At 44.0% G+C, this 144,179-nt stretch overlaps 7 protein-coding genes across 9 annotated transcripts; 3 read left to right on the forward strand and 4 right to left on the reverse strand.

Moving 5' to 3' along the window:
* Positions 1-13,053: 13,053 nt before the first annotated feature.
* LOC115203489 (estradiol 17-beta-dehydrogenase 1) lies at positions 13,054-15,064 on the forward strand. The gene is made up of 6 exons (XM_029768236.1): positions 13,054-13,226; positions 13,587-13,748; positions 13,936-14,115; positions 14,262-14,355; positions 14,462-14,645; positions 14,826-15,064. The coding sequence occupies exons 1-6, from the start codon at positions 13,130-13,132 to the stop codon at positions 14,991-14,993; spliced, it is 885 nt and encodes a 294-aa protein (XP_029624096.1). The 5' UTR covers positions 13,054-13,129; the 3' UTR covers positions 14,994-15,064.
* Positions 15,065-32,091: 17,027 nt separating this feature from the next.
* On the forward strand, positions 32,092-37,406 carry LOC115198082 (coenzyme Q-binding protein COQ10 homolog, mitochondrial-like). Its single transcript, XM_029759767.1, has 5 exons — positions 32,092-32,233; positions 33,708-33,860; positions 34,123-34,315; positions 36,053-36,154; positions 36,860-37,406. Exons 1-5 carry the CDS (start codon positions 32,130-32,132, stop codon positions 37,022-37,024), a joined length of 717 nt encoding a protein of 238 aa, XP_029615627.1. The 5' UTR covers positions 32,092-32,129; the 3' UTR covers positions 37,025-37,406.
* A 3,738-nt stretch (positions 37,407-41,144) lies between these two features.
* Positions 41,145-57,802, reverse strand: LOC115198091 (myosin light chain kinase, smooth muscle-like). The gene is made up of 17 exons (XM_029759777.1): positions 57,499-57,802; positions 53,448-53,603; positions 52,783-52,935; positions 52,360-52,539; positions 50,297-50,341; positions 48,906-49,030; positions 48,640-48,793; positions 48,234-48,551; positions 47,725-47,824; positions 44,578-44,781; positions 44,175-44,392; positions 43,750-43,873; positions 43,063-43,215; positions 42,742-42,871; positions 42,529-42,616; positions 42,037-42,177; positions 41,145-41,739 (listed from the first exon to the last, which is right to left on the reverse strand). Exons 1-17 carry the CDS (start codon positions 57,656-57,658, stop codon positions 41,534-41,536), a joined length of 2,655 nt encoding a protein of 884 aa, XP_029615637.1. The 5' UTR covers positions 57,659-57,802; the 3' UTR covers positions 41,145-41,533.
* A 4,642-nt stretch (positions 57,803-62,444) lies between these two features.
* LOC115198100 (uncharacterized) lies at positions 62,445-67,567 on the reverse strand. 3 transcript variants are annotated; one of them, XM_029759792.1, is made up of 11 exons: positions 67,384-67,567; positions 66,986-67,110; positions 65,118-66,169; positions 64,941-65,011; positions 64,620-64,763; positions 64,276-64,350; positions 63,980-64,091; positions 63,572-63,720; positions 63,238-63,422; positions 63,021-63,146; positions 62,445-62,942 (listed from the first exon to the last, which is right to left on the reverse strand). In XM_029759792.1, the coding sequence occupies exons 2-11, from the start codon at positions 67,010-67,012 to the stop codon at positions 62,595-62,597; spliced, it is 2,289 nt and encodes a 762-aa protein (XP_029615652.1). In that variant the 5' UTR covers positions 67,013-67,110; positions 67,384-67,567; the 3' UTR covers positions 62,445-62,594. The 3 variants fall into 3 exon arrangements, with proteins under 3 accessions (XP_029615652.1, XP_029615659.1, XP_029615647.1); XM_029759799.1 differs by having other exon boundaries at positions 63,980-64,085; positions 66,986-67,567; XM_029759787.1 differs by having other exon boundaries at positions 66,986-67,567.
* A 13,772-nt stretch (positions 67,568-81,339) lies between these two features.
* LOC115198123 (frizzled-2-like) lies at positions 81,340-83,783 on the reverse strand. Its single transcript, XM_029759823.1, has one exon. The coding sequence runs from the start codon at positions 83,549-83,551 to the stop codon at positions 81,902-81,904; it is 1,650 nt and encodes a 549-aa protein (XP_029615683.1). The 5' UTR covers positions 83,552-83,783; the 3' UTR covers positions 81,340-81,901.
* A 2,978-nt stretch (positions 83,784-86,761) lies between these two features.
* Positions 86,762-95,908, forward strand: LOC115198114 (meiosis-specific coiled-coil domain-containing protein MEIOC-like). The gene is made up of 8 exons (XM_029759812.1): positions 86,762-87,121; positions 87,553-87,672; positions 88,022-88,179; positions 89,705-89,809; positions 89,991-91,815; positions 92,003-92,137; positions 93,748-93,928; positions 94,785-95,908. Exons 1-8 carry the CDS (start codon positions 87,116-87,118, stop codon positions 94,961-94,963), a joined length of 2,709 nt encoding a protein of 902 aa, XP_029615672.1. The 5' UTR covers positions 86,762-87,115; the 3' UTR covers positions 94,964-95,908.
* Positions 95,909-96,182: 274 nt separating this feature from the next.
* Positions 96,183-101,612, reverse strand: LOC115198129 (coiled-coil domain-containing protein 43-like). Its single transcript, XM_029759838.1, has 5 exons — positions 101,414-101,612; positions 98,724-98,814; positions 98,444-98,588; positions 98,203-98,249; positions 96,183-97,252 (listed from the first exon to the last, which is right to left on the reverse strand). Exons 1-5 carry the CDS (start codon positions 101,585-101,587, stop codon positions 97,065-97,067), a joined length of 645 nt encoding a protein of 214 aa, XP_029615698.1. The 5' UTR covers positions 101,588-101,612; the 3' UTR covers positions 96,183-97,064.
* Between the last annotated feature and the right edge of the window lie 42,567 nt (positions 101,613-144,179).

A 144,179-nucleotide genomic window follows, 5' to 3' on the forward strand; every position in this document is an offset into this window, starting at 1 on the left:
CCAAAAAACGCATTTTGATGAAAAATGTATGTTTACGTTCAAATGCCGCTCCTGCGAAGAAGTGACGTGCGACATACGCCTAGTTTCCTGAAATGAGTCACATATCGTATCTCTCATCAGCTCTCTATCAACTCTCTATCAGTCACACGGCAAGGCCACTAGCCTCATTCACAAACTGTAAGGGAAACACCTACCAGGAATCATCATCATTGTCATCGGGGTTATCATTAATCTCTAATAATAAACACTTTTATTTCTATGATGTGGTTACATTCCCTGTGTAAAAAAACAGCATAGATTTCAAGCTGGTCAGTGCTGGTTGGATGCTGGTCAAGCTGGTCTGACCAGCATGGTCTAGCTGGTTCTGCTGACTGACCAGCATTACATTTTTACATTTAATCATTTAGCAGACGCTCTTATCCAGAGCGACTTACAGTAGTGAATGCATACATGTTTTTTATGTACTGGCCCCCCGTGGGAATCGAACCCACAACCCTGGCGTTGCACACACCATGCTCTACCAACTGAGCCACAGGGAAGGCCAGCATGGTTTAACTGGTGCTGCTGGCAGACCAGCATGGTCTAGCTGATCAAGTTGGTCTGACCAGCATGGTCTAGCTGGTTATCCTGGCAGACCAGCCTTAGTTGTTTTTCACTGGTGACCAGTATTCATTGTGTTTTCACTGGTGATCAGCCTTCGTTGTCTTTTCACTGGTGATCAGCCTTCATTGTGTTTTTCGCTTTGTGTTTTTCATTTTGGACACTGGTGACAAGCATAAGCTAAAGCAAAACCAGCATCAAATCACATTATGATGGCTTGCAAAGTGATGTTTAAAGCCTATTGGAATCCAGCCAGAGTGGATTCCCACAATCTGCAGTCAGAATGCCTGCCAGGGTTAATAAATTAAGACATGAGACTACTGTAGCTAAACCATCTAAACTGGAACTAGCGTTTCAGTAACGGGATTGGATTAGTTTAGGAAAATGTATATTATTTATCTTTGTATAGCGTAAGATACATTAATTGATTAATACATCAATCAATGTAAATGCAAAAACACAGACATTGAAAAAACATTTCTAAAAATCAAACTGCAATAGAGCATGCTGGGAAATATGCTCATGATGGGTGTGGTTTTGCAGACTAGCAAAATTTGGATTATTTGGGGTCAACGTTGTGGTTGCCAGCAATCTAATTTCCTGCTACACCACTGGATCTGTGGGTGTGATAAATTGTTAAAAGATGAAAACCAATAGACATCCTGGGGGAACCATTTTGGGTGCCACGTAGAACCCTTTGATTTGTCTCTGTAGGTAGGGAAAGACTTTTGAGTTCCATTTAGAACCCTCTCATGAAGAACCCTCTGGTTCCAGGTAAAATGCATTACAAGTTCACCGTTATACTTATACGATACATCAGGTTTACTTATGACACACACTGTTAGAAATTACCTGTAATTTGACATTAAGTTACCGACTGGGTAGCAGTAAAAATACAGTATTTTTACAGTTGAATTAAGGTGTTATTGTTGTAAAATGACTTGTTGTTTACCTTATAAGGGGGTAGTAGTACTGTTAAGTACCAATGTACTGTTAGTTAATAATGTTAATGTCACGGCTGTCGTAAGGAGAAGCGGACCAAAGCGCAGCGTGTGTGTCGTTCCACATTTTATTAACACTGTGAAACTATGCAATACATAAACATGAACTAAAGAACAAAACAACAAACCGTGACGCAGAGGTGAAACATACACTACTCAAAAACAATCTCCCACAAACCCAGGTGGAAAAAAAACCTACGTAAGTATGATCTTCAATTAGAGACAACGAGGACCAGCTGCCTCTAATTGGAGATCATCCCAAACAAAACCCCAACATTGAAATACAAAACTAGAACCTGACAACATAGAAATAGAAAACATAGGGAAAAGAAACCTGTCACGCCCTGACCTACTCTACCATAGAAAATAACATCTTTCTATGGTCAGGACGTGACAGTTAACTTTGCAAGCTACCGGTAAAAACTTTGTTCAGTTGGCTACGCATAGTGGTAAGTAGACCTAATGTACTTTTTTTCCCAACCAATGTAGGCCTACCTAGCAAAGTTAGCTAACATCATCCCCTTTTCAACATTGTTTTAAGAGTGCTGACAGACATGATAGACTACATTGATTGATATACCACATCAAATTGGCTAACTAGCTAATATCAAATCACGTCAATATGCCTAGTTAACAAGTTAACTTTCAGGGGATAAACTAGATGGCTATATCAAAACATTGTTTGATTTGCTTGTCATCTATAGTGGTGATGACAGAAGTCTGACTGACAACTTGCTGATGTCAAGCTCTTTCCAAAAGCCTAATCTCTGTGGAAGCAAGCCAGTTAAATATAGCTAAATGACACATGTTGTTTGCTTAGCTAGCAACATGCCAAATGGATATGCTACCCTCACATATCTGAAATTACATGATCAATTGATGTTTACTGATCATGAAAAGCATGCAGTTATTTGCTTCATAACTCTGATAATAGAGCTAAATGTGGAATAATTGGAAATGTATAGTTCTGACTATGCTCTTCGAGAGATGATGATATTAAAACCAAATAGCGTTTATATAACAGTTATTTAACAATCTTTTGAAAACAGCACATATTGTCGATGGTTTTATTGGCGCTGGAGGTCTCCTTTCCCTCAGCAGCCAAATCGAACGCTCTGCACAACATTGTGCATATACAGTGTGTCCTTGTTTGAGCTCCTGTTTGACAGATTCGATTGGGTTTCTCAAGGGGAAGCTGCCCGATCTTTCCTCTGCTTGTGTCCATTCAGATAGATTAAGCCTGATACAGAGGCTATTTCTTTTGGGCTGTATCCCGTGTATATTTGCTAAATCTACTTGTATATTTTTTATGATATGACACTTTCAACATTGGGTCATCAGTAAATAAATATACAGACTGAGCACCCATTCTACTTGGGAGTCGACTTGAGACTTGGACTTTGTGATTCGCAACTTGCTTGTGACTCAAATAATAGTGACTTGGTCCCACCTCTGCTAGTATGTTACCAGCAGTTAGTTGCCAGTGAGTTACTCTCAGTAACTGGCTATTAAGTTACTGTGAATTTTACAATAACTTACTGACAGCTGGTTGCCAGTTCAGTAATGCAAAATGTATAGCAACTTCCAGGCTACTGACTTCCATTAAGCTACTGTGAAATGCACAGTAACCACTTAACAGTGCAGCTCTTTAATGTCACATGATCTTACAACAATTACAGAACAGCCAGTGTCAATAAAAAATAAATAAGGTGCTCAACCTTTGACAGCATAACCATCAACCACTTAAACTGGTACAACACTTCGACTGATGGTTGGCACAGATACAGATATATTAGACCATGCCCACAAATATGCTAATGAACCAACCCAGTACACTGGCCCACCTACATTTCAAAGCACAGTGATGATTGTACCTTATATTCAAAATATTGGGGAGAAAAATTGACCGTTATACTAGATTATCTGCACATGTACCCTAAAAGGAACCGACCAGTATCATGTGAGTTCCTATGTGTACCTTTGAGGGTACTTTGTTTCCCTTTGACCTTTTTGTACCCCAGAGAACCACACTGTACCCTAACCGTACCCTAATTTTGAGAGTGTGTGTTCTTGGTAATAAAAATGTACCTGGTGGCACTGCTGAAATATTAATGCACCATCCACTGAGACACAACATACACTGCTGCTAAAATTATTATTGATTAGATGTATTACTCCAGTACACTGCTGTCCATTGATTATTGATTATCATTAGTATTCATCTATTTATCCTGCTACTGGTCACTATTAATCCTGTTTACATGTATATATTACCATTAGTATATTATGATAAGTATTTGTATATTCCTGCTACCAGTCACTTTTCAGCCCTGTTTACATGTATATCCCACTACCAGTCACTTTTTATGTATAAACCCACCTCCACCACTCCAGTACCCCTGGACATGGAATAAGGTACTGGCAGTGACCTGTATATACTACCACTCCAGTACCCCTGGACATGGAATAAGGTACTGACCTGTATATACTACCACTCCAGTACCCCTGGACATGGAATAAGGTACTGGCAGTGACCTGTATATACTTGCATTCTCGTGTTTCTTTTCCACATCATAGTTCTTGTGTTTTTTATTTGTATTTTATTTTGTATTCAATTTTCTATTATTATGTATACTATTATTATTATCACTGCATTGTTGGGAAAGTGCTCTCAAGGTAAGAGTTTCACAGTACTGTTTTTCAGCTGTATCCTATGCGGGTGGCGAATAAAGTTTCAAACTTGAAACTTCCACCCAAAAGCTTTCCGGTTAAAATACCCAAAGCATTTATGCACACTTTACATCAAGTGTCCCCGAGCACTGCTTTACTTTTCAAGTTGTTGTCGAATAATCAGATAATTTTTTACTTGAATCTGGGCAACTTTTAGCGAAGTGCAGAACTGTAATCATGCCATTAAATCTGTGTACAATCTCTGTCATGCCCACAGACCTGGTGGCATAGCAGGAAATTCAGATCACTAGCAACCAACGGTTCTGAGTTCAAATCCCAAGAGATGTATAGTCTCAAGTAACCAGCAGCATACTATCCTTTTACAGCAATCACACCTTCATTCAGCTGTACACATTCTGTAACTTGTTGTTTACCTTACTTTCACTGCAACCAGTAGCCTGTAGTGTACCGTTCAATTACAGGAACTTTTTAACAGTGTAGCATTTAATGCCATAAAAGGAAAACATGGTAGAGAGGGAAAGAACAGGATGGGTCTTCACAACCATCACAGCGGTAAAGAACCATGTTTATGTGTGTATGCTGGTCCAGCATGGTCAGATAACTTTATTTACGATACCAGAGACAAAAGGTAACCTGCATGCCCTCCTTTGTCTGTCAGTTTCAGTAAACATCGCTAGAGGATAACGTCTCAACCGGATGAGGCAAATCTGAGGTCATTTTCTTATTACAAAAATTAGCAAGAGATAATGGAAAAGTCCACCCCAAAAATATATTTTGGTATTTGTTTCATTAGTCCATTGTTGACATTGTCCCAGTGTGTTTTGCTTGTCAGCAATCAAGTTTTCAAGATATGTCATTTTCAAAATACAGAAATCATACCCATATGATGCAAAACGTAGCATCATATGATGCAAAATGCATCATACGGGATGAATTCTTAATTCTAAAATCTTCATATTGATATAGATTGTACATGTTTATCTAAACTCAAAAAGTAATGTCTGGACCTTGCATTCAATGTCTGTACTGTGCCATACCGTGCCTATTACCCTGTCATAATCAGAGGAAAATCAATGTCATATTTTTACAAATGTTTTAGAGATGGAATGACTAGCCTAGCAGTTAGAATGTTCGGCCAGTAACCGAAAGGTCGCTGGTTTAAATATTCAATGCAACAAGGTGAAAAATCTGTCGATGTACCCTTGAGTGAGGCACTTAACCCTCATTTTCTCCAGAGGTGCTGTACTACTATGGCTGACCCTGTAAAACAACACATTTCACTGCACCTATACAGTGCACGTTGCAATAAAACATTTTTCATAATTTTTTTAGCTTCTGTTCAGTACCAAAAGAATTCAATACTTTTTTGATTGTTGTTGTTCTTGAATGTATGGTCAGTGGTGCCACCAGCATCTTCAATGTTTAGGAAAGAGATTTAGCTGTGGATATAATCATCCTATCACGTGATCACAGTGGAATCAAGCAGAGGCATTATCTCAAAGTGAAACCCTTACTAAACAAGCCCCTATCTCCTTCCTCTCACACTGCCCAGGTGACACAAAGCCACCTGCACGGCCCCTATCAGCCAATCCCAGACAAGATAAACAGCCACAATGTCACCCTCATCTGAGCTGAGAAATGAGGAACATGCTGTTGATGACAGCAGAGCAGGCTTTGGTTTTACGCATGTAAGCAAGAGGGTTGGGCTGTTGGTAAAGTTAGTAGGGAAGATTGTATGTTATAAGAGTGTTATAAAAGTCGTATTGATATAACAGTGCAGGATGTAAAGCCTTATACTGTGAAGGTATATGGACCTTAAAAACATAAAGGGTTAGGATGAGAGATGATGCAATGAGAATCGATATGAGGACTTCCTCACATTTCGAATTAGTTGCCGTGCAAGAATGTTCAGTCTCACCTTAAGGAACCTCTCACTGTGAGAGTGCAGACGAGAATCAGACTCTCACTGCTATCTATAAAGGTATGGTAACGTGACATTTTAGTTCAACCTCAGTCACCACAACACGTCTGCAGTTGTTTCACTTCTGCTCATCTTTCTCCCATGGGACATCCTATTGAGCATGTGCTGCTGTCATTAAATGTAGACGTTTCTCTTCAGTCTACGTATTCAATGCGTTTAGCTTCGTTTGATTAGCCAAACTCTCTGGGGCTTAGCCCATCTCCATACTGCTCATAGACCAATGACAGTGACTCTTTCCTCAGTGTGCCAGACAGACATTTATTGTTCATCTCCAAAACATCCTCCAAATTCACTCACATTTCTACTGAGAGAAACACCCATACACAGAGCCTAACACATGGGGAAACCGTTCTGTCTCTAAGCAGCCCGGAAGTCCTGAAGGAGGTGTGTATTTTGTGGGTGTCTGGTTGTGGAGGTGGGCAGAGGAGGGGTATTTTCCAGACCTCCATACCCTCCTCCTACCTAATCACGCTGGACCCGCTGTGGCAGGGCAGGGGGAGAGGACACGTACAGAAGCACCAGGCTGAAGTAGCCTACAGTAGACCATGGACCACAGGACTTCCCCAAGCTGTCAGAATGGGGTTCTGACACAATGGTAGAACAGTTTGCAGGACACATCGCCCTGCTGACTGGCTTGGCTAGGACAGGCTAATTGGCCGAAAGTGTGTGAGAAAACACAGGCACCGCACCAGGGGATGTGATGAGGGTAGCAGATGAAGGTTTCCCACTGTTTCCCTCAGGGTCACAAAATCAGGACATACTGTATGTAAAGAGATACTGTATTCACCAATGCTACTGTCAAATCACATGCACCCTAACATGTTCCACAGACAACATACTGTACACAGACAGTCAATGTAACTTCCCCTATGCCAGTAGCAAGACATTTGTATCCTTACAAGTTAAATCCCTATCACTTTTGGGTTGCTATGTACTCAATCACAATCAGGCCACTGAAATGTTGCATAAGGATGCAGCCAGGGACCATGGGCTGGTCAAGAGGAATTCAGCTCTCCATAGAGAAAGAAAGAGAGGGCACAGCCTTGTAAAGGGAATATAGGAAAATACCTAGTGGTGTATGTGGTCACTATTACCATATCCAAGCACATCTTTAATACATGAACTTTTAGGGAACCTCATAGGCCTAATGGTGCACCTCATTGCACAATACGAACACCATCATTTGATTCTGACTATATGGAAAACAAATCCTTACAAATGACACAGTGCAATCTAATCTTCAATCAGCCAGCCACAAAAACGGATCGTAATCATAAAAAAAAAATGTAATTCTTGAAAATGGGACAACCAGGTAGGTATATCCAGTGAAAGAAAATGAATACTGTATTGGAAACTGAGGCTTTATCACCACCTAGTGAGTATTTATAAAGTCTATGGTAGGACACACAGACATAATACACACAGACAGAGACAGACAATTCTGAACATTGGGCAAACCTAGTCTCGGCTACCAGGCTTCTCTCATGAAGGTGAGGAGAAAGCCTGTGACAGTGGCGAGGGAAAATCACACTGTGTGTTTGCTCAGTAACTGGGACACAAACACCACTATGCAAGCACTCCATGAGAGGTCTTTCTAAACACACACTACACACATGACCTGATGCCTCTATTAGGCCTACAAACCTTAGGACTCACTCTACACCACAAAGTATGCACAGAACAGCATAGTAGCCTAATAATAGACCCTCTGTATCATTGGGGCCCTCTTGTTGCTGCCAGACAAACAGGGATGGGCAAAAATGACAAAATACCATGAAGATCAATGTATCAAAATAAACTACAAAATACTTGTATTTTGAAATGTATTTAAAATACACATATTTTGTATTATAAAACACAGAAGTACATTTGCAAGTAGCCCGAACAGTAACAACATTCTCAGTAACGGTTCCTTGCTACGACGGTGATATGTGTTGTTTATCTACCTCAGGTGAATGCACTGTCTATAAGTCACTCTGGACACTGGGTATTATTATTGGCCTTGTTTCAGGGTCATGTCTAGATGGGATACAGTTTAACCTAATTCTCCTAACCTGCTGCGTAAATTCTCTTAAACTTGGTATGAAAAGTCAATGTTGACAAAAACTGTATCCCTTCTAAACAAAACCTTGTTTCAGGGCAGAGCTCATTAGAATAATACTCAACATGCTTTGCAATTGTACATTTTTACATACACATTTATATTTAGTTAATTTAGCAGACACTCTTATCAAACCATAGTGTCATCAAATTTCTGATACCAGTGCAGGGTGAAAGGGGCCACAAAATGGTGAACCACTATAAAAACAAATGGTAAAGAAAAGTATTTGGTATTTTGAAAATATAAATTACAGCTCTTGAAAATATCTTGTTACAAAATACATTGGAGTGTAGTTCAGCCCAGTGTAATACAAATGACAAAATACTCAGAAGTAATTGAAATACATATTTCAAATACATGCAACAGAAATACTACCCATCTCTGGAGACATGGCCTGTACTGTACAAATTTCTGACAGGCGGAGATTAATGCACTTGGCATGCAGATCCAATCAGCAAATATTCGCGATAAAAATGTATGCGTTTTAATCTACGGCCACTTGGGGCTTTAGGGAGGGCTGCTGACAGTGGTCGAGCGTGGGCTTGTGAGCGCCCTGGAATTTGTGATGGCCGTGGGGGGAAGAGATCTATCTCGGAGGAAATCAAGGGCTGTCTGGACAGACGCCTTCTTGGCAGATGAACAAACCCCATTTCTCTTTTACCCAGAAGAGTTGACTGGAGATGGCCATTGTGGATGAGGTCACCGTCACCACCATGCGAATATTTGCGTGATGGATTGAGCCCCTGGTTTATTTGCATTGAATAATAATGGTGCACTTATGTTAAATTATTACTGGGCCAGGCGCCACTGATCTGAATACCATATTTAATACTGACCTATATCACGTTTTCCCATGCGCTTCTGACTCCAAATGGAAATCTAGGACAAACTCAAATGTCAGGTGACCTGGCGCAGGCACATAGTAAATTAAAATAATAAGCCTACGATTATTGTGAATACTCAAAATGATTAATCAACTGCCCTAAAAAATGACTTCTCGCTTAGAAAACAGCCTATATGTGGCATTGATATGAGTCAGAAACATGTATTCTACTGTCAAAATTGACTACAATGTGTAAATAGGATCATAAAGTCAGAATAGGATTATTTTATGATAAATATTTTCTAAGCCACTGTTGTTAGTTCTAGAATATGGTGAATCAGTTGTTTGGAATTGGAAGGATATATTTTCTACCTGTCCCCTACTTTGTTATATTCTGATTAGTCAGATGTTTGTTACTTGTTGTAAAGAGAACAGGACATAGGGCAGTTCAGGCTGTAAGCAAGGTGCCAGGTTTCTGGTTCTGGAAGCTCAGTTTTGACTGCTCCTACAGTCTTTTTTCGGCATTGCAGTTTAACTGACACCCGGCTCCGAAAGACAATTTCCATAGACGACACATAGAGAAGTTCCTAATAAGACACTTTAGTCATCACATTTGTGCACTAAACACCCACTGAATTATTTAAATTGTCACTGAAAGAGATTTTTTTCATTACCCGCAGCCGAAGACATTAACATTTTACATTCATCCAATGCCTGCAATGTTTTTGGATGACGTGATGACGTGGTCACTGCTAGTGCTGTTCCCTGTGCTTACTAAGTGCTAGTGCGCATGGGAAGTTGGACTATGTAAACCGGATGCAACCTGTATATAGACGGTCCGTGAATCGGCGTATGCGAATGTGAGTACTTTAAGTTGAAAACAACGGTCGGACATCTTGGGATGCAGTCTCCAGTTCTTTATACCTCAGTGGCTGTAACAATGGTCAGTTGATTAAATCTACAAAAGAGTAATCAGTCTCCATCCTATTTGTATCCACATAGAGAGTCATCCATCCACCATTGAAAGAACCCTCAAACTACATCAGTCTCATCCAAAACTGAGTTGTGCGTCTTGTGTTCCTGACTGCACACAATGTACATGAAGATTGGGTTTTTTCAAACCTACCCAGATGCCACAGCTGGCATCACATAAGTAATCATCAATTCGGAGTGCAACTGCATGCGATCCAATCGTAATGCCTGTGGTAAATTTGGGTTGACTTTGGATATCCCAATGGGGCTAGTTAGGGACCATCGGTAAATTACACAATGTACATGGGACAATATGTAAAAAAATTCCAATAGCTCCAAATTTTAATGACTTAAAAATCTCAAACCAACTTTAAAATTCATATACAAATATTTAAAGCATTTAATGAAAAGACTAAAAGGTGTGCAACATGAAAATATTGTCTCATTTACATTGTGTAATTTATTGACGGTCCCTAACAAGCCCCGGAGACAGGTTATCCAAAGGAAAACCAATTTTGCCACAGGTCGCACACCAGCCAGCTGAAGCTAATTGGTGAAATAATTTGGCTAACTCTTCCCACCTGCGAACACACACAAGCAACACCCACATCAAACCACACCCCAAAACCAACTCAAGTTTGAATTCAGTCATGGCTGCTAGCAAGTCAGTTCTTATTTTACAATGACGGCTAACCCCGGCTAACCCCTCCCCTAACCCAGACAACGTTGGGCCAATTGTGCGCCGCCCTATGGGACTCCTGATCACGGCCAGTTAGGATACAGCCCAGGATCAAACCAGGGTCTGTAGTGATGCCTCTAGCACTGAGCTGCAGTGCCTTAGACCGCTGCGCCACTCCGGAGCCATGCAGAAATTCTCCAATAAAAATAAACGTTCTGCCACACCATGTTATTATTTGGAAGCCTATTTGATTTGGAGTTCGGACATATAATGTTTGTATGTGAAAACTATTTCTAAGATGCATACTTAAACATTTTGCGAACTAACCCTAAACCCTTTTCCTGAACTTAACCTAATTCTCCTAACCTGCTGCATAAGTTCTCAGAAGTCAAATGTCAAGGTTTCAGCACTGGCCTCTGCTATCTATTCCAGCAAGATAATGCATAGGCCTATATATTAACATTTGTGCTATAACTTAGTTCCTCTGGCTAGAGGTCTGGACTTAAATGGCACAGTTCTTAGGATGGATTTGAAACAATGTTTCAGCCTACCCAACCATAGCACTAGACTGCAGCTTTCCAGAACAAAGAGCATCCACATGACACTCACTATGAGCCCTGTAACTATCCTACCAGGGGTTTACAGGCTTTACATTACTGGCTATGTAGTCATTTCAGCCAATGCATTTCTGGTAATTGTGGGTGTCAGTTGGCCAGTATAGCCAACGAGAGACTAATTATACTCCAAATGTCTCTATTCTTCCTTTTATCCAAGATCCTTTTGTGTTCTTCACTGGCTGTTCTCAACATTATTGTTTTAGGTGGAGTGTTAGTGGTCCACTGTGTATTCTAGGAGAATGTGTGGCCAGTGTGGGTTTGAGTGTGACCAGATACTGACCAGAGGGCCCACTGGCTAGTGCTCCTGTGCTGCACACATTGATAATGACAGTGCTTCCATCTCCTGGTTAAAGTAACTAACTGCTGTAGGGATCTTTATTGTTCCAGATCATTTTCCTCAGGTTTGGCAGGTTTTTTTTTCAAATGATGTGATAGTTTGGCTGACACTGAGGACAAAATAAAAGCTCCAATCTCTATCAGTGGGTCATATTTATTTGTTTGTTTGGATCCCCATTAGCTTTAGCAGAAACAGCAGCTACTCTTCCCGGGGTCCACAAAAAGACACAGAACATGACAAGTAACAAAACACTGATAGACTGCTGGACAAGGACAGTCACACACATTTTAAATACAACTATATACACACACCATATAACAACAAGAAGAATACAAACAATACAACTAAAAAAGAACGTGTGTCTGTGTGTGCGCGTGCGTGTGTCTGTCCACTCACAGTCCCTGCCGTTCCATGAGATGTTGTTTAATCCGTTTTTTAAAGGTAATTTTGTTGTTTGCGTGAGTAATTGGAGATGGAAGGGAGTTCCATGCGATCATGGTGCTGTATAATAATGTGCGTTGCCGTGAATTCATTTTGGACTTGGGGACTGTGAAGAGACCCCTGGTGTTATGTCTTGTGGGGTATGTATGGGTGTCTGAGCTGAACGTTATTTGATTATGCAGACAATCAGGAATTTTCATCACAGTACTATTTCTCATAAAAACTAGAAGAGAAGCAGTTCATCTCTCGTCAACCCTCAACCAGGAAAGACTGGAATGCATGTTGTTCATGTTAGTTCTGTATGTGCAGTTCTGCTGTTCTGTTGGGACCCAGCTGCAGCTTTACTAGGTCTTTCTTTGCTGCACTTGACCATATTACCGGACAGTAACAGACATAACCCTCCCCATCTTCACAACAACTTTGTCAGTACGACTTGATCATGATAAGTGACCATCCGGTGTTATACCTAGGAGTTTAGCTTCCTCAACTTGCTCAATGCTCCACAGCTCCAGGTGAGGTTTAGGTCTTAGAGAATGTTTTGAACCAAATAGGGAGTGAAAGGGCTCGGGTCATGAGTTGATGGCCACAGGCAGACCTCGTGGGAACACCTGGCCTAGCAAAACTTCATCCTGGGCTGGGAAATGAGAGCATGTTTACATTCTAGGGACCTTGTTTACATTCTAGGGACCTTGTGATAGGGATGACAGTGAAGACATGACTTTGAGCATCAGCAAACAACACAAACTGGATCTCTTCCCATACCATCTCACCTCACACCCCTCATCAAGCCCTACAGAGCTGCTCCGTGTATCTCCTGGTCTCCTTCCCTCAGACCTCATCTCTCCGTTAGCTAGCAGACCCAGAGGACGTGTAGACCAGCAGCCCAATGGAGCAGACAGTGGTGCTGATCACAGGATGCTCCTCGGGGATAGGCCTCAGTCTGGCCGTCCGGCTGGCCTCGGATCCAGCGAAAATGTACAAAGGTAAGCAGTGACTGACTTGCAAGGACGTCACTGTACAGAAAGCGTTTATTTTATTCAGTGCCATAAGATCATGCAATAAACAGTATGGGCACAATACGTGACGTGTTGGTTGTGTGAGGGCTTAGAAGCAGTAAGCTGTCTCTGGGTATTATACCTGTTTACTACATGGCACCTACATATTAGAAAACAGGTTTTGGTTGGTTTATCTGCATCACAATGTAACTACAGAAAATTCTAGTTTTGGAAACTATGGTGACAATATAATGTCAATGTCAAGCTCTGTATTTCATCCGTTTTGTTTCGTGCATGTTTAATGGTAAATCTCTGATGTCCTTGACCACTGATATCAACTCTGTTTAGTCTATGCCACCATGAGGAATCTTGCCAAGAAGGAGCGTCTGCTGGACTGTGTGAAGGGCCTGCACAAGGACACCCTGGACATCCTCCAGATGGACATCACTGACCAGCGGTCCATTCTGGATGCCAGGGACAGGGTCAGGGAGAAGAGGGTGAACATTCTGGGTATGACCAGAGTCATGACTTACAGCAATAGTGTTATATCGTGTGTGGTTGTGTGTGGTTGTGTGTGCGAAACAGAAGAACAGATGTCCTTCATATTTTTACATCAACGACAATTTCTTTACATGTGTACAGCATACAGGATGACGTGCTCTGGCTTTCTGTTTGTCTGTGGTATTCATGTTGGCAGTGTGTAATGCTGGTGTGGGGTTGATGGGGCCGCTGGAAGCCCAGTCCCTGGCCACCATGAGGCAGATCCTGGAGGTCAACCTCCTGGGCACCATCAGCACCATCCAGGCCTTCCTACCAGGGATGAAGGCCCAGGGCCATGGACGCATCCTGGTCACTGGCAGCATCGGTGGGCTACAGGGTAAGAGAAAGAGAGCAGGGCTGGAGTGACAGGTGGGGGAATGGGAAGAAATTACCCTTAGACACTGCTCTCAGGTCAGATTTGGGGGTTTGTTTAGTATTTATTGCCATGATAATCACATATCTCTGTGTGTTATTGCATTGTAGGACTCCCCTTTAATGAGGTGTACTGTGCCAGTAAGTTTGCAGTAGAGGGCGCCTGTGAGAGTCTGGCCATTCTCCTGCAGCACTTCAACATCTAGTGAGTCCAGACAGTCATAAGCTCATGTATCCCTTTGTCAGTGTTTCATTTTGGATGTGCACTGTATCTGTGTTGGTACTGATTGACTCCATCCACCATCGTGCAGTGTGAGTCTTATTGAGTGCGGCCCTGTGAACACGGATTTCCTGGACAACCTGCAGAGGGCAGAGCCAGGGGACTCTTCGCTGCAGCAGGTCGACGCCCACACACGCAGCCTCTATGACACGTACCTGCAACACTGTGGGATGGTGTTCCAGAACGCAGCTCAGGACACAGAAGATATTGTGAAGGTACTGCTTACTTGACATCTATTAGTTATATAGCTGATCTGATAAAGGTGCTCCTCCCTGTCTCCAGAGCATACTGCATGTACATATGTATGTATATGATACTAGATATTTATAGATTTTCTATGGAAGTGTAAGTAGTAGTGATGAGTAGATTTAATTGCTGGACCCCTCTCGATACAGGTATTTCTGGATGCCATCCAGTCATCGAACCCTGCATTCAGATACTACACCAACAATGCCCTCATTCCGCTCAGCAGCCCTAAGATCTCAGCACTGGACGGGTCCCAGTACATCAGAAATATGAGCAAGATCATCTTCTCAACCAATGGGAAAGGGGAACAAAAATAGCCATCAAACTATAGAATATAATATAACCCTTTACTTTATACATACAGTACCAGTCAAAATTTTTAGAACACCTACTCATTCCAGGGTTTTTCTTTATTTTGACTATTTTCTACATTGTATAATTATAGTGAAGACATCAAAACTATGAAATAACACATATGGAATCATGTAGTAACCAAAAAGGTCTTAAACAAATCAAAATATATTTTATATTTAAGATTCTTCAAAGTAGCCACCCTTTGCCTTGATGACAGCTTTGCACACTCTCTCAACCAGCTTCATGAGGAATGTTTTTCCAACAGTCTTGAAGGAGTTCCCACATATGCTGAGCACTTGTTGGCTGCTTTTCCTTCTCTCTGCAGTCCAACTCATCCCAAACCATGTCAATTGTGTTGAGATCGGGTGATTGTGGAGGCCAGGTCATTTGATGCAGCACTCCATCATTCAACTTGGTCAAATAGCCCTTACACAGCCTGGAGGTGTGTTTTGGGTCATAGTTCTGTTGAAAAATAAATGATAGTCCCACTAAGCGCAAACCAGATGGGATAGCGTATCATTGCAGAATGCTGTGGTAGCCATGCTGGTTAAGTGTGCCTTGAATTCTAAATAAATCACAGACAGTGTCACCAGTAAAGCACCCACACACCATCACACCTCCTCCTCCATGCTTCACGGTGGGAACCACACATGCGGAGATCATCCGTTCACCTACTCTGTGTCTCACAAAGACACGGAGGTTGGAACCAAAAATTGCAAATTTGGACTCATTAGACCAAAGGACAGATTTCCACCAGTCGAATGTCCATTGCTCGTGTTTCTTGGCCCAAGCAAGTCTCTTCTTATTATTGATGTCCTTTAGCAGTGGTTTCTTTGCAGGAATTCGACCACGGAGGCCTGATTCACGCAGTCTCCTCTGAACAGTTGATGTTGAGATGTGTCTGTTACTTGAACTCTGTGAAGCATTTATTTGGGCTGCAATTTTTGAGGCTGGTAACTCTAATGAACTTATCATCTGCAGCAGAGGTAACTGGATCTTCCTTTCCTGTGGCGGTCCTCATGAGAGCCAGTTTCCTTATAGCGCTTGACAGTTTTTGCGACTGCACTTGAAGAAACTTTCAAAGTTCTTGAAATTTTCCCCATTGACTGACATTCATATCTTAAAGTAATGATGAATTGTTTTCTCTTTGCTTATTTGAGCTGTTCTTGCCATAATATGGACTTGGTCTTTTACCAAATATGGCTATTTTCTGTATACCACCCTTACCTTGTCACAACACAACTGATTGGCTCAAACGCAATAAGAAGGAAAGAAATTCCACAAATGAACCTTTAACAAGGCACACCTGTTAATTGAAGTGCATTCCAGGTGACTACCCCATGAAGCTGGTTGAGAGAATGCCAAGAGCGTGCAAAGCTGTCATCAAGGCAAAGGGTGGCTACTTTGAAGAATCTCAAATATATTTAGATTTGTTTAACACTTTTTTGGGATACTACATGATTCCATATGTGTTATTTCATAGTTTTGATGTCTTCACTATTATTCTACAATGTAGAAAATAGTAAAAATAAAGAAACCCTTGAATGAGTAGGTGTGTCCAAACTTTTGACTATACATAGGCTGTATATAGGTTATACACATGATTTGCATTGGAGCCACACACAAGCACATAATTTCAGCATTACAACATAGTTGGCCAAAATCGTCTTCTTTACACACAATGTTCAACAACCAATTTCAAGGTGGAGGCTTTGCTATTATGTCACAAGTTTTTATACATTTGAAGAGTTAATTTCTAAAACTCTATATCCACCAATGTTTTTCATCAGAAATGATTGCTAATGGGTACCTTCATGTGTGTGTAAGATATTACTGTTCTTAGATTTTAGTGTATGTGAATGAAAATGTTTTTTTTTCTTTTCAAAACTCGATATTTCCATTGTTTAGCATGGAATTAAATGATTGTATCCTGTATATTTGACTGTGATGTGTGGTTGTCTCATCTAGCTATCTAAAGATGAATGCACTTTTACTGTAAGTCGCTCTGGATAAGAGCATCTGCTAAATTATTAAAATATGTAGATCTCATATTATTGTCTTGAATGCTTTTTAAAAGATTTTTTTTAAATATTGATGTCACAAATGCATCATTCATACAGTTCTTTATTAAAAATGTAGTTATTGTTACATTTGACTGTGTAAAGCCTAGCAGTACTACTCATTTATCTGAGAGTGAGGTGAATTTGTCTCTCAGGGATTCTTGAAAGACGAGGCAATCCCAATTTTTCTTTTACAAGTATTTTTCTTAATATTAACAACATTTGAAATATAACTGTTTATAAACCAAAGTATCAGCTATCACACAATATAAAGGAACAACCTCCTCACTAAAACCTTTTTCATAAAATTCACCTAACTGGATTTATCTCAACTTAGTCAGACAACATAAAAGGCATTTTGTTTGTATATTTATTGTCCAACAAGCATTTAAGGGCCTTGATTGTTTCATTCTAACATTAGATTATTCAAATATGTAATACAAATCTCCAAATCTATTTTTGTTTTGTTTTATACTACTGTATAATGTTCCAAGGCTAATTTTGTTAGCATTTTGGCACGTTTTTCTAAATTCAGAACATAAAACAAGAATTATAAAGGATGTCTAGCACAGAAAGTACTGTACTTCAATAGTTGACATATATTGCAGGACAATGAACATATTTCTTCAGAATATTTACCAAAAAATCTGTATTAAGGGGGTTAGCAATCAATGACAGAGTTGACAACAGAAACTCAAAACAGACATACTCTTGTCTTTAAAAATATAAGTTGAATACAAACATTTGTAAAATATAGTAAATCATTTATTTAACAACCCACAACAAAATATAACCATTCTACCATTTCAGCACTCAGACAGAGTTGATGTTAGACAAACATCTGACAGAATTGACGTTTTAAGGAGTTATAGCTTCTTTTCTTCATTCAAGTGTTATACAAAATACCAATTTGTTTTTTTCTCAGTTCCTTTATGACTCTAAAGCCTACGTATTTCTACCAAAATTCATATTCTATCTTAATATGTAATGGAGATGGAGTTGACAGGTTATGGTTGTGACCATGGTGATATCAATATTGTTTGTTTAAATCTATCAAAACTAGAGAACTTTTCAGATCATGGGTGGTCTTGTCACACTACAGTTAATCAGGAGATGAAGAAGGGAATATCATGGTATAACTGACTCTGTTAAATTCTGATTCATAAATCTGACAGAGTTGATCAAAACTCTGGACACGTTTTGTAGGAATCACAGTTTTTAGAGAAATATTCCTTAAAGTCAGAGATGGCTATTGCAAGAAACTACATGTGATACTTTCAGTGAATATATATTTTTGCCATTTATTAGAATTTTAAAACTTTTTGGTGGAGTTTGAAATTGTGATCCTTTGCACCAGACAAGGGCATTTCCAGCCAGAGAGTCGACATGGAAATGAATACAATTTAAAATGTTTGGAAAATTACATAAACACATATTTTCAACAATAGAATTCCACTAAATGTAATTTTTAAGATCAAATATTGAAACAAAATTCCCTTTTTCAACTATAAAAATGAAATTTCCCTGCCGGACAAGGATTGTCCCGACTTTCAAGAATCCCTGCTCTCTGAAATGAAATTATTAGATAGATTTTAAACAAATTCATGTCTGTCATTGAACCACCCCATGACATGATTAGATAGCGAAAAAAATCACACCAATCTATGTTATAATTTCTTTAAACAATAAAAGCTAATTTACCATAATTTACCATTTCTGAAAATGGATATATAGCATTTTGGAATTAAACTCTTCATTCGTTTTTTTGTTTTTTTACCTCTGAATCCATGATTAGATGTTTTGTCACGAGTGCTGTCTTCGTATTCCCCGTCATAAATTAGCCAAGGCGCAGCGTGCCGGTAGTTCCACATATTGTATTTGTGAACTTGAACAAAAACAATAAACAGGTGAAAACTGAAACAAACGTGACATTCTGGGGCTGCTCAAACACAGCTGCACAAAAACAAGATCCCACGAAAACACAGGGAAAAACAGGCTGCCTAAGTATGGCTTCCAATCAGAGACAACGAATGACAGCTGCCTCTGATTGGAAACCATACCCGGCCAAAACATAGAACACAAAAACATAGAATGCCCACCCACCTATCAGACCCTGGCCTAGCTAAACAGAGAAAACAGAGCTCTCCTAGGTTAGAGCGTGACATGTTTAAATAAAAATATATATATAATAATATTTTGCACTTATACTGTATTTGTGTTTGGGTTGATATCTTTTATTATGGTGCACATTGCTGTCACTTTTCCCTCCCACAAGCTTCTGTTGCTGACTGGTGTTTCATGGGTGTGATAAAATTCTCAAGGGCATGGCAGGGATAGGAAACTGTCATGGGTATTATTCCACCCAACAATTTACTTCTTGGGTCACTATCTCACAAACGTGTGGGTGCCCGTATGCCTGTGTGTGCCCCCCCGTGTGTGCCCCCATGTGTGTGTGTGTGTGTGTGTGTGTGTGTGTGTGTGTGTGTGTGTGTGTTCAACCAGCCCTACTCCGGCTGTGACCTTCTATACCCCCCAGTCAGCTGCCAGGCCTTGAGATAAGGCTAACTCAAGGACTCAGATCAGATTATCAGGCCCTGTCTGTCTGCCACTCGTCTAAACATACCAACATTTCACTTGCACAATATTCCCTTTGAATATCATTTATTTCTATTGATGATTATCGTGGGGAAGAGCGAGATGTCAGGGAGAGCTTTCATTCCAAGACAAAGATTGGTTTGACAAGCAAGGCATTTATCATGTTCTGTCTGTATGAGAGAAACTGTTCTTGTATTTCATTGTTTGTGTCAATCATTAGTAGTGTTGAGCAAACAATTACTTCACACTGGAAGAAGTTAAGCCACCCTTAACAAAAATATATTTTTATATTTACATCCAAACTACTTTGTGAAAAATGATCATATCTAAATGTCATAGATGACAAATTACAAGAGCATATCTGTCACAGGATCCAACGAAAGTGGCGCCCCTCCTCGGTCGGGCGGCGCTCGGCGGTCGTCGTCGCCGGCCTATTAGCTGCCACCGATCGTTGTTTCTGTCGTTTAGTTTTGTCTGTCTGTTCCGCACCTGTTTGTGTATGTCATTAGTGGGGACTTATTTAAGGTGTGTTTTCAGTTGGGATTTTGTGCGGGATTGTTGATTGTCCACTCAGGACGGTGGTCCGTGTTTTATTACGGGTTTGTTTCTGACAGTTTAAGGAAGAAAGGATTTACCGGGCTGCGCCCCGTGCCTTTTTGTGCCGCTTATATATATTGTTTGTTCGCAATATTGGGAATGTGTTTTTCCCAGGCAGTCTGTCTGTAGCGCCCTGTGCCTCGCGGTTTTGTTTTGTGTGTCAAATTATTAAAAGGACACTCAACTCCAGCACCTGTCTCCTGCATCTGATTCCGCCTTACACCAGTCCAAGTCAACTGTGACAATATCACTCTGGAGTCAGAATGTTTAATTGAGTGTATTTTACACAAAACTATGTTTCAACTGAGAATTAGACAGATCGGATGTCGAAAAACAAAGGAAATTCTTGCCTACTGCACCCATATTTAATTTTACTTTTGCAAAATAAGTAGTGTGTAGTTCCAGTAGTTACAGTTGCTACACCAACACATGGTAAAAAAACAGTCAATAACACTACCAATATTTGAATTAAGTTCAACTACCACCAAGCTACTGCAAAATGTAGTTTGAACTAGTTGAACTAATTGAACACTACTCCCCAACACAGTATGTTTTCCCTGCCAGTTCACAACATTCTGACATTGAACTATGTACAGACTTTCTCCCTCGTGATTTTCTAGCTCTGTGACTTGTTTCATGGACATGTTTGAAATACCTCTAACCCAGAGGAAAAACAGAAGAGGTTCTCTGTCCTTCCTCTCCGAACATTGCTACAAAATTACAAACAGTTGAACACAAACAAAGCATATGAACGTCTGTGCGCACACACACACACACACCTACACACAATGTTCTGTTCCTAAAAGGTACATTTCAGTCTCTGTGGTTCTGGTTAAGGTCCATGTTGTGACTCATGAAATCTGATGACAACTATTTCAGTTTGGAGGAGGAGATTTCAACCTCCAAGAGACCGCATACAAGCTCCTCATCAACATCCCTGTTTAACCTGTTCATGTGTCGTAATCTGTGTTATTCACTGATTTACTGTAAATATTACTGAAGTGTTTCTCACATGATCCAACATGAGTCAACAGATGTTCTTTACTTTGTCCACCAGGTGACATATACTGTAATCCTGTCCATCGTGTTGGCTTGTTGATACAGTTCCTGATTTGAATGAGGGGTAAGCCTATAAAGTTAAATAATTGTCACAACTAGGTAAAAGTTACAGCCAGGTGACTGATGATGATGTCTCTAAAGCGTAAAGACGTCACTGTAAGTGGTGGTTTATTTTGTCTCCTTTGTGAAGGCCATTTATAGTTGCGGACAATGGTCAAATTGTTTTTAAAAAACTTTGAATTTGAGTCTAATGAAAACAATGAGGTACAGTCATGGCCAAAAGTTTTGAGAATGACACAAATATTAATTTCCACAAAGTCTGCTGCTTCAGTGTCTTTAGATATTTTTGTCAGATGTTACTATGGAATACTGAAGTATAATTACAAGCATTTCATAAGTGTCAAAGGCTTTTATTAACAATTACATGAAGTTGATGCAAAGAGTCAATATTTGAAGTGCTGACCCTTCTTTTTCAAGACCGCTGCAATCCGCCCTGGCATGCTGTCAATTAACTACTGGGCCACATCCTGACTGATGGCAGCCCATTCTTGCATAATCAATGCTTGGAGTTTGTCAGAATTTGTGGGGTTTTGTTTGTCCACCCGCCTCTTGAGGATTGACCACAAGTTCTCAATGGGATTAAGGTCTGGGGAGTTTCCTGGCCATGGACCCAAAATATTGATGTTTTGTTCCCGGAGCCACTTAGTTATCACTTTTGCCTTATGGCAAGGTTCTCCATGATGCTGGAAAAGGCATTGTTCATCACCAAACTGTTCCTGGATGGTTGGGAGAAGTTGCTCTCAGAGGATGTGTTGGTACCATTCTTTATTCATGGCTGTGTTCTTAGGCAAAATTGTGATTGAGCCCACTCCCTTGGCTGAGAAGCAACCCCACACATGAATGGTCTCAGGATGCTTTACTGTTGGCATGACACAGGACTGATGGTAGCGCTCACCTTGTCTTCTCCGGACAAGATTTTTCCGGATGCCCCAAACAATTGGAAAGGGGATTCATCAAAGAAAATGACTTTACCCCAGTCCTCAGCAGTCCAATCCCTGTACCTTTTGCAGAATATCAGTCTGTCCCTGATGTTTTTCCTGGAGAGAAGTGGCTTCTTTTCCTGGAGAGAAGTGGCTTCTTTGCTGCCCTTCTTGACACCAGGCCATCCTCCAAAAGTCTTCACCTCACTGTGCATGCAAATGCACTCACACCTGCCTGTTGCCATTCCTGAGCAAGCTTTGTACTGGTGGTGCCCCGATCACGCAGCTGAATCAACTTTAGGAGACGGTCCTGGCACTTGCTGGACTTTCTTGGGCGCCCTGAAGTCTTCTTCACAACAATTGAACCGCTCTCTTGAAGTTCTTGATGATCCGATAAATGGTTGATTTAGGTGCAATCTTACTGGCAGCAATATCCGTGCCTGTGAAGCCCTTTTTGTGAAAAGCAATGATGACGGCACGTGTTTCCTTGCAGGTAACCATGGTTGACAGAGGAAGAACAATGATTCCAAGCACCACCCTCCTTTTGAAGCTTCCAGTCTGTTATTCAAACTCAATCAGCATGACAGAGTGATCTCCAGCCTTGTCCTCATCAACACTCACACCTGTGTTAACGAGAGAATCACTGACAGGATGTCAACTGGTCCTTTTGTGGCAGGGCTGAAATGCAGTGGGATTCAGTTCATTTGCATGGCAAAGAGGGACTTTGCAAATAATTGCAATTCATCTGATCACTCTTCATAACATTCTGGAGTATATGCTAATTGCCATCATACAAACTGAGGCAGCAGACTTTGTGAAAATTAATATTTGTGTCATTCTCAAAACTTTTGACCACGACTGTACACTGTCATTCTAAAAGCCTATGAAAAAAGTTCAAGACAACTATATCTCTCACTTGAGGCTCCTGTTTCCTTCCATCCCAAACTGGCACAAAAAGCTGAAACAAAATGTCACCACTCAACAGAGCAAACATATGGTACCACCCCCCCTGCAATTCTAGAGCTAGCTAGTCATAAGTTATGTAAACTTTTCAAAAAGCCAAGGATGGGGATTTTTATAAATGCATATGGAAATATGATCAACAAATTGTAAATCATCTGACTGAGCTGCACACCCGGATCCAGGAGGATCAGTATGGAATAATGAGAGCAGCAGTGGCCTGCCTGCCAGGGTATAGGACTTATGCACTGAAATAATCGCTGCTGGCCCCATGTGATCACTATCATATCTCTGTTGAGGATGCTGGATTGGGAGGAGGTTAGGAATTACAATCCCTTATTTAAATTTTGGACAGCTGCAGCCCTGACATTTTCCCCTAACGTCAATAGACTACTCAGGGACATCATCACCCTTCCTATGACTTCATGAAGTGTTGAGAGACTCTTCTCCACTACAGGCCGTATCGTGCATGCTGACTGCCCTGTTGTCCTTTGAAAGGACTCTTTGGACTACAGTATGATTACATAATCTCCATTTTCAACTCCAAGCCTAGGCATCGACGCCTTGTGTTGTAAAACATGAAACACAAGAAAGGTCAATCTGAATACTGTTTATTTATGATTTAGCCTAATGTTTTCATGTCTGACTTGGTAGGCCAGGCCTATATGTGTTCGATTCAAAGTGAGCTACTGTATTCATATCAGGTTTGAAGGTAAGACCCAGATTGTAACGAGGGTCGTATAAAGGGGACCAAGGCGCGGCGTGTGAAGTGCTCATATTTCCTTTTTAATGAATACACTTAAAACAGAAAACAACCAAACAGTTCCATCAGGTACCACAGACAAAACGGAAAACTACCCACAAACCCCAGGAAGAAAAACTCCTACTTAAATATGATCTCTAATCAGAGGCAACGAGGATCAGCTGCCTCCAATTAGAGATCAACCCAAACAATCCCAACATAGAAATAGAAAACATAGAACAACCCAAAACACCCCCTGTCACACCCTGACCTACTCTTGTAACGGTTGACGTTGGGTAGAGAGGACCAAGGTGCAGCGGGTTGCATGTTCATCATTATATTTATTAAATAAATGTGAACACAGAAAAAACAAGAAAACAAAGAACGACAGTTTCACAGGCTAATACTCACAGCAGTGCGAAATACAACTACCCACAATGTCACGTCCTGACCAGCAGAGGGCATATTGCTTAGTCTAGGTCAGGATGTGGCAGGTGGTTTGTGTTTGTTTAATGTTGATGATTGGGACTTCCAATTGAAGGCAGGTGTGTATAGTTGCCTTTGATTGGAAGTCCTATATAGGTGTGTGTGTTTGTCTTTGGGGTTGTGGGGAATTGTTGTGAGCACTGCTGCGTTTGGTATAGCCTGCCACACCGTCAGTCCGTTCATTGTTTTGTTTATTGGTTTTCAGTGGATGCTCTACTCCTTTTGTTTTCAACATTAAAAACATGAGTATCCACACTTCCGCTGCGCCTTGGTCCTTCTCTCTCAAATACGACATATTCGCCGAAGAGTACGACATATTCTGTGACAGAATTCCCCACCAACACAGGACCAAGCAGCGGAAGAAGGCTGGTGAGGACTGGGAGACACGACGGGTAAGGGAGACCGAGAGGCACCCCCAAGATTTTTTTAGGGGGGGGCACAAGGGCTGTTTGACGGCGTCAGAGCTGCCCGCCAGTCAACAGTCGTCAGAGCTGCCCGCCAGTCAACCGTCATCAGAGCTGCCCGCCAGTCAACAGTCGTCAGAGCTGCCCGCCAGTCAACAGTCGTCAGAGCTGCCCGCCAGTCAACAGTCGTCAGAGCTGCCCGCCAGTCAACAGTCGTCAGAGCTGCCCGCCAGTCAGTCATCAGAGCTGCCCGCCAGTCAACAGTCGTCAGAGCTGCCCGCCAGTCAACAGTCGTCAGAGCTGCCCGCCAGTCAACAGTCGCCAGAGCTGCCCGCCAGTCAACAGTCGCCAGAGAGGTCAGACTGCGCTGAACTGCCGGAGTGGCCAGACTGCGCTGAACTGCCGGAGTGGCCAGACTGCGCTGAACTGCCGGAGTGGCCAGACTGCGCTGAACTGCCGGAGTGGCCAGACTGCGCTGAACTGCCGGAGTGGCCAGACTGCCCTGAACTGCCGGAGTGGCCAGACTGCCCTGAACTGCCGGCGTGGCCAGACTGCCCTGAACTGCCGGCGTGGCCAGACTGCCCTGAACTGCCGGCGTGGCCAGACTGCCCTGAACTGCCAGACCGTCCCGAGCTGCCAGACTGCCCCGAGCTGCCAGACTGCCCCGACTGTCCCGAGCTGCCAGACTGCCCCGACTGTCCCGAGCCGCCAGACTGGCCGGACTGCCCCGACTGCCTGGAACGGCCAGCACCTGAGCCACCTCCAGGATAGGTGGGTTGGGGAGGGAGGGTGTAGCACAGTGCCGTCTGTGACGGCAGCCACCCTCCCTTCCCTCCCTTTTTGTTTAGGGGGTATTGTTTGTTGGTTTTGTTGGGGTATTGGGGATTTTCTTGTGTTTTTCTTTTTTAGGTGCATCCCGGAGTCTGCACCTTGAGAGGGGGGTACTGTCACGTCCTGACCAGCAGAGGGCATATTGCTTAGTCTAGGTCAGGATGTGGCAGGTGGTTTGTGTTTGTTTAATGTTGATGATTGGGACTTCCAATTGAAGGCAGGTGTGTATAGTTGCCTTTGATTGGAAGTCCTATATAGGTGTGTGTGTTTGTCTTTGGGGTTGTGGGGAATTGTTGTGAGCACTGCTGCGTTTGGTATAGCCTGCCACACCGTCAGTCCGTTCATTGTTTTGTTTATTGGTTTTCAGTGGATGCTCTACTCCTTTTGTTTTCAACATTAAAAACATGAGTATCCACACTTCCGCTGCGCCTTGGTCCTTCTCTCTTAAATACGACATATTCGCCGAAGAGTACGACATATTCTGTGACAGAATTACCCACCAACAACGGACCAAGCAGCAGAGGCAGGAGCAGCACAAGGAGAGGCACCAGGAGAAAAGCTATCTGGAGTAATGGACTTGGGAGGAAATCATGAATGGGAAAGGACTATGGACTCAAGCTGGGGAGTATCGCCGCCCGCAGTGGGAGATCGAGGCGGCGAGAGCTGAGAGGCGCTGGTACGAGGCAAGGGAGCTCAACGGACACGGGAGGCAGCCCCACAATTTTTTTGGGGGGGGGCACACGGTGAGATTGGCAGAGTCAGGTGGTAGACCTAAGCCAACTCCCCGTGCTTACCGGAAGCAGCGTGGTTCTGGTAGGACACCGTGTTATGCTGTGGAGCGCACGGTGTCCCCAGTGCGCGTTCAAAGCCCGGTGCGCTACATACCAGCCCCCCGCAAGTGCCATGCGAGTGCAGGCATCGAGCCAGGGCGGATGGTGCCAGCTCAGCGCGTCTGGTCTCCAGTGCGCCTCCTCGGTCCAGGTTATCCTGCGCCGGCGTTGCGCACTGTGTCTCCAGAGCGCTGGGAGGGTCCAGTTCGCCCAATGCCTGCTCTCCGCCTGTGCCGGGCCAAAGTGGGCTTTCAGCCTGGAGTGTGGGTAAAGAGTGTCCGTACCAGAACTCCAGTGCTCCCCCACAGCCCGGTTTATCCTGTGCCTCCTCCTCGGACCAGGCCTCCAGTGGGTCTCCCCATCCTGGTCCATCCTGTGCCACCTCCCAGGACTAGGCCTCCAGTGGGTCTCCCCATCCTGGTCCGTCCTGTGCCACCTCCCAGGACTAGGCCTCCAGTGGGTCTCAACTGTCCTGAACTGCCAGAGTGGCCAGGGACGCCCGCCAGCCCGGTGAGTCCTGTGCCTACGCCTAGGGCCAGGCCTCTGTCATGTCTCCCCAGCCTGGTGAATCCTGGGTCAGTGCCGTCGGAGCAGCCAGGGTCGCCCGCCAGCCGGGCGCAGCCAGGGTCGCCCGCCAGCCGGGCGCAACCATCGCCGCCCACCAGCCGGGCGCAGCCAGGGTCGCCCGCCAGCCGGGCGCAACCATCGCCGGCCGCCAGCCGGGCGCAACCATCGCCGGCCGCCAGCCGGGCGCAACAAGGGTTGCCCGCCAGCCGGGCGCAACCATCGCCGGCCGCCAGCCGGGCGCAACAAGGGTCGCCCGCCAGCCGGGCGCAACCATCGCCGCCCGCCAGCCGGGCGCAGCCAGGGTCGCCCGCCAGCCGGGCGCAACCATCGCCGGCCGCCAGCCGGGCGCAACAAGGGTCGCCCGCCAGCCGGGCGCAACCATCGCCGCCCGCCAGCCGGGCGCAGTCAGCATCGCCCACCAGACCTTCGGCGCGGCCAGGTGCGCCACCTAAGAGGGCGACGTCAAGGGTGGAGCAGAGGCCACGTCTCGCACCTGAGCCGCCGCCGTAAGAAGGCCCACCCGGACCCTCCCCTTCAGAGTCAGGTTTTGCGGCCGGAGTCCGCACCTTTGGGGGGGGGGGGGTACTGTAACGCCCTGGCCATAGAGAGGGGTTTTTTGTTCTTTATTTTGGTTAGGCCAGGGTGTTACATTGGGTGGGCGTTCTATGTTCCTTTTTCTATGTTTTGGTATTTCTTTGTTTTGGGCCGTGTGTGGCTCCCAATCAGGCACAGACGTGACAGTACCCCCCCCCCCAAGGTGCAGACCCCGAATCAGGCACAGCTGCTGATTGGGAGTCACACATAAGGAGCATGTTTTTCCTTTGGGTTTTGTGGGTAATTGTTTCTGTTTGAGTATTTTCCTAACAGGACTGTTTGCTGTCGTTTTGGTCATTTTGTAGTGTTCTCTTGTTTATTTGAATTAAAATTCTAATGATGAGCACATCCTCTGCTGCACCTTGGTTCCCTCTTACAGACAGCCGTGACACACAAACAAAACCTATATATAGGACTCTCAATCAGAAGCAACTAAAAACACCTGCCTCCAATTGAGAGTCCAACACCCAATTACCTAGACATACAAAGAACTAGAATGAACCTAGAAATACAAAACATAGAACATAAACCAAAACCCAGAAAACATAAATAAAACACCCCTCTACAATACACATAACCCCCGAACCACATAAAACAAATACCCTCTGCCACGTCCTGACCAACCTACAAATAACCCCTATACTGGTCAGGACGTGACAACTCTACTATAGAAAATGACATTTTACTAGGATCAGGACGTGACAGTACCCCCCCCCCCAAGGTGCAGACCCCGAATGCAACAAATCAAAACAACCACAAAACACAAAGGGAGGGTAGGGAGGGTGACAAAAGTCTATGGCGGCTCAAATGCAGTCCACATAACCTCCAGCATAGGAGGCGGCTCCGGTTCTGGGCGTACTCCCCGCGTCACCCGCTGATCCTTCTGCTTTATTACCACCTGACCGTGGATCGTCGAAGGAACCGGACTATAGATCATTGCTGGAGGTTCTGGGCTGCAGGCCGCCGCTGAAGGTTCTGGGGAGCGTCGCTGGAGGCTCCGGACTGAGGAGCGTTGCTGGAGGCTCCGGACTAGTGACCGTTGCTGCTGGCTCCATGCCATGGATCATCTCTACAGGTTCCGCGCCAAGGATCATCACTGGAGGCTTCTTACCATGGATTATCTCTACAGGTGCTGGGCCATAGATTATTCCTACAGGCTTCGTGCCATGGTTTTTTGGGGGGGGCTGCCTCTCGTTCTTCCCAGGTAGGCTCCGGTATCTCTCGATTACCTGGCCCCAGGTCCAATTTCTCCTCTCCGTCCACTCACTATGTGACCAGGTGTCCATTTCAGCCCGGGCACGCCGCTTGATCCAATCATAGTGAGTAGTTCTGTAACGAGGGTCGTATAAAGGGGACCAAGGCGCGGCGTGTGAAGTGCTCATATTTCCTTTTTAATGAATACACTTAAAACGACCAAACAGTTCCGTCAGGTACAACAGACAAAATAGAAAACAACTACCCACAAAACCCAGGAAGAAAAACCCCTACTTAAATATGATCTCTAATCAGAGGCAACGAGGATCAGCTGCCTCCAATTAGAGATCAACCCAAACAATCCCAACATAGAAATAGAAAACATAGAACAACCCAAAACACCCCCTGACCTACTCTACTATAGAAAATTACATTTTACTAGGATCAGGACGTGACACAGATGCAGACAACGTTGAATAAACAACAGTTTAATAATCCAACAGGGGCATGCAAAAGACAGGTCAAGAGCAGTCAGGAGTCAGTAATCCAGAGGAGGCAAAGGTACAGGACGGCAGGCAGGCTCAAGGTCAGGGGCAGGCAGAGTGGTCAGGCAGGCGGGCTCAGTGTCAGGGGCAGGCAGAGTGATCAGGCAGGTAGGCTCAGAGGCAGAACAGGCAAGGGACAAAACCAGGAGGGCGAGAAAAAAAGAGAGACTGGGGAAAAGCAGGAGCTGAGAGAAACACGCTGGTTGACTTGACAAACAAGACAAACTGCCACAGACAGACAGAAAACACAAGTATAAATACACAGGGGATAATGGGGAAGATGGGCGACACCTGGAGGGGAGTGGAGACAAGCACAGGTGAAACAGATCAGGTTGTGACAATTCATACCCGATATTAGGCCATGTATGATGATTTCATGTTTTCATGCCTGCCTTGGTAGACCAAGTTTATGTTTGCTGATTCAAGTGAGCTAGTCATACATGAATTATGTATAATGATTTCATGTTTTAATGCCCGAGTGACTATACTGTAGTGTTTGCTTATTCAAAGTGAGCTATTCATTTCATACCAGCCATACAGTTCATGGTATAATCCTAAAGGCTTTGTATTGTATTGTGTGTGGCTGTTTTCAAATGGTAAAAATTGTGCTCTTTTGGGCTGAATGAAAACACCTTTAGGCCTTTCTATTCTTCCTTGTTTATTTGTGCAATAAACTGTATGCGTGCGCCATCGTGCATAAATGCATTTTGTCCCCCCACACCAAACGCGATCACGACACGCAGGTTAAAATATGAAAACAAACTCTGAACCAATTACATTAATTTGGGGACAGGTCGAAAAGCATTAAACATTTATGGCAATTTAGCTACTTAGCTTGCACTTGCTAGCTAATTTGTCCTATTTAGCTAGCTTGCACTTGCTAGCTAATTTGTCCTATTTAGCTAGCTTGCTGTTGCTAGCTAATTTGTCCTGGGTTATAAACATTGAGTTGTTATTTTACCTGAAACGCACAAGGTCCTCTACTCCGACAATTAATCCACACATAAAACGGTCAACCGAATCGTTTCTAGTCATCGAGGCCGGCAACACAGTTCGTCTTTCAATCACCCATGTGGGTATAGCCAATGAGGAGATGGCAGTGGGTACCTGCTTCTATGAACCAATGAGGAGATGGGAGAGGCAGGACTTGCAGCGCGATCTGCGTCAGAAGTAGAAAGAACTTCTATTTTATCCCTTGGCAACGCAGACGCTTGTTGACGCGCGCGAGCAGTGTGGGTGCAATAATTGAATAACATTGATTTTTTTTTTTTTGCAACGCTCGCGAGCGGTGTAGTCAGGGTATTAGTGCATGTTCCAATCCAGTGCTGAGCTGGTGTCTGGCCAATGAGCTGACCATGGTCCTGAATCCACCTGTTGTGCCTGTGCTGTAGATCTCTCACACTCTCTCTTCTCTCCTCCTCTTCTCTCTCTCTGAATATGTAGGTGATAGACATGTTGTATATTTCATTATGTTGTAAGCGGTTGTGTAGTTGCGCTGTTGTGCACTTGCGCTGACTACTTTGCAATAATAACAGGCTCGTTTGTCAAGGGAAATTTGTGGTGTTTCCTGGTCACATTTATCCTGTGTTGTGTGTTCAATTATGTAATGTGATTGCACAAATGTTCACTTAAATATGTTGGGGGGGGGGGGGATTTGTGCTCTATTTTTACTGGAAAATGTTGGCACAGCCACTTTTACTTATGTCCAGCCCAGTGAAGGTTCTAGCTTGTATGGCTCCGTGGGCGATTTCCTAGAGTGACTGATTTTACTAATTGCATTTGTACTGTACAAAGTTAGAGGTGCGCTATTTGATAGATTCCCCCGCTCCCCCTACCTCGGGCTTCCAGTGGGGAGACCTGAGGTCAACCTACCCCCACCCCCCTTCTCTCATCTCATACTTCTGAGTGGGAGACCTTCCCAGGCAGTAGCCTGCCTAGCTCACAAACTAGAATCAGGGCGCCCAATCCGACAAGGTTAATTGACCCACAGTCCCACACGGTGACATGATATCATTGACGTGAAGTGCAAATGGGCGATATCGAAAACTGATCGCGCAAATATTTTTCATACCTGCAGTAGGCAACTGGAATGAGAGTGCGTGCGTGTGTGTGTGCGAGAGAGATACAGTTCTCTATGCCGAACAGAAAAAACTGAAACTACCCAAAATAATGAATGGTCTGTATGGGAATTTACAGCTTGATGACTGTCTTGTTTTGTACGCTTTGTACAAATAATAAAACGCAGAACTACAGGATGTTTCTTAACATAACTCTTTATTAACTAGCTACAACTACATGTTCGCCTATCTCCAACCACGATCAACTGACGATGCCCTAACCGTCTGGGTGGTCTTAACCAATCACTGCACAGTAGGATACGGCGGTAAAATGCATCCAATTATAATTCAGTATGTATTCACATATGAATATTACAATGACTGATTGATCAATCATGAATACTCAATAGCCTATAACACTCCTATCTCTCGTTCCGATTGGTTGCCCCCCCCCCCTCCTCCACGTCACACAGTATTGGTCCATTTTATGCAACCTGACACATGATTTTATAGCAGACCTTGGACAAAGCCGGGCTAGGTGGGGAGTAAACGCTTCACTTCACACTTTTGAGAATTTGCATTCCCACAAACCTCGAGCATGGCCATCAAAACCACTCCTCTTCTTTTCCGGGCACTGGTTGAGATGTCTGAAGTACACTCTTCAAAAGTTGTACGAGGAAATCCCAACAGAGCAAACAACAGGTAAGTGCAAAAATGCCGGTGAGCGATTCTCCAGCAAGTTTGCAACAACCGGTGACGTGTTGGCTATTTTGATCATTCACCAACTGTAGCCGGTGCCTTATTTGTTTTTCGCAATGGTTGAATAGAATGGCAATAAAATAAAAAAAGTACATAAAAAAAAAAAAGGTTTTAAATCTGAGACGTTTGTATAAAATGTAGGCCTAGGATGCTCCCCCTGGGGTCTGCAGGGGGGCAGCAGAGAGGTAGATGATAAACTAACAAAATAAGAAACAAAACAAAAATGTAGACAATTTAGCTGGATTTCCGGTTACAATTAAAGTTGGTAAAATCCTGAGCTAATTTGGAACAAATAATAGTGCAGTACAATTGAACATGTTAAGAATTATGGAAGATTTTAAAAAATATATATATATTTTCCAAATGGAGAAAGTTTCTATTGCGAAGTGACAAGATGCACATCTCGCGATTGATAACGGTTTGTCCTATATTGGTGTACATTAGGCTACATAATTAGAAAATGTCTGTTTCTCTGAATGTCAGGCAGTAGGCTCCAACATGTCTGTTTCTCTCCCTAGTAATAGGCAGCCTACCTGTCTCCCAGACTCTGACCAGCAGAATCAATCATTCCTCTGTATTATGTTTAGAATACAAATTTGAAGGCTAGAATTGTGGGGGGCAGGAGATGTTCCCTCATGATGAAAGGGGGGCATGCATAGATGTGGGAAGTAGGGCCCCCTTAAAAATATATATTTAGGCCTTTACTACTCCTGTATTAGGGGTGTGATACAGCCATCTGCAGCTCACGCTACCGCAAACATCTTCCTGTGGCTATGGGGGCATGAATGAAAAAGTTCAGGAAGGACTGGCCTAGGTGATTATGTAGGGAAGGCTATCAATTTGGCTAGGAGCTGGGGGTTTCATTTATGAAGCAGTGAGATATTTTGTATGGCAATGTTTTTTGAGCAGGCCAATGTGAGATGTTGTATTGGAATGTTGAGTCTCTTGAGTCACAGGACTGAGAGAGGAAGGGCAGGTCCCTCTGGCAGGTCTTCTAGATTCCTACACACGGTGCAGTCAACATGCTCTGTTCATAACCCTCAGGTGTCTTACTTTATCCGTCACATTCGTCTGAGTTCAGTAACCATTTTAGATGGGCCTACTACATAGTGGAAGTTATAGAGCTTTTTGAAAGGGTTTGATCTGATCTCATTGTTTTTAAGTCTGGGATTTAAACACACAACCAGACTATTTTCACCAAACTGGGACAAAATAATTTAGATCGTCTTTGTTATGATACTTTAAAACAGTTATTTTTTTATTCTGGAGTTTGGAAAGATTGACTATCAAACAAAAAAGTCACTACAGCAGGTCACTACAGCAGGTCACTACAGCAGGTGACTAAACCTATGTGAGCATAAGACCAGTATGCTTTACCTAAGATTAACACATTTTCTCCCTCTTCCCCTCCTCCCAGACACCTGGGCAGCTGTGGGGTCCTGTCAGCACGGCGTGCCACCCTTCCGCTGTCCTCCCCCCTCCTCCAGACCACACCCTCACGCAGCTTCATTAACCTGGCTGCCTCCATCACTGCCCGCAGGATGGAGTACTCTGAGAGCCGCACACTAGGGTGAGACATCATCACACACACAACTCCTCTCTGCCCCTCTGTCTTGTCAGCCCGTGTTGACCAGAGGTGACTCTAAAGCCCCACTTTCCTATTCTCAACTTCAATACCCTTCAGCATGTGGTTGGATTGAAATAGACCGAAGCATATTGTATCTTTCCTATATCACAGTCCAATGTTTACTCCTGACTTACTATTTTTCAAGTGTACATGAGTAGTCCTTTGAGCATCTTCTTGTTGGATCCCCCTCTCCTTCCCCATCCAGGTACACTCCAGAGCAGATGTACAGTGTGGTGGCCAGTGTGGACCAGTACCAGCACTTTGTCCCTTGGTGTAAGAAGTCCCGGGTCGTGAAGGGAAGGAACGGGGATGTCCGGGCCCAGCTGGAGATTGGGTTCCCTCCCATCGTGGAGCGTTACACCTCGGAGGTCATGGTTGTCCCAAACCACCAAGTCAAGGTAAGCCCCGATAACATTGTACAACACGGTTTATAGCAAGGAGAGGGTAGACATCCTGTATCAATATGGAAATTGTGCCCTATTTAGGGTGCCTTTAGAAAGTATTCATACCCCTTGACTTATTCCACATTTTGTTGTTAAAATCTGAATTCAAAACGGATAAAAAATAATAATTCTTACCCATCAACACAGAATACCCCATAATAACAAAGTGAAAACATGATATTTTTGCAAATTTATTAAAAATTAAATAAATTATATTTCTGTAAGTCAACATATGTTAGAATCGTTTTTGGCAGTGATTATAGCAGTGAGTCTTTCTGGGTAAATCTAAGAGCTTTGCACACCTGGATTGTACAATATTTGCAAATGTATTTTATTTTATTAATTCTTCAAGCTCTGTCAAGTTGGTTGATGATCATTGCTAGACAGCCATTTCCAAGTTTTGCCATAGATTTTCAAGACGATTTTTAAGTCAAAACTGCAACTCTGTCGCTCAGGAATATTCACTGTCTTCTTTGGCCTTGCGTTTTATGCTATTGTCATGCTGAATTTTGTGAATTGTTTTCCGTGTCTGTTGGGAAGCAGACTGAACAAGGTTTTCCTGTAGGATTTTGTCTGCTTAGCTCTATTCCATTTATTTTTATCCTAAAAAACTCACTAGTCCTTGCCAATGACAAGCATACTCATAACATAATGCAGCCACCACCATGCTTGAAAATATGTAGAGTGGTACACAGTGACGTGTTATGTTTTGGGGCAAACACTTTGTATTCAGGACATAAAATTGATTTCTTTGCCACTTTTTGCAGTTTTACTTTAGTGCCTTATTGCAAACAGGATGCAAGTTTTGGAATATTTTATTTTGTACAGGCTTCCTTATTTTTATTCTGTCAATTATGTTGATATTGTGGAGTAACTACACTGTTGATCCATTATCTGTTTTCTCCTATCACAGCCATTAAACTCTCTGTTTTAATGTGTCACCATTAGACTCATGGTGAAATCCCTGAGTGGTTTTCTTCCTCTCTGGCAACTGAGTTAGGAAGGACGCCTGTATCTTTGTAGTGACTGGGTGAATTGATACGCCATCCAAAATGTAATTAATAACAAAACCATGCTCAAAGGGATATTCAATGTCTGCTTATTTTAATTGTTTTATCCATCTACCAATAGGTTCCCTTAAACACTATGGCACACAGTGAGTCCATGCAACTTATTATGTGACTTGTTTAGCAACATTTTTACTCCTGAACTTATTTAGGCTTGCTGTAACAAAGGGGTTGAATACTTATTGACTCAAGACATTTCAGCTTTACGTTTTTATAAATTTGTAAAAATTTCTAAACTTAATTCTACTTTGTCATTATGGGGTATTGTGTGTTGGCCAGTGACACAATCCCAATGTAATTCATTTTAAATTCAGGCTGTAACACAACAAAATGTGGAAACAGTCAAGGGGTGTGAATACTTTCTGAAGGCATATCATGTGGAATTTCAGTACTGTAACTTGTGGGTTTCAAATGTACTGAATGGTTTCAAATGGCTGAATGGGTTAAATCATCTGTAATACATTTGATTAGATCCTCCTAGGGGATAAATACTAAATCGTTTTTTGGATCACCTAGCTGCTAACATTGTGCTTCTACGTCCATAGAGCAAGGATTAGAGAGGCTTTGTCTGGGGCCATATCCTGGACAAGAGCAGTGTGTAATGAGTGTGCATGTTGTCTCCCAGGCCGTGTGTACAGACGGATCCCTCTTCAGCCACCTGGAGACGATATGGAGGTTTACACCTGCAGCCGAGGACCAACCAGACTCCTGCAACATCAACTTCCATGTGAGTACCACCATTTTGTCCACCAGAACAGTTCACTTTCATTTGGTGTCAGCCTGAGACTAAAAGTCAGCAAGGTTAGATAATAGTTTACTGAAGTACACGTCTTAGTGTAGTTAACATTTATGAATGTTACGTCGGTCTACTCACACGAACATGAGTGATTATTAATGAACTTTAGGGCTTGAGATCAAATTGCCTGCCAGGGGGCTAGTTTTACACCAGGCCTTGCATTTCTCTCAACCTATAAAGATACTTTTTTTTGTAAGGAAAAGTTGAGTGAAGGCAATTAGGTTTTATTTATATCCAGTAGTGTTCCTAGCCTCTTCACATAGCTGGCCAGAGAGGTCATAGTGATATCTCTCCCTCTCTACTCCCTGTCAGGAACTTTGTGACCCAAATATTGGGACAGGTTGCCTGTAGTGGAAATGGGGTGAGGGATTTGGGAGATGGAGGACAGACTGTCTTTTGGACAGCCTCATTTAAGAAAGGCCTTAGGATGACTTGGCAGGAATAGTGAGGAATAGAATGAGTTCATTGTGTGTCTGTCAGCCAGCCATTAAATCAGGAATACAGATGGTGGTCCCTCGTTTGGATATGAGCACTATACTCAAAGGAAACGATATTCCTCAGATGGATAGGTACACTTGTGTCAGCAGCATGGTTATGGCATTTGAGTGTACTTATTTTCTCCCCTTCTCTCTTCAGGTATCCTTCGAGTTCAGGTCCCCGCTGCACTCCCAGCTGGCCACCCTGTTCTTTGACGAGGTGGTGAAGCAGATGGTGAACGCCTTTGAGTCGCGGGCAGCCAAACTATATTGGGGCCACCGCGGTCCCCTCAAAGAGGTGCCAACAAGGAGGCGAGCAGCATAAGACCCCTACCTGGGCCCTCACTAACCGACACATGGACTAAGTCCCACTCCTCACCACCACCTGAAAACCCTCACCACCACCTGAAACCACTCACCACTCAATTTCAACATGGAATGCCTTGTGCAAGAGACTGGGTCTTCTCTTTTGGATTTTGTTCTTATGTACACAAAAGCACCTATTTATTTGCATTACAGAAACTTTAATTTACTTGAATGTACATACTATTTTTATTTGGGATGGAAGTGGATGTTTGTTATAGAAGATGAAGTGACTCCTTTGCAGTGTTCAAAAACATCTGAGCGGTCAGCTTTTTCTTCTGACACTAATACAACTTTTTTGGTGTGTGACTGGAAAATTAAAAAGCTCATATTTTGATAAACTCTTTGTGCCTCATGCATTTATTTTGTATGTTGTCAACTGCGTGTCTTCTGTTCATTGTTGATTACTGTAATCGTCAAGATGGAGCTAGGTTAAAGTTGGTAGGATTACAGATGTGTAGAAAGTATTGTTTCAACAGCCAAGAGAACAACTCGGCTCCAGTAAGAGAAAGTTGTCCTGTAGTAAACCTGTTCTCCTACTGTCTACCAATGTTCTGTTCCATCAGGACAGTTCCAGGAAGGCACATGACTTGAGAATTAGTTGCGTAAGAGCCAGGAAGGAGCACAACACAAAAGACCTGAAGACTGATTTAGGCTATTTGCCAATAGATGAATGACAGTCATTTGAATTTAAACCCTGTAGCATCTTCACTGGCTTACTGTTGCTCTTCTATGAGGGGTGCGTCACTTGAGTGGGTTGAGTCGCTGACGTGGTCTTCCTGTCTGGGTTGGCGACCTGAGCCCTAAGACCATGCCTCAGGACTACCTGGCATGATGACTCCTTGCTGTCCATCTGACCGTGCTGCTGCTCCAGTTTCAACTGTTCTGCCTGCGGCTATGGAACCCTGACCTGTTCACCGGACGTGCTACCTGTCCCAGACCTGCTGTTTTCAACTCTCTAGAGACAGCAGGAGTGGTAGAGATACTCTCAATGATTGGCTATGAAAAGCCAACTGACATTTACTCCTGAGGTGCTGACTTGTTGCACCCTCGACAACTACTGTGATTATTATTTGACCATGCTGGTCATTTATGAACATTTGAACATCTCCACTCGGCACAGCCAGAAGAGGACTGGCCACCCCTCATAGCCTGGTTCCTCTCTAGGTTTCTTCCTAGGTTTTGGCCTTTCTAGGGAGTTTTTCCTAGCCACCGTGCTTCTACACCTGCATTGCTTGCTGTTTGGGGTTTTAGGCTTGGTTTCTGTACAGCACTTTGATATATCAGCTGATGTAAGAAGGGCTATATAAATTTGATTTGATATTGCAATGTTAAAACACTTTTGGCATAATTTGATGGATTGATTTAGTTAATAAACCATCTGACTTAGTCCACCTTGGGGTTGATGTGACACCTTTATGACACTCGTCCCCCCCAACCTAGAAGCCTTGTCTCCCGACAGGGATGCATGACCAAAATAAGTGTAATGGTGGCCTTCCCCATTCATCCTCTCATAACTGGTTCAAAGAACATTATGTAGGGCTACAGTATCAATTACTTCCCTGTTATAATCCACTTTTCTCTGCCAATATGTGTCATATCAAGCCACTGAAAAAGCCAAACATTGACTTCTCTTCCGCCAATTAATAGGTTGCTTTCTAGTGGACATAATGAGTAGCTGAATAGGCTTTACTTTGCCCTCGGCCTCTCAAGCCAATTTATGCTTGATGTGGATTTGTGGTCGGAGGCTCTGTATGGAGGATATGACACAATTGTGGAGCCTCTGGGGGCATGCTGTATAGCTCCGCATTGACATGATTCATTGATGGTAGATGGGGGCGAGAGTTCCTCTATAAACACAAACTCACTTCCTTGACAACTTCCATCACAACAGCTCTTGCTCGGCTGCTCTGCTTCTCTAAGCGCAAGAAGTATGAATCCCCTGACTTCTGCAGAGGCTGTATCACAGTAAAGGCTGTACGGCCAATGCAGACATTGGATTGACCATGTAGCGCCTTTTACTTGGTCCATTCTTGTAAATAGCAACACAGAGGTGACCTCTTTTATGCATGAATAACAGGTGCTGCATGGTCAACGACGTCAGTGTTACTCAACTGACTTTTCCATCTTTTGTAGAGTTGCGTTTACTGTTTTGCAAAAATGTGCTTAGAATTTGCACTGTGTGTGAAAGCAATGAGAAATGACTAGTGTTGTGCTTGTTAGGTTATGATGGAGATCAAGTGGACCCCAGTTTCATTCAAAGTGTTTTAGCAATCAAGAAAAACTGTAACTGGAGGAAGTCAATGGATTATCAGAATGTCACGTCCATTTGCTCACCTGCCCAAAACCTGAAGGACCAGTAAGTAATGTAAAAAAAAGAAAAAAGTGTTTAGCACTTCTCAGAAAAATGTAGTAGTTTCTACTTCCTGATGGCATATTTATAAAGAGGGAGACTAGGCTGAGAAATAACACAGAACTGTACTTCAGGAAAGGTTTCAGAAGAACATGAGTTTGAGAATTAATTGTATTGCACTCTTTTTTACTGCCACTATGCTGCTGTCTATCTGTCTCTCGGGGAGACCGCAGGGATGAATGCTACCCATCTGACACTGGTTCTCTGATGAATTAATTTATAGGAGAGAAACTAGGAGTCATGTGGGAGAAACTGCGACTCATGGAGATCCGGTTACAAACCAGTGAGAATGAAGTGGCGAAGCTGAAGAGACGAACTGGAGGTAATGTAACGCTTTTCACGTCACTAACCTTCTATCCACCCATTGCTTCTCTGTATATTACAGGGATTATCCTATATTTAACTTTCTAACAGCCTCTGATCTTTGAATACATTATTGTATACAACTGATACGATATACACTGAGTGTACAAAACATTAGGAACACCTGCTCTTTCCATGAGACTGACCAGGTGAATCCAGGTGAGCTATGACCCCTTATGGATGTCACTTGTTAAATCCACTTCAATCAGTGTAGATCAAGGAGAAGAGACGGGTTAAAGAAGGATTTTTAAGCCTAGAGACAATTGAGACATGGATTGTGTATGTGTTCCTGTGGAATGCTTCTACACCTTGTAGAGTCCACGCCCCAACCAATTGAGGCTGTTGTGAGGGCAAAAGGGGGAGGGTGTAACTCAATTTTAGAAAAGTGTTCCTAGGCTTTTGTACACTGTTTTAATATAGGTAATCGCATCCATCCTGTATCTCTCTCAGGCCGTTCTCAGGTGGCCTTCTCCGCAAGTCTCTGGGAGACAGACGATGACAGTGAGGACATTGGACCTTTCACAACTCCCATTCCCCTGAGGTACAAGAATGTCTTCTCAAACACCGGCAGCGCCTACAACCCTACCACAGGTACCAGATATTCTCTGTGTGTTGCATCGTGTTGTGTTTAGAAACTAAAAGCTATGTCCCTACAGGTATCTTCACTGCCATGGTCAAAGGAATGTACTACTTCCATTTCACGATGATGAACAACCCTCCTAATTCTGTAGTGTGCTTGACCAAGAATGGCCAGAGGCTGGTGTCTGTCTGGGACACTGTAGGAACCCATGACAGTGGCAGAAACGCAGTGGTCATTCCTCTGGAGGTGGGAGATAATGTCTATGTTGAGTTACAGGCTAACAGGCTGGTCCATGATATCTTCATGAACTATAACACCTTCAGCGGCTTCCTGCTCTTCACCATGTAAACATGGAACACATTTCAACAGCTAAATGGTTGAAATTACTTATATAAAAATAAAAGGGTTGTATTCAATCCGTATCGCGATTGACATTTAAAGGCAACGTCAGTGGCAACTGCATTTACAGCAAACCGGCTCAATTGGAAATCACCTTTAAAATTTCAGGCGCGCTCAGCGCAGGTTTTCAGCGATAGGGATTGAATCCAGCCCTTAAATTAGTAGACATAAAATAGTAATCTGTAGCACACAGTGGGGTTATAATTCTGTGGAATTATATGCTTCCTGTCACATTTTCCACAAGGCTGCTGTTACGCCACAACTCTTTTTCAAAAGAGTATGCTGTCATCTGGTGGACATAACTGTAAAAATAAAAAGCCATTGGTCTTAGAGGCAACTATAAAATGTTTGTACAGTAACAGGTCACTGAGAAAAAGAAAATTATTCAAAATTCATAGCGGTTACAATACATGCACATTAAAGTTACATATGGCAAATGTTTAACAACCATACTTGGTTCAAAAAGATTCCTTTACTATTAAGACACTCTATTGACAGTCTTAATTCACAGGAGAATTATTTTCCAACCCGTACGTATGTCCAAAATAACTAGTAGGACTTAGAGGTTTTCAATCACAAGCGCCGTAACGTACAGAGTTTAGTGGTTCAAGCGCTACACAACATTTTCTGGAATGTTTCAAAGACATTTCACAATCATGGGCGTCTGACTTTCTGCACGTTTGTGTTTCAATACGTATTCACTGTTCTGAACAAACCTATTCCTTTACTATGAGTTTGGCTGAACACAGTGCCTTCCCCTGGTCGTTGGTGGCCCTACAGGTGTAAACATCCGAGTCCCCTGGCCCAACTTGGGCCAGGACCAGGGTGCAGAACCCGTCCTCTTCATACTCTATCTGCACCCGGGATGACTCCTCCAGAGGCTCCTCCCCCCTCAACCACACCACCTCTGGGTCAGGATACCCTGAAAGGAGAGGTCAGAGGTCAGAGGGGTGAGAGAGAGGAAACATCCAATGACAAGGGCTCAGGAACGGAATGTAGTTACACACTTGAACTAAAAAGCTTAACGTGTATTACACAGCAGGATGCATCTGCGTGTCCTTGAGCAAGGGACTTAGTAAGGCATGATTGCTCTTAATGTCCAACTTTAAAACAAAGCATTTCAAATCCTTACAAGCCCCAGCTGAACGTGTAATTCGGACAACCAAACGTCTAATAAAGCGATTGAGATGGAAGCTGTTTGCAGTGTATAGGTAGGTACCTGTGAGGTGACAGGAGAGGCGGGCGGTGGAGCCCTGGGAGGCAGTCTGGTCCGTTGGGGTCAGGGAGAACTGGGGCACCCCCTGGAGTTTGACCTCTAGAGACTGCAGGGCCTGCTCTGCCTCAGGACTCAGGGGGCAGTCTGTCAGGGGTCAGACACAGGGTCAAGGCTCACATCAGGGTCATAGCCTGGTCAGCCAGACTGAGGACAAGTCAACCAATGGTATGCGTAGTGCTCATCTGGTTGACCGGGCTAACAGGGTCATATCACTAGGGGCTTTGGTTTTAGAAGTGGGTTCGCATGGTCCTAAAGCACACCGTTGCCTCATTTTGTATCACATTCCAATTATAAAACTGTGGGGGGGACAAAAATGTAATTTCATAATGAAAAGTTGCACCCCTGTATATCACATGAGGAATGGTAGGGTTATGAGAAACGGACATGGTTTGTATTGGGTATGGCAGGTTTTGGAAGTATGGAGGGAGGTCTCACCTTCTGCAGGGGTGGTGGGAGAGCCAGGCCCATCGGCTTTAGACAGGTGAGCCATCCTCTTCAGCGCCAGCAGGGCTTTCCCTGTTTTCTACAGGAGATACACAGAGAGGCTTCAGTCAGTTTCACACACCAACTGGGGGATGATGAAATAATGAAAGAACTGAAATGTAGTAAAATACAAAGTGTCATCTTGGTGGGGAACTCACTACCTACCTTCCACTTCTGCTTGGCGAGGTACCTCTTCATCTTCTCCTTGGAGAGACACTTGGTGGTGCTGGGGTCTGCTGAGATGGGCTCAGCTATCCAAGAGTGGACCAGAGCCTCCTCACAGGATATCCTGCGCCTGGTTGGGGACAGATAGAGGGTTAGAGGACATATGGGCGGGGTTAGAAGGGAGACAGAGATGGTTAGAGGGGAGACAGAGAGGGTTAGAGAGGAGACAGAGAGGGTTAGAGGGGAGACAAAGGTAGGCTCATCCATAGACAGTCACTCAGACACTATATATTGCTACAGGAATATGGTGTTGTCCAAGACCTTGGTTCCTTGTTGAGCAGGGAGCTGATGAAGTCTTTGGCCTGGTCAGTGATCTCTTCGAAGCTCTCCTCGTCAAACTCCCACTGAGCACCAGTCACCAAGGCCAGGGTCTCTGCCTCACTGTTACCCTGGAAGGGAGACTCGCCACTCAGTCTGAACACACACACACACACACACACACATGCAGAGACACACACACATGCACGCACACAGACGCACGCACGCACACGCACGCAGACACACACGCAGACACACACGCGCACGCACGCAGACACACGCACGCACGCAGACACACGCACGCACGCAGACACACGCACGCACGCAGACACACGCACGCACGCAGACACACGCACGCAGACACACACGCACGCACGCAGACACACACGCAGACAAGCACGCAGACACACACATGCACGCACGCACGCAGACACGCACGCAGACACGCACACACATGCACGCAGACACGCACGCACGCAGACACACACACGCACGCAGACACACACACGCACGCAGACACACACGCACGCACGCAGACACACACGCACATGGATTTGAACTTGATATATGAGCAATACCAATGTATGGCCACTAGGTGGCAGAAAATTTCAATTTTGTCAAGCCCTGTTGTAGGCAGAGAAGAATGTCTAATTGAGAATGAATGAAACAGAAAATTGCCTTAGTACTCACAATATGTAGCAGATGACTCCAATGCTCCACATGTCTGTAGCTAAGCTAACAGGCTCATAGCCAATCACCTCTGGAGCCACAAACTCTGGTGTCCCGTACATCACCTTCAGGGGAGTGGAGGGGTCTGGAGGAGAGACAACACCTCAGGGTAATGAGGATGAATCCCAAATGACACCCTATTCCCTACATAGTGCACTAATGTTGACCAGGGCCTTTTTCAAACACAGCCCTATGGGCCCTGATCAAAAGTTATTCCCTATATAGGTAATAGGTTACCATTTAAGACACAGACCATATATCACAGTGAACACAGAGGCAGACATCATTCCTTTTCCAGGTGTTGCAATGTAAACCAACAACGCTTCCAAAACATGCAGCACCATTCAAAACCATTGGCTCTGTCCCTCAGCCAGCCCCACACTCACCCAGCTTGCTGGCCAGGCCAAAGTCAATGATCTTGATGCGCGTGCCAGTGTGGTCAACACACACTATGTTTTCAGGCTTCAGGTCCAGGTGGATGATGTTCTGCTGGTGCATGTAGCCCATCCCCTCCACGATCTGCTGCATGTAGTGCACACTGGCCGGCTCAGTGTGCACAAAGCTGTCGTCCACTATACGCTCAAACAGCTCACCTCCGGCAATGCTACACACATACAATCACGGGATCAATAAGGTTGTATTTTCAATTTGATTCAATCCAACTCAATTCAAATGAACTCAATTCACATTAGTGACAGCGGACGTCATGCATTTACTTCTACACAGGGCTCTATGGCTTCCACTGCCATGTATTGTGGTCAATGGTTGTTGTCTAGATTCTATACTTACAACTCCATGACCATGACCATCTCTGGCTTGAGATCATAGGCCCCCAGACACTGGACCAGTTTGGGGTGGTGGAGGTAGTTCATCAGCTCTATCTCTTTACGGGCCGCCTCCCTCTCCTTGGCCCGCCGGCCCTTGTAGAACTTTCCTGCACACACACGGCCCGTCTCCTTGTGAGTCAGTTTGAACACCTGGCCAAACTTCCCCCTGTGGAGTGTCACAGGAGATCGACGTCGTTAACTAGAAAATGTGGTTTGCTTGCTCCTCTTTAGGTGTTTTTCACAGTAATGAAAGAAGTTGTAGCGGTAGTGGCGGCTGTAGTAATAATGGTAGTAATAGATTTTTCATAGGCTACAGGTTAGTGATAGTGACCTATTTTGGATTGGCTGTAGGTGTAGAGTTACTATAATGGGTTATAGTGGGCTGGTATAGTAGGGTAGAGGGAGCACTACAGTATATCATCATAAGCCATATAAAGTGTTTTTAAGCTCTCAACATGTTTTGTCTAAAAGTTGTGGCACCGATTTCAGTTTTTAATGTTGAAGCCTGCATGCCGCCATTGAAATGAATGGGGATACAACCAGCTTTATAGTTTATGAAGTAGGAATGATCGCAAAAAATTGTGTTGAAGGTATCTACCGTAAATTCCGGACTATAAGCCGCAACTTTTTTCCCACGCTTTGGACCTCGCGGCTTAAACAATGACGCGGCTAATATATGGATTTTTCCCGCTTTCAATTTTTTTTCTTCCAAAAAACACATTCTGTGACGTGCTCAGTTTTTTGGCGGCATGAAGCTTTCATTAGGCCAATGAAATTGCCGAACGGGTTAAGGTCAAACAACTTTTTTGTTAACTGTTTAGATTGAATCGAGCGCTCTCAAACTTCCCATCATTCTGATTACGGTAGTCATTTTGTCACCCTCATCATGGCAAAGACACAGAGAAATGCATATGATGCGGCTTTCAAGTTGAAGGCGATTGATCTGGCTGTTGGAAAAGGAAATAGAGCTGCTGCACGGGAGCTTGGTCTTAATGAGTCGATGATAAGACGTTGGAAACAGCAGCGTGAGGAATTGACTCAGTGCAAAAAGACAACTAAAGCTTACTGCAAATTTATTTTATTTTTTTACAAGCCGTGTTTCGTTAAAGCCTATTTATTTTTGTTACAAGCCGTGTTTCGTTAAAGCCTATTTATTTTTGTTACAAGCCGTGTTTCGTTAAAGCCTGTGTAAAGTTCATTTGTTTCAATGTACCGGTAGGCACCTGCGGCTTATAGACATGTGCGGCTTATTTATGTTCAAAATAATATATATTTTTAAATTATTATAAAATTATATTCAGGTGCGCTTAATAGTCCGGAATTTACGGTATATTGAGTCAGTCTGCACATGTCAACGTCAGGGTGGGGTTTGTAGCGGTGGTCAGTAGTTGTGGTCAGTAGTTGCGTGGTTGTGGTCAGTATACAAGCAACCTATTCCAGACCGGTCTGCACGTTTTAAACTTTGAATGGCGTTTCTAGCTTAAACGGCGGAGGACTAGTAGTAATTTCTCCCATTCAAGTCTATTACCCATGAAATCCATTGGGATTCATGCAAATAGTGTGGTAGTGTGTAATGTATATTTAGTCTCGAAACGTGCTTTTTTTTTTACCAACAGTACCACTGCAAATGTTAGTTGTTTTAATGGTTTAAGTCTATGGAGCTGAAAAGTATAAGTGGGTATCAAAAAGTTTTTTCCAAGCATACTGCGGACGGTCAGCCTGTACATTTTAAAGTTGTTTTGGTGTTGGTAGCTTTTACGGTTTTGGCCCGGTTTTGGCAGCGGAAGAATAAGTATGGCCAACAGAGTAGTTTAACTGCTTTACACATAAACAGAGCGAATAGAGTTGCTTTGCATTAATATTGCCATCCACGCAATGGATTGATGAGACACTTTTGTCCATACAAATCAGAATCAGTCTATGATTACATGAATGTGTGTAGGGGGGTGGGCAAACATTGTCTCGAGGGCCACATCTGGATTAAAAAAATTCAACAAAGGGCCCCACAGATTTTTTGGGGAGCGATTTGTTTGTCAAAATAAATTTGCGGGCCAGAAAAAGGGCAGTTATATCGGTCCATTATAATTTCTACAAACTTTATATCTAGTTTTAGACGTTAAAGAGTCGCCTGGAGTCTTTATTTTTGTACCTATAATAATCATAATTTCCCCAAAAAATGTATAAATACTCAAACCTCCCACGGGCTGGATTGAATGGCCTCGTGGGACGGATCTGTATTTTGCCCACCCCTGCTATAGACATAGACACACAGTGCTGTGAACCCCATGGACCATAATGTAATGGTAATCGGTGCCAAACCGTCTGTATAATCATGACTCCAGAACAACTTTCTCCATCTGGAGATAGAGATCTGACCCAGATCTGACCTAGATCTGACCAGGAATGTAAAGGAAGGCTTGCTGTCTCAGAGTTATCCCTGACCATGTGACCTGACCAGGAAACACTCTGGAGGTTTCACTAGGGATTTCCTGATCAGGTCATGGTCAGGAAAAAAAATCTGTGTCCTAACTACAGTACTAGAATTAAAAGACTATATTCTATGGTCCTAACCACTAAATCACTTCGACAACTCTCTGCCTTCATACTGTATGAGTTCAGAGGGAGAGCTAGGTGTTAGTAGAGATACATACACGTGTAAAAGATATGATAGAGTGAGTGGGTCAGAAAATTAAACCACATCCCTTATTCTGACTAAACGGAGATGATCAGGGTTGCTACATGCTCTGTCTGTTTGAACACTTCTCTATGCTCTGTGACGCAATATTCCCCTCTCTGTTGACTAAACACTGAATCAACAAGTGTTTTTGTCAAGGCCAGATCAGCCATGTCTTTGACATTTCAGAGAGGAGGGAACATTTTTTTTTTTCACTTGAAAAACATTGTGAACAAGAGCTGGCATGAAACAAGATAATGAGTGTCCCTTATCTAGATGAACAGACATCTTGGTTCATGTCAACCTACCAGAGGATAAGAGATGTTATCGCCAACCTGGTGGCAGTGAGTTTAACTCATTTTGTTATCTACACTGCATTACACACAGGCATATGTGTGTGTGTTTTTTGTGTAATGTTTCATGGGAGATACTCACACTCCCAGTTTCTCCAGTACATTGTAGTGATCAGTGACCTTGTGGGTGGAGTCGATGGTGACGTCCTCATATGTCCGAGGAGACTCCTCTTGTGGCTCAGCTACAGATCACACACAGAGACAGACATGTGAGCTGTCAGTCATCAGATAGGCTGCATCAAACGATGCACCTAATGATACAAATCTATAGGAAACAGATTGATTGAGTTTAAAAAGTCTTGTTGAAATGTGTTCGTCTCTGCAGCTGAAGGCATGAAGTCCATGTGACAAACAAGCTTGATTAACATTTTACATTTGAGTAATTTAGCAAACGCTCTTATCCAGAGCGACTTACAGTAGTGAGTGGATACATTTTTTGTACTGGTCCCCCGTGGGAATCGAACCCACAACTCTGGCGTTACAAGCACCATGCTCTACCAACTGAGCCACACAGTATACAGCCACACATGATGAAGTTCACAGTATACGACTCCTGCTGGAGCCAATCAACTAGACACCAACATGGCTCACCTCTCTGCTCCATCTTGATAAGCTGAGACTCCTCACTGGGCTCGCTCACCCCCACCACGTTGTAGGCCCTCACCCGGAAGCAGTACTCTCCCTGAGGCTCAAGCCCGGAGCGCACCTTGTAAGAAGTACTCTTGCAATGGGCTGTGAGCTCACTCCAGCCCCCAGACTCAGCGGGGCCTTTTCTCCTCACCTCCACCACGTAGCCCTGGACAGCACTGCCTCCGTCGTAGCAGGGCCCAGACCAGGACAGGACCAAACAGAGAGGAGAGACGGAGAGGAGAGACACCACAGGGCTGGAGGCTGGGGACTGGGGCCGCTCTGGGACCAAGAAGACACGGTACAGGCTACAAACAGGTTCCACACAAAAACACACAAAGCACAGAAATATTTTGCAAGTGTTATTTACCTATGACAGAAAGAGCGAGGGTGTGCTGCGCCGAGCTCTTGCGGTCTCGTACTACAATGGTGTAGCGTCCTGAGTGCTCAGGTCCTGGCTCTGCGATTACCAACGTACTGCTCTGATCACTGCTTTCTACCCACAACTCAGACCCATCTACAACCTACACAGAGAGAGAGTCAGACAAAAAGACACAAACTGTACACTCACACGCTCAGAAGGCTACGAAAAGAAGGCTAGATAGTTGTTTTCTCTTTAGAAAATAATATTGGTACCGGTTCTTTATTTCGTATCCAGCAGGACACCACAGGGGGACATCCACTGAAAGCACACGTCAGACGGGCTGTCTCTCCTAGCCGTGCCTCAATGTGGGATGGGGGATCCTTAAACTGCAACGAGGCTGTGAAAGACAGGGTAAAACAAGTTTTGACTAGAGTCCACTAGAGGCCTCAAGGGGCCACAATAATTATTTGTTTACAAAACATTACTAACTGCGTGTGAGAACTGTGTGTGTTTTTGTACATGTAAGTGTTCTGGTGTGTGTATGAGTGGTTCTGTTTGTTTGTATGGCTGTTGTGTTTGTGTGTATGGGTTTGTGTGCGGGTCTTCAGGCGGGTTTTCATGACCAAACACAGATGACATACCACACAAGTAAGAGAAGTCCTTATGAAACCACGAGTATCCGAAAACTACAAACGCCTACACACACCAGTACATAACATGGTCAAGCATACAGACCAAACATTCATTTTCAATGTAAATGAATTGCCAATACTGTTATCAAGAATGCTGAAGATAGAAATGGTTAGGTATCATTTATAACCAGGTACAGATGACTTCCTTATAACCCTGACATTACATTACAGAAATCCTTTTAAGAGCAAAGCTCCAAAGGGCTTTGTGGACACAGCATCTTTCTGGTCAGTAGTCAAATCAGTATGGCAGTATGGTACATTTGACTAAAACCACTGTGATAAAGCTGCACTTTTGTTTTAATTGGTGTGAGTGTATAAAGCACTTTCTCTTTGAGACAAGAAGGACTGACGTCACAAAACCTCTCGTGGAATGCATTCAACTGATGCCCGTCTAGCCTAACAAATAGCCCTATTTTAAAATCACTCCATTTCAAATTGAATACAATTATTCATTTACTGGCCTACTTGTAAACAACTTTCTTCTTTCTTACACACAGATTAGATTATGACAAATCAGATTCTGGGCAATCCACTGAACGATGTAAACCTACACCATCTAATGACAAAGTAACAAGTTATCTACACAAAAGTATGCAATTACGTCAGGGATGGGCAACTGGTGGCCCGTGTGAACTATACATCCTTTTATGGTTCTACCTGGTAACACCTTTACCCAGTTCATACACAATAACACTCTAGCCTTACCCAGACCAGAGCAAAGTCCCTCACCACAGCAGCACAATACACACTGACAATACAGAAGAGTACAAAGGGTCAAACTAAATGTGTAGCTCTTGTATCTGAGGCTGGACGTAAATATGAAAAGCGGTGGGTTGATATAAACACAATAGATGAAAGCAAGGACAACAACTGGACATGTTATACAGAATAAATGCATTGAAAGAGAGACAGGTGCAGCTCTTGGCTTGTTCACAGAGAAAGGGGGAGAGAAAGACTAGTGTGTATCTTACCTGTCCCCGAGCTGGCTCTCTTCTTTGGCGTGACTTCTGTGGACACTGGTGGAACGGAGGTGATGTGAGATGAGATCACAGGTGCAGGTAGTTAGTGATAGGGTGTGGGAGGGCGTGGCTAAGCGCTCTCTGGACCATAACCAAAGATTGTCTATTATATTTACAAGATATTCGCGTGAAAGCTCTAACAATGGAAATACATGTCCTCGAATATGGAAGGCAGGCGGGAGGAGGCGAGATCAGGTCAGACCATTCTAGCCAATGAGAGGGAAGATACGCGTGAACACCAGGCCATAGAGATAAATAGAGGGCTCATATTTTTATCTGTGCCATTATAGTGTCTGTGACAGCATGGGCTTTTCCATTTTAAAGTAGTCAATTTCCTTCATCATTGGCTGATTGCTCCCAACTCATAGGAATCTCCACCCAGGTGACTAGTTTAAAATGGTGGAAGCCCTCAATGGCAACGTCCATGCTAAAACGGGTTATATCCATGATGAGTCCTTTATCTCTATGACAACAGGAACAACTCCGATATAAAGTATTTTTGGGGTAAATTGCCGAAAATGACACGTGTCCACTTATCAGAGCATTCGTAACAACCTAACAATTGCAAAACTTCTATTCGATCATATAAGCTTCACGTAGCAAATTAACAATTACAGTTTCTGTTGACAAAATGGTCTGAATACCAGCGTACTAAATAGTATGCGAAAAATAATGTTTTATAGTAAGTGAAATTTCATCATCTAATGCGCGATTGCGTTGACTCTTGTCATTCGTTCATTTTGGTACAGCAGATTAATTTATCTGATTATCAGTTGTTGTCAAACACATGAGTTGGAAAAGACGAGATAATGTTTTTATTTATTTTACCAGGCAAGTCAGTTCAGAACAAATTCTTATTTTCAATGACAGCCTAGGAACAGTGGGTTAACTGCCTTGTTCAGGGGCAGATTTTTACCTTGTCAGCTCGGGGATTTGATCTTGCAACCTTTCGGTTACTAGTCCAACGCGCTAACCACTAGGCTACCTGCCTACTAGTTGAAACGCCAAAATGACTATGCAGTTTTAGTTTGTAGTACGCTAGTATGGGTATTTGGACACACCCACTGTCTCTAGGTTTAGCTATGCTACAGTGGACTGTATCTTCCCCTACATGGTGCTGGACAGAGAGCAGATCAAAGCAGCATTGTTATACAGAACAAGGGAAATGATACAGAGGCAGTCAGCTGGATGAGACTTCCATGCAGACACTCCCATTGTTGAACTAAGCATTGATTGGTTGAAGTGATTAATGCCAAATATGACTGATGTGGTTCATCTGAATGAAGAGAAAATAACCAGGTATCTATAATAACCCATAGTGTGCTGGACAGAAAGCATATTAATGTCTTTGGAAATGAGCCAAAAGTAAATGTAGCATTTTTGTAGAAATAACCTTGCCTGCTTTAAAGAGTTGTATACAATATAAAATAGATATACACTGAGTGTCCAAAACATTATGAACACCTGCTCTTTTCATGACACAGACTGACCAGGTGAATCCAGGTGAAAGCTATGATCCCTTATTGATGCCACGTGTTAAATCCACTTCAATCAGTGTAGATGAAGGCGAGGAGACAGGTTAAAGAAGGATTTTTAAGCCTTGAGATAATTGAGACATGGATTGTGTATGTGCCATTCAGAGGGTGAATGGGCAAGACAAAATATTTGAGTGCCTTTGAAGGGGGTATGGTAGTAGGTGCCAGGCGCACCAGTTTGAATGTGTCAAGAACTGCAACACTGCTGGGTTTTTCACGCCCAACAGTTTCCCGTGTGTATCAAGAATGGTCCACCACCCAAAGGACATCCAGTTAACTTGACACAACTGTGGGAAGCATTTGAGTCAACATGGGCCAGCATCTCTGTGGAACGCTTTCAAAACCTTGTAGAGCCCATGCCCCAACAAACTGAGGCAGTTCTGAGCGCAAAAGGGGGTGCAACTCAATTTTAGGAAGGTGTTCCTAATGTTTTGTACACTCAGGGTACAAGAGATAGTCTATAATAAGTTCCTGTTTTACCTTTTCGGGGTCCTCCTGGGCTCGGGGTGTTAGAGCTTATTGGGGAGCTGGATTGTCTGAAGACACTGTCATTGTTGGATGACAGTAGTAACTTTGAGCCTCTGTTTTCCATAATGCTGTTGTTGAGGGGAGGGGAAGTGTGTGAAGATGCGTTCAGGACTCCGCAGATAGTCTCAAAGTCTGCATTGTTTCCATCAGGGGACAATTTCAGTTTCGTATCCCGTAACAGAAGGGACAAAAGAAAAAAAAAACACAACATTAGAATCTAAACTCTTACTGCAGTGCAGTTAACCCTTTGTGTTGTTGGTGTTCATGCAAAATAAAGCCACCGGCTGTATCATACTGCAGTTTCGCTGATCTGTGTGTGGTACGCCAGTGATCTGAGCTCACTTCAGCATTGTGTGTGTGTGTGTGTTGTCTTACCTCTCACACACACAGCTGCGCTGCTGGAGGTCTTGCCCGCTCGGTTCTCTGCCACACAGGTGTAGGCGCCCGCGTCCTCAGGTAGGCATTCCCTCACCACCAGCCTAGTCTCACTGCCATCGAAGAGGGGCTCCCCAAAAAACACTGCCTCACCTGCCCACGGGAACACCCATACACAGCAACATGAAACTCTCTCAGAGCTCAGGCCACTGACACTAGTCCTCAGCTTCACTGTGTGTGTCTGTTCGTCTCAGAGAGTGTGAATGGGAAAGAGAGAGACCGGCATAAAGAGAGAAAAACTGAGTATGTGGGAGGGTGAACACCCACTACCCTGAAATGAAAATTGAATTAAGGCGTTAATGGAGGAGCGTGAGCAGTATCACTTGAAAGTAGATTCTTATCCTTCTAACGTGGTGATATATAAAGAACTAAAAAACATCACAAGGTAGTACTAATTTGCAACATGGGCAGCAGAGTGACGCAAATGTGCTTTTTATTAACCTTGCTGTTTGGGCGTTCAAGTCCATTTGGCAAAGGATATAAAATGTCGTAGTGGAAATTGAATTTAATGAAGACATTTTCTATTCAAATTCATAAAGTTGAATTCTAATGGCATAGAGCCAAACTGTGCAGGACATGGAGAATAAGGCCTGTCCTCAGCTCACCATTGTGCAGCCAGGACACACTGATTGGCTGACTTCCTGTGATAGCCCCTCGGAGTGAGATGTCACTTCCTTCATCCGCCGAGCAGTCCTCCAATGGCTCTGTGAACAGGGGTGGATCCAGACCTCTGAGGGGGGTAGGTGTGGGGCAGCTGTTCCCTGGATGAGATGGTGCAGGTGGGGTGAGAGACAGGGTAACAGGTGGTGAGTGGGACAGGGGTCAGGGGACAGAGAGTATCATAAGCACATTTGAAATTCATACAGCAGGCCGTCTGTTCTATGACAGCCTTATACGCAGGCTCCAATAGCTGTGTTGCTTTGGCATGTGAAACAACCACACGTACATATAACGTCTTTGTGCATGTGCTCTGAAGTCAATCAATCAATCAAACACTCAAATCAAACTTTATTTGTCACACGCGCCGAATACAACAAGTGTAGACCTTACCGTGAAATGCTTACTTACAAGACCTTAACCAACAGTGTAGTTCAAGAAGAGTTAAGAAAATACTTACCAAATAAACTAAAGTAAAAACGAATAAAAAGTAACAATAAAATAACAATAATGAGGCTATATACAGGGGGTACTGGTACAATGTGCGGAGGTACAGGTTAGTCGAGGTAATTTGTACATGTACTGTAGCACTTGGATACCGGTAGACCTACTAATTTGGGTGGAATTTGGCCACTCTGTTTTCTCACCCTGGGGGAAAACAACTGTTAAAACACTTTTGGTCAGCCTGCCGGCACTAACAGTGGGGTGTTCAGCCTGGCCTGTCATCTTGCATTACTGACAACGTTCCCTTATCGCTGCTTTTGTGTTTCTGTTCTTCCTCTGCTCTAATGTGCTAACCACATCTCTGATCTAGCAGAGTATTTATCAGCTCTCCCTGTTACAGGAAAGACTCCAGCATGCCTTGACACCTACTACATTGTCTACAACACAGACACAAATAGCCCAAACCCACACATGTATATTGGGAAAATAAGCCTGAACCAAAACATCTGCAACAAAAACACTGAGACACTTCCTCTGTGTTTCTCCACCAGACCACCAAATGAGTATAAAGACAGCAGTAGCACACAGCCAACATCTTGGCACTAAAACATCTCACAGTATCTAAATTGTAAATCTGTTTGTTATGAAACAACACATATTTATTGACAACAACTAAACTTTTATCTTTATTTTCATCTTAACATTGATCCCTGGCATTAATCTTCAACCAGATCCAACGGGATGACACTGTCTGCTTGCTGACGTCAGCCACTAGCTTCTTCCTTGCCACTCCTTCAATGCTGAGCACCCCCTGGGTTCTCTAGAGTGATTGGCCTGCGAAGCTCCTGCAGCCGACCTCTACTGATAGATTCCAGGCTCTCCATCCCTTCTGCTGACTCGAGGGTGAGGGACTGGTATTTCTCGAGCTTCCACTCGTGTGCCTCCTCTATCCTCTCCTCCCAGGGCACTGTGAGCTCGATGAGGACCACCTGCTTGGTCCTCTAAACCAGAGAACGATATCTGGTCTGAGGTTTGTGCTGGCTATCTTCTCTGGGAATTGGAGCTGCTTCTTGAAGTTGGCCCACATCTCCCAGTCACCTGCTGTGGCAAGGATCCCTTTGGTCCGTGTTCCCTTTGCTGCGCTCTTTCCTGGCCTGAGGAAGTGGATGAAAAAGGGGATGAGTTGTTTGGGCTTTCTCCTTGCTTGCTCCAGTCCCGCGGCCATTCCCGCAGCCAGTCCCGCGGCCAGTCCCGAGTCAGTATTTTGTCATGCTGACACCTGAACTTTCCATTGGTCAGAGGTGCTTGTCAAGAGGACACGTGCTCCAGGTTGGCTGGTCATCCACATAGTGTGTAAAGGAGTGCGTAGGAGAGCAGAAATGGGTAGCAAACGGAGCCCTTTATTGAGGCGAACAAAACACGGCACTCAGAAAACTAAACACACACGGGTTACAATAACCCGGTGCAAACCAGCCTGGAGTACACATACATTTACACATAACATATCCACACACAGACATAGGGGGAAACAGAAGTTTATATGCAAGACGAGTAATGAGGGAATGTAAACCAGGTTTGCGGGAAAACAAGACAAAACAAATGGAAAATGAAAGGTGGATCAGCGATGGCTAGAAGACCGCTGACGTCGACCGCCGAACGCCGCCCGAACAAGGAGAGGGACCGACCTCGGCGGAAGTCGTGACATAGTGTGCAGTTGGGGCTCTCTGCCAACCCCCATGTGTGGAGGTTTGTTGGTGTGGGCAACACATCATACACAGAGAAAAGCAGAAACTTAATCCACTGCCCTTCCATGTTCCAAATGTCTTGCACGCTCTTCCAGCATGTCCAGCTGCCCTGTTTTTTTCCTGACCTCGATCTCTGACTGGCAAACCCTCTCATCCTTGCTGTCCCACAGCATCATAGCCTGACGTGCTTTTGTTGCCTTGTACTCCTCTACAAAAAAAATGTATTGGCAGCTGCAGCTTGCTGTCTGTGCTGTACAGGCAGATGAAGGAGTAGCTTCTTGGGACCGCCAGCCATCTCCTGAGGAAGTTGTTAATTTTCCTCTCTAGTGCCTCGACTGTTGAAAGAGGTACCTCATAGGCAAGCAGTGGCCAGAAGAGTCTGGGAAGTACCCTGTGTTGGTAGCCACATGCCTTAAACTTGCCTGGCAGTTCGCTCTTCTTCAGAGATGTCATCCACATGTCAGCTTGCAAGAGCATCTCCACACACTCTCTTTGTCATTGAGCTCGGCCCAGTACCACTTCCCCAGGCTCTTCACACTTCCCCAGGCTCGAGGTGGACCACCTTGGTGCCTCTAGACCAGAGGACTTTAGCACTTCCCCAGGACCATACCCATCCTGACGGTGGGGATGGTCTCCTCTCCAATCTTGAATCGATACCGTTCCTGGACACTTCCCTTTTTCAGGCTTGAACTCCATTCTGGACCATTTGGTGAGCTCTTCCAGATCCTCCAAAATCCATCTGCCTTCTAGAACTGACTTAGCTGTGATTGTCACATCATCCATGAATGTAAAAAAAAAAGTTCATCCCCCCTAACGTCACAATATAATTCACACTCTTTTACTTTCAAGTGCGGATGGAACTGTCACAGTAATGTCATCCTACTCTACAGGTGTTTAGGATACTGCACTCTGAGAGAAACACCGTCACAAAACATGCAAAAGGAGGCCGAGGGCAGGGGGACTAATGTTTTTTCTCCAAACCCCTTCCTCAGGCTGTTCAAAACAAGAACCACATGGCCTTTAAGTGCCTTCCCTGTAGCTCAGTTGGTAGAGCATGGTGTTTGCAACACCAGGGTTGTGGGTTCGATTCCCACGGGGGGCCAGCACAGAATTAAAAAAATAAATAAAAAATAAATAAATGAAATGTATGCATTCACTACTGTAAGTCGCTCTGGATAAGAGCGTCGGCTAAATGACTAAAATGTAAATGTGATGTAAGATAGTAAGTGCACTCACAAACAACAACTGGGCATGTAGATTCCTGCACCCATCACTTCTCAGGTAATGGGCATGAAGCCAATGCTAATTAGGGCAATCTGAAAATACATGAAATACTGTACATGCTATGCGCTTGTTGGTGCAAGTACAAGGAAGTACACACAATAAATCTCAATACATACATGGCAGCGGACGTCTTGCACTGTAACTATAAACAACGACAAAACAAAAGCCAGTGCTCAAGAAGTACAGAGTCCAAACACAATACAGTATGTTATCTACAATATCAAACTGGTAAGCAGAAACAAAACCAATAAATGTCATTGTCATGTAAAACAAGCAAATATACTGTCTGAAAATGAAAGATAAATGCCTTGTCATGGTGTGTGGTCACTTGTCACTCAGCTATACAGTCTCTGGGGTAAATGTCTGTTCTAACTTGTCTATTACAATGTTGACCTGAACAACTAGAAAGCAATGCCAATAATTACACTCCTAGACCCCCCCCCCCCATCACCACAACATACTACACGCTGACAGACATTACACACACACACTGAAAACTCTCACACACACAAACACACACTCTTACCTGTACTAGAGGCTGTGTCTATCCCAGTCCTAGTGGCAGTAGCAGAAGTGGTACTGGTTGCCAAGATGTTTTTTCCCTGCCCAGGGGAAGTGTTGGTGGGTCCGATGTACATCCTGAGGGTTGATACATAGCGCTTCTTGGGGCTGCTGTCACTGTTCATGTCCGGCTCAAACAATGTCTCTGCATTCAACGCACAAACTTAAACAGTCATTTCCCAAGCCGCTTATCAAACATCCTCTCCCTCTCTCGGTCACTGTTGCTCTCTCACACTCACAGCCAACTCATAGTTCAGTCATAGTAAGTCTCCTCCCTCATACCCCTCCCTCTCTCTCTTTCTCCCTTTCACTTTATCCCTATCAGTGTATCTCTGTCCCCTTCTCACACCCACCCACCCCCTATGCTCACTAACCCCACAGCTAATAGAAACACACACACACATATACAGAACGAGAGAGATTATCCATACACAAACACAGCCAAAGGTTGCTTTGTCAAGTGTTTGATTTGTTCACATTCACCTGTCTTACTGTTTGAGTGCTCACTTATCAGTGTAGAGACTGAACTTTGGATGTGTGTGACATCTCTGTTACGTAGTGTATGTATAACTTCACACCGGTAGGTGAGAGCATTGAGCACAACAGCCATGCCCCCATAACAGTTAACATAAATCCCAGAGAGAGATTTCCACAGTGAGCCGTGTCCATGGTAACACAGACCATAGAACAAGCGGCTGCTACTGCAGCAACCAGCAGCTCTGTGGATGCGTTCCCTTCCCTCAGGCTAAGTAGAGAAGAAGCCTTACCGTACATTTACTGTACACACTATTACTACGAGCATCCCTGGTAATAGTAGTATGACGTATGTAGGTCTAGTCAGTTCTCTCACACAGCACAGTAAGCCAGTAAACTACAGCGCAATATGTCAACCCGACGACAGTAAGTCTTGTGTTCCAGTCTTGTGAAGCAGTGTACTGCACTGGCACCAACAAATACACTAGATGTTTGTCCATCATCGTTCTTGAAACTGTTCACTGAACTGTTGATACCTTTACTGATAGTTACTTATTAATACCTAGCTTAATGCCTCTGCATCCCTCTCACACACAGAGCATTTGTGTTTCACTGCCCTGATTTCAAGTACCATTACGCAGTGATACTGTAGTAAATCATTCACTCAATATCACTCTGCTCGCCCTCACTTTCCATCCCTGCTCCAGCCCTCCCAAATTCCACATCATTAACCACACAGAACGACTGCCATGTTCAAGGTCTGTGATGAGACGGGCTGTTTGTGTTTCTGTAGAATCTGGGATAAGAATTATCAAAGCAAATACATTAGAGAGAGCTAAACATTGCGAGGAGGTGTTGTTTAGCTACCATGTTGTGATATAAGTACATTCTTGCTAGATTACACTTTGACAACCTAAGACGAATTGGAATTACACCGCTTGCAATGCATGTCATATTGCAACAACCCGCTGGTTCAGTAACTGAAATAAAGCAGAGACTATAGACTAGATGTAACATAGTAAATGAAAATCCAGGACACTAAAATTAGTATGATTTGTTACGTTTGGTGTGGCTAAATAAGACAGAAGGTTGCTTAAGGAAAAAACAAAAGAAGGGTGGTTGGTAGGGGTGGATGGATTGGCATATAACGCTAACGTCTAGTAACCCAACGATTGCGTGTTTGAATCTCATCACGGACATTAGTATTTTAGCTAATTAGCAACTTTGCAACTACTTACTAGTTTATAGCTACTTTGCAACTACTTAGCATGTTAGCTAACCCTTCCCCTAACCCTAACTTTTAACCTAACTCCTAACCTTAACCCTAAACCCTAGCCTAGCTAACATTAGCGTAAGCCACCTACCCACCTAGCTAACGTTAGCCACAACAAATTGGAATTCGTAACATATACGTATTGCAAATTCTGAACATATTGTACGAATTGCAATTCATAGCATATCATACAAATTGCAATTCGCAACATATATGATTTGTATTTCATAACATACCATACGAAATGGATGATGGACATCCACAAATGAATACGTACCATACCAAATGTAACATATCATATTAATTTGAGTGTCCCGGATTTTCATTTACTATGTTACGTCTACCCCTGAGTCCAGATTGCGGGCAGATTCCAGAATGTGTCTCAACCAGGTAATAGGGGCTCTTTGATAAAGCCATAAGATAACCTCATGCCTAAACCTATTACCTCGTCCAACAACAACACAGCTACAACACACTCAGTATGAGGCCACACACACACACACACACACACACACACAGAGTAGACCGTGCACACATCCACACATCTAATTTGGCATCCGAAATAGACACTAGAGCGAGAAGTGCTCCATTTTGCTAATACACAGGACCATTCATATAGGCCCTATTATGCAGGACAGAATCCAAACAAAAAAAACTATTTGTACTCCCTAACAAAATTTGGCTTCCAAACAAAAGCCTGCACAGGAGTTTGAATCAGAGCAGTGTTGACAGACAGACAGCATACAGTACAGAGTTGGATAAACATTTGGCAAGTCATGCTGGAAGCAGCTCGTTATGAGGAAAGAGGATGACAATTCTTCATTCATCAGCGGGAGCCTCTAACGACAGACAGGACAGAGAGGCTCCTGGGTAATTCACGGGAGGAGCCACATCCATACAGACAGTATAAACTTTACAGCACCAATGACACCAATTGACATGATGACTTTTAAATGGTTTACATTTGTTGTGTCTGTCCTTAGTGAGGCCTACTCTCTCTCACCCACCTGGCACGAGGGGTCTTAACGTTCCCTCTATCTAAATGTAGGGTTCCAGTGATACGTCCAAATGGCCTTTATATCTCCCCTGGGGTGGCTGAGTGTGACTCCTCTGTCTAAACATCACCTAGATGTGGCTGGAGATAAACACGCAGCTGGAGCTGCTTTCAGTCACTTTGAAAGAAACGTCTCTAAAGAGAGATGCCAGATATGCAGCTGAGGTTAAGAATCTGGTAAGAGCCTTCATGTCATTTTCACATTTTTTGGAAATGTGTACCTGATATACGTTGTCGCCAAAATGAGCTAACTAAATAGGTACAGAGAGAGAACTGAGAACTGAAAATGAGAGAAACAGAATAATACTAAAGATCTGAAACCTTCCTGCATTCTGAGATACAGAATGTAATAATGAAAGCTGAGAAAAGACCGATGAATAGGCGGATGCCCGAGACAATGCTGCTGTTGCTTGGACTTCACCTTTGATTAGTGAACAACACATCAATATAAGTTTCCTCTGTGGAAATAACATCTGGTGAGGATAAGGAAGTGGTTTCAGAAGCCAACAGCCTGGCGTGAACATCATTGACAACATTAAGATCATGTTACAAACATGATATTGACAGATCTGACATCAGGAGTTTGAAGCGTAACATTTTAAAGAGCTTTGAGGACTACTACTACAGTATATTATTACTTCACATCAACAGTAATAAACTACTATACTAAAGGGTAGATTCATTAGACCATAAAATGTATATCTTCTTTATAACAAGACAGAGACAAATGAAAGTCATTATCAAGTCAACGAGCATATCTGAGGAAGTGAAGCGACTGAACCAGACAATAAGGGCTGATACACTGGCGCCACCTTGTGGTAAACCATCTGAAGAGGCGGTCTCAGTCAAACAACAATAATCCTTTAGGAACCAGTCAAAGGCACTAGGGGGCCCTCTCTCTTTCCCCATGACATCCAGAGAAACAGACACAGGCCAGCCTTACCTAGTTTTACATTTCCAAACAATGATAGATTTGTTTGGAGAAATAGATGGTGAGATTCCCAGGCAGGACCATTGTCCTACTGTCCAATTAGCTGAGAAAATATCGAGCCCAAACTGTTGTATTTGCCATAATAGCGCTTATCTGGTCTCAGCATACAGTAAACAGAAGAGAGGAAAAGGAAACTGCTGAAGCTAAAGCATCTGGTCTACAGGATGACAGGGGCCATCAGGCCAAGTATGCTTAGTCTGAGTAAACAGTGTCACTGCTCATTTGTGATATCGCCAAATGCACAGACACATGCAAGCACAACAGCTTTAACAACAAAGCTCCCTGTTTCACTGTGGTTTATTTTATTACCGTCATCTTTTTTAATGGGAGCCAGGCGGAGGGCTAATGTACTCTGCGTCTGTGCGTGTGTCTCAGGCATGTCTGGTTAACATCAGACTGAGACTGTTCATAATGAATGGGTCAGACCAGCACTGATCCCTTCCTCGACTGGGCATGATATCAGGGTCCTCAACCCTATCAGGACCTGGACCAGTCAGGGACTTAATCAGCAGACTATAGTGTAACCCGGCCCGTTGGAGAAGGCCAAGGGGATGAGTAGTTCTGGCTCTTCTCCTAGGCTCCATGACTTGGCCTTGTAGGACCCTTAGATTTATTCATAGACTGATGTTAATGTGGGTTGTCCAGAGTGGAGAAGTGGCTCTTGACATGGGATTTATTGGAAATGACTGTTTGGACACATCATCCAGGCAAAACACACACACACACACACACACACACACACACACACACACACACACACACACACACACACACACACACACACACACACACATATATATAGCGCTCTGAACCATATTCTCATACCCCATAATCTTGCTATTCACATTGAACATCTAAACCCAAACTAAAGCACTGCCACTTCCCCCTTTCCATATCACTCGTTCAGTTACCTTCATGGTCTCATGCACATCAACCCCAGACCCCTCCCTACCTATCCCTCCTCCTCCTCACTTTTGCACGGTGCAGTTTTAAAACAAACCAGTGACACTCGTTTGACTCATTCTGCTATTTTTTCAGAGATGATGGGTTTATTTCTGCTGAGCAGGGAGACACTGCATATCCTCTCCTCCATCCCCCCCCCCCCCCATTGCACTCATAACTACAGCCGCTCTGGTCGAAGTCTGGTACTGGGATCAGGAGGGGTGGGGGAGTAGAGACTGAGTAGAGACTGAGTAGAGGAAGTGGGGGGTGGGATCTTTGTGGTTAAAGTAATTGATCGTATCAGTTTTGTTATGATTGCTATTGGTGTTATTCCTCTTTTCTACAGTGTACTGCTCTTCCTGTCAGTGGGGGTTGCCGCCGGGGTCTTCTCTTTTTAGCCTCCCTGATTGGACGAGGCACGCCGCTTCCTGGCGATGGGCTCCAGTGGTTGGCTATATGGGGGCATAGGGTGGACCTACAGGGAGCGTCCAGGTCTCCAGTCTCCATCATGTTGCGGCAGCCGCTCCAGGACCAGGAGTAGGTGGTGAAGGTTTTGGGGAAGTCCTTCCGGCTGTGGAGGACACAGTAACACTGAAGGGAGCCCCAGGAGTTCCACATGTCCCTGCGCTTCAGCTGGGTCAGGTCCTTCAGGTACTCCTTCAGACTTGATTTAGACTGGACAGACAGAGAGAACTTCAATGTGGGACTGACTGCATCAATATTGTCATACATTCAGTTCAAATCCCGTCTTACCTTCTGTTTAATCCGGTTGATCTCATTGTAAGTGAGGTGGTCCCTCTCCTTCATGGACATGTTCACCTTCATCTTCACAGGCGTGATCATCTCCATTTTCTCCATCCCAGGGTGCTTGATTGACAGCTGGTACAAATACAAGAAGATTAGCAACACATTTTCGCTGCCTTTCTACATTTCTCACATAATTCAATATGTGAAAATGTTTTTATATTACTTGTCTGATGCGATCCTCGATCTCAACGGTCTTCCAGGTCGTGACAGACTTCATGCGGCCCATTTTGGCCCTCTGTGCAGGGTTCAGGGACATGCGCCGGGGGTCCCAGGAGGTGTAGGCCACGTTCAGGCTGGGACACCTCAAGTACGGGCTATCCTTCTCCTTCTGGCTCTGGGCAATTGTCTCTGCACATCAAAACAACAACAGTCCCTCATCACTCCTCTGCCAATCAATATAAATTTGACTAGGAGAGTATGAAAGCTGAAGCAGTTCAATATGAATATAGGGAGAAAGGAGTACTGTATGTGCTGGGTGTTATATTGTGTTAGCTCACCCGCTGGCTGGATGTATTTGAGGAGCTGCTTGCTCTTCAGGCCTATGAGATGAGCTCCCTTGGTGTAGTAGGCGAGAACATGGTCCCCGTCCTCCCTGTCTGGTCGCACGGCTCGCCGGATCAGCCTCTGAGTCTTTTTATGGTAGTATCTGGTCAGAGGTAGGGGACAGTCAAATACGGCTGACACAGCTGACCACCAGAATGTATTATAAACAGATAACGTTTATTGAACATTTCAGAAGATACTGTAATGAAAAGTTGTTTCTTTGTTTTATCCCTGAAAATGTCTTGTTAACCTTACATAATCTTTGATGACATCCAGTTAGTACACACTCATGTATAGCGTCGCATGACGTCGGTCGGCTATTCATATACGAAAAGAAAGTAGCATGACTTAAAATGGCTTACTGTACTATCTCTCTTGTAGTACCACTGGACAGGATACCGGCAGCCAGCATCTTGGTCAGGGTCTTGTAAAACACTGTCTCACACACCTCAACAGACTGGGATGGGTCTGCTCCTTTAGAGAGGAAAGGAGTGAGAGAGAGAGAGAGGAAAAAGCGATGTAGTGAGAGAGAGGAAAGTAAGCACCGTCTTAATACAGTCTCGCAAACGCTATGGCAGCTCTATGAGTCGTATGTTCATATTTCCATGTGAATCCAGATATGTTTAGTGAAGGCAACATCTTAGTCGGGGATCTTCACCTTTCACACACTTGGAGAAGCGCTGGCTGTCCGCCATCACATGCAGGAAATCTTGAAACCCCACCTCTCCGTCCTCTGAAGCCAAGAAACAAAAACAGCCAGTCAGCCAGCCTGCCAACTCACATCAACTAAGGGAATGTGTATGGCTGCACCCCAAATGGCAATCTATAGTGCACTACTTTTGACCAGAGCCCTATACGGGTACAAAAGTCACGCACTATATAGGGAACAGGGGGCCATTTGGGACACAAACTATTTTTATGTATTCCGTTCCGACATGTTTATAATGGAAAAGCGCGTTATTATATTTTGGGGTAATTCCAGATACTGAGGCAGAAACGTACTGTCGTAGTCAGCCTTCTGCAGGGCTTTCTTCACCTCCTCTGGGCTGATACTGATCCCCACTCTGTCCAGCGTGGACGCCAGGCCCTCCTCATTGATAGAGCCATCGCTGTTCTTTGCAAACTGCTCAAAGACTTCTTTGAAGGCTACATGGGTAGAAAAGCCAATAGATATGATTGTTTCCCACAACATAGGGACATCACTTCAACATACATGTACAATAGAAGATCATCATTAATTAATTAATAAAAAAATAGATTTTGTATTGGTAGGGAATATTAGTTGACAATATAAGACAGGCTAACAGTAGGCATGCTTCTTACCATCAGACTGGGTATTGATCAGGGGATCGTCAGGCACCATAGTTGTCAGGTCTTCAATACGAGTAACGCCCCTACAGGCAAACAGGCACAAGCAGATAGTTGTGTTAGGGAATAACAGTGACAGTTGTGGGGAATAGAATAGGTATGAATGGTATGGAGCAGAGGGTAGGTACTGACAGTGAGTTTAGGAACTCCTCCAGGTCATCTGTGTTGATGGTGCTGTCTGGCATCTTCTGGTTCAGCTTCTGGTACTCCTCATACGAGATGGAGCCCCTCCACCGTGGAATCGCCGGGAGTTTAACCAGGGCAGCTTTATCTGGCTTTGGCATTGGCTGATTGGGCCTTTGCTGCAGCTCATTACATGGAATGATGCCCCTCCTCTTGGTGATATCCCTGGGTTTGAATCGCTCCAACTCTGGCATCTGTCGGTTGGGCTTTTGCTGGAGATTTTCACAGCGGATGGTTCCGCTTCTCTTGGTGACCTCTCTAGCTTTGAGTCTGTCTGAATCTGTCATGGCTTGGTTGAGTCTGAGCTGGATGTTGTAGGAGAGGGGCGCCTTCCTCCTGCTATAGTCCCTGCCTCTGCCTTGCTCTGCTCCATGGAAGGACCCTTTTCTCCGGGGTTCTTTGGCTATTGGCGGGATGTTATCTTCTTTCTGTTTACCTAGTTTGGTCTTGCACAAGTCTTTGACTTTGCCCTGGACTTTGTCATCTTCTTCACTTGGACTGGGCCGTGACCAGCTGAACTTGGGTATGGCCGGTAAGGTCTTCTGCATGACCTTAGCTCCAACACCAATCTCCTCTGGGATACCGGCCACCCTCACAGTCTTATGCACCTTTTCTGCCTTGGCAGAAAGCTCCACACTGGGCCGGTCATTCTGAGTGAGAAAGGGGTTGGTGGCGGTCCCAGCCACGGCTGTCTTGGTGAAGAGGAGTGGGAACTTGATCTTCTTCCTGTCGCTGTCAATGTTATCTGGGGACGTAGATCCCTCTGCCCCTCTGCAACTCTTATTAGTGCCAGTGGGTGAGGAGTGCTGCGGTGAGTTATTATGGATCGTTCCTTGCGAGCTGTGGAGAGCTTTGCCCTCTGCCGAAGACTGCATGACTGCCCCCTGGCGGACTTCAGCGTTAGCTCGCTCTGACTCCGAACTGGACCTGTCATCAGAGCTCCGAGAAGTACTCTTCAGCCTCAGCTTCCCTAGGAACCTTGACACCTTCTTCTGGGCCTCCTGAGAGAAGAAAACCCTCCAATAAATGTCGCTAGCAAAGTAAACCTCAGTGGTGTAAAGTACTGAAGTAAAAATACTTGAACATACTATGGCGTTTTTTGAGGTAGATGTACTTTATACTTTTGACAATTTTTACTTCACTACATTCCTAAAGACAATAATGTGCTTTTTACTCCATACATTTTCCCTAACACCCAAAAGTACTCGTTACATTTTGAATGCTTAGCAGGACAGGAAAATGGTCTAATTCACACACGTATCAAGAGAACATCCCTGGTCATCCCTAATGCTTCTGATCTGATGGACTCATTAAACACATGCTTTGTTTGTAAATGATGTCTGAGTGTTGGAGAGTGCACCTTGCTATCCGTACATTAAAAAAATACAAACAGAAATGGTGCCGTCTGGTTTGCTTACTATAAGGAATTTGAAACAATTTATATTTTTATTTTTGAAACTTAAGTATATTTGAGCAATTACATTTACTTTTGATACTTAAGTATATTTAAAACCAAATACTTTTAGACTTTTACTCAAGTAGTATTTTACTGGGTGACTTTCACTTTTACTTGAGTCATTTTCTATTAAGTTTATCTTTACTTTTACTCAAGTATGACAATTTAGTACTTCTTCCACCATGTACCCAAACACAACACTCATTGATATATCAATATAGCCGAGGGTGATAGAGGTAAATGTAAAAACCATACCAGAATAAGGTATTGAAATATTACGTAGAAAACATAATATGACTGTAACCTTATTATATGGCTTTGTGATTTATAATGCCCTACAGGTGTATGTGACTTGACTTGCCTCTTTCCAGCTCCAATCTTCCTCCATTGTTTGATGATATGACTGCTTGGCAGAAAAAAAAGTCAAGCTGCACCTGCCTCTGAGGGCTGGACTAAAAAGTGATAGGCCTATACTAAACTGGAAGGCTTCAGGTGGTGCCCTCAGAGAATAGGCATGAAGCAAGAAGGCGTCAAGAAGTGAGTTGGTAACCCAGACAGTGGTGGTGGATCCAGTCAGATGGATGTAAAACAAGAGGAGGGAAGATCTAATTTAAAATCTCACATAACCCAATATCACTACCAAACAAATTCCTGAATTTACCAAAATAATACTTCGAAGACATGTTTGGAATTGGTAAACGAATATGTTATTGTGGAACAAGGGGGATTATTGTTATACAATAAATAGCTTTAACCAACCTCTTAAAAGAGCATGATCACCAATAGGCCATAGGCCAGAGATGGAAAAAGAGCCAAGCCTCAGGCACCAGAGGTGGCAGGGCCTCTGATCCCGAATTCCACCATGTACCAAATGGACAAAGGATGGAATTTCCAAGTGAAAATGTAACCAATAGTACTGCTCCGTGTGTGGGGGAATATGACGCACAACAACTGTGACCCAAGTAGCAACAATGACGCACCCACTGGGCGCACCGCATCTCGTACTGCTATTTTCTGCCGTTTTGCGTCCGACTTACTGCCTGGTGAAACTGTTTAAAAGCTCTTTGCATCGCTCAGTAGGCTACATGGCTGGTGTAGGATCAACAACTTCCCCAATCCTAACATTAACCATTAGTAGGGGCAATGCGAAACTGGCCCAATAGCAACGTCTAGGGGCAACTTTACCCGGCCTAAACGGTTTGTTTCGATAGGACATCATGGACTGTTGACAAAAACAAGTCCGTCATAAATAACAGTCCGAGATCAAACGAGAGAGAGGGGAACCCTGAATACCAATCCTAGCTCCCGTTTGCTACTATTTCTATTCAATTAGATCGACGTCTCGAGACTCAGAGCTCTCTCTGACATGTAACAGTGTTACAGTATCCCAACAACTGGGTAAACTCATGAAACTACACCCATCATATCCAGTTTGTTTTACAGTTCATTGTAGTGATGATGTCAACCGAATTATTTCAAGGATAGGCCTAGCTGATGCGGTCCACTTGCTTTATCCAAATCGTGTTGCTGATAACTTATTTTGCTTCTCTCTCTCGCTCTCTCCGACAAGTAATATAGACATTTGGAGCTATAGAAATGCTGTTAATTGAGCTGCCTATTCAAGAATTCCAGGTGTTTGTACAGGTCAGGTGAGTCTCATGGTTTTGGTGTTAGATCTATACTGGTATGCATATTGGTCAAAACGCTCAATGAAGTCCAAAATGTTCCCGTGTACCTACCCTAACTGATATAGTACAGAAAAAAATGTAGGTATAGGCAAAGTTGTACAAGTAATACAAATATCGAGAAGTGACTATAAAATGAGAAATATTGAATGTGGACTTCAGAATTCCTGTATACTTTTCAGTTTGGAAGAAAATATTTCTGTAGAATGGTTAAGTTCTTCTTTATCCTCCTAAACACTCAATTCTGGGTAAGTCATACATTCACCTCTTACATGCGCAATGTCCTCAAATATATACCACTACCTGTCCTGATCACTCCAGGGGCACTTTCGTAGAACACATTTGGGCAGGTGCTCTGGTATTTAAACCACTGACCCATATGTGCCTGACTAACTCCAATTGCTCTAGAGTGAACCATTAAAAAGGTTTAAAGGTTATATTGAGAAAACTACAGTTGTTTGACTAACCTGTGATTTATATGGCCTGTGTTAATGTTCTACCAGGTGTCTGGCTTGGCCCTGGTCTTGGTCGGGGCTATGTCTCGGCCCACCTACACAGAAATGGAGTCTTTCACCCACACATCCCAGGGCCTGTCTCACACCTCCATCCTCCTCAAATGTAGCATTGGGGGCGTGGTCCATCATCGTCTCCCTGATGGCCTTCCTGGGTAGCATTGGGGGCGTGGTCCGACAGCCGTCTGCTCCTTGGATTGGTGGGTAGTACAGCACAGTGTGTGATATGGTAACTTGGGGCTTTATGTTTTGGAGAACAGTTAATATGCCGTGTTCCATCTTCACATACTAAATCATAACCTGTCCGAGCTCTGCCACGTTTGCATTTTGCTTTTGGAGAGTAACATCTTGGTTGTTTGTACTCTGTAGTTCACACACTTCCTAATGCTGATCCTCAGCCTGCAGATAGTGTCTGGGATTCTCTTCTGTCTTCAGAAACAAGGTAAACATGACTCTGCCCGGCTGTCTCAATCTACTGCAGTCTTGGATGATCACTGTATGTTTTCCAGGGAATTCAACTGGTATTACTTGATTGACAAGGGTGAGAATGCTTTTTGTGTCCTCTGCACCCTCTGCAGGTGGAGAGAAGGGATAAGGTTGCCATCGATGACCTACAGCATGCAGTGAGTAGCGTGCTATTCACTCCTTACCAGGGGAATGGTCTCTGTGAGATACACTGTCAAAGTTTGTTTATGTGCGTTTCAGTTCCGTCGTTGTGGTGCAGAGAACTACACCGACTGGCTCCTGCAGGGCTCTCATGGGAATATTAGTTTTGTGCCACACTCCTGTTGCCATGTGGATTCTGTGGCCTGTGTGAAAGTCGTCACCACAGACAACATCTACCAGAGGGTCAATGTTAACCAGCGCAGGGAAGGGCGAGGGGTTTACAAAGGCCTCAGATGAGGTTAACAAAAAGGTGATCATGATTCCCTACATGGGAATTGCTGTGACAATGATGAGAGGTTTTAAGGGCCCTAAAGAGTAATGAGGCTTTATCTCAAATGCCCTGAGTCTTTTCACTAAAACCTATAATAACAAGCTTTTAGTCATGCTTAGCTCAGATCCTGGAGGTCTGCAATTCAGCAAGTAAGACAAGCAGGGACTTGGAGGGATAAAGTTAAACACGGTCAATATATATCAGCTGGTTCTCTGAGTGACTGACTGCAGACACTGTGGCCCCTGGAGGACAGACAGTTAATTAACAGCTCATTTAGTCACAGGAAGAGAGGTTTCACAACACTCTGTGCTAGTGTGTGTGTGTGTGTGTGCGTGCGTGCGTGCGCGTGTCGTCCCTCCAGGGCTTTGTGCAGGTGATCAAAGAGTCCCTGAAGAGGACCTGATGTGGCTGGGTGCCGCCTGCATCGTACTGGGTCTCATAGAGGTTAAACAACATATCAGGTGTCCTACTTCGGTCACATCGTGCATCATTGTACTTACTGTGTTATTATCATTTTTATCAGTTAGTGGGATGCATCATGGGAATTAAGCTCTTTCGGGATGTCAAGAAGAGAGAGGTGTATGAGAATTTGGGTTAAGGAGGGAGGGAACGGCTTCGGTCAAGACAATGCCCATACCATTCTATCGTAAATCGGGGGAGAATGCTGTGACTCACATCATAATGCAGTTTAGATCCTGTGCAGCCTATTGTCTTTCCAAATATTGAATTGTTATCAGTGATTGGTTGTTTTGCTGTTGGTTTTTTTTCTGGAATGTTCGGATTTTTTATGGTGGTGTAGGCAAGGGTGTAGGAATAACAGTGCAGCTTGAATTCACACATTGTTGAGTTGATTTGTTTTTGTTGTCGTTTTGAATGTCTGCATTCTGTGTCTGCCATGTTTCACCAGGCCATTTGGTCCAGGAGGTGAGGCGGTCACCTGTCACAGTCATTGTCCCATGTTATTTAGGCTGTTGTTCCTGGGTGGTTCACTAGGAACATTTGCTCCCGTCACCTCCAAGCGACAAGGGTGTGGTGGTGCTAATGAGAGTTTCTTCAGACAGCTGGGATCAGCTAAGGCTGCAGCTCCACCACCTCCATCGCTCTCCATCCAAGCACATCCTCCCCCGTCTGAACAACAAGCCTTAATGATAAACTCACGTTTTATGCCCGGTGTTTTACGAGCACTCTTACTGCACCCCACCCGGCCTGTTAGTGGATCCAAGTGTATCCGAGGCGCTGGGAAAAATGGAACACGTCAGCTGGACGCTGGACCCATGGCGGCGGGCTGGGCTGAAGGCTGGTCTCCCTGGCCTACAGTGAAACAGGCTCACTGGGCCTCTGGCTGGCTTCGATGGAGACAGGAGACTGCTGTCTGTCTGCTGTGGGGCCTGCCTGCTGCTCTACCTGGCCCGGCCCCTGTAATATCAGTAACTAGGTCAGTAGTAGTACTCAACATCCCCAGGAAATTGGATGGGCTCCCAGCAAGTCTTCTGTTATTGAGGATTGTGTTGTCAATCCCTAATTCAGCCAACACCCAGGCCAGCAACCCTAATTTGTAGGATTTCAGGACCCTTATTAGTTATTAGACATATTGACCCAGCAGAAGAAAACAAATATTTAGCACGCGCAGACATTTGTAACTGTGCTAAAATCATGACGGAGTGGCTGCCCTGTGTCACCCAGGATAACAGGACATGTAGAAGTGAGCTAACCCAGTGTGAGTGACTGGGGATGGAAGAGCAGCAGAGGATGTTGCTCACTAGAGATAGAAGAACTCTTAGGTAAAGTCATGCACCTCCTCTCCTCTCCTCCGCAGAATGTTTAATACTGTAATGCCAAGGGAGCATGGTGTAATTTAGGATACTTTTTCTGGTGATTCAGAGGAAATGTTCAAACCAGCAGCACTGGCAGGCAGCAGACACCACTAAATCCAAGCCTTCGGGCCTCTATTCACTGTCTGTATGTAGCCTGCAGTCGCTTCAGGAATGTTCTCTCTCTCTCTCTCTGTCTCTGTCTGATAAGATCACACGGCATCTCTCCTTTCACCTTTTATTTTTCTCTTTTTACTTTCATCTTCTCATTCAGCCTCTCGTCTGAAGGATGGTAAAGGACGACATAGAACTGATAAGACCTCACTCGGCATTAGGATTGGCCTACTTCAGTTGTCCCTGTGGTCAGTGGTACAGCTGAGATCTATCTGAGCGGTCCGCTTGGCAGAGGGTTTGCTGTGCAGAAGGGCCTGTTTATTTTCTTTTATTATTATTAGTTACGCTGCACGTTGACCATGAACGTCTGGTCTGGAGAGCCTGTCTGTCTCTCCCCAAGGCCTTCCAACATACAGCTCAACATGTGCAGCAGCACAGATGGAACCACCCCCAACAAAAAGAGGAAGAAAAACCTCAGGATTGAAGGAAGGAAATTAGAAAATGCGGTCTTATGCCCTTACCATAACCACACAATGCTAAGAGTTGCTCAATCAATTTCTATTGATAGTGTGGGCTAAAGTTTTCAATGAGATGAAATGTCTTTTTCTTTTTCTGATATGACTGGTTTAGAGGGCTAGTAGTAGCAAATGTAATAATGTCCCAGAAGGATTTGATGAGTGGTGCGAGACTGGACGTGACTGTTAGGGTGTTCTTGCTTGTCTGAAAGCTTTGTAGAAAGTGACTCCTCTACTCTTAGTAACTCTTATGCTGAGTGTTTTTGGAATGAGAATATGTAGACTGGATGTGTATATTAGTGGGTGTTGTGTGTCTGCTAGAATATGGGTTATTTATGAGTGTGTGCACATGATATGGATGTGTGTGTTTAACTCGCACCTCCTTGACGAGGCCCCTCCACCATTTCTCTCTCTCTCTCTCTCTCTCTTTGGGCAGGGCTCAGATGGAAGTGATTACGCTGCACAGGGAGGGAGAAATTACAGGGAGAACCTACAGAGCTCCAGCCCTTCTCCTTTATCCACTCACTCATTCACTCACTTACACATACAGGCACGCAATCACATGCACAGGAACACATGCCCTGCCACCAGTCCCACCACATTGCTTCTGGTGGTACATTTCCACTCTTGGCTGTGTCAGGACAATGCGCCAGTGTGCTCCCCTCCTTCTCCTGCCTCCCCTCTCGTGGGCCGAGTGATTGAGCGAGCGGTGAGGGCCAGGGCTGTAAATTCCTCTGAAAGAGCAGTTAAGAAGGCTCACATTAAAACGGGGATCGACGCTCGCCATAAAGGAGCCGAAGAAATGAGTCATCACCTGGAGCCTGAAGGGTTCCAGAGCCTGCAGAACCACAGAGGAGAGGAACTATAGAAATAGAACGGATAGAATATACTGTATCTTTCATTTCAGATGTGCACAACTTAGTCCAACTAAGTTGAGATGCCAAGGAAGCATTGTGATTAGATGACATGAGCATTATAATTGTGACATTTAACTACAATGTCACATTTCAATGTTTTCTAATTAAATTATTTGGATATATTCTAAAAAAATATGTCTTCTCTTTGCTCCATTTCATATGTTTTGGAACCCTATGGCTAGTGCGCTAGTTTCCTATGTTGTAGAACTGTAAGCCTAAACCTACCCTCTAACTAACCACTAAATCTTAACATCAGTCGTGGAGGTCTATTCTAGCCCGTGAACCCCACCCTCTCTCTGTTTCAGGTCTGCAGGTCAGTTGAGTTACCATAGCAGCTCTCTGTGCTGTACCACACAGCTACTATACAGACGGGCTGATTCAGAAGGCCAGGCAGCGAGCTCTAACCAGTAAACACAGCTACTATACAGACAGGGGCTGATTCAGAAGGCCAGGCAGCGAGCTCTAACCAGTAAACACAGCTACTACACAGACGGACTGATTCAGAAGGCCAGGCAGCGAGCTCTAACCAGTAAACACAGCTACTATACAGACGGGCTGATTCAGAAGGCCAGGCAGCGAGCTCTAACCAGTAAACACAGCTACTATACAGACGGGCTGATTCAGAAGGCCAGGCAGCGAGCTCTAACCAGTAAACACAGCTACTACACAGACGGCTGATTCAGAAGGCCAGGCAGCGAGCTCTAACCAGTAAACACAGCTACTACACAGACGGGCTGATTCAGAAGGCCAGGCAGCGAGCTCTAACCAGGAAACACAGCTACTACACAGACGGGCTGATTCAGAAGACCAGGCAGCGAGCTCTAACCAGTAAACACAGCTACTATACAGACGGGCTGATTCAGAAGACCAGGCAGCGAGCTCTAACCAGTAAACACAGCTACTATACAGACGGGCTGATTCAGAAGACCAGGCAGCGAGCTCTAACCAGGAAACACAGCTACTACACAGACGGGCTGATTCAGAAAGCCAGGCAGCGAGCCTGGCTACTACACACACACCAAGACTTTCTCTCTCTCTCTCTCTCTCTCTCTCTCTCTCTCTCTCTCTCTCTCTCTCTCTCTACCAGTAAACACAGGTACTATACAGACGGGCTGATTCAGAAGGCCAGGCAGCGAGCTCAGTTACGTCAGACAGGGGGCTTCCTGTACACTGAGGTGGGACAGTAAGTGCTTTCACCCCAATCCTTCAACCCAACTGACCACCAGTGTTTGTCTTAGCAAGGGCTCTGTGCCACGGGAGTCAGGACAACAATAGCTGGAAACCAAGTCAAACAGAACTGGCTGGGTCGTATACAGGTTGGATTAGAGTTGTTTCATGTACTGCCTGGAGCACAACAGTTGCTGGAGTTTCTTATTATAGATCATTCACAGTCATTTGCACTAACACAATATATGATGATGACATTGACTAGAAGAATTCCCCCCCATTGCTCTGTTTGTATTCTCATCACCAGATTGTTAACCTATACTTGTGCCATGGCCCGAGGAGTGGTATGGTTGTGTACATATTGTGGTGTCTGGCTATGTATCAACCCCCCTCTCTCCTCCAAATCAAGCCCATTATTATCCCAGGCGAACTCCAGGCTCCCAAAATATCCGTAACGCAGCTGTCAGCACCACTCTGGGCAACAGCTGGAGCAGCTCAGGGGCACTCCCTCTCTCTTGACCCTCTCTACCACACACCCAGACTCCCTCTCTCTCTCTCTCTCTCTCTCGACCCTCTCTCTATCACACAAACCCACTCCCTCTCGACCCTCTCTACCACACACCCCCAGACTCCCTCTCTCTCTGCCACACACCCCCAGACTCCCTCTCGCTCTCTCCCTCTCTCTCTACCACACACCCTTCGACTCCCTCTCTCTCTCTACCACACACCCCCAGACTCCATCTCCCTCGCTCTACCACACACCCCCAGACTCGCTCTCTCTCTACCACACACCCCAGACTCCCTCTCGGTCTCTCCCTCTCTCTTTCTACCACACACTCCCAGACTCCCTCTCGCTCTCTACCAAACACCCAGACTCTCTCTCTCTCTCTACCACACACCCCCAGACTCTCTCTCTTTACCACACACACCCAGACCACCTCTCGCTCTACCTCTCTCTCTCTCTCTCTCTACCACACACACCCAGACGCCCTCTCTCTTTACCACACACCTCTAGGTTTTCTACGACAGGGCCTGGGACCTGAGCGGCTTACTCCAAGCACGCACAGAGGAATAGTTAGCCCCTTTAAAATACTCTGTATACACACTGTGTGTGTGTGTGTGTGTGTGTGTGTGTGTGTGTGTGTGTGTGTGTGTGTGTGTGTGTGCCTGTGCCTGTGCCTGCCTAGCCTCGGCCCCACCCTTCTATCTCACTGAAGCCACCTCTGAATGGCCTGTGGGTCATAAAACCCCAGACAAATGGTGTGTGTGGGGCGTGAGAGTGAGCCAAGGAGGGGGTGGAGGAAGTGAGGCTGGCTGTAACAGAGGCTCTGCCACCACAGTTATTGTCTGCTTCTGTTCCGTTCCCTACTGCTGTAGTTAACTTACAAATCCTCTGAGCCGCAGAACAGACCATGGACTATCTTGACTGAGTGGCCAGTTGGTAAGATCATCCAAAGTCGAGGAGTTGAGAGTAGGCTTTCCAAATATCATTTCCCTTCACTTTCTGTGGATCTTTTCCCCTGATAGTGTCCAGCCAAGGAATCTGTGAACTTTTCAACTGCTACCTAATAAATCTAGAACTATGTCCACAAGACTCTCACAGCATACTGATAAAAACAGGACAGGACATTAAAAACACTCATTATGTTGAAATGCATTTCATGGCAATTTGCACTGGCTCTGCCCAAAGAGAAGCACTGTGACCGATCAGGATATCACCATATTAAAGTGGAGGACCTCTGTAACATAGAAACTGAAAATTCACATTTTAACCTCCTTTCTTCTGCCAACTCTCTGATTTCCCCCTCCCCCAAATCTATATGGTGGCATCAGGAAGCAATCCATGCAGGGAATAGGAGGAGAGGGAACATATTGGACTTCCTGTTTTGATTTCAAGGGGGAAACGAGATCCAGAGATATGGAGGGAGCACTGGAAAATCAAAACTGCCCTCATTTAGCAGGGCTAATGTCTGACTATAACTAACTGAGCATAAGCTCTCAGAGCATTATATACTCATGGATCAGAGAAAGACTTGATTAGTAACAGACCGAAGTCTAGGTCTTTTTTTTAACCTTTTCTCCATCTTTTTTTCATGCTAACTTTCACAGAGAGCAACTTTTTTCACTCCCCTTATTTGTCTCTTTTTTTTCAGACCAACGACATGATCCATCTTTGTTAACAGCCTCTTGAGGGCTTCTTTCAATCAGAGGGGTATGAGATCACATTATTAACATTCTCTGGAAGAGCATTCTTTCTCTCTTTCTACCCAATCCTCTGCTTGTCCCTTCTTGCCCTCGAGGAGAGACTATGGCAGATCTCAGACCAACAAAGAGAGAGAGCTAATCCACAGCATAGACAAGCTTAGCCGAGACCACCTAGAAGAGACTTGGTCAATAGCGCGCAGAAAACAGACAATATCTGGTCTACATAGATAACAACTTTTTCCCCACTGTAATACATTTAGCTTGATAGATGTGTCTCTATGTAATAAATGTGAGCCCTGTGTACAGGGTGATTGTCATCATACCTCTACATATAGTACAAAAGGACAAATGTGCAATAGCTATCAGGTATAAACCATGTAAAGGTCTACAGTCTCCCTGCTGGGTCATGCTATCAGACTTCAGGTTTCCTGACTGAGAATATCAAGTGAACAGAGCTTTGCTGGCGAAACTCAAACATTCTGAAAAGTGAATCTGGGCATCTGTTTCTGTTTAGTTTTCAGGTTCCGAAAAGAGACTTTTTTTTTTCTTCCACAGATTTACAATATGGCAGCAACATCTTTCCCTATCCTGATACTCCTTTTCTTCCCTTCTTTTTTTGACCTCGAGAGAAAGAAGAAAAACACCCCTATTAAAGTGAATTTTTCAAAATACCTTCCAATCCCCCTCCCCCGCCCACCCCTTGTAACAATCTTAGACGCTACCTGCCACCCCCCCCCCCCCACCTCCCCCCTTCTCTTTTCTCTCTCCCCTCATTCGTCTCTCTCTGCTTCAGCGAAAAGCCAAACAAGCCAGCCATTAAGTTGAGTTAAGCGCAGGAAGCGGTGCCTTCGGGCCAGGCAGCCCTGTTTACAAGGAGCTAGTCGGGTTTCAGCGGCCCTTTGAAGTGAGGCAGCTCACAGGAGACTGTCACTGGGCCAAAGCCCGGCGCTGCTCCACTGACTCACTGCATTCCCCCCATTCATCTGAGTGAAGGGGGGCAGGGAGGAGAAAGACGGGGGGAGCTAGGGCTGAGGCACAAAGAGGCGTGGAGGAGCAGAACATAAGTGGGACAGGTAGATTTATGTATTTTTCCCCCAACAAGGCGTGGGCTCTTTTGCTGTCCTAAATCACACATACTGTACCTGTCAGTTGTTACAACCCTGGTACTTATACTGTACCATGCCATACACTGCCCCCTCTTTCTGTACAAGACAGACAAACGATAGATCTTATCTGAGAAGGGGAAATATTCAGTGGTCTTCAGCGAGTACAAACTGTTCAAGCACTGCATATCGCCCTGCATTTGTTGTTGTAGATTAGGTGAGAAAATGGTAATCCAATTCTATCCCTTTCTTACATGCAGGAGCTGTTCAGAAAGTATTCACACCACGTGACTTTTTCCACATTTTGTTGTTACAAAGTGGGATTCAAATGGATTTGTCTTTTTTTGTCAACTATCTTAACATAATACTCTATAATGTCAAAGTGGAATAAAAAATATACAATTAATGTAAAATAAAACACTATGTATTGATTTAGATAAGTTTTCATTTATTTAACTTGGCAAGTCAGTTAAGAACAAATTCTTATTTTCAATGACAGCCTAGGACCAGTGGGTTAACTGCCTTGTTCAGGGGCAGAACGACAGATTTGTACCTTGTCAGCTCGGGGATTCGGACTTGCAACCTTTCGGTTATTAGTCCAACGCTCTAACCACTAGGCTACGCTGCCTCCCTCTGAGTCAATACATGTTATAATCACCTTTGGCAGCGATTACAGCTGTGAGTCTTTCTGGGTAAGTCTCTAAGGGCTTTGCACACCTGGATTGTACAATATTTGCCCATTATTCTTTAAGAAATTCTTCAAGCTCTGTCAAGTTGGTTGTTGATCATTGCTAGACAGCCATTTTCACGTATTGCCATAGATTTTCAAGATGATTTAAGTCAAAATTGTAACAAGGCCACTCAGGAACATTCAATGTCATCTTGGTAAGCAACTCCAGTGTATATTTTGCCTTGTGTTTTAGGTAATTCTCCTGCTGAATGTGAATTTGTCTCCCAGTGTCTGTTGGAAAGCAGACTGAACCAAGTTACCCTCTAGGATTTTGCCTGTGCTTAGCTCTATTACATTTATTTTTATCCTAAAAAAAACTCCCCAGTTCTTTTCGATGACAAGCATACCCATAACATGATGCAGCCACCACCATTCTTGAAAATATGAAGAGTGGTACTCAGTGATGTGTTCGATTTTCCCCAAACATAAAGCTTTTCTTTGCCACACCATCCAAAGTGTAATTAATAACTTCACCATGCACAAAGGGCTTTCAATGTATGCTTCTTTTTTTTTGCCATCTACCAATAGCTGCCCTTCTTTGTGAACCATTGGAAAACCTCCCTGGTCTTTGTGGTTGAATCCGTGCTTGAAATTCACTGCTCTACTGAGGGACCTTACAGATCATTTTTTTGTGTGGGGTACAGAGATGGGGTAGTCGTTAAAAATCATGTCAAACACTATTATTGCACAGAGTGAGTCTGTGCAAGTTATTATGTGACTTGTTAAGCACATTTTTACTCCTGAACTTATTTAGCCTTGCCATAACAAAAGGGTTGAATACTTATTGACTGAAGACATTTCAGCTTTACATTTTTATATAATTTGTAAACATTTTTAAAAACACAATTTCACTTTGACATTATGGGGTATTGTGTGTAACCCAAAATTGTGTGACCCAAAATTTCAATTACATTTTTTGAAATTCAGGCTGTAACACAATACAATGTGGAAAAAGTCAAGGGCTGTGAATACTTTCTGAAGGCACGGTATGCTTACAGTATGTTTTGGAAGTGTTCCTCATAGCCTCAGTGCTGGAGGTGTTGGGGATCCGGGGAGTATCCACTTTCTCCAGCCAGCACTACATTTATTTCATTACATCACCACAGACGAGGTTCAGTTTCAGCCATGCATCACGGGGGATTCCAGCTCAATATTAAGTGTTTACTTTCAAAAGGTTCTTGAAAGATAAAGTACTCTGTGAAGCCAAGCACCATTATTTTCCTTTGTTTCACTCGCATGTAGAGATGAATGCCATGTTCACAAAGAAATACACACAAAGTAGCATACTCAAATTCTTATTGGCATAGAAGCTAATATTCCATCTAAGGGTATGTCATTCCAGGTATCCAATGTTACCTCACCCCCTGTACCTTGGCGAGCCGCGTCAGGGTAATGCATCCCCGTGGCAGTCGCCACTCAGTCTGAAAGCTAACAGATGTTGAGGTATGACTCAACTGTCAACACATTGGCAAGGGCAGCGTGATGAAGACTTCTCTTGAGTAGGCCTAGTTTAGCCACACATCATGAGAGAGCAAGAGAGAGATAGCTGAGAGAGAGATGCGGACAGACGGGCAAGTCTACCGACAGACGAGGCTCACATACATACGGCCACGCGTTGTGCACACAAGGGCACGTTAAAGTAGGGCTTCTTACAGCACCACGCATCATCGTAACCGAACGACTTTGGAGTGAAGGAGGCCATTGTATTGGGTCCAGCCCGTAGAACTGCGTGGCCTCAGGACATACATTAGAGCCCAAATGTGATCCCCCTCTTCAACAGAGGCACAGTGATGTTTATAATGCCCAGCATTTGGATTGTTTCCAAAGGGGGCATTGTTAGTTTGACCCTGGAACATCCACCTTGCTACAGCTAAGCCCCCTCCAACCAAAGCCAGGCCATAAGACATACAGGTTTCAACCCTATTACATTTTTGTTGAACCATAACTTTATAACATGATGTAGAAATCCTTTTTATGGTCCTTTTAATTAGGGAACTGGGAATTTATGATGAACCTGGTGAAGTTGGGCAGAGACCACCATTTTGTAACTACACATATCTTTGTGCATTAACATGTTACCACTCAGTTATAAGAAATAACGGTAGCTCTTGAAATGACATCACACAGTTTGTGCTGTAGTATAGAACAATATAGCAACAGAGACCCCCTTTTCCAACCCTCATCGACAAACCCTTACTTTCAGTGACCATATTTGTACTGTTAACATTTCCATACTATAACTATGTTATTAGCCCATTCTGAGCTGTAATGTAGTGGTAACGAAATCACTTTTCAATTCAAAGCCAAACGAAATAGACAAGATCAAGAAAATAATCCTGCTAGTCAAGATAACACAGGACACACACACACACACACAGCAATACAAAAAATATATAAAATCATGTGGCTTTTATTTTGTCGTCACCTTCCCATCCCCTTCCCTCCCAGCAAGTCACGTGAGATACATTTGTGGTTGCCAAATTCACACCACTTTTCACGTCACAACATTAAAATACCACATTCTTCTTTGATTCCATTTTTTCAAAATACTTTTTTGTTTTCCTAGATAATTGAACAGTTTGAGCAACAGTCTCCAGAGGAGTGACTTTTTGGTAATTGAGTGTAGTACTGACAAGGACTAGCCCCCCCCCCCCCCCCCGGAGGCATGACCAGTGTCCTTGCAGTCTTGTCTTCACCCCTACCACCCAGCTTCTCTTGCGGCTCAGCTCAGCTCCAAGGGATTTAATTGGTGTGGGGAGACGAGAGGAAGGAGAAGGGCTAAGCTAGGGAAAGTGCACAGCCAAAGACTGCCTTTACTACAACCCAGCTTCCCTGATCTGATACATCAGAAGGGAAAATGATTACAGATCTGGGTTTGACAGGAGAAACTTCAAATGTGTATGTGTCATACTGCCAGTGAAAACAGCACTTAGAGACAGTGTGTCTATGGCTCCTTTCAGAAGAGGTGCTAGAGTTAACCAGGCACTACGGCTGTCGGAAGACAAAACAAAACATGTCCTTTCTTTAAATACAAATATATAATTTTATATTTTACAATTCCTATTTACAGTTGCATTTAATTACATCTCACACGTTCACAGAGTGAAAATAAAGTCTTAAAATGGCCGCCTGTCCTTTCAGGCCTCCCTCCTTCCCCCGCTCACTGTATATTCCCAGCTGGATTCTCACTCACACTGGAGAGTTTTTATGGCTGGTAACTTTAAAAAAAGGAGTAGGAACAGAGTGGGGGAGGAGAGAGAGCACTTCAGCACATGGCATCCACTGAACACCTTTGTTGTTTGTTCATTCTGAGGTATTGGCCATTCTTCTGGTCAGCAACAGTTTGTCCTTTGGTCAAGACCCCCGCCCCCTGCCTCTTAAAGCTTGATTTTGGCATGCAATATTTGACTTCTTAAAAATTGTGTCAATGTTCCATAAAAATACTGACAGTATCTGATGATCAATGTATAAAAGTACCACTGAGTCTCTGACAGTGAGTAAACAAATAGGAGGGAGAAAAACACACTATAAAACATCCAAATGAATGTCCAAAAACAAGTTCCATGTTTTGGCCTCCCTTCCTAGACAGTGGTCTCTCCATGCCTACCGTTTGAGAGTCTGGTATAGAACTTGCGCCAGGAGTGGAGTGTCTTGCCAGACCAGATCCAGAACCCGGAGGTGATGCCCACTATGAGGGTCATCAGGTACTTGATCATGTAGACGGTGAAGTCGGGGGTCATGCGGGGGGTGTACTGCATGGGGCAGGGGATGGCTAAGCCTTTACAGTTACGGCTGACCCAGCTTCTCTCCCAGTGGTGGCGGAAGGCCTGCTCGTAGAAGAAGCAGGCGATGACGATGGTGGCGGGGACGGTGTAGAGCACGCTGAACACCCCGATGCGCACCATCAGGCGCTCCAGCTTCTCCGTCTTGGTGCCGTCGTGCTTCATTATGGTGCGGATGCGGAACAGGGACACGAAGCCGGCCAGGAGGAAGGAGGTACCGATGAAGAGGTAGATGAAGAGGGGGGCCAGGACAAACCCCCGTATGGGGTTCAGGCTGTTGAGGCCCACAAAGCACACCCCACTGAGCACGTCCCCCTCGATCTGCCCCATGGCCAGGATGCTGATGGTCTTCACGGCGGGCACAGCCCAGGCTGCCAGGTGGAAGTACTGGGAGTTGGCCTCAATAGCCTCATGCCCCCACTTCATCCCAGCTGCCAGGAACCAGGTGAGGGAGAGGATGACCCACCAGATGGAACTGGCCATGCTGAAGAAATACAGCATCATGAAGAGGATGGTGCAGCCCTCCTTCTTTGTCCCCTGGACTATGGTCTTGTATCCGTCTGGGGTGAAGCTGTCATTGCACACCACCTTGTCCCCCAGGAAGTAGCCAGCGATATAGGCTATGGAGACCATGGTGTAGCAGCCAGAAAGGAAGATGATGGGCCTCTCCGGGTACTTGAAGCGCTGCATGTCCACTAGGTAGGTGGTGACGGTGAATAGGGTGGAGGCACAGCACAGAGAAGACCAGATGAGGATCCATATGCGTGCAAAATAAATCTCTTTATCATTGAAGAACATGTAGCCTCCACTGCTCCTGGAGTGTTCACATGGTGCTCCACAATCCAGCTCCCCCAGAAACGAATAATTCAGATAAGTGGGGACTTTGAGCACAGATGGACAGCGGAAAGGCCTGTCTGAAGTGGAGTAGACATGGACGCCAGGGGTTCCAGGGACTGGCATGTGGACGGGCGGGGCAGTGGCAGTAGATTCATTCTGACCCACGCAAATGTGCCCGTCTCCAAGCACGGGGAAATTCTCGCACCGGAGGCGTTCTGGCCACTGGAACCCGAATTTATTCATGAGTGCCTCGCAGCCGTGCTTTGCCCTCTCGCAAATTGAGCGACAGGGTGGAATGGCCTTTTCCAAAACTGTACAAACAGGCGCATACATTGAACATAGGAAGAATTTAAGTTCCGGCGAGCACTGTACCTTTACCAAGGGGTAAAACTGGTGTACCTCCAGTCCTGCGTCCTCTTGGTTGTAATGTCCCACCAGATTGGGCATGATAGTTTGATTGTAGGCGATGTCCGTGCATAGTGGGATTGAAATAGGCTGGCAAAATCCGTGGTCCGGGAAAGCAATGCCATTATCCCCTTGCGCTGATACCATCATTGACGGCATGATCAGTGCGAAAAAAGTCACACAACTCGTTTGAAAATCCATTTTCATTGTGAGCTGATCAATAAAAAATCTCCTCTATTTAACCTGATAAAGTCATGCAATTTACAGATACTTTTTATTTTCTGTAGCATCGGTATTTTGGCTATAAATAACGGAGTAATTGATACAACTTCTGCAGTAGTCCCAGTGAGCGAATAACTGTTGCTGTTAGCTCGCCTGCAAGATGCTGCTTGACTTTTCCTTTGTGCAACTTGCATGGACCAATCAGACAGTTTCAAGTCCCCCCTGCAACTTTCTGTGGTTGGTTTGAAAGTAAAGTCGGGAGGAGGAGGGATGGGGATAAGGGGGCTCTAGAAACAGATTCCCACCCCTTCCCAGTGTTTTACCAGCCAATGGAATTGCAGAGCAGTGTCAACTTGGGAGAGTTTTGAGTAACTTCAGTACAGTATGCATCCCCTGAATGAACCGTACTGTAGTGTAGCCTGGCTCACAACGCCAAGATGTGCAGATATCTATTTATCTATTTATCCATCTATCTATATATCAATTAGGTTTCAAGTTTTATTTGACACGAAAAATAAGAGATAAAGAAAGGAAGAAGAAGGAAAACAGTGTCAGTACCAAATTTACAGTGAGCAGTGATACGCGAGGAGATGAGGTAGCAGATATGTACATGTAGGCAGGCATAGATGAGTAAAAAGTGATTGGTAGCTGGATAAATAATAATAATATTAATAACAATAAACAATATAACAGTGTAAACTGGGCTGAAAAGTGATTGGTAGCAGGAATATTTAAATACGATGGCGATATACTAATGGTAATATCAACATGTAATCAGGAGTAATCAGTAGCAGGATAAATTGGACGATATTAATGGGGATGCAATCAATAATCAATGAACCACAGTGTAATGGTAGTAATACATCAAATTAATAGTTTAGCAGCAGTGTAGGTGTGGGTGTGAGTGTGTGGCATCAGTAATGAGTGTGTGTGTGAGTGTGAGTGTGAGTAAAGGTGACAGTGAAGGTGTGTGTGTCAGAGTGGGTAGAGACCTGTGGATGGGCCTAGAGTCAGTGTGGATAGTCTGTGGGAGAGGGAGAGAAGTAATAGTTAGCCATGATTGGCCAGGGGATAGAAGCTGCTTAGGCCCTTACCAAAAAAGATAGTGGTTTTGAAATTGCAGTAAGAGTGCAGTAACTGCAGTCAGCTGTGGTATTTTGGACGCAGTGATTGCAATGTAACGGCAGTTACACTGCAAAATGACTGCGGTAAAAACAATTGCATTATATTGGACGCAGTATTTGCAGCATAGTGCAGTTATTCTGCATTCTAACTACAGTTATACAACAGTGTATAACTGCAATCTTTTTTCGTAAGGGGGAGTCCATTGGTCTGAGCCTTGATGCACCGGTACTGCCTGCTGGAAGCATAGAGAAGAGTCCATGTCTCGGTTGGCTGCGTCTTTCTCAGACACCGCCTGGCATGTACGTCCTGGATGGCTGGGAGCTCATACCCAGTGATGTGCTGGGTCATCCTCACCACTCTATGTAGCGCAGTGGCGGTTGGTGACGTTTAAGAGGAGGGAGGGCGGGTTTTTTTTATGGACATGGCCTTATTTCTATTACAGCATATTGGATAACTGTCATTCATATTCCATTCACCCAGTTCAATGTAACATCGATGGATTTAGGTTGCTACATGATACTCTAATTCTCCCTGTACCCATCATGAGGTTACTACAACCTGTGTTCTCTGGAGTGATGAATCACGGTTAACCATCTGGCAGTTCGACGGATGAATCTGGATTTGGCGGATGCCAGGAGAACGCTACCTGCCACAATGCATAGTGTCAACAGTAAAGTTTGGTGGAGGAGGAATAATGGTCTGAGGTTGTTTTTCATGGTTCAGGCAGGGGAATCTTAACGCTACAGCATACATTGACATTCTAGATGATTCTGTGCTTCCAACTTTGAGGCAACAGTTTGGGGAAGGGCCTTTCCTGTTTCCTGTGGACAAAGCGAGGTCCACACAGAAAAGGTTTGTCAAGATCGGTGTGGAAGAACTTGACTGGCCTGCACAGTTCCCTGACCTCAACCCCATCAAACACCTTTGGGATGAATTGGAACGCTAACTGCGAGCCAGGCCTAATCACCCAACATCAATGCCTGACCTCACTAATGCTCTTGTGGCTGAATGGAAGCAAGTCCCCGCAGCAATGTTCCAACATCTAGTGGAAAGCCTTCCCAGAAGAGTAGAGGCTGTTATAGCAGCAAAGGGGGACCAACTCCATATTAATGCCCATGAGGATGGTGCGCTGCGTCACTCGGGATCTGTCTGTCTGTCTGTCTGTCTGTCTGTCTGTCTGTCTGTCTGTCTGTCTGTCTGTCTGTCTGTCTGTCTGTCTGTCTGTCTGTCTGTCTGTCTGTCTGTCTGTCTGTCTATCTATCTATCTATCTATCTATCTATCTATCTATCTATCTATCTATCTATCTATCTATCTATCTATCTATCTGGCCAACACAAAAAAAACTATAGACATAGCAACATCTTGTGGGCATTGTAGGACAATGCATTTGCAACACTTGTAACCAAAGATGTCAATTCAATTCAAGGGGCTTTATTGGCATGGGAAACATATGTTAACATTGCCAAAGCAAGTGAGGTAGATAATATACAAAAGTGAAATAAACAACAAATATGAACAGTAAACATTCCACTCACAGAAGTTCCAAAAGAATAAAGACATTACAAATGTCATATTATGTATATATACAGTGCTGTAACGATGTAGAAATGGTTAAAGTACAAAAGGGAAAATAAATATGGGTTGTATTTACAATGGTATTTGTTCTTCACTGGTTGACCTTTTCTTGTGGTAACAGGTCACACATCTTGCTGCTGTGATGGCACACTGTGGTATTTCATCGTCTCCAACGACTTGTACAAGGGAAGTTTATTCATATTTGGTTGAATAAATTGAGGCCCTGGACTTGACTAAGCACTATTTTTGCTATGACTTAGTTATTAGTATTTAATGTAACACAGGATTGTATACTTTATTATGATGTAGCCGACCACATTTACTTATTTAAAAAAAGTTCCATGAAGATGATTCAAGAAGAGCAATAAATGTTCAACAAAATCCTTCACTATGCATGAAAAAGCCTCATGCTATAGTCCCTCATTGATAGTCAAATAGGATTCCCCCATCTTTTAATTTTATGAAAATGATTGGTTGCTATGCCCTTTATGTGTACAATCCCTATTTGAACCCATTGGGTGAAAAAGCTTCTTTATGGACCAATCATCACCTTTGAGACAGTTAGTGATAAAAGAAGAGAATTTTATTCGCGGGGGTTGATGTGTAGATCTTGAGTGAGATGTCCGCTGAAGCTCTTGCTCGTGACACTAGTTTACAAACGCGAGAAGAGCAACTGGCAAGCTCGAGATCAATACTTTTGTAGCTAGCCGCAATGTACTAGTGATTTCCCCTGTCATTGTTTAAAGTCCGTTTGATTTAATTCCTTTTTTTTTTAAAGTTAGATTTTTAAATCGTGAACATTTCATCTGGGGAAATTTCCTACATAAACGTTGTTTACAAGTGAATTTATGGAGGTAAGTAGCTAGCTAGCTAGCCCAGTTGGCTAGCTAAATTTAGTTAGACATAAATCGTGTGACTGAGGGAGACAAGGGACACAAAAGCTAACTTAGGACAAAAGTGAAACGGTCTGTTATTACTGTGTCATTCAGAATACGTTGTTGATTGAACTCATAAAAGTTGGGTGTTTTGGGTTTAGCTAGCTTAGCAAGCTAGACACCTGCTGAGCATAGTTCTTTCTATCTTTGTAACTAATTTATCTAGATAACGTTCGCTACTGTGGCCAGCTAACATACACTTAATTACAATTTGACTTGGGCCGAGTTAGCCATGTGCAATACAATATGTTTTTACCCTTGTTAGCTGTATATCTAATAATAAAGATAGCTAGTCAGTGAAGCTGTATTGTTCTGTTGAATGTTTGTATGAATATCTTTGTAATGTTTAGTTTAATAATGCAGTGAAGAATAGAATAAGTGCAAGTTCAAGAGGAGTGAGAATGGCGTTTGATCGATTCCAGAGTGCATCAGCGGGTTCAGACTCATTCTTTTCCCCAAATAAGCATCAGGTGAGACATTCAAAATAAATGTTTTACTTTTCTACATTTACATTTAAGTCATTTAGCAGACGCTCTTATCCAGAGCGACTTACAAATTGGTGCATTCACCTTAAGATATCCAGTGGAACAACCACTTTACAATAGATTGCAGTTCATCACAATGTAGGCTATAGATGAGAAATAATTCAAGTGGTATGTTTATTAATGGTTTATATTAAGTAGCTAGTGTTTTGTAAGTCTTAGGTATAAATTGTCTATTGTAGGCGAAACAGAATCAGAATGCTAATGTTATCTCTCACCAGTGACTGGCTGACGTTTTCACTTGGGTTCATGAATTTCCTTTTTTATTGTCTCACAGACCTGTGGAACTGCGGACAACGAAAGGCTCTTGCAGCCTTACCTCCCATTACCCGATTTCTCACTACCAGAAGAACCTCCCATGTCCTACACACCCTGGTCTGCACAGGATGATCCATATCAACTCATTAATTGCACCCAGAACAATGTTAAAAGCAGGTAACTAAACTAACTACTTCTAATGCAACTCTCAGAATTGTATACTGACCTGGTCCATACTGTGTTTTGTCATACCAGTATTTAACATTGACAGTCTGAAGAATGTATTGTGAAAAGGAAGACCGAGTCTTAATTTATACTGAACAAAAATATAAACGCAACATGTAAAGTGTTGGTTTCATGTTTCATGAGCTGAAATAAAAGACCCCAGAAATGTTCCATATGCACAAAAAGCTTATCTCTCTCAAATGTTGGCCTCAAATTTGTTTACATCCCTTTTAGTGAGCATTTCTCCTTTGCCAGGAGAAACACAATGCCACAGGTGTCTCAAGTTTTGAGGGAGCGTGCAATTAGCGTGCTGACTGCAGGAATGTCCACCCGAGCTGTTGCCAGAGAATTTAATGTTCATTTCTGTACCATACGCTGTCTCTGTCGTTTTAGAGAATTTGGCAGTAACTCCAACTGGCCTCACAACCGCAGACCACGTGTATGGCGTTGTGTGGGCGAGTGGTTTGCTGATGTGAATGTTGTGAACAGAGTGCCCCATGGTGGCAGTGGTGGAAAAAGTACCCAATTGTCATACTTTAGTAAAAGTAAAGATACCTTAATACAAAATGACTCAAGTAAAAGTGAAAGTCACCCAGTAAAATACTACTTGAGTAAAACTCTAAAAGTATTTGGTTGTAAGTATACTTAAGTATCAAAAGTAAATGTATTTAAGTATCAAAAGTAAAAGTATGAGTCTTTTCTAATTACTTATATTAAGCAAACCAGTAGGCACAATTTTCATGTTTTTTATTTATTTACGGATCACCTCAGGTTTCAGCGTGATAATGCACGGCCCCATATTGCAAGGATCTGTACACAATTCCAGGAAGTTGAAAATGTCCCAGTTCTTCCATGGCCTGCATACTCACCAGACATGTCACCCATTGAGCATGTTTGAGATTCTCTGGATCGATGTGTATGACAGTGTCTTCCAGTTCCTGCCAATATGCACAAACTTCGCACAGCCATTGAAGAGGAGTGGGACAACATTCCACAGGACACAATCAACAGCTTGATCAACTCTGTGCGAAGGAGATGTGTCACGCTGCATGAGGCAAATGGTGGTCACACCATATACAGACTGGTTTTCTGATCCACTACCCTACTTTTTTTATGGTACAGTATCTGTGACCAACAGATGCATATCTGTATTCCCAGTCTTGTGAAATCCATAGATTAGGGTCTAATGAATTTATTTAAATTGATTGATTTCCTTATATGAACTGTAGCTCAGTAAAATCTTTGAAATTGTTGCATGTTGCATTTTTGTTTATTAAAATGAATTACTGAAATCATAGAGGACATTTCATAGGTGATTTGAAGACAAGGTGTTCATGAACACACTGTCCATTTGAAATTCAGTTGAACTTCTAATAACCACTGGACTTTTTCCTATACTTTATGTCCCACTCCATTTGAAATGTAAATGGTCTTCTTTTGAATGTCTTTTGAAATGCTTATGTTTTAAATCTCCAAGGAATCTCCCAGATGGAAATGACTGTGGAAGTGAAGCTGATCTCTATGGGCTGGTGTCAAATATCTTGGAAGAGGCTGATCAAATGGACAGTTACTATACTGAAGAGTAAGTTATTCATTAGGAGGGTATTTTTTGTCTTCAGTGATATGACCTCATTTCGTTGTATTGGGAGGCAAATTAATGGGAATTGAAAATGGAAACCGCAACGTTTGCCAGTAATGACTGAGACTTTCAATTGTGTTTAAAAAACTGTATTTAACCTTTAACTTCTCAACTCTCCTTTTAGGACATTATCCCAACTGAAATCTGTCTGGTCTCCCAAGTCAATGAGCGACGATTGCCAGCAGTACTTCCAGTCAGAGTCCAAAGTGCAGTCCAACTTTCTGCCGAACCATGTTTACCCTGAGTCTTTCAGTAAAGCACAAGGGCAGCCAATGAACAGAGGTTCCGAAGAGTTCTACCAGCGTTTCAACGGCTTTGATACCAGTGACCAGCAGTGGCTCCTCTCTTCCTGCAATGGAGATATGGACACTAGATACTCTCTACAGACCCAAGAGCTGCCGAAGCCGCCGGGGCTACCGCTACCCAACGTGGGGAACGCCTACCGTTCAAACACGAGGCTGAGTAAACACGAGTACAACACAGCTGAGAAGATTGGAGGGTTCTGTGGGTCTGGGAACGCTCTTTCTGACCACATGGATGCCTTTGCACCCTCCTTCTGCCCCCAGAGCAAGATAAACAGCCAGTGCTTTGACCACTACTATGAAGAGTTCCCAGGCCAGATCAGTGCCAAGCCCAGAAGGACCAAGCAGTACACCATGCAAGAGGTCAACAAGCTGGCCAGCAACATCCAGGCTCTGATGGTAGGTGAGCAGGACAACGCATGTGGTAGGGAGCCCCAGAACCGGCAGAGTGTGCAGATGCAGTATGACAACATCATGGCCGAACAGAGGAACTTCTCCAACACCAGGATGCCTGGGCAAAGCACTCAAGCCATGCAGTTTAAGAAGGAACTGGGAGGGGAGTATGGAGCCATGCAGAGGGAGACTGATGGCGGAATGAAGAGCAAACAGCCGCTACAGAGTGACTTTGATTCCAAAGACTTATGTGGATTTGGTCCACAACACGTTGAGTATTTCCAACAACCAAAATCATTCTCAGCGTCTTTCAATCCTACAATTTCACACCAAAACAAGATGGCTGTCCAGAAAGGAAACAACCCCCTTTCAACGGGCCTGAGTCTGAACCAGTACTCTAACCATTATAGCCAGCAGAACCAGTTGCAGAACAAACTCAAGCAGCATCAGCAGCCAAGGGGAAACTGTTTATCCTCTGGGCCGTCCAAGATGCTGTCCCACTCTGTGTCTGAGTTTGTACCTCAGCACTCCCACCAGATGCAGAGAGGACCACCACCGTGCATCCAGGACTACAGTCAGGGGGACGGGCCCAGCCTCCACAGCAGCAGGGAAGGACAGAACCAGGTCGGGATGGGCATGGGCGGGCTGAGGAGGGGAGCCAGCGACAGTGACTTTGAGATGCAGCTGGACAAGAGCAGGATGCACATGGCTGGGCTGGTGGCTGATGGCTGCTCCTCCACTCAGCGCTTGGATGGGAAGACAAGGCTCCAGACCAGCACTCACATGACAGGAGACGGGGACAAGACGCAGGGGCTCCTGCAGAACCCTTACCTCGACCTACTCGGCAGCATGTATGGCTCTCAGAGATTCGGCGGAGGAAACGGCACAGTCAACGCAGGAAAGAACCCAGCCTTTCTGCCTTGCATGTATCAGGCTGTGAATGACCCCAGACAGAACTCCTGCCACATGTCTCTGAACTCTGCCAGCTTCAACTCCAGATCCTCCTACCCCTACGGTGGTTCCATCCCCCCCATGGACCTGTGTGACCTGCTGCCAGACGGGGAATTTGCGGCTTTTAACCCTTACCTCAATGACATGATGGGCTCCAGCGGAGAGAACCCCTACACAGGGATGATGGGAGGCCTCCGCTCCCCGAGGATAATGAGGAACCGGGGAGGACCCATGAGCCAGCTCCACTTTCACCTGGAGGAGTGCTATGAGCAGTGGAGAGTCCTGGAGAAGGAGAGGAAGAAGGTGAACAATAAAAATAAGTGGTTCATTTAGTGGGAATATTTTTGTTTCTTGTGATCATCTTGAAATCCTTATTATTTATCTGATTATGCTGCAGTACAATACTTGGTAAGAATGACTCCCAAACTAGGATTAAAATGTATAGTTCGACTGGTTGGCGTTAAGTGTTTTTTTATATTATGTGTTTTAGACAGAGGACGTCCTTACCATGAGTTATCCTGGAAAGCGGATTTCTGTGGTGACCAGCAGTGCCCTCCCCAAAATCCCACCTAACCCTTCCAGAGTGGACCGTCTCATCGTGGACCAGATCCGAGAACAAGCCAAGGTGAGAGATATTCATTCTTTTGGGGGGGGGGGGGGGGATTCTAAGCTGACATATGGAATTGTTTTAAGATGGTCATGCTATCGATCATTTATCTATTTGATTTAGAATTTTAGGACCCCTTTATTTATCAAAATATATATTTTTAATGATTTGATAAAGTATTTAATTTGTCATTTACTACTATAGAAACGCATTGAATAACACATTCATACAGTACATTCAGAAAGTATTCAGTTCCATTGACTTTTTTCACATATTGTTACGTCACAGCCTTATTAAAACTGATTGGGGAAAAATGTCCCTCATCAATCTATACACAATACCCCACCCATAATGAAAAAGCGGAAACAGGTTTTTAGAAATGTTTGCAAATGTATATAAAAAAACTAAAAAAAACTTGAATACCTTATTTACATAAGTATTCAGACCCTTGTGTCGAGGCACAGATCTGGGGAAGGGTACCAAAACAGAGAGATCCTTGATAAAAACTTGCTCCAGAGTGCTCAGGACCTCCGACTGGGGCGAAGGTTCACCTTCCAACAGGACAACGACCCTAAGCACACAGCCAAGACAACGCAGGAGTGGCTTCGGGACAAGTCTCTGAATGTCCTTGAGTGGTACAGCCAGAGCCCGGACTTGAACCAGATCGAACATCTATGGAGAGACCTGAAAATAGTTGTGCAGCAACGCTCCCCATCCAACCTGACAGAGCTTGAGTGGATCTGCAGAGAAGAACTCCCCAAATACAGGTGTGCCAAGCTTGTAGCGTCATACCCAAGAAGACTCAAGGCTGTAATCGCTGCCAAAGGTGCTTCAACAAGGACTGAGTAAAGGGTTTGAATACTTTTAACTTTTTTTTTTTATTATTATAAATTTGCAAACATTTCTAAAAACCATTTCATGCTTTGTCATTATGGAGTATTGTGTAGATTGATGAGGAGGGAAAAAGGGATTTAATCCATTTTAGAATAAGGCTTTAACGTAACAAAATGTGGAAAAAGTTAAGGGGTCTGAATACTGTAATTGGCAAAAAGACAGTCAAAAAATAAATCATAAGAAACAAGATTTTGAAGTGTTTGTCCTATATCTAGGAGATATAAGAAAGCTCAGGAAATGTATATATATTTTTACACATATTCAACCCCTTTTTTGGGTAGGCACAAAACTACCTTCATATTTCCATCAATTTTTTAAAACCAGTACCAGTTACCTACAGACGAGTCCCGTGACACTTGGGGCAGCATTAGTTTCTAGCCCAAACGCATGCGGAGGTGCGACATCGGCAGATGTGGTGGAAAGAGACTCATCCAATGCAGATATCTAGGTTAAACTGACAGATTTTAATGGTGATTTTTAAAAATTATGTTACTTAGATTGATGCACTGGTGCGTGAATCGACTCTAGGAGGTTAAATGTCCACTTTGGAATTTTAGGATTGGGTGATGGCTAATTCCATGAAAGTTGGCATGAGTGTTGATAGAAGAGTTGATTAAGACCAATACATGAATACCAGTTGCTGTAGGCTAGATGAACACCCATCAAGTTCTGCAAGTGTTTCAAAATACATTTGAAGAAATATTGATGGAATTGATTTTCCTCTTATATCATAGGTGGTGAGCCTTCTGGGTAAAATGGAGCGTCTGCGTAGCGTCCCCCTCCATGCCAATATTTGTTCAGCACTGGACAGACACCTCGAGGCTATTTACATTACCCAGGCCAGACGCAAGGAGGAATTTGTCAACACTTCAAACCGTCAGAGACAGGCCAGCGCACATTTCAGAGAGGACAGAGGTAACTCAACACTAAGTCATTAATGAGCCACAGCTAGTTCTAAACAACTGAATCCCCAAGCATTTGTCTGCTTGTCTTCCAATGTTGTTTTAGATTTATTCTGGAAATATGACTGCCATTTTTTATTCTGTAGAGCCTTTTATATTTTATTTCCTTCAAAGAGCAAATAACAGAGCTTATCTTCTACATTTGCTTTTCCGTGTTAGGGATGAGCAGCATTTGTCAGCTTTGATGATGAGGCCTAAAAACCAGTGGTTGAAAAAATACCCAATTGTCATACTTGAGTAAAAGTAAAGATACCTTAATAGAAAATGACTCAAGTAAAAGTGAAAGTCACCCAGTAAAATCCTACTTGAGTAAAAGTCTAAAAGTATTTGGTTTTAAATATACTTAAGTATCAAATGTAAATGTAATTGCTGAAATATACTTAGGTATCAAAAGTATTAAAATTCCTTATATAAGGCAAACCAGACGGCACCATATTTTTTTTTTTAATAGATAGCCAGGGGCATGCTCCAATACTCAGACACCATTTAGAAACAAAGCATGTGTTTAGTGAGTCTGCCAGATCAGAGGCAGTAAGGATGACAGGGATGTTCTCTTGATAAGTGTGAATTAGACCATTTTCCTGTCCTGCTAAGCATTAAAAATGTTAGGAGTACTTTTGGGTGTCAGGGAAAATGTATGGAGTAAAAAGTACATACTTTCTTTTAGGAATGTAGTGAAGTAAAAGTAGAAGTTGTCAAAAATATAAATAGTAATGTACAGATACCCCCAAAAAGTTGTACTTTCAAGTATTTTTACATAATTACTTTACACAACTGCTGTCTTATTTTTTTGACTGTATTCCTGCTAGATATCCTGCTGCTTGCTACAGCACTGAGGGATCTGTGTTTGACCACAAGGAAGTCCCGCACTGCCCTGTGGTGTGCCCTACAGATGACCCTACCCAAGTCCAACACAGACACGGACAAGCTGGATGAGCAGGGCACCTCTGAGGAGACCAGCCCAGGGAGAACACTTATCCAGTTCTGATGCCACTGAGCCACCCTATGGTTCACGTGATACTCACATTCATGCTATAGATGTTGCTGAGAGCAAGACCAGTGAGGAGCATTAGGCCAGATGAAATTTTGATCACATTAGACAGAACAGAAGGAATTCTTACATGTAGCCTCAGTTTGAGCAAATAGAGGAAATGTATTATTTTCTGAGATTATCAGTCTTATTTAAAATTGATCCTAAAGCAGGTTGTTCAGAACAATGTAATGGGATAACCGGGGGTGCATTTATTTTAAATGGCAGTACAATTCTATTATGCTGTTGAATTGAGAATCCCCATAATCCCTTCAGCTCCAGTAATTCCCTGTTAATGAGCTTCTATTAGGAACATGAGAGAGAGCAGAGCCTGATCAGATATCTTTTATCTGCGTGGTGGTGATAACTGTAGGAGAATATACAGTATTACATTCATCAGTATTGTCACCTACCTGAGAGCTATTAGTTTAATTTACCTTAGTGGCCACAAATGTTAATACAATTTGATTGATAGTTGCTCTTGGGGTAGGGGAATTCATAATATGAAATGTGTTAAGGCATAATTTATCTTCAAAATAACCACATTTTGTGATTAGGGTCATCGAAAATAATGGGAATCTTGGAAAGGCCGAATATTATTTAAAGACACTATTTATAATTATTAAAACATGGCAGTCATTTGAATGTTTTCCTGATTGTTTTACTTATTTATTCGAATGTGATTTGACATTCAGTTCTCTAATATGCTTCTTAACAACCAATAATTGTGGATAAGTGATCATTGCCTCCTAAGTTGAGTAGATATGGCAATGGGAACCACTTTTCTGTTATATTCCATGTTAACATACCAATCAATCGTCAACTTGAAGCCTCGTGTTTCCTCGGTTTACCTGAAATGCAACATACTCTAGTCAGTGTATTGTTTTTACTTACTCTCAGTAGGTTAGGAATTTGGACTGGTCATGCATTGATGTTAATTAAATCTTATGTTATTCTTATTTAGAACTTAGTTCTCTGAATGTTAATCACGCTGCATTACAGCTCATTTCAAAAACATCAGAATGAACTTTGATGGACCCATACTATCAATGACATAATACACACTCGTAAGACAGGTGGCAAACGTGTTCAAACCCCTGTATTTTTAATGTTCCTGCTTGAAATTGTATGTTTCATGATAATTGTTTCTGTTTTATTAATTCAAAAAACAATAAAGCTCTTTAAAATGGCATTTATTTATTCAAAAAAATATGTTAAAAATGAACCCCATTGCCATTCTGCAAACACTGTATATGCTATAATCGAGGTTCTGATTCTCATACAAGAGAATGCATAGACAGTACATGAAGACTGGGGTGCCAAACTGAATGTATTTAATATGACAATGACTTGAGTGTGAGCCTTGAGTGAATCCGTCTCCAAAGAGGAAAAGCATTTGCAACACATTGGCACATACTAGCAGTGCCTCAATCTGAGTGAGTTAAGATCCCATAGGGCACTTCCCCTTCCTTTTACTACAATGTCCACTATAGTAATTGCAGAACATTTGAATGCCATTTAAAAACATTTATCTTGGCAAATTATTACTTAAACTGGGCAAACATTTTAGAGCAAAGGCTTGTATGCTACATCTATTGAATGACTATTAATTTTCAGACAGTCTCCCTATTAGTAGAGGCATATTGAAAAGGAGGCAGGGACAGCAATGATACAGAAACATCCGCCTCCTTAGTTTCAACATGGTAGGATGACAGATACAGGCAAGAGCTTGTGCAGGTTGATCATAGCTAGTAGCGATAGACTATTAATATTGGCTTTTCATAGAGTCACTGATTTACTTTATTAATCACAGTTGAGGAGAAAGAACACATTGTAGATAGATGGACCGTTTCCCAGCTTTAGATAAAGCTTGATGACTGAAATCTATAGAAAACTAAAATGGTTAAAACAATTAATGTCCAGACAAGTTATTATTACAACGTCATGTTACAATCATAAGGGTGGTAATAAGGGATAGGTAAAAAATAATGTTCATTTCAGTTTTTTGTCCAGTAACAAAACATTTCATGTGACAATGTCCCAGTGTCATTTGTTTTTCTCATCTTTTGCGTTCCCCTTTCTGTGTGCGTTTCTTCTCCTTGTCCTTCCTGTCCTGCCTGGCTAGTTTATCCTTCTCGCGCTGCATCTTGTCCGTCTCTTTCTTCTTATGCGAATCTTCCTTAGCCTGGTCCCTCTGCTGCTTCTTCCTGCTCAGAACCTCCTCCACGTTGGTGTTCTTAAACAGGGCTGAGGCGACCAGTAAAGGAGTTTCACAGCAAAACCAGCACCCCTATTCATAAAGTGTCTCATAGGAGTGCTGATCTAGGATCAGGTTTCCCCTATTCATTTAATCAAGATTTAACAGGCAACACTGATCCTGGATCAGCACTCTTATTCCAAGGCGCTTTACAAATAAAGACCAAAATGTACTATTACCTGGGTTAAGAAGTTGACAGGCCTTTCTAATCGACCTGGCCCGGGTATCCTGGAAGGATATTGACCTCATTCCGTCAGTAGAGAATGCCTGGTTATTCTTTAAAAGTGCTTTCCTCACTATCTTAATTAAGCACGCCCCGTTCAAAAAACATTGAACCAGGAACAGATATAGCCCTTGGTTCACTCCAGACCTGACTGCCCTTGACCAGCACAAAAACATTCTGTGGCGTACTGCATTAGCATCGAATAGCCCCCGCGATATGCAACTTTTCAGGGAAGTTAGGGACCAATATACACAGGCAGTTAGGAAAGCAAAGGCTAGCTTTTTCAAACAGAAATTTGCATCCTGTAGCACAAACTCCAAAAGGTTCTGGAACACTGTAAAGTCCATGGAGAATAAGAGCACCTCCTCCCAGCTGCCCACTGCACTGAGGCTAGAAAGCACTGTCACCACCGATAAATCCGTAATAATTGAGAATTTCAATAAGCATTTTTCTACAGCTGGCCATGCTTTCCACCTGGCTACCCCTACCCCGGTCAACAGCCCTGCGCCCCCCACAGCAACTTGCCTAAGTGGTCTTTTAAAAATATAGTACTGGTTAAATATTACTTAATGCTGTAAACAATACATTTGCATTCCATTTTAGTAATTTAGCAGACACTCTTATCCAGAGTGACACAGTTAGTGCATTCATCTTAAGATAGCTAGGTGGGACAACCACATATCACAGTAAATACAATAAGAGGCATAGAGAGGATACATTTATCACCACTGGGGGGGAAAGCCTGCTCCTCCTCTTCAGCTTCAGTGTTGATGTCAAGGAAACTTGAAAAATAGTGTTACTCACTGCAGTCACATAAAAATGAACATTTTGGGAGACTGCTTGCATTATACATTACAGAAATAAACACTTAAGACCTTTAGAGCTGTATAGGTTTAACAAGGGGCAAAGCATAACTGTAGGGGTACACAATAATTGCAATATATTGAGCCAAGGATATTCCTCATCATCGGTGATATTGGCATATTGAGCCAGGACTGCTTCTTTAGCTTCTTTCCTCTTCCTGGACTCCTGAGATACTTCCTTCTGTTTCACCACAATCTGTGCCTGCTTCTCTATCAGATTGGCAATGGCCAGTACCTCAGCTAAAGACAGAGAGAGAGAGGAAATTCCATAGATAATTCATACAATGGCTGCTCCAGCTATTAGCTCATGTCTGAAAATACAGCTAGAATAATGTTCTGTCTTTTAAGTTTCTAGCTTTTGATTTATGTTCATACCATCCTCCTTGTTTTTGGTTGCCGACCGGGCACAGCTCTCAGCCCACTGGCTAATGATCTCTTTGCAGACATCTTCAAGTTTCTCATCCTCCTGTGCATGGAAGACAGTGGAGTATGGAGATGAATTTAGTTACTGAATTTGAACATCACTACCTTGAGACAAGTATGGTTAGATGCAGCCCAATATGGCAACTTTAGTATAGACGAGTGGGTGTATGCAAAGTGAATCAGCTAATTGGCAGATTTGTTGCCACTCAAGACCATTTTGCGTTGCTGATTGGGCTGTGCAACGAGTCGATAAGCCGGCAACCAGTGTACAGGTGTTGTATCGACCAGCCTGCCAACCTAAAGTGCTTCCGACTGGGCAGCTGTATCACGGTCGTGTGGCCGGTGGTAGCTAACATGGCCATTCCCTCCACTGATTTTACTTCAAGTAGAATAGCAGCCTATACAAAAAATAGCATTTATTTGAAAATGTTTAGGTCCATTATAATTTATACATAATTTCTAGTTTTAGACGTTCAAGAGTGGCCAGGAGTGTTTAACCCAAAGTATATGTATGTATGTATGTATATATATATATTTTTTTACTCAAACCTCCGCCGGGCTAGATTGAATGGGCTCCCGGGCCGGATTAGGACAAATGGTCTAACCCAGTGGCTCCCAAACTATAGGGGGGCACGAGGGGCGGCAGTCCAGCGTTCAACATACTCTTGTTGTTGTAATGGTACAAGGTGCAATTTTGAAACTGGGTAGTGCATCATCAGTTTTCCTCGTCATGTCAGTCATTACATACATTAGAGAGCTATTTATAACTTGTCAGAAATGTCCAGATCAACTAGTTCAGTGGTTCCCAAACTTTTTATAGTCCCGTACCCCTTCAAACATTCAACCTCCAGCTGCGTACCCCCTCTAGCACCAGGGTCAGCGTACTCTCAAATGTTGTTTTTGCCATCATTGTAAGCCTGCCACACACACACAACGATACATTTATTAAACATAAGAATGAGGGTGAGTTTGCCACAACCCGGCTAGTGGGAAGTGACAAAGAGCTCTTATAGGACCAGGGCACAAATAATAATATAATAAATAATTTTGCCATCTTACATACACTACCGTTCAAAAGTTTGGGGTCACTTGTTTTTGAAAGAAAAGCAAACTTTTTGTCCATTAAAATAACATCAAATTGATCAGAAATAGAGTAGACATTGTTAATGTTGTAAATGAATATTGTAGCTGGAAACAGCTGATTTTTTATGGAATATCTACATAGATGTACAGAGGCCCATTATCAGCAACCATCACTCCTGTGTTCCAATTGCACATTGTGTTAGCTAATCCAAGTTTATCATTTTAAAATGCTAATTGATCATTAGAAAACCCTTTTGCAATTATATCAGCACAGCTGAAAACTGTTGTTGTGATTAAAGAAGCAATACAACTTCCCTTCTTTAGACTAGTTGAGTATCTGGAGCATCAGCATTTGTGGGTTTGATTACAGGCTCAAAATGGCCACAAACAAAACTTTCTTCTGAAACTTGTCAGTCTATTCTTGTTCTGAAAAAATTAAGGCTATTCCATGCAAGAAATTGCCAAGAAACTGAAGATCTCGTACAACGCTGTGTATTACTCCCTTCGCAGAACAGGGCAAACTGGCTCTAACCAGAATAGAAAGAGGAGTGGGAGGCCCCGGTGCACAACTGAGAAAGAGGACAAGTACATTAGTGTCTAGTTTGAGAAACAGACGCCTCACAAGTCCTCAACTGGCAGCTTCATTAAATAGTCCCCGCAAAACACCAGTCTCAACGTCAACAGTCAAGAGGCGACTCCGGGATGCTGGCCTTCTAGGCAGAGTTCCTCTGTCCAGTGTCTGTGTTCTTTTGCCCATCTTAATATTTTATTTTTATTAGCCAGTCTGAGATATGGCTTTTTCTTTGCAACTCTGCCTATAAGGCCAGCATCCTGGAGTCGCCTCTTCACTGTTGACGTTGAAACATTTCTCAAACGTTCAACCTTCCAAATTCTCTCTCAAAAAGAGGGGTGAACAGCTGTGTCATGAACAGTGCTTGTGCCCGTAGACATAGATGTGGCGCTCACGCGCATTGTTACCCAATGCTGAAAGAGGGCCACTACTTTTCTTTCGACACTCCCACACGCCATATTGAGCTGCAGCTACCCCCTTCTCCTTTGAGAGCAAGTGGGAAGGACGTAGTGTCAGTGAAGCATCAGTTAGAATAATGCTCTATGTCAGGCGTTGCCAACCTTTGGAGCAGCCTACTGAGTATGTAGGCTTTCTCCAACCCTGATCTAACAAACTTGATTCAACTGAACCTGACGAGCAGCTGACGAGCAGCCTGGCCACCCTGCTGTATGTCATGAACCATCTGTTTGTCTGGAGAGTTCCACCGAAGTCTCAACATGGGCTAGCCTGCTAATAATAGAAAGGGTCTGGATAACTTCAGGTTTGATTCGCCTAACCCCCATCTCCAAATATGGCTAATGGTAGATTGGCACATGTCGCTAACGTTGTTACCAGTTAGTTATATGGGAACAGATCGATTGTAGTCACTCAGTTGTTAGTTAGCGTAGTTAACACCCACGTGTAACCATTGAGCACGTTAGCCAGCTATTGACTAACTAAGCGCGGCGCAAGCATGGCATGGCATGGCATGTCTGCCCGCTATATTTACCAAAAACGCAGATAGAATTCCTAGCAGTGCGTCCTCCTTCTCTTCGTCACTCTCCTCCTCTTGAAGTATTCCTAAAATATAAGCTCCATACACCTCCTGGTCCACTTCTAAGGAGTCTAGTCGATCATTCAGCCACCTCTCAAACTCCCCGGCATCTGCCATGGACGCCGCCATCTTGGCCGTTCGGGGTCTTCCACACCCTACAACTATCCGCGTGTATTGCCTGCTAGATAAAACTTTAGCAGAATATGGTTGCTGCCTGGTACATTGTTTTAGTGATTGCCAGTAAATAATTAATAATTTACATTATTGCATTTAAGGAGGGATAATTAATCAACTACATAATCAATTTGAAATGTTATTCATTCGTTCATAGACGTGAGAATTCTTTAAACATCTTCATGTGAGATTATGTGACCAATTGATACATTTAAATTATATCCGTGAATCAATCGGACGTAGTTAACACACCCCAATAATACAATGTTTATGAGATTTTATCATAGTATTCTATGAGATTCGAGAGCCCCCCGCCCTGACTCAGGTGACGTGGAAACATGTGATTCTCTACATTTCACCACTGGGTGGGAGTATAAGACATAGTCTGACTTAGTCAAGTATATATTTTCTCCAGTTTTACAGCCTAAAAAAGTATATATTTTCAAAAAAGAATCTCTCATCTCACATGCTTGACCATCACCTGGATATGCTGAAAGATTGTTGTACATTTAAATGTATCCCTGACTCTGGACAATGTTTCCTGATCTCTAGTTTCTGCTCCCAGTTAGACTAACTAGTACTGTTCTCTGTTGATACTGGGACAAGTAACGCCTCCCAGCTGTAAATACATTAAGGAGGGTTTCCAATGGGATGGTCTCACCCTGCCTTCAGAGAGGCCTCACTGTGTTTTGGGTATCAGTTAACCCCTTATCTTCCCTCCCTCCCTTCCTGCTTCTCTGTAATGGTTTCACATGTCACTGGTCTTGTAATAATGAAGTGTGAGGCTTCTGTGCTGCCATGGGGAAGCTGCCATGTACAACTGCACCCTTTATTTCCAATAAAAATGTGTGTTTGTGTGTGGAGTGGACTAGGCCCCACCGCTAACTAACTAGCCATTTCACATCGGTTACAAGAGCATGAAAATTGAACTGAACAAGTTCCACAGACATGTGACTAACAGAAATGGAATAATGTGCCCCTGAACAAAGTCAAAATCAAAAGTAGCAGTCAGTATCTGGTGTGGCCACCAGCTGCATTAAGTACTGCAGTGCATCTCCTCCTCATGGACTGCACCAGATTTGCCAGTTCTTGCTGTGAGATGTTACCCCACTCTTCCACCAAGGCACCTGCAAGTTCCCAGAGATTTCTGGGGGGGAATGGCCCTAGCCCTCACCATCCGATCCAACAGGTCCCAGACGTGCTCAATGGGATTGAGATCCAGGCTCTTCGCTGGCCATGGCAGAACACTGACATTCCTGTCTTGCAGGAAATCCTGCACAGAACGAGCAGTATGGCTGGTGGCATTGTCATGCTGGAGTGTCATGTCAGGATGAGCCTGCAGGAAGGGTACCACATGAGGGAGGAGGATGTCTTCCCTGTAACGCACAGCGTTGAGATTGCCTGCAATGACAACAGCTCAGTCCGATGATGCTGTGACACACCGCCCCAGACCATGACGGACCCTCCACCTCCAAATCGATCCCTCTCCAGAGTACAGGCCTCGGTGTAACGCTCGTTTCTTCGACGATAAACGTGAATCCGACCATCACCCCTGGTGAGACAGAACCGCGACTCGTCAGTGAAGAGCACTTTTTGCCAGTCCTGTCTGGTCCAGCGACGGTGGGTTTGTGCCCATAGGCGACATTGTTGCCGGTAATGTCTGATGAGGACCTGCCTTACAACAGGCCTACAAGCCCTCAGTCCAGCCTCTCTCAGTTTATTGAGGACAGTCTGAGCACTGATGGTGGGATTGTGCGTTCCTGGTGTAACCTTTGGCAGCTGTTGTTGCCATCCTGTACCTGTCCCGCAGGTGTGATGTTCGGATGTGCCGACCCTGTGCAGGTGTTGTTACACGTGGTCTGCCACTGCGAGGACGATCAGCTGTCCGTCTTGTCTCCCTGTAGCGCTGTCTTAGGCGTCTCACAGTACGGACATTGCAATTTATTAACCTGGCCACATCTGCAGTCCTCATGCCTCCTTGCAGCATGCCTAAGGCACGTTCACGCAGATGAGCAGGGACCCTGGGCATCTTTCTTTTGGTGTTTTTCAGAGTCAGTAGAAAGGCCTCTTTAGTGTCCTAAGTTTTCATAACTGTGACCTTAATTGCCTACCGTCTAAAAACGACCGTTCCACAGGTGCATGTTCATTAATTGTTTATGGTTCACTGAACAAGCATGGGAAACAGTGTTTAAACCCTTTACAATGAAGATCTGTGAAGTTATTTAGATTTTTACGAATTATCTTTGACAGGGTCTTGAAAAAGGAACGTTTCTTTTTTTGTTGAGTTTACACTTGTGGTTGTTTGTGTGCTAAAGCTAAAGACAAGGTCAAGAGAGATTGAGACACTATGGAACAGTGTGTATGTTTGAGAGAGAAGGAGACATGACAACGTGGCTGGCATGACAACAGACTGGCACTGTCTCGGTCTCATCTGAGCCAGAGAGGCCCAGAGTCGGCCCATGCCGCTCTCCACAGTTCCACGTAGCTTGAGGACAGCTGTCCTATTTTCATCGAGGGGTTGTGGATTGATGCGAAGTGACGAGGGCCGCGAGCCGCTGAGTGGGTGGGTATCCACATGCTTGGCTCCACAGGCAACCTCCCTCCACAGAGACCCCACACACGTACGAACACCGACATGCATGCACATGGAGGCAAAGCACACACACGCATACGCACTCAGGCGAGCACACACTCTCCTATCTTCACCCCCCAATGCCACCGGCCTAAAAAAGCCCTATGTCACTATTTGCAATGTCCTCCCTGTCAACATCTTCTCTGCCCCTGTGTCAATGTGACAGCACAATCCAGCCCCTACTACAGTATTTATCGTTTTGGTACTAGTTTCTTAAGTATGTGTTGAATTTTAAAAACTCTTAGAACAATACACCAATCTGGTAACACTTGATATGCAGCCAGTCTTACATTCAAAACCTTTCATTGTGCATTCAATTTGTTTGGAGACATCTTTCACCACACAACCTTTGATCCAAAATCTAAGTTTACTGCAAAATATAATGAGTACTTTGGTTTAATCATCAAAACACAATTTAGTTATCTTAACAACCAGTTAATCCAATAGCATTTTTTTTAAATACATGTTTGAAAATTGCTATTTGAATGTAGTATGCTACATTACTGTAAATTACAGTACATTACACTGTTTTCACATTAGGCAAAACACTTTTACTACCGATTAAAATTGACTGAACATCAAATTTCCATAATTTCTATCCCATGTGTGATCATTAAAGACATATTTCACAATGTAACAAATGAAATAAATGACAAAAACATCATGTTTAGCAGGCACTAGTTTGCATGAAGACTGTCTTGAGCACTTGGCCATAGGTTCTCATCGAAATTGCAGTAATTATCCTCATTGTTCATGCACCTGGGGAAAAACTTTACGTATGGCAAATCCAAGCCTGACATGGGTCTGTTATTGCATGCCTCACCGATGCCCTGAAGGAGGGTGGGACGTTTATGAGGATAGCAATCGTACATCTTCCACCTGTATTGTAATCTTGTATTGTATTTTACTGTATTGTGTTGTACATCTGTATTGTAGTGGTCCTGTATGTTTTATTTATTTATTTTTTATTTCACCTTTATTTAACCAGGTAGGCTAGTTGAGAACAAGTTCTCATTTGCAACTGCGACCTGGCCAAGATAAAGCGTAGCAATTCGACACATACAACACAGTTACACATGGAATAAACAAAACATACAGTCAATAATACAGTAGAACAAAAGAAAACAAAAAGTATATGTTCAATGAGTGCAAATGAGGTAAGTTAAGACAATAAATAGGCCATGGTAGCGAAGTAATAACAATATAGCAATTAAACACTGGAATGGTAGATGTGCAGAAGATGAATGTGCAAGTAGAGATACTGGGGTGCAAAGGAGCAAGATAAATAAATAAATACAGTATGGGGATGAGGTAGTTAGATAGATGGGCTGTTTACAGATGGGCTATGTACAGGTGCAGTGATCTGTGAGCTGCTCTGACAGCTGGTGCTTAAAGCTAGTGAGGGAGATATGAGTCTCCAGCTTCAGAGATTTTTGCAGTTCGTTCCAGTCATTGGCAGCAGAGAACTGGAAGGAAAGACAACCAAAGGAATTGGCTTTGGGGGTGACCAGAGAGATATACCTGCTGGAGCGCGTGCTACGAGTGGGCGCTGCTATGGTGACCAGTGAGCTGAGATAAGGCGGGGCTTTACCTAGCAGAGACTTGTAGATAACCTGTAGCCAGTGGGTTTGGCGACGAGTATGAAGCGAGGGCCAACCAACGAGAGCGTACAGGTCGCAATGGTGGGTAGTGTATGGAGCTTTGGTGACAAAACGGATGGCAATGTGATAGACTGCATCCAGTTTGTTGAGTAGAGTGTTGGAGGCTATTTTATATATCTATCCTAGATGGTAGGATAGATATAGGTCTGTAGCAGTTTGGGTCTAGAGTGTCACCCCCTTTGAAGAGGGAGATGACTGCGGCAGCTTTCCAATCTTTGGGAATCTCAGATGATACGAAAGAGAGGTTGAACAGGCTAGTAATAGGGGTTGCAACAATTTCGGCAGATCATTTTAGAAAGAGAGGGTCCAGATTGTCTAGCCCGGCTGATTTGTATGGGTCCAGATTTTGCAGCTCTTTCAGAACATCAGCTATCTGGATTTGGGTGAAGGAGAAATGGTGGGGGCTTTGGCGGGTTGCTGTGGAGGTTGCCGGGCAGTTGACCGGGATAGGGGTAGCCAGGTGGAAAGCATGGCCAGTCGTAGAGAAATGCTTATTGAAATGCTCAATTATAGAGGATTTATCTGTGGTAACAGTGTTTCCTAGCCTCAGAGCAGTGGGCAGCTGGGAGGAGGTGTTCTTATTCTTCATGTAGCTCAGTTCATAAGAGCATGACATTAGCAACACTAGAGTTGTAGGTTCAGTTCCCACTGGGGTCACATACCAAAATATGTTGGCTGTTGCCACTTTGGATTAAAGCATTTGCTATGTAAATAATAATAATTTGGGGGGTGCTTATATTTGTCCAGTTACACACAGTCTGTAATGGAAATGTGTTTTTTGCAAATCCCAACTCCCCCTGAGATACACGCAGGGAGTGGGGTCACAGCCAGGGTCACCATTGTACATCACCTCTGGAGCAATTAGGGTTAAGTGTAAGCTAGAAACACAAGCATTTTGCTGCACCTGGTGTAACATGCTAATCTGTGTACACGACCAATACTTTGATTTGAATAGTTCAATTCAGATTTTTTCAAAATCTACTGTGATGTAAAATTATTAGTCATCATCATAGTAGTACATTCGAGTATATATCATACTATTTATGTTTCTACTTTAGAGACATACATTTTTATTATCTATTGTAGTTCTCTAAATCTGTAGTAGACAAACCAGTATACATGTCAAATCTATAGGTTTACCAAACGTTTAAGTTATCATCAATTAAGAGCAGTCTGCAATTCTAATCATTTTGTCATTGGGTGCAGATAACATTTTACAGTTTTAAAGCAATTTTTCTTGCAATTCTATACATTTTGCCATGGCTAACATTTTGCAGTGACTCAAACATTACAACAAAATCTATAGGCTAAAAAACACATCTAAAAATCATTAGCGGACATGGGCTAGTTAATCTGGACATTTCTGACAAGTGATTATCTCTCTAATGTATGTAATGACTGACATGATGAGGAAAACTGATGATGCACTACCCAGTTTATAAATTGCACCTTGTACATTCTACCATTACAACTGTCAGGAGTAAGTTGAGTTCCTTTAAAAACAGAAGGGGAAAATAGCTTTTGACTAGTTTTGTGTGTCTAATATATATATATATATATATATATATATATATATATATATATATATATATATATATATATATATATATATATATATATATATAATATATATCATTGCTTAAATGTATGCATAAATAAGACCTTATAGATGCCCAGTCTTGGTCATGATATGGTTTCAGTTTCTTTAGGTTTTTCAGCTCTACTCTATGAAGCGCAGAGCCAGAGCTCTGACGTCATGTATAGCATGTTACTGTACAGCCACTGCTTTCCAATTTAGACGCTTAGTGTCCACATCTGCTAGTTTGAACCTGTATACAGGTAGAGTATGAAGAGCCACATAATAGAAAACATATTTTAACAAAAAACAAGAGAATCCTATCAAAAGTAATGGGAGGCGTTGCATTGTGAAAGGCACGTACTTTCTATGAACATATATAGCATTGTGAAAGGCACATACTTTATATGAACATATATAGCATTGTGAAAGGCACATACTTTATATGAACATATATAGCATTGTGAAAGGCACATACTTTATATGAACATATATAGCATTGTGAAACATGTACAGCTGAAGTCGGAAGCTTAAATACACCTTAGCCAAATACATTTGTGACCTGTTGACACTCGAAAAGGGCAACCGGTGAAGAACAAACACCATTGTAAATACAACCCATATTTATGTTGATTTATTTTCCCTTTTGTACTTTAACCATTTGCACGTCGTTACAACACTGTATATATACAGTTGAAGTCGGAAGTTTACATACACCTTAGCCAAATACATTTCAACTCAGTTTTTCCCAATTCCTAACATTTAATCCTTGCAAAGATTCCCTGTTTCAGGCCAGTTAGGATCACCACTTTATTTTAAGAATGTGAAATGTCAGAATAATAGTAGAGAGATAGTAGATTTATTTCAGCTTTTATTTCTTTCATCACATTCCCAGTGGGTCAGAAGTTTACATACACTCAATTAGTATTTGGTAGCATTGCCTTTAAATTGTTTAACTTAGGTCAAACGTTTCAGGTAGCCTTCCACAAGCTTCCCACAATAAGTTGGGTGAATGTTGGCCCATTACTCCTGACAGAGCTGGTGTAACTGAGTCAGGTTTGTAGGCCTCCTTGCTCGCACACATTTTTCAGTTCTGCCCACAAATTTTCTATAAGACTGAGGTCAGGGCTTTGTGATGGCCACTCCAATACCTTGACTTTGTTGTCCTTAAGCCATTTTGCCACAACTTTGGAAGTATGCTTGGTGTCATTGTCCATTTGGAAGACCCATTTGCAACAAAGCTTTAACTTCCTGACTGATGTCTTGAGATGTTGCTTCACTATATCCCCATCATTTTCCATCCCTCATGATGCCATCTATTTTGTGAAGTGCATCAGTCCCTCCTGCAGCAAAGCACCCCCACAACATCATGTGCTTCACCCCGTGCATCCCAACCCGTGCTTCACGGGTTGGGATGGTGTTCTTCGTCTTGCAAGGCTCCCCCTTTTTCCTCCAAACATAACGATGGTCATTATGGCCAAACAGTTCTATTTTTGTTTCATCAGACCAGAGGACATTTCTCCAAAAAGTACGATCTTTGTCCCCATGTGCAGTTGTAAATTGTAGTCTGGCTTTTTTATGGTGGTTTTGGAGCAGTGGCTTCTTCCTTGCTGAGTGGCCTTTCAGGTTATGTTGATATAGGACTCGTTTTACTGTGGTTATAGATACTTTTGTACCTGTTTCCTCCAGCATCCTCACAAGGTCCTTTGCTGTTGTTCTGGGATTGATTTCCACTTTTCGCACCAAAGTACGTTCATCTCTAGGAGACAGAATGCGTCTCCTTCCTGAGCGGTATGACGGCTGCGTGGTCCCATGGTGTTTATACTTGCGTACTATTGTTTGTACAGATGTCTTAACAGACTTGCCAAAACTATAGTTTGTTAACAAGAAATTTGTGGAGTGGTTGGAAAACAAGTTTTAATGACTCCAACCTAAGTGTATGTAAACTTCCGACTTCAACTGTATATGAAACACAAATTCAACTGTAGATGAAACACCAATTAAGATTGGTGAAAAAGTGACTGTATGATTTGTGTGTTGTACTTAGTCAGTTGAAAATGTGCTTACAGTTTGAAACAACTGCCTTTTTGATGATCTGTTTTGAGTTTTGCACTAAGAGTTATGGAAATGTACCATATACTTGTTAAAATTTCACCAAAGCAATAAAAAAAATGGTTAAAACAACAGCCAATTTACAGCATTAGTAAATAACATACCAATGGGCTAAGTTACTCCTTTCTTTGTGGTATAGGCCTGTGGATTTAGTTTTAGATGATATACATTAGTCATGTTATTGTGACGATCTTAAAATGTGCTTTGATATGGTATAGACGAGATTTTGGCGGAATAGTGTCATTTATCTGCAGGACAGGGGTGCCATTGTGCAGGTTTGATTGGATTGGCCACAGAAAGGCAGTGCTGGTTGCTGAGTCACTCCTGTCCTGTTGCTCGGTGGCTCAGTAGCTCTTTGGTAGATCAAATGGTAGCCTAGAGCAGATACGTTCACAGAAACGTTTAGCTGTAGGACAATATGTGATGATGAGGGCAGTTGTTAATAGTTGTTGTGAGGTTGAGTCTGATGTTGTTGGCAGTCCTCCCCCATCACCCCTGGAGGGACACGTCTGCACTGTCTGTCTGTCTGTCTGTCTATGGTTCCCTCCAGCTAGCTCTTTACTCTGAATTATCGCAATTAAAACTCACCACATGAGCGAGAGCAGAGAGAGAGATAGGTCATGAATATGCAACACTAACTGGACGTTGTCCGGGGAGACCTCTCTTAGAGTTCTGAGGTTTCCTTTCTCTAAGTCATTGGGACGCACAAAGACCAGTTGACAGCGTTTCCCTCCCGTTTTGTGCATGTGGCGCCCGAAAGGGTTGGTGAACTTTCATGACCTCCCGGAGTGAGAGGAAACTTTTTGTCGTCGTGGCTTTGGCAGCCTGCCTTGCTGGCCGTGCCAAGTGAACTCCTGCCTACCGCACCCCTATTGGGGGTCGAGGGGGAGGAAGCTGGGTGGACATTTCTAGACCTAGATGACCAAGAGGAAGAGGGCAAATATTTAGCCCTTCCACTGGATCAGGCCATGTACCCCTGTCTCTCCCCTGGTGCTCCTCACTCTGTATTCAGAGTCACGGATCTCATTTCTGGGGGTAATATTTCAAGCGGGCCACAGATGTGGAATTAAATTGAAGACCTGGCTTGGAATGGGGCAGAGGGTAGGTGGAAAGGGCAGGCTAGGAGAGCGGGAAGGGAAAGGTTGTGCTTATATAATGGTTAGGGGTTTTGGTGAAGTGATTTCTGCAAATGTCACCCACATCGTATGGTCCAGAAAAAAACTAAAGGGTGATAATTTTCCACACTCATTGTTATACTGTAATGGTTAGGAGGGTTTGAGCACCCGGAATAGCCAGAGATCAAAATATGGCGCAAAATGTACGGTTTTATTTACAGTGCAGCCCCTGATAGTGCCAATATTTAGGTATAAGAAGCTTTGATGAATGCATCCAAAGTTCCACATTGCACAAAAATGACAAAAGAGACAAAAAGTCAGGTTTACCAAAACTTCAGTTGTCCACTGGACACAAAACACCTATAGGGATAGACAGACAAGTCCCTCATCTGAGTATGACTGGAGAAAACTACACATTGCCACACTCATCAGTTCAGTCTACGGATGCAAAAAACTGTTGACATTCTGTAATGCCTCTCTGATTTATCATGAACACACACAAACCGACTCATTACAAAGGTGATTGTCTTTGCACAGTGGATTGCTAAATGCATTTTGCTTATGTCGTGCTTTCTTTGCAAAAAGACAGCAGCTAACAGACACAGACAGACAGGGTCACGGTGACATCTCACGACTCCGCAGTTGTTTACACACGCGTGCAAATATTTACCTTGATGTGTTGCACATCACGGCTTTGCTCTGCCACGGGGGCCTACATCGGCCTTAAGGTCTTAAGATTTCCATCATCTGAATCTGAATATGTTTCCTCGTAGATGAGAAGATGATCGAGTAGGAAACGCCTCCCGAAGAGGCTAGACAAATCAGAGGTCATTTAACCTTGACTTTGCAATACCGAGGTTATGCGCTATGATGGTACCATTTTAATTCGGAACCAGCTGCTATCTTCATCCAGGGCTATACAGGGACCAGACGACCCTTAGACCTTCACCCTCTAACCTCTCCCAGCTAGACAGAACAGGAGAGCCCAAGGTTAAAGAGGGAGTTGGAAGAGAAGCAGGTGGGATTGATGTAGCTTCTGTCTACAGTTCCACTGAGTGAGTGGTGAGTGTTAGTGCATGCTGCAGTGTATTGTCTTTCTGAGTCTGGCCTGTCTGTCACGTCTGCTCCCGGGCTCAGTCAACCCTGCGCTACTGGTGGCTGTCACACACACACAGCGCTGCGCAGTCTCACACCACCTGTGCTGTCTGTGACGTTTTATCTGAGCTGATCTGTCTCTACAGCCTCACTACTTCCTCATCAACCTCTGCACTTAGCCAATGAGAGGAGGGTTTGCTCTCTGGTGAGGGGAAGTTCATCTCTCTCTCTAAATTTTAACAAAGACGATTACATTCATCAACCCTGACCTCACTGTGGGCAAACCTTTTTTAGCCCCTACAGTGCTCCGTTTTTAAAGCCAATACTTGCTTTGTGCGCTTTGTGCAAGGTCTAATATTTATTTGAAGATCGCCTTGCTTTATGTCCTATCTGTGGGTGAATGAATGTGTGTCTGCCTACCAGATCTCTCTCCTAGCCACTGTTGCCTTTACATTTGTAGTTTTACAGCCTAGTTTTGTCGTCTAACTTCAAAAGTTTGGCATTAGCGACTATGAGGTCACGGTTGTCTCAATTACTGCTTATTAGTTCCGATACCAACTGGTGACAAATGTTATCAAGGAAAACATCTTGTGTTTTCTCTCCTCCCACCTCCTTGTGGTTAATTACCCCCTCAGGACGTACTGTCATATGGACTGGTATCTATCGATGGCAGACAGCCCAGGCCCAGCAGTTATTAGAACTTCACACTCGAGTTGAGGAACACAAAGTTCAGGGGACATGTCCACTTCGATTGGTTAATTTGATTTGAGTGGAGCCCATCGACATGGCGGGAGGGCGGCGGGAGACCATGATGTATTTATTTATAGTCGGCTAGGCTGGCTGGGGTGAGTAAGTTCTCCAGACAGAACCCGGTTGGTTTGGATCTTAATACATGCATTTCTAATGGAACACAGCCTTGAGAGGCTGGTGGTGGAGGAGAGGAGGCAGCCAGGGTTGGGGGGGGGGGGGCAAGGGTGGGTTGGGGGCTGCTGGTGGGGGGCCAGGATGAGGGTGGGTTTATGCGTCACAGTGTGAAGGTGTGTGGCTGATATGCCAGTGTATCTCTCACCTCCTGGCCTCATGAGTGAGTGACAGAGTCACAGGCCACTACAGTCTGTCTGGCTTTTTTGTTCCCTTCCACAATAGCTCTGTCTTGTCAGATATAGATACGCGTCCTGTCTGTCACTTTAACACTGATATTTTCCCTTCTTTTGTTTAAATGGCTAATATACCGTAGTTTCCATGGCCTGCGCACTCGCTTGGGCATAGGTGTGTGAGTGTGTATGTGGCCTGTGAATTTGCTTTAGAGTGCATGCCTGTGTGTGTGTTGAGATAGTGATCTGCTGACGGCTAGGCTAGTCCCTCTGATGCCCCTCTGTCTCCATAACACTACCCCTGACACGCGCTGTATCACCCGCAGAGAGAGATAGAGATCTGATCCGGCCTCTCTGCAGTCTGCTACCCCGCTGTCTGCTCCATAATAGAGCGGTCCTTTAAAAGGGCTTTAGCACTAAACCCCACTCCCACCTTTATCTCTCTCCCCCCTCTCTCTTTCTCACTCCCTCTCTTTCTCTCTCTCTATATATTTCTTTCTCTCTGTCTCTTCACTCTCCCCTCTCCCTCTCTCTCCCTCTCTCCTCTCTCCCCATTCTCTCTCTCTGTCTTTCTCTCCCCGCCCTTCTCTCTCTCTCTCTCTCTCTCCCCATCCTTCTCTCTCTGTCTCTCTCTCTCTAGCTTTCCCTCTCTCTCTCTCTCTCTCTAGATCTCTTTCTCTCTCTCTCTCTCTCTCTCTCTCTCTAGCTCTCTTTCTTTCCCTCTCTCTCTTTTCTCGACTGCTATTGCACGTGGAGGCAATTTGCCTCAAGTGTCCACAGCTTTGTTCCTCTCATCCTTACATTGGAGTCTTCCATCCGTTCATTTTTCACATGGTATTACCCCACAGCGCTCGTATTAATCATGCTTTTTCCTATCGTTCCAGTGTTCAAACTTTTCTTCCCAGCCAATTAAATCCCATGATATATATCTGTGGAAATAGGGGAGACTAGGAAAGAAGCAGCGTCTCTACGTTCCTCCGCTCCGCCTCCCGGTTTGTCTCCTCAAGGCCTGGGTCTCATCAATTGGTGGGAGATAATCAGCAGCTCTCACACCAATAGAACAGAAAGAAAAAATAGAAAAGGATGCGAGAGCGAAAGAGAGAGAAGAGCGACAGAGAAAGAGAGATTTACTCCCTCCTATGCTCCTGCCTGTCGGGGAGCACTGCGAGTCGCAGCAGCAAAAGCATGCAGGGGAATTATCTTGGCAGCGACACTAATGTGTCGACGGTTGTTGTTTCCTAAACTGATTTCCTTAATCCGCCGCTTGTTCCGCACTCTGTAAAGACGGGGACTTGTTTTTGTTATCTGGGAGGTCCCTCCAACCCCTTCCACCCACCACCCACTAACACACACCACCCATCAGCGTTAACACCTCTCCCCTCTACCCAACCCCCCCCCACTCAGTCAGCTGTGTCCTAATTAGTCAGAATTAAGACAAATGCCTGGGCCTCCCACGATCAATTGGTATCGAGCGGACCTCCGTCTGCCTCTGCCCAGGGGGCTCTCGCGGCCGGCAGATCGTTTATATCAATCGCTTTTGTTTTCTTTTCTTCCTCCCTTCCCAAGTCCTCCCACCATCCTCCAGCCCACTCCCTCTCGCAAGCTAGTAGCAGTAAAGGCTCTTTGTATGGGATGGAGGGGTGGAGGGGTGGAGGGCAGGAGGGAGGGCGGGGGGAGAAGGACAATGGCAGGAGAGTAAATGGCGTTGCCTACGACGTTAACTTCTAGAGTTGTATCGACATTACTGAAACAAAGTGGAGTCCTGGGGTTAACGGAGAGAGTGATGGTGTATGTATGTGAGGTGTGTAGGCCTTTGTTTTGTGCTTGTGTGAAAAGCAAGGCTAAACTGACCAGTCCCTTTCGACGCTGCCTCCTCCGACGTTGTACTAACAAGCTCACCCTTTCGAAGCTGAATCCCCCTCTGCCCTTTAGTGCCTGCAGCGCGGCTGACTGACTGGGGAGGGGGGGTAGAGGGGAGAGGTGTTAATGCTGGTGGGTGGTGTGTGTTAGTGGGTGGTGGGTGTAAGGGGTTGGAGGGACCTCTCAGATAACAAAAACAAACACTCTTTACAGAGTGTGGAACAAGCGGCTCCTGAGTGGCGCAGCGGCCTAAGCCACTGCATCTCAGTGCAAGAGGTGTCACTGCAATCCAGACTGCATCACACTTGGCCGTGGTTGGGAGTCCCATAGGGCGGCGCACAATTGGCCCAGTGTCATCCGGGTTTGGCCAGGATAGGCCGTCATTGTAAATAAGAACTTGTTCTAAACTGACTTGCCTAGTTAAATAAAGGTTAAATAAAAAAAACAGTGAATTGTTGCCTTCTTCTCTCCTCTCACTTCCTTGTCATTTGTCTGTGTGAAACAAGGCCATATGTTCTCCATACACATCTATCGATTCAGCCCCTCTGGACATTCTCTCAACAAGGGTACAAGGGCATCCTCTCTCTACCCCTCCTGGCCCTTCACACACCATCCACATTAAGCTCTGCTCTGTGTCCGCATTGTGTGGCCAGCCAAGAGATCTTAGACAAAAAAAGAAAAAGAAAAATGATGGGGGTGAAAAGAAAGAGTATTTAGATCCATAGAGTAGGAGTACAAAATGATAGCTCTTTTTTCCAAATAGCCTACAGTATTCCAGAGTGTGTCCTCTGCATGGGTCCCTAGATCCCTTTGACTTCCTTTACTTTAATCTGCATAGCACGTTCTAGGCCTGTGTGGTGATGTGAGAGGAGAGCATGGTGCATTTTCTACCCTGGGGACAGGCTTAAGACTCTCAGGTTATGCTTTAGCCGCTTCTCCATGAGACGCTTGGTGTACAGGTCTGCTGGATTAGCCATGCTGTGGCGAGCTTTAGGCTAGCTTGCGTTAGCCATGCCGCTGATAACGCTATGCCAAGCCTGGACTTTAGGCAAGGTATTTTGGCCATGCTGGGTGTAGTTGGAGACTGGACCAAGGTTAACCATGTCAACCATTATGCAGTGCATCAGAATGAGGTTGTGTATGATACAGTTGGAATGCAGACCTGATGAATTAGCTATGCTTGGACTTGGCTGGGCCTTGGTATGCTGCTAAGCTACAGTAAGACAGACCTCGGGCTCTCCTTTTCGCTCAGGCTTGTTGACTGTGGCAGGACCAGATGATCTCTCTCTCTCTCTCTATGTCTCTCTCTCTCTCTCTATGTAAGTGCGTATTTTCAGTTGAGAGGAAGAGAAGGAGTGTTTTTGTGTGTGAGCTCCCTGCTCTTTCTGCCCTGTCCCTAAGGCTGAGGCTGTTCTGGCATAGTGACTGTCCTCCTCTCTCTCTCTCTCTCTCTGTGCCACCTGCTATTTAGTGACGAGGCCTGCCCTTTCCAACCCCCAAGACATGGGCTTTACGCAGCATGCACTAGACAAACCCCATTTGCACAACTAACTATTTCTCCATACTCTGTTTCCCTGCACTCAAAATATGGGTGGAGGGAGACTGGTGATAGAGAGAGAGCTTGTATGTGTGTGTGTGTGCATGTGTGTGTGTGTGTGTGTGTGTGTGGGTGTGTGTGTGTGTAAGCTTGCTGCATATAAACTCAGCAAAAAAAGAAACGTTCCTTTTTCAGGACCCTGTCTTTCAAAGATCATTTGTAAAAATCCAAATAACTTCACAGATTGTAAAGGGTTTAAACACTGTTTCCCATGTTTGTTCAATGAACCATAAATGATTAATGAACATGCACCTGTGTAACGGTCGTTAAGACACTAACAGCTTACAAACGGTAGGCAATTAAGGTCACAATTATGAAAACTTAAGACACTAAAGAGGCCTTTCTACTGACTCTGAAAAACACAAAAAAAAAGATGCCCATGGTCCCTGTTCATCTGCGTGAACGTGCCTTAGGCATGCTGCAAGGAGGACTGCCGATGTGGCCAGGGCAATAAATTGCAACGTCCGTACTGTGAGACGCCTAAGACAGTGCTACAGGGAGACAGGACGGACAGCTGATCGTCCTCGCAGTGGCAGACCACGTGTAAACAACACCTGCACAGGGTCAGTACATCCGAACATCACACCTGCGGGACAGGTACAGGATGGCAACAACAGCTGCCCGAGTTACACCAGGAATGCACAATCCCTCCATCAGTGCTCAGACTGTCCTCAATAGGCTCAGAGAGGCAGGACTGAGGGCGTGTAGGCCTGTTGTAAGGCAGGTCCTCACCAGACATCACCGGCAACAACGTCGCCAGACAGGACTGGCAAAAAGTGCTCTTCACTGACTAGTCGCAGTTTTGTCTCACCAGGGCTGATGGTCGGATTCACGTTTATCGTCGACGGAATGAGCGTTTCACCGAGGCCTGTACTCTGGAGCAGGATTGATTTGGAGGTGGAGGGTCCGTCATGGTCTGGGGCGGTGTGTCACAGCATCATCGGACTGAGCTTGTTGTCATTGCAGGCAATCTAAACGCTGTGCGTTATAGGGAAGACATCCTCCTCCCTCATGTGGTACCCTTCCTGCAGGCTCATCCCGACATAACCCTCCAGCATGACAATGCCACCAGCCATATTGCTCATTCTGTGCGGGATTTCCTGCAAGACAGGAATGTCAGTGTTCTGCCATGGCCAGCGAAGAGCCCAGATCTCAATCCCATTGAGCACGTCTGGGACCTGTTGGATCGGAGGGTGAGGGCTAGAGCCATTCCCCCCAGAAATGTCCGGGAACTTGCAGGTGCCTAGGTGGAAGAGTGGGGTATCATCTCACAGCAAGAACTGTCAAATCTGGTGCAGTCCATGAGGTGGCGATGCACTGCAGTACTTAATGCAGCTGGTGACCACACCAGATACTGACTGTTACTTCTGATTTTGACCCTCCCTTTGTTCAGGGACGCATTATTCCATTTCTGTTAGTCATGTCTGTGGAACTTGTTCTATTTATGTCTCAGTTGTTGAATCTTGTTATGTTCATTCAAATATTTACACTTGTTAAGTTTGCTGAAAATAAACACAGTTGACAGTGAGTACGTTTCTTTTTTTGCTGAGTTTATGTACGTTCTGGATAAAGGGGAGGCGATCACAGCAGCTTTTAAAGGATACATGTGACTATTAGACCACTGTATCGTCTCCTCCTCTTCCCCCTCCCCTTCCCCCTCCCCCATCCCTCTCTCTCTCTCTCTCTCTCTCTCTCTCTCTCTCTCTCTCTCTCTCTCTCTCTCTCCTCTCTCAGCACTTAAGAAAAGAGTATCATTTTAATCCTCGCCCCACCGTGTATGATGGTGACAAAGTGCCTTGGTAAATATTAACCAGTTTGTTTTTATTGTGCCCATTCACCTATATTTCTCCTGATTCTCTGCTCTCTAATGAGTCTCAGAGGAGTGTACTAGGAGTTCCTTAAATTCAGATTAATTCAGGAGTGAGGTGTGTGTGTTCCGTGTGTGTGTGTTCCGTGCGTGTGTGTCTGTGTGTCTACCTATATGAGTGTGGGAGTGTGCGTTTCTGATTCTAATTGTTTGTGATGTCGTAGTGAATGTACCATTGGGTGAGAGGGGGAACTGAGGCATGTCTGTTTTATGTTGTGTCCTAAACCCCTGATGCGGCTATAGCATAGCACTACTATAACACTAGCCCCGTATGCGTTCCTGTGAGAGGTATCAGGGGAACGAGACATTGCAGTAGCCTGCGAGGAACATATTGGATGCTGATGAAGCAGAAAGCAGCAGGAGCTGTGGGGAGAGACTAATTTTCATACGGGGCCCAAGCCTTGGCATTCTTCAACAGCTTGGCATGTCATGCCAGCCAGCCCCCTTGGGAGGCCCAATGGTACAGGTCATGGGTGGGTTGATGAGCCCCTGCCAGGTCTACTGCCCAATCGGGCTGTCACAGATGGCAGAGAGTAGCACTGATGTGGCAGGTCAGAGGGCAGAGGTCATAGGAGGAAGATGGGGTGAGGGTGCAGAAGGGTAAAGACGGGGGGAGAAGCGTAGAGATCCACTCATTTATCTTACGCAATAACAAATAGATGTTTTCAGAGGATGTGTGTCTGTTCCAGGAGGAGGAAGATGGTGGAAGATTGGGTGTGTTGAGAGTATATTATTATTATTATTCGAATGGGGATACCAGTCCCCGAGGTCAAAGAAAGATCCATTCAGACCTTTACAGGTCTTGTCAATTCTTACAGCAGAGTAGAGACAGGGATGCCAATTCCATACAATATCCATTCATAACCCCGTGGGAGCAGAAGGGAAGTAAAGCTGAACTCTGCATGTTTCACGCTATGGCACCTATGACCCTGAGAACTGAGCCGTGTGGACAAACAGCATGGCCCCTCCAGAATAACCAGTCAGAATAATTACTGACCAGCACGGTGAGGAAACAAGGTTGAACATCACAGGCACACCACCACCACACACACTCACCCTGGGGTCACTGTAGAGGGCACAGAGAATGTAGGTGTTAAGGGTACTAAGGTAGTGTATGGTTAGGGTTCGGATTTAGTGTTCATTATCATAATCTGTGTAGGAGAAATGGTTAAAACAATAGTCCTTATCACAATGAAGAGAATCAAATGGTTAAAACAATAGTCTTTTTCACAATGAAGAGAATCAAATTGTTAAAACAATAGTCTTTATTACAATGAAGAGAATCAAATTGTTAAAACAATAGTCTTTATCACAATGAAGAGAATCAAATTGTTAAAACAATAGTCCTTATCACAATGAAGAGAATCAAATTGTTAAAACAATAGTCCTTATCACAATGAAGAGAATCAAATTGTTAAAACAATAGTCTTTATCACAATGAAGAGAATCAAATTGTTAAAACAATAGTCTTTATCACAATGAAGAGAATCAAATTGTTAAAACAATAGTCCTTATCACAATGAAGAGAATCAAATTGTTAAAACAATAGTCTTTATTACAATGAAGAGAATCAAATTGTTAAAACAATAGTCTTTATCACAATGAAGAGAATCAAATTGTTAAAACAATAGTCCTTATCACAATGAAGAGAATCAAATTGTTAAAACAATAGTATTTTTCACAATGAAGAGAATCAAATTGTTAAAACAATAGTCTTTATTACAATGAAGAGAATCATGTATCATGTATCTGAGGTTTTTGATCTGTTTTGTAATCGCTCTCTGGCGTATTCCCTTTCAGTAGAGGCATTGTAAATGGGTGGTCTTTAGTACCAACTGAGAGCTGCTGTATGTTTACTGTATTCTTATAGATCATGTGTCCCTTTTGACCTGTGATGTGTTCAAGTCTTAACGCTGGCTTTTACCGTCACAGACCGGCTAATTCCTGAATAATCATTGGTTGTCACGACTCGCCAACGCAAACAGACCAGGGCAAGAGATAGAGAGAGAGAGAGAGAGAGAGATGTCCCCAGAGGGCTACAGTGGGTGGTGCTGTGTAGGCAGGGTCCTCTGGTGTCAGGAGATTTGTGTGGCTGCTGGGGGAATAGAGAGTGGGTTGGGGTGGGACACCGTCAGGGCAATACCCTTGACGCTGATGTGATTGAGTAGGCAGCAGCGACTCTCTCCTCATCTCCTCTCTTTGCCCACATCACTTCCTCCCCTCCCCTCCCCTCCACCCTCCTTCCTACACGACAGCACCCAGAGTGAGCGATCATCTAGAAATTAAAAGAGGCTGCTTATTGTATGTAAGCACATCCTAGTAATTTATGCATGATTGCCTGGCGTTCGGAAGCCATTTATCTTCCACTGCCTATCGTTGTCTTTTTAATCTGTTGGCGTCTTGTTCCTCTGCAGGTGAATCTATAGCGCAATTAAGAATGCCTGTGTGATAATTGGTCCTGCTCAGATGACAGTGCGACATTGACGTCGCCATTGCTCAGGGAATGGAACATTCAATTTAAGAATGTTGCAGTTGTGGATTGGAGTGGTCCTCTGACATTACTGGTCCTGTGACTTTACTGGTCCTGTGACATTACTGGTCCTCTGACTTTACTGGTCCTGTGACTTTACTGGTCCTCTGACTTTACTGGTCCTGTGACATTACTGGTCCTGTGACTGAACTGGTCCTGTGACATTACTGGTCCTCTGACTTTACTGGTCCTCTGACATTACTGGTCCTGTGACTTTACTGATCCTGTGACTTTACTGGTCCTCTGACATTACTGGTCCTGTGACTTTACTGGTCCTGTGACATTACTGGTCCTCTGACATTACTGGTCCAGTGACTTTACTGGTCCTCTGACATTACTGGTCCTGTGACTTTACTGGTCTTCTGATCTTACTGGTCCTCTGACTTTACTGGTCCTGTGACTTTACTGGTCCTGTGACATTACTGGTCCTCTGACATTACTGGTCCTGTGACTTTACTGGTCCTCTGACATTACTGGTCCTGTGACTTTACTGGTCCTGCGACTTTACTGGTCCTGCGACTTTACTGGTCCTCTGACATTACTGGTCCTGTGACTTTACTGGTCCTCTGACATTACTGGTCCTGTGACATTACTGGTCCTGTGACTTTACTGGTCCTCTGACATTACTGGACCTGTGACATTACTTGTCCTCTGACATTACTGGTCCTGTGACTTTACTGGTCCTGTGACTGTACTGGTCCTCTGACATTACTGGTTCTGTTATTTTTTCTGGTCCTGTGACTTTACTAGTCCTCTGACATTACTGGTCCTGTGACTTTACTAGTTCCTGACATTACTGGTCCTGTGACTTTACTGGTCCTGTGACTCTACTGGTCCTCTGACATTACTGGTCCTGTGACTTTACTTGTCCTGTGACTTTACTAGTCCTGTGACTTTACTGGTCCTGTGACTTTACTGGTCCTGTGACTTTACTGGTCCTCTGACATTACTGGTCCTGTGACATTACTGGTCCTGTGACTTTACTGGTCCTCTGACATTACTGGTCCTGTGACTTTACTGGTCCTCTGACTTTACTGGTCCTGTGACTTTACTGGTCCTGGGACTTGACTGGTTCTGTTATTTCTTTCTGGTCCTGTGACTTTACTGGTCCTCTGACATTACTGGTCCTGTGACTTTACTGGTCCTGTGACTTTACTGGTTCTATTATTTATTTTTGGTCCTCTGACATTACTGGTCCTGTGACTATACTGGTCCTCTGACATTACTGGTCCTGTGACTTTACTGGTTCTGTGACATTACTGGTCCTGTGACTTTACTGGTCCTCTGACATTACTGGTCCTGGGACTTTACTGGTCCTGTGACTTTACTGGTCCTGTGACTTTACTGGTTCTGTGACTTTACTGGTCCTCTGACATTACTGGTCCTCTGACATTACTGGTCCTTTGACTTTACTGGTCCTCTGACTTTACTGGTCCTCTGACATTACTGGTCCTGTGACTTTACTGGTCCTCTGAATTTACTGGTCCTGTGACATTATTGGTCCTGTGACTTTACTGGTGCTGTGACTTTACTGGTCCACTGACATTACTGGTCCAGTGACTTAACTGGTCCTCTGACATTACTGGTCCTGTGACTTTACTGGTCCTCTGACATTACTGGTCCTGTGACTTTACTGGTCCTCTGACATTACTGGTCCTGTGACTTTACTGGTCCTGTGACTTTACTGGTTCTGTTATTTTTTTTTGGTCCTGTGACTTTACTGGTCCTATGACTTTACTGGTCCTCTGACATTACTGGTCCTGTGACTTTACTGGTTCTGTTATTTATTTCTGGTCCTCTGACATTACTGGTCCTGTGACTATACTGGTCCTGTGACTTTACTGGTTCTGTTATTTATTTCTGGTCCTCTGACATTACTGGTTCTGTGACTTTGCTGGTCCTGTGACTTTACTGGTCCTCTGACATTACTGGTCCTGTGACTTTACTGGTCCTGTGACTTTACTGCTTCTGTTATTTATTTCTGGTCCTCTGACATTACTGGTTCTGTGACTTTGCTGGTTCTGTGACTTTACTGGTCCTCTGACATTACTGGTCCTGTGACTTTACAGGTCCTCTGACATTACTGGTCCTCTCACGTTACTGGTCCTCTGACATTATTGGTCCTGTGATTTTACTGGTCCTGTGACTTTACTGGTCCTGTGACTTTACTGGTCCTCTGACATTACTGGTCCTGTGACTTTACTGGTCCTCTGACATTACTGGTCCTGTGACTTTACTGGTCCTCTGACTTTACTGGTCCTGTGACATTACTGGTCCTGTGACTTTACTGGTGCTGTGACTTTACTGGTCCTCTGACTTTACTGGTCCAGTGACTTTACTGGTCCTCTAACATTACTGGTCCTGTGACTTAACTGGTCCTCTGACATTACTGGTCCTGTGACTTTACTGGTCCTGTGACTTTACTGGTTCTGTTATTTTTTCTGGTCCTGTGACTTTACTGGTCCTATGACTTTACTGGTCCTCTGACATTACTGGTCCTGTGACTCTACTGGTCCTCTGACATTACTGGTCCTGTGACTTTACTGGTTCTGTTATTTATTTCTGGTCCTCTGACTTTACTGGTCCTGTGACTTTACTGGTCCTGTGACTTTACTGGTTCTGTTATTTATTTCTGGTCCTCTGACATTACTGGTTCTGTGACTTTGCTGGTTCTATGACTTTACTGGTCCTCTGACATTACTGGTCCTGTAACTTTACTGGTTCTGTTATTTCTTTCTGGTCCTGTGACTTTACTGGTCCTGTGACTTTACTGGTCCTCTGACATTACTGGTCTTGTGGCTTTACTGGTCCTGTGACTTTACTGGTCCTGTGACTTTACTGGTTCTATTATTTATTTCTGGCCCTCTGACATTACTGGTCCTGTGACTTTACTGGTCCTCTGACATTACTGGTCCTGTGACTTTACTGTTCCTCTGACTTTACTGGTTCTGTGACATTACTGGTCCTGTGACTTTACTGGTCCTCTGACATTACTGGTCCTGTGACTTTACTGGTCCTGTGACTTTACTGGTCCTGTGACTTTACTTGTTCCTGACATTACTGGTCCTGTGACTTTACTGGTCCTTTGACATTACTGGTCCTTTGACTTTACTGGTCCTCTGACTTTACTGGTCCTCTGACATTAGTGGTCCTGTGACTTTACTGGTCCTCTGACTTTACTGGTACTGTGACATTACTGGTCCTGTGACTTTACTGGTCCTGTGACTTTACTGGTCCTCTGACATTACTGGTCCTGTGACTTTACTGGTCCTCTGACATTACTGGTCCTGTGACTTTACTGGTCCTGTGACTTGACAGGTTCTGTTATTTCTTTCCGGTCCTGTGACTTTACTGGTCCTGTGACTTTACTGGTCTTCTGACATTACTGGTCTTGTGACTTTACTGGTCCTGTGACTTTACTGGTCCTGAGACTTTACTGGTTCTATTATTTATTTCTGGTCCTCTGACATTACTGGTCCTGTGACTTTACTGGTCCTCTGACATTACTGGTCCTGTGACTTTACTGGTCCTCTGACATTACTGGTCCTGTGACTTTACTGGTCCTCTGACATTACTGGTCCTGTGACTTTACTGGTCCTCTGACATTACTGGTCCTGTGACTTTACTGGTCCTGTGACTTTACTGGTTCTGTTATTTTTTTTCTGGTCCTGTGGCTTTACTGGTCCTCTGACTTTACTGGTCCTGTGACTTTACTGGTCCTGTGACTTGACTGGTTCTGTTATTTCTTTCTGGTCCTGTGACTTTACTGGTCCTATGACTTTACTGGTCCTGTTATATTTTTTCTGGTCCTGTGAATTACTGGTCCTATGACTTTACTGGTCCTCTGACATTACTGGTCCTGTGACTCTACTGGTCCTCTGACATTACTGGTCCTGTGACTTTACTGGTCCTATGACTTTACTGGTCCTCTGACATTACTGGTCCTGTGACTTTACTGGTCCTCTGACATTACTGGTCCTGTTGCTTTACTGGTCCTGTGACTTTACTGGTTCTGTTAGTTATTTCTGGTCCTCTGACATTACTGGTTCTGTGACTTTGCTGGTCCTGTGACTTTACTGGTCCTCTGACATTACTGGTCCTGTGACTTTACTGGTCCTTTGACTTTACTGGTCCTCTGACTTTACTGGTCCTCTGACATTACTGGTCCTGTGACTTTACTGGTCCTCTGACATTACTGGTCCTGTGACTTTACTGGTCCTCTGACATTACTGGTCCTGTGACTTTACTGGTCCTGTGACTTGACTGGTTCTGTTATTTCTTTCTGGTCCTGTGACTTTACTGGTCCTATGACTTTACTGGTCCTCTGACATTACTGGTCTTGTGACTTTACTGGTCCTCTGACATTACTGGTCCTGTGACTTTACTGGTCCTGTGACTTTACTGATCCTCTGACTTTACTGGTCCTCTGACATTACTGGTCCTGTGACTTTACTGGTCCTGTGACTTTACTAGTCCTCTGACAATACTGGTCCTGTGACTGTACTGCTCCTGTGACTTTACTGGTCCTCTGACATTACTGGTCCTGTGACTTTACTGGTCCTCTGACATTACTGGTCCTGTGACTTTACTGGTCCTGTGACTTGACTGGTTCTGTTATTTCTTTCTGGTCCTGTGACTTTACTGGTCCTGTGACTTTACTGGTCCTCTGACATTACTGGTCTTGTGGCTTTACTGGTCCTGTGACTTTACTGGTCCTGTGACTTTACTGGTTCTATTATTTATTTCTGGCCCTCTGACATTACTGGTCCTGTGACTTTACTGGTCCTCTGACATTACTGGTCCTGTGACTTTACTGTTCCTCTGACTTTACTGGTTCTGTGACATTACTGGTCCTGTGACTTTACTGGTCCTCTGACATTACTGGTCCTGTGACTTTACTGGTCCTGTGACTTTACTGGTCCTGTGACTTTACTTGTTCCTGACATTACTGGTCCTGTGACTTTACTGGTCCTTTGACATTACTGGTCCTTTGACTTTACTGGTCCTCTGACATTAGTGGTCCTGTGACTTTACTGGTCCTCTGACTTTACTGGTACTGTGACATTACTGGTCCTGTGACTTTACTGGTCCTGTGACTTTACTGGTCCTCTGACATTACTGGTCCTGTGACTTTACTGGTCCTCTGACATTACTGGTCCTGTGACTTTACTGGTCCTGTGACTTGACAGGTTCTGTTATTTCTTTCCGGTCCTGTGACTTTACTGGTCCTGTGACTTTACTGGTCTTCTGACATTACTGGTCTTGTGACTTTACTGGTCCTGTGACTTTACTGGTCCTGAGACTTTACTGGTTCTATTATTTATTTCTGGTCCTCTGACATTACTGGTCCTGTGACTTTACTGGTCCTCTGACATTACTGGTCCTGTGACTTTACTGGTCCTCTGACATTACTGGTCCTGTGACTTTACTGGTCCTCTGACATTACTGGTCCTGTGACTTTACTGGTCCTCTGACATTACTGGTCCTGTGACTTTACTGGTCCTCTGACATTACTGGTCCTGTGACTTTACTGGTCCTGTGACTTTACTGGTTCTGTTATTTTTTTTCTGGTCCTGTGGCTTTACTGGTCCTCTGACTTTACTGGTCCTGTGACTTTACTGGTCCTGTGACTTGACTGGTTCTGTTATTTCTTTCTGGTCCTGTGACTTTACTGGTCCTATGACTTTACTGGTCCTGTTATATTTTTTCTGGTCCTGTGAATTACTGGTCCTATGACTTTACTGGTCCTCTGACATTACTGGTCCTGTGACTCTACTGGTCCTCTGACATTACTGGTCCTGTGACTTTACTGGTCCTATGACTTTACTGGTCCTCTGACATTACTGGTCCTGTGACTTTACTGGTCCTCTGACATTACTGGTCCTGTTGCTTTACTGGTCCTGTGACTTTACTGGTTCTGTTAGTTATTTCTGGTCCTCTGACATTACTGGTTCTGTGACTTTGCTGGTCCTGTGACTTTACTGGTCCTCTGACATTACTGGTCCTGTGACTTTACTGGTCCTTTGACTTTACTGGTCCTCTGACTTTACTGGTCCTCTGACATTACTGGTCCTGTGACTTTACTGGTCCTCTGACATTACTGGTCCTGTGACTTTACTGGTCCTCTGACATTACTGGTCCTGTGACTTTACTGGTCCTGTGACTTGACTGGTTCTGTTATTTCTTTCTGGTCCTGTGACTTTACTGGTCCTATGACTTTACTGGTCCTCTGACATTACTGGTCTTGTGACTTTACTGGTCCTCTGACATTACTGGTCCTGTGACTTTACTGGTCCTGTGACTTTACTGGTCCTGTGACTTTACTGGTCTCCTGACTCTACTGGTCTTGTGACTTTACTGGTCCTCTGACATTTCTGGTCCTGTGACTTTACTGGTCCTGTGACGTTACTGGTCCTGTGACTTTACTGGTCCTCTGACATTACTGGTCCTTTGACTTTACTGGTCCTCTGACTTTACTGGTCCTGTGACTTTACTGGTCCTCTGACTTTACTGGTCGTCTGACATTAGTGGTCCTGTGACTTTACTGGTCCTGTGACTTTACTGGTCCTGTGACTTTACTGGTCCTCTGACATTACTGGTCCTGTGACTTTACTGGTCCTCTGACATTACTGGTCCTGTGACTTTACTGGTCCTGTGACTTGACTGGTTCTGTTATTTCTTTCTGGTCCTGTGACTTTACTGGTCCTCTGACATTACTGGTCTTGTGACTTTACTGGTCCTCTGACATTACTGGTCCTGTGACTTTACTGGTCCTGTGACTTTACTGGTCCTGTGACTTTACTGGTCTCCTGACTTTACTGGTCTTGTGACTTTACTGGTCCTCTGACATTACTGGTCCTGTGACTTTACTGGTCCTGTGACTTTACTGGTCCTGTGACTTTACTGGTCTCCTGACTTTACTGGTCCTGGGACTTTACTGGTCCTGTGACATTACTGGTGCTGTGACTTTACTGGTCCTGGGACTTTACTTTTCCTGTGACTTTACTGGTCCTGGGACTTGACTGGTTCTGTGACATTACTGATTCTTGGACTTTACTGTTGCACTGGGGCCTTACCACACAGTTGCGGTGCTATCGGTTTTTGCTCTGGTTAAAAACAAGAGCAAAGCAGTGCTCTCTCCCATCAAAAAAGAGAGAAGTGCCATGTCAGAACATTCTCTAACTATGATGTCAGGCCTTTCCTGATGCCTTGTTGAATTGTTGTCTGTGTGGGTGTGGGTGTATAATGCAAATGTCCATATACAATGTTCTTTTAAAAGCATTGTTGTGTGTAGTCTGTGTATGTCAGTGTGACTGAAGTGTGTGTCCCTGTTTCCTCTCTCAAGGAAACACTATAGGTGCTAGTTTCTGTCAGATCAGATGGCCTCAATCAGCTGTACAGTGTATGAGGATGCAGCAGCACACCAACCAGCAGGTTGACCTGGCGCTCCTGGTTCTCTCTCTCTCTCTGTGACTCTGAGCCATAATGGATGCAGACCTTCCTCCATGTACTCTATCTGTTCCATTCAGCATCTATCAGCCCAGGGATGCATCTTGATTTACCCCCTGCTCCCCTCTCGCTCTTTGGCCTGCCTCTCTGGCCTGCTTCCCTGGCCTGCCTCTCTGGCCTGCCTCCCTGGCCTGCCAGCCTGCCTCCGTCGTGTAATAGCCGAGTGCCCCCTGGGCTATGTTCTTCCACTGATCCACCTGCACTCTAGAGTGGGAGGGGAAAAATAAAAGAATTTGGTGCATGGAAAAAGGCACAGGTTTTTATTTTACACCAGGTTATTACAGAGGGAAGTGTTCCACAGGTTTTTATTTTACACCAGGTTATTACAGAGGGAAGTGTTCCACAGGTTTTTATTTTCCACCACGTTATTACAGAGGGAAGTGTTCCACAGGTTTTTATTTTACACCACGTTATTACAGAGGGAAGTGTTCCACAGGTTTTTATTTTACACCAGGTTATTACAGAGGGAAGTGTTCCACAGGTTTTTATTTTACACCACATTATTACAGAGGGAAGTGTTCCACAGGTTTTTATTTTACACCACGTTATTACAGAGGGAAGTGTTCCACAGGTTTTTATTTTACACCAGGTTATTACAGAGGGAAGTGTTCCACAGGTTTTTATTTTACACCAGGTTATTACAGAGGGAAGTGTTCCACAGGTTTTTATTTTACACCACATATTACAGAGGGAAGTGTTCCACAGGTTTTTATTTTACACCAGGTTATTACAGAGGGAAGTGTATCCACAGGTTTTTATTTTACACCAGGTTATTACAGAGGGAAGTGTTCCACAGGTTTTTTATTTTACACCAGGTTATTACAGAGGGAAGTGTTCCACAGGTTTTTATTTTACACCAGGTTATTACAGAGGGAAGTGTTCCACAGGTTTTTATTTTACACCAGGTTATTACAGAGGGAAGTGTTCCACAGGTTTTTATTTTACACCAGGTTATTACAGAGGGAAGTGTTCCACAGGTTTTTATTTTACACCAGGTTATTACAGAGGGAAGTGTTCCACAGGTTTTTATTTTACACCAGGTTATTACAGAGGGAAGTGTTCCACAGGTTTTTATTTTACACCAGGTTATTACAGAGGGAAGTGTTCCACAGGTTTTTATTTTCCACCAGGTTATTACAGAGGGAAGTGTTCCACAGGTGCAGCCACTCATTTCTCCTGATCCCGCTCCTCTCTCTGATAACCCCGGTGGGCCCAGTTCTATAACATACAGTGTTTCTGGGTTTCATTTGGGTCTAAATTAAGGCCTAACTTGTTTCACAGTGGAATTCGTCCGGCATTTAGAGCGTGTTGGAGATCTGAGAAATGATTCTTTAAGGGATCTCTCTCACCCTGTCTCTTTCTGGTTGTGCTCCTCCTCTTCTCTCCAACATCCTCCCTCTTCAATCTATCCCTCATGTCTGTATCTATAATGGTAATATTTTAAGGGACTATTTTTCCCTCTCTCGGTTCCTGTGTGGAGGAGGACCCTGTTGACGGTGTGGTCTGCCCTGGGGATGGAGGGGTGTTAGAGAGGTGTTGGGATGGATTGTGTTAATATCAGAAGGGGGTTGGAGGGACATGAGTCACACCACCCTACTAGCCCCTCTAAGGTCATTTGTGGCGGTATCTGCTAACCCAAACTCAGCCAATCCTTGACGTCACAGTGACATTGTAGGACGTTGTTGAGCTGTTTATAAATGTGGTGCAGTATTCATATCCCTGTGAGCTGTTAACGTATTGTTATGTTCTTTCTTACACTTTCTTGTCCATTGACATGGCTATATCAAGGATGTTGTCAACTGGCTGATTAAATGAACGAAAGATTGAGGGGGCTTGCAAAGTATCTATTTTGTAGGCTTTACTGTGCATTAGGAAGTAATTAAATGAGCCAACATTTCATGATGCCTAAATGTTATTTATTGAGTGTATTCTGTGGATTTGTGTATGTATTTAACAATCGTTGGTTCACTGATGTTTTTATTACCACTATGTATCGCCCTCGCACAGGTGAGGGCAATTGTAATTTTCACCTAGGCACCTGGCATATAAAAAAAACAATGGTTTTGGCACATCTCTTGATGCTCTGGTGAAGGCATGAATGCCAAAATGTAGTTATGGCAAAATTAGATGATGTCTTTTTGTCTTTTTTAAAAACCTTTCGGAGTGCCGCCGTTTCCCAATGTTCTTGAACTTGGGATTTCATTTGAAGTCAAAAGAGGTAACTGCTTGAACTTCCCATGTGCCTACATTTCACCTTCAGACTTGATAGCGTCATTTCAACTCCCAGTAACATGTCCCACGGGTTAGTTGGAGGAACAAACACTGGCACTCTAGCAATAAAACTAAACGCACCCAGTTGTATTGTTTGTTTGTGTGTACGGCTGTGTGGGTTAGATGGCCTGTGTGAGAGACAATATAGGTGCATTTTGGATGGCACTCACAGCATCAGTCAGCCCATTGATTTCCCATTGGTCGATGCAAGTTAAGGTTATATTCGACACAGAATGCAGTGCATCTCTGAAATGGCTTCTCTCACCCTTTCTCGTCAGTCACCATACCATTCTCTACCAGCCTTTAGTCTTTAGAAGAGGGAGCTACCGACTGACCTTTTCTTCACAAAAAGATTAAGGACCACGGTGAAAGCCAAGAAGAGATAGTGGCTGGTTTCTAATGCACACTTTATTTCTGTCAATAGCTCAGCCTTGCCTGTTGGCTGGACTGGCCAGGGAGAAGAGAAGAGAGTTTTTGCGGGAGTGTCTTATGGGATTTAGCCATGCTGTTGAACTTGCCCTCTGAGTCTGCTACTCCTTGGAGGCCAGTGTTGCACTCCGTCATGTTCTCAGACGGAACATTTGGGCCTGCTGGCCACTGCTTGGGAGTCCCCTGAAAGTTGAATGTGATATTTTATTCTTTTTATTTTATTTTTATTTCATATCTCTTTTCTTCCTCGCTCTTTCATCACACACTCTCTCCATCTTGCCTCTAACCCTCCCTGTCGCCACTCGGGAGCTCTCAAACTTATACCAGACAGTAGAGAGAGATAGAGAGAGAGGCAGGCAGATAGTGAGAGGACATACAGAAGATGTTTGTTGTATTTAATGGCTATTTTGCTTCAAAATATATACCAGTGTACCTCAGTTTTGGAGGTCAGGGTATACTGTCAGTGATGGTGACAAATCAAGTCCCAGCCTCCCGATGAATTAACACCATTTTTCTCTCCAGTCTCTCTGATGAATTAACACCATCTTTCTCTCCAGTCTCTCTGATGAATTAACACCATCTTTCTCTCCAGTCTCTCTGATGAATTAACACCCTCTATCTCTCCAGCCTTTCTGATGAATTAACACCCTCCATCTATCCAGCCTCTCTGATGAATTAACACCCTCCATCTATCCAGCCTCTCTGATGAATTAACACCCTCCATCTATCCAGCCTCTCTGATGAATTAACACCTTCCATCTATCCAGCCTCTCTGATGAATTAACACCCTCCATCTCTCCAGCCTCTCTGATGAATTAACACCCTCCATCTCTCCAGCCTCTCTGATGAATTAACACCCTCTATCTCTCCAGCCTCTCTGATGAATTAACACCCTCCATCTCTCCAGCCTCTCTGATGAATTAACACCCTCCATCTCTCCAGCCTCTCTGATGAATTAACACCCTCCATCTCTCCAGCCTCTCTGATGAATTAACACCCTCTATCTCTCCAGCCTCTCTGATGAATTAACACCCTCCATCTCTCCAGCCTCTCTGATGAATTAACACCCTCCATCTCTCCAGCCTCTCTGATGGTGACATCTCCTGCACCTCCCTAAAACAATCCTTCTCTGGCTGGCTCCTCAGAGACTGAGTGGCGAGGGCATGTGTCAGACAGCTGTGTTACTGTTCAGGGTTTGATAGAAGACAGATAGCGGATGGGCGGGAAGGGAGACGTACTGTAATCAGAGAGGGCTTGGGATGATGACAATCACGGCGACTGCTGTCCTGGTAGAGGGAGAGGGGCTGCGAGGGCAGGATCCAAAATGTTTCCACAGTAACCCTACCTCTTTCTCTGCAGTCAGCGTCCTGAAAGGATTAATCTCTCCATGCTGGTCATAAACAACCTCACTCTTCTGATGTCATCATCTGTCAGCCATGTTTTTTCTACAGCCTGTCCCCTTTGACCTCTTCCTCTAATGGGTAATGCCTCTGTTCTGACTGCTATGTGGTAGAAACAGCAAGTCACCAATTCATTTTTTACTACTTAACAATGAGAGAAAGATGAAATCAGATGCTGTACTTGTGATCTCTCCCGATGGGTTCTAGGCTAGGCTGTCACTGTGCCACTGTAAATGCCTGATATAGGGTTGAAAAAGACTAATCTAATAATCCTTCCTTTTCCACCCACTCTCTGTCCTAACTTTAAAGCCTTTGGGCTGGATCCTAACTTGAGATGCACATGCTTAACTCTGACTTATCATGATTTGATGTCAATGGAAGAATCAAGTGAAAAGTTAAGCTTGTGTATCTCGAGTTAGGATTTAGCCCTTTATTTGCATCTATTTGTTTTCTTTGGAAATAGGATCCAATTTGACAAAATGGCTGCCATTCAATTGTGTTTACTTCACACTGACTCACCACTGCCCTGGTTGTGTTTGTCACAGACAGGCAATAAAGTCCCTCATCAGCAGCAGCATCAGGCAGAGAAGTGAAAAGAGATTGGGTTTCAGACAGGCGTTTTAGTCAGGCACCTCAGAGGGGGCCTCTCTCCTGACAGTGCCACATCAAGGCCCCCCAATGAAACGAGAATGGAAGAGAGTGGCTCAACTTCTCACATCACACGAGGTGGAGGTGTCAGCACAATTTCCCCTGCTGATCTGTCAACAAGCTTCATGCCCGTAAGTATTTACTTATTTATCCACATCTGTTTGTTTGCGTATTTCATCTCTCCTACTTTTCCTATGTTTGGTTTTCCGGCAACCTTCATAGTGGAAATTTGTGTTTTTGTGTTTCCCAATTTCTTGGAAGAAGGGGATGGGATGGGAAGTGCTCAATTTGAAATGCTACATTTGATGACCTTAAAATAGGATCAGGATGCATCATATTCTCTGTCCTGTTTCTTTTTTAAATTGCATTTTGATTTGTGGGATGGTTGGGTGGACAGCTGTTTGGTATGAAAGAGCCCCAGTTCTGCTCTGCCCGGAGTGACTGTCCAGCACAGTTAATCACAGAGCCCTCCCCACAGGGTTGTTGGTGCTATACACTGTATCGGGGCACAGCACAGTACAACACGTTATTATGGAAAATGCTGATGTATGTCAGTCATTCATTCATTTCTGCCCTGAAAAGCTGACACTCTTGATGATATAATACATAGAATTAATCAAACTTTTTTCTGCACAATTTATTTAGTTTGATATCTCAACTTAATGTAATGTACAAGTGCGAGATTCAACTTAGGCCATTCATCTCTACAAAAAAAACATCCAACTCCCATCCACCCTTACTACAAGCTGACACTTTACATTTTTGTTTAACCTTTATTTTATCAGGGAGTCATACTGAGACCAAGCTCTATTTTTACAGAGCCCTAAATGACTGAAATTACATAAAATACAGACATCGAAAATATAAATACAAAATGCAAGCAGAAAGAAAAACACAGTCATAAAAACCAAACACATTCTTCAGTAATTAGGTCCTCAATCAGCTTTCTGAATTGCCCCAGAGGCACCAGAACATCCAATTGAAGAACGTTTTGAGGATTGTTCCAGAAATAAGGTGCAATAAAACTAAAAGCTGATTTACCTGACTCAGTAGAGGCCAAATGAGTTTCCAGAGTTTAACCATCCCTGACACCGGGCGTGCTAACTCGTATGTCGAAAGTTTATTAATGATGTTAGGTGAGACTTTTTGTTAAAGGGATTTGTAAATGAAAATATAGCAATGTATCAACTTACGTGACATCAAAGAGGGCCAACCAACTTTCTGGTGGAGAATGCAGTGATGAGTACTAAAATTGTCGCCCGTAATAAAGCATAGTGCGCCATGATAAATTGTATCTTATGACTTTAATGAAGTGGCAGCTGCGTTCATATAGATGATGTTGCCATAGTCTAGGACCAATAGGAACGTCAACTGAAGAATCTGCTTTCTACTATTTAGCGAGAGGCAGGACCTATTTCTATAGAAGAAGCCCATTATATTTCTATAGAAGAAGTCCATTATATTTCTGTTGAAGAAGTCCATTATATTTCTGTTGAAGAAGTCCATTATATTTCTGTTGAAGAAGTCCATTATATTTCTGTTGAAGAAGTCCATTATATTTCTGTTGAAGAAGTCCATTATATTTCTGTTGAAGAAGCCCATTATATTTCTATAGAAGAAGCCCATTATATTTCTACAGAAGAAGCCCATTATATTTCTACAGAAGAAGCCCATTATATTTCTATAGAAGAAGCTTCTTACTAACTAATCAATATGCCTTTTAAAGACAGTTTTCAAGATGCCCAGATAAATATGGACACATACAAAGTGCACATGCTTAAATCATTAGACTTATTTTTATGTGCTCTAGAAAACAACATATTTCTGCATTCAATACTAATTTCAGGTCAATAAAGTTTTTCTGTAATACAATGAAGGCAGACTGTAGTTCAGATAGAGCCTGGTCAACTGTGGGGACAATAGCATACACAACAGTATCATCAGAATATAAGTGCAGATATTGCTAATGAAAACAGTCAAAAGTACAGGACCCAGAATTGACCTCGGCGGGACACCTTTCATAGTATCCAGGAAACCTGATTTAACACCATCAGTAGATATACACTGAGTTCTTTCAAGTAATTTTTAAACCAGTTACATGCAGCCTGGTCGAGGCCAATTGAGGAAAGCTTCTGAATTAGCAGTGAGTGATCAACAGTATGAAAAACCTTTGACAGGTTGATGAAGAGGGCAGCACAGTGTTACCTTATCTATACCGTTAACCACATCATTTATAACTAGAGATGCAGCAGAGATAGTGCTATGACCTGGTCTAAAACCCAACTGATGCACATTTAGAATACATTTCAAAGATGTAGTTCTTAGCTAAGAATTAATCAAGGATTCTAACATTTTAGCTAGGCAAGAAAGTTTAGAAATAGGCTGATAATTATTTAGGTCACAAGGGTCACCACCTTTGTGAAGGGGGAGTACATGGGCCGTCTTCCAAACCTTGGGGATAGTACCAGATATAATCGTCAGATTAAACAAATGGGTTAATGATTCAGCAATCAGGGGGGCAGAGAGCTGCAGCAAAAATATATCAAGCATATCAGCCCCAGTGGATTTTTTCTTTTACATCAATCTTAAGCAAGGCATCTAGCTCATCACAGATAGTAGATTGTTGAAATGAAAACAAAGTTTCACTAGAAGTTGACGGGTTAACCGTCGAGTCAGCTAGAGGCTGGCTGAGGGAAGCAGTCGATTGACTCACCAGGGTCAATTAAACTACCGGTTCTCTCAAATAAAAAGCCCGCTGAGATAAAATGATGATTAAAAGCATCACTTATCCCATTCTTCTCCGTTATGACGCCAGAGTCAGATAGAACTTGCTTAGGCAGGGAAGAAGAGGAATTTGTACGCTTCAGTGTATTTAATGTTTTCCAAAATGTAGAAGGATCACCAGCGGAGTCTGAGAGCTTAGAAAGTAGCTTGATTTAGCTTTCTTCATCGAGATAGTACATCTGTTTCTCACTTGACGTAGTCATTCTTTTCCACCTCTCCCCCCCTTTACCTTACTCCCTACTCTTATTTTATTTTGATTTCTCTCTAGCTCCTCTCTCTTTTTCCATTTTCATGCATCAAAAGAGATTGATGGTTTGACAGGAGGGGCCCCGGAAACCTGCTGTCTCCCTCCAGACCCTCCAAAGTCTCTGCTCCCTCATTGAACTGTAATCTGCCCCCATTTATGGACTTTTCCATGGCAACAAGCCGGCAAGTGAGCAAAAGGAGCAGGGTCTCCAGCAGAAGCAGCATCTTGTCTCAGACAGCTGTCTGCTAAAAGATACGTTTAAAAAACAACAACAAGAGGAGGCCTCCCGAATGGTGCAGTGGTCTAAGGCACTGCATCGCACTGCTTGAGGCATCACTACAGACCCAGGTTCCATCCCAGGCTGTGTCACAACCGGCCGTGACCGGGAGTCCCATAAGGTGGCGCACAATTGGCCCAGCGTCGTCCGGGTTAGGGGAGTATTGGCCGGGGGGGCTTTACTTGGCTCATCGCACTCTAGCAACTCCTTGTGGCGGGCCGGACATTTGCAGGCTGACTTCGGTCGTCAGTTGAACGGTGTTTCCTCCGACATATTGGTGCAGCTGGCTTCCGGGTTAAGCGAGCAGGTGTTAAGGAGCGCGGTTTAGAGGGTCATGTTTCGGAGGACACATGACTCGACCTTCACCTCTCCCGAGCTTGTTGGGGAGTTGCAGTGATGAGACAAGATTGAAAAGGGGGTAAACAAATAAATACAAATAATAAACAAAAAAACAAGAGAAGGGGAAAAGTTTATTGTCATTTTCTTTCGCTGTTTTAGTATATCTGAGACCCACTAAGAGGCATGTTGCTCAGTTTTTATTTTGAGGTTCAACCAAAAAAGGTATTTGACCATTCCTCGATATGTGAGGGGTCAGGAGCCTGAATTTGGAATTACTGTAAAATGTGTTCCTTGAATTGTTCAGATTGCGGAGACAAGGTTGACATGAATCAGAGATATTCCCTGATGTCAGAAGTTGCTTTGAGTTTCCTCTGGAGTTCCTGCACAACCTGTTCACTTGAAACAAGCCTAAAACGTGACAGCCTGCCAATTCCCTTGATCCATCCATACTTGAGAGGACCCCTTAGTGGAAGTAACCCAAATTTCACTCTATTTTAGGATTCATGTCATAAATAGGGGTTTACTGAAATACATGGGTCTCCCACTCCCACATGTATGAGGTAGGCCGCTGAAAAACACAAGATGTGCTATGGTTCTTTCGGTTGCCATTGCTTATTCATGCTACTTAGTTTATCTTCTATAGGTTCCCTCACTTGGCTGCAGAATGACAAGGCAGAAGACTTTAACATTGGGTTAAGTTTGTGTCTACAGGATTACACCAGAATCCCTATGGTTTTAAACCATTCACAGTCGACGACACAAAAGCAAGACAGTTTTCGTTTGTAGCGTTTATTAAAGAGGCCCGGGAGACTGTGGTGACAACTCAAGCGTTTTGTAGAAAGAGAATGAGGGATAGAGGCAGAGAGAGAGAGTGCTACGCAATTGGGTTTCTCCTTTTAAAAGTTTCAATCTCAAGGCTTTCGGAGCCTTTGTCAGTCAGTTTAGAGAATGGAAGTCAAGTCGCAAGCAAGCATGGCCCATGGACATTAAGTCCCCTAGGAATGGGAAGGAACTGAGAGACAGAAAGTCAGAGAGAATCTGCACGTTGTGATAACCATTCTTTTTCTATAGTGCTGATTTAGGGTCCCAATTCAGATTCTTGTCTTCCAAACCACCAGTTCTTAGTCAACCCCCAAACCTCTTCCATCCTTCCTCATTGCCATATCCTACATGCCCATGTTCTGAGTGGAAATAAGCCCAGGAATTCCAGACCATTCTTTGTAGATATCCTTGTGCTTTTTTCCCGCTCCCAGTCCCTGGTGCTGCTATTTCAGTTTGCCTGCCTGTTTGAAGGAGGTGCCAGGTGATTCTGGCCCAACCAATCACATGTGAGCCCCCCCCCCCCCCCCTCAGGGGGAGGGTTAAGGATGAGAGGAGCTGGAACTACCTCTGAGAGCTAGCTAGAACCTCAGTTGGCTGACGGCAAATCATTTAAACAACAACAAACCAACCAAAGCTCGACTCAATCCCTAATCTCTCTCTGTGCTCTTACCCCCTGAGCGAGGTGGGGATACTGGATGCAGGCATAGCAATGCTTCCTTCTTCAGTGGACCCCCCTTAGGGCCAGAGAAACTTATCCTGTTTCCATGAGTCAGTTGGCGTGGCTTAGTGTATTACCATGGCTCTGCTCCGGCCTCAGCTCTGAGAAAGCCAGCTCCGTCACAGATCGCTGGTCTGTATCGGTCTCTGGCCTCCTGAACTCCAACGGTCATGCTCGAGCTCCTTCCTCAACGGTTTCTTCATGTTCCTCAGACACACAGACATTTCTCTCAACTCTCTATACTCCAAATTGCCATCTGCGTCTGTTTTCCCTCCATTCTCTCCCTCTGATCCAGAGTTGGCTGCAGTGCGATTGAGTTGGTCGCACACCTCACTCTAGCTACTGTTGCTGCCTGCAGGTGAGGCCTGTTTCTGATAATAATGCTGCTTACTCCTGCATCACCACAGACACCAACTTAAAGTAACACAACACTCCTCACCTCAACTCACCACCAAATACACAGGAGTGCAATTACCTGTCGTTTTATATTTAAAAAATCTTAAAAAGTGAGTAATCAAGCAGAATATATGTAAGTACTGTGCTCCAAGAGGATCACAAAAAGAAACACACACCCACTTATCTAGTGTTCCTTGTAGTCCCTGAGATTGTGCCTCAGAAAAGTAGTCCCCGAGACTGTGCCTCAGAATAGAGGTCCCTGAGTCTGTGCCTCAGAATAGAGGTCCCCGAGGCTGTACCTCAGAATAGTAGTTCCTGGGACTGTGCCTCAGAATAGAGGTCCCTAACACTGTCCCTGGGACTGTGTCTCAGAATAGTAGTCCCTGGGACTGTGCCTCAGATTAAAGGTCCCTGAGAATGTGCCTCAGAATAGTAGTCCCTGAGACTGTGCCTCAGACTAATTGTCCCTGAGACTGTGCCTCAGAATAGTAGTCCCTGGGACTGTGCCTCAGAATAGAGGTCCCTGAGTCTGTGGCTCAGAATAGTAGTTCCTGGGACTGTGCCTCAGAATAGTAGTCCCTGAGACTGTGCCTCAGAATAGTAGTCCCTGGGACTGTGCATCAGAATAGAGGTCCCTGGGACTGTGCCTCAGAATAGAGGTCCCTGGGACTGTGACTCAGAACAGTAGTCCCTGAGACTGTGCCTCAGAACAGTAGTCCCTGAGACTGTGCCTCAGAACAGTAGTCCCTGGAACTGTGCCTCAGAATAGTAGTCCCTGGGACTGTGCCTCAGAACATAGGTCCCTGAGACTGTGCCTCGGAATAGTAGTCCCTGGGACTGTGCCTCAGAATAGCAGTCCCTGAGACTGTGCCTCAGAATAGCAGTCCCTGAGACTGTGCCTCAGAATAGTAGTCCCTGGGATTGTGCCTCAGAATAGTAGTCCCTGGGACTGTGCTTCAGGCTAGTTGTCCCTGGGACTGTGCCTCAGACTAGTAGTCCCTGGGACTGTGCCTCAGAATAGTAGTCCCTGAGACTAAGCCTCAGAATAGTCGTTCCTGGGACTGTGCCTCAGAATAGTAGTTCCTGAGACTGTGCCTCAGACTAATAGTTCCTGGGACTGTGCCTCAGAATAGTAGTTCCTGGGCCTGTGACTGCTGTGGTTTTTCTCCCTGAACAGCAGCAGATGCAGAGAGTCCCAGAGGTCCCAGCTGGCCCAGGGGTGTCCTGTAGTCTCTGCCTGGGACTCTGGGATGTGTTGTGACAGAGGCTGTAACGCCAGGAAGACTAGCCACTCTTCACCTGTCACCTCGCACCCAAAAGCAGCCACTGCCGCCACCCTGCCGTGTCTGGGCTCCGACAGGAAGTGTTTGACAGGAGTGACAGCTAGTTGACCTCTCTCTCTCTCTCTCAAGATTTCTCTTACCATCTCCCTTTCTCTTTAGCTCCTCTCCATCTCACTTACTCACCACAGGCACAGTGCTCTCCCCACTCCTGACCCACTGGGTATTGTCAGGGATCTAATAGACTCCTGGTCCGTGACATGGTGGCGTGCTAGTGCTTTTTCATTGTTTATTCACTCTGTTTTCTCTGACCTTTCCCTCCGTGGGGTGGAAGCCATGCGAAGGACATGTTTTTGTTGTTGTTGTCTCTCAGGCCTCCGTGCGCAGTCTACCGTCGCTGTTCTACTTCTGCATGTATTACTGTGGAGGTTAGAGCCTCAAGATACAGTTTAACGTAGGGTTGGGTTTGGAGTCAAGGTCAGTATGATATGAGGATGAAACTAAAATATTGATTACAGTTAAGGTTATGGGTCACTGTTAGGGTTAAGGCTTTGGTTATGGATAAACTCGAGTCAAGGTGTTCCTTGTCTTAGTGAGGGCATTGATAAGGATTCACGTTAATATGATGGTTAAGCTAAGGACTTTATTGTTAGTTACTGCAATAGCTAGGGATGGGGTTATTGGGTTATGAACATACTTTGTGCTGAACATAGATCCAGTGCCCGTTTTTACCCTAGACAGGGTGCCATGTATTCAGCTCTTAAAACAATGATGAAATGTCAGAAGACTTTCAGGCAGCTCAGAATGAAACATTAATCCTCTCTGAGTATAGGACTATTTTTGTTTCTCCTCTCCTCCTTTTCGCACATTGGTCAATCGAGCAATGAGTATACCTTCTCAGTCCCAATGGATCTAGTGATGGTGGCATATGGTTTGGGGACTTTAGTCTACAGTTGTACCTTAACACAATACTTCCTCATCCCTTTCATGGGTCCCACCCTGAGAACCCAGTCCTGGAAAAGTGAGACTGCCCCAAAACTTTGCGACAAGGCTTTAAGTAAGGAGGGGGGATATTTTATTAATGGCAGCTATTAATATTCCATCGCAGTGGGATCACGGTGTATTTCTTTTTACAGAGGGATCATGAATAACTGAGTACCTCCACACCACCCGAATCCTCCACATGAATATTCAGGCTCTGACTGGGGCTGATGGAGCCAGTGGGGCCTCTGCTCTAGTCTGTGGTGGGACAGTCAGCCTCACTGTTTCTGCCCTTCTCTCTCTCTCTCTCTCTCTCTCTCTCTCTCTCTCTCTCTGTCTCTGTCTCTGTCTCTGTCTCTGTCTCTCTGTCTCTCTGTCTCGGTACAACTCAGTCTCTCTCTCTGTCTCGGTACAACTCAGTCTCAGCCCCCTTTCTCTCTGAGTTGCCTGGTCCACATGGGGTTGAAGCTTCTAGATCTGAGGGTATGCCTTCACTAGGGCCTCAGTGGAGGCTGGTATTGATTGATTACGGGAGTGTGGCTCCGTGTGGGTTTTTAATTGATTGATTAATTGTGGGCCTTGACTGCGGGGCATCTGAGGCACACAGGGCGAGAGGTGAACTCTTGTGTTCTCTCTCTCTGGCTAGAGCTCTTTCGTTTGTGATTGCCTCTCTCATCTTCACCGCCACCGTTACGGCTGTGTGCACGCACGGGTATGATTTTTCTCTGTATGTCCTGTACCCGCCTGGAAGCTGTTGTACAAACCTGGCCGAAGGCATTCAAACCTGACAAATAATTATTTACAGATGCAGACATTTTTCACAGTGGTGCTGAACTGAAAGAGATTAAGGGAGTTCAGCAAGAGAGAGGAGAGGTACAAAGAGAGCCAGGAGATGAGGGAATAGAGGTGATCTGGATAAAAGAAAGTGAACAAATAAAAGACAAGCAGACTGCCTGACAGAGAGACGGACAGGTAGGCATGCAAACAGAACACGAATGGAATGGCATGGAGAATTAGAGAGACACTGTTTCAAAACAGAAACAGTATGAAAGAAAAAAAAGAACAGAACTATATATTAAAAAAAAGAAATGAAGAAATAACTAAATAACATGCATCAGTCCTTGGACGGGCTCTGCCTGCCTGTGCCTCCCCTCCCTGGGAACAGTACAGTGAGTGGTGCCGGGCCAACCCTCTCTGCCTCTATTAGACAGAAAACCAGAGGATTACTGCCAGGGCCAAGGCTAATGACTGTCACGGCCACAGAAAGCCGATTTACAGAAGAAGCCTGCTGCATAGAGGCGGGAAGCCAAAATCTATCTCCCACTAAAAGAGAGTCTTAGATAAACCAGCCTTTTTGTGTTGTTTTTGTATTGTATTACATGAGATGGGAGAAAATGTATAGGATGCAAAAATATTTATCTGGGTCGTCCCTTTGATATTATAGGTGGCAATTGTGCACCAATATTGAATTTTAAAAGTCTGTTATATTCACTGAAGTGCCCTTTATAGACCACATGGAGCATTTAATGAATCAGATTTTTAATATGAATCAAGACTTGTTAAAGTGCCAAAATTCAGCATTTTGAAATGTCCTTCTTGGAAGATTTTAATCCACTTAACCCCAACATTTCTCCAAGTTTTCACCATCATTGTAAAGCCCTAGTTATTTTTAAATATTTTTTTCAAAAGAAACCTTTGACGTCTAAATAGTCAAATCGTAGTGTAAAAGCAGATGAGCTTTTTGGCAATTTTCTGGTGTTTTGTGATGGAAAACTGAGCCGGTCGACCATAACACGTCAACCCTGTCACCCATTGATAAACAAGCTGGAATGTTTTTTACAATCTAATTTTTTTGCGAAGCTTGCATTCAATTGCCACTCCCTGTAGCACACAACAAGCTCCCATTCTCACTGTCACAAGGGGATTTATGGCTGATTTTAAGGTGAACTCGTCAACCCTGTTATGGTCAACCCTGTTATGGTCAACCCTGTTATGGTCAACCCTTTTACTTTATTTGCCACTTAATATACACTTACTATAGTCATTTTTTATTTGAGGAAGTTGAACCAATGCTCTTTATGACAGAATGTGAAAATGAGGTGAAATCAAACATTTGTTGTTGTTGTTGTTGACCAAGTTAAGCATCTCAAAAGACACCGGATTGGTGGAACGACCCATCTATCCTATTCTGTTCTTATCCCTAATGTCCTAGAGAGGAAGGGAGGGAGAGAAAAGGAGTGGGTAAGAGAGAGGGGATGTAGAGTGACACAGTAAACAGCCGAATAAAACTCTAATACGGCAGTCAAGCTTTCTCTGACCTGTTAGAATGGAGTCTGTCAAGTAACTAACTCACAACCCACTAACCATATCTTGACTAAAGCATTTGTGAATGTCTAGCCACCTGAATCTCGAAGCGTGCGTACTGTATACAACATCTAGACATTCTGCCCTTGCTGTAATCCTATTAGCCAGGGCCTGACTGACCAATAGTTGGGCAACGTTCTGTGCTCAGTAGGTTTAGTATTCAGAGAGCAGCTCTTGGGTGAGTTAAATGAAGGCCACAATTTAATCACCCCCCAGAGAGACTAATAAAACCAAAAACAGGCCAACAGTATCACGGTGTCACTAGACATGCTATCATGGTAGATTACACAAACAGGTTAGTTCTTCCTCATGCACATTGTGTCCCATGTAGGTTAGAATATGGGGGAGGCTAGATAAGGGTTGAATTATGTAAAGAATAGGCCTATCCTTTTGTGGTACTTTAATAGGTCTTTGTTGGCATTTGTTTTAACTTTTGTGGTATGAGGTTGTCTGATGTCCTATATTCCAAAAAGGGCTCGCATTTTTTTAAGGCCACCAAATCTAAAGTGTAATCATGGAGCAATGAGAAAGGGAAGGGAAATTAGTGGTGAAAAGGCTCTTTGTTGCATAGCGTAGCGAGGCCAGAGAATATGCAGGGAGAGAGAGAGAGACAGAGGAGAAAGGTTGCCATTGAGAAGGGTAGACACAGGAAAACCTGGCTCCCTGTAGAGGAAAGGCTGTATAACCACCATAAAACACATAGACACTGTCCCTTCCCCAAATTTGAAGCCATTATTCAAGGTTCCAAAGACCTCTCTGATGAGAAGAGGCTACCCGTGCTGTTGGGGGAGGACATACAGCGCTGTGGGTTGGCAGCACACTACATTGCTGCCCACCATAAAATAAGGGGCAGTTTCTGACAGACAAACCAACCTGTCCTCTTATGCCATTGTTATTGTCCATTGAATGGTTATTATTACTGTTCTTAGTGATTGTCCCGTTA

The sequence above is a fragment of the Salmo trutta genome, chromosome 1 (genome assembly GCF_901001165.1).
Source record: "Salmo trutta chromosome 1, fSalTru1.1, whole genome shotgun sequence".
In the NCBI taxonomy this organism is placed as follows: Eukaryota; Metazoa; Chordata; class Actinopteri; order Salmoniformes; family Salmonidae; genus Salmo; species Salmo trutta.

Coding starts and splice junctions, on each gene's coding strand:
- LOC115203489 (XM_029768236.1), top strand. CDS start 13,130: ATGGAGCAGACAGTGGTGCTGATCACAGGATGCTCCTCGGGGATAGGC. Junction 13,227..13,586: donor TCCAGCGAAAATGTACAAAG/GTAAGCAGTGAC, acceptor AACTCTGTTTAG/TCTATGCCACCATGAGGAAT. Junction 14,116..14,261: donor CAGCATCGGTGGGCTACAGG/GTAAGAGAAAGA, acceptor ATTGCATTGTAG/GACTCCCCTTTAATGAGGTG.
- LOC115198082 (XM_029759767.1), top strand. CDS start 32,130: ATGGCCATCAAAACCACTCCTCTTCTTTTCCGGGCACTGGTTGAGATG. Junction 34,316..36,052: donor TCCCAAACCACCAAGTCAAG/GTAAGCCCCGAT, acceptor GTTGTCTCCCAG/GCCGTGTGTACAGACGGATC. Junction 36,155..36,859: donor CCTGCAACATCAACTTCCAT/GTGAGTACCACC, acceptor TTCTCTCTTCAG/GTATCCTTCGAGTTCAGGTC.
- LOC115198091 (XM_029759777.1), bottom strand. CDS start 57,658: ATGAACAGTGACAGCAGCCCCAAGAAGCGCTATGTATCAACCCTCAGG. Junction 44,782..47,724: donor GTACTGGAGAAACTGGGAGT/GTGAGTATCTCC, acceptor GACACTCCACAG/GGGGAAGTTTGGCCAGGTGT. Junction 44,393..44,577: donor ATGGTCATGGTCATGGAGTT/GTAAGTATAGAA, acceptor GTATGTGTGTAG/CATTGCCGGAGGTGAGCTGT.
- LOC115198100 (XM_029759792.1), bottom strand. CDS start 67,012: ATGGAGGAAGATTGGAGCTGGAAAGAG. Junction 63,721..63,979: donor ACTACAAGAGAGATAGTACA/GTAAGCCATTTT, acceptor ACCTCTGACCAG/ATACTACCATAAAAAGACTC. Junction 63,147..63,237: donor TCGAGGATCGCATCAGACAA/GTAATATAAAAA, acceptor TATTTGTACCAG/CTGTCAATCAAGCACCCTGG.
- LOC115198123 (XM_029759823.1), bottom strand. CDS start 83,551: ATGAAAATGGATTTTCAAACGAGTTGTGTGACTTTTTTCGCACTGATC.
- LOC115198114 (XM_029759812.1), top strand. Junction 89,810..89,990: donor GACAGTTACTATACTGAAGA/GTAAGTTATTCA, acceptor CTCTCCTTTTAG/GACATTATCCCAACTGAAAT. Junction 93,929..94,784: donor ACATTTCAGAGAGGACAGAG/GTAACTCAACAC, acceptor TATTCCTGCTAG/ATATCCTGCTGCTTGCTACA.
- LOC115198129 (XM_029759838.1), bottom strand. CDS start 101,587: ATGGCGGCGTCCATGGCAGATGCCGGGGAGTTTGAGAGGTGGCTGAAT. Junction 98,815..101,413: donor GAATTCTATCTGCGTTTTTG/GTAAATATAGCG, acceptor TTCCATGCACAG/GAGGATGAGAAACTTGAAGA. Junction 98,250..98,443: donor AATATCACCGATGATGAGGA/ATATCCTTGGCT, acceptor TGACATCAACAC/TGAAGCTGAAGAGGAGGAGC.